This window comes from Pistacia vera, unplaced genomic scaffold (genome assembly GCF_008641045.1).
Source record: "Pistacia vera cultivar Batoury unplaced genomic scaffold, PisVer_v2 Contig272, whole genome shotgun sequence".
Taxonomy (NCBI): domain Eukaryota; kingdom Viridiplantae; phylum Streptophyta; class Magnoliopsida; order Sapindales; family Anacardiaceae; genus Pistacia; species Pistacia vera.
The window spans coordinates 588,425-732,603 of NW_022196082.1; the positions used below are offsets into that span (position 1 = coordinate 588,425).

The following is a 144,179-nucleotide window of genomic DNA, read 5'->3' on the forward strand; positions in this document are numbered from 1 at the left end:
GTCCAACCCCAACCCCAACCCCGGCCCTTTAACTTTTGAATTAATGATGTTTCATGGAAAATCGTCGATCCCCAAAGTGGTTTTAGATATATATATCAAATTTTTCTTCTTATTTTTGTTCCTTTGAGAGTGTCATCGAGTGTGATGGGATGGTTGGGTTGCATTTGCATGAACTGCACCAAATTTTATACCTTTTTTTTTTAACATAGCTCGGCTTCGATTGAGTATCTATTCATTGGTTCATTTTCCTGGCCAACATGTACCAGATTATAGGTTATATAGCACAATCAATATTATTACTGTACCATTTTTTATCACCATCATCATTGTTACTATATAATCATGTCTCTATTATCACTACTCCACCACCATCTTCATCATTATTATTGTCTTTGTCATGTAAAATTAAACAAGGCTCACAATTTAACCAAATAGAAAACTAAAAGGTTCTTAATACAATCACCATCACCACAATGACACCACTACCATTATTTTTAAATTAATAAAATTATATTAGCTACTATATTACCATCACCATTATAATTTAGATAAGACTGAAAAAAACATTCCAAAAGCGTAATGCCTTCCACGAAATAACATCACTCAATAATAAAATAGAACAGTATTATGGTTTTAAGATTTTTAGATTCTAGTATCACTTAGACATTCACATGGATTTTGTGATACCATCGTGTTTTATAACACCACATTGTTGAAGTTGTCGACCATTTCAACATAACAGGCCACATGGATACATTTCATGAAGAGAAGGATTTCCCTAAGCATTAATTTATTCTTAATTGAGTTTTGGCTTATTAAAAGGGATCCTTGTAATATTATATTTACTCTTTAAACATATTATACAAACTTATATATTTCTCTCTGTATGTGAGTAATAGCAAATCATAGGACAATTACTTCAATTGTAACGGAATATGAGACAGTATTTCAATAATATTGACTTTGCTTAATGTAGTCTGTTAATTGGACAATCAAGGTAAATCGCGTGTATATTTCTTTCTCTTTACTTGATGATATTTGTTGTGTTTATTGTCTTGATTTCGTATTACTCTAGATTTTTCACGCTTAAGTTACAAAATTATACAATTAACTAACCGATCTAATTTATGATTTAAAATGAATATCAACTTTAAAACTGACTTATAGTTTTAGTTTCAGAACAAGGTTTTAATACTAATGTTAATTCTTGATCCTCTCTGATTATGTTCTCAATTCTCATACACGAAACGCAATCAGTGACGTACTCGAGTTCATTTTTGCAGCTAACCACCATTATTTTCCTGCATAAATAACTAAACTTGTGTCATAGATCTCCAACTATGCACCTCAGTCTTTCTTTTTATTACTACATATTATGAAAAATGTGGCGAAAATATTATGTGCTTAGTAAACGTATTGATTCAAATGACATAAACATACCTTACACGCTTTGAATTTAAGTTGCCAATGTTCCTCAGTAAACAGCAAGATCGTTGAACAAAAAGGAAAAGTTTCGTCAAAAGTCATTATACTATCGTTTAATTAAGAGCCCTTCCCTATTTTTCAAAGACAACCTTTCCAGCGACTGTGAGAAAATCTATCAAACTTACGTCAAATTTAGTTCAGATTTTTTACTTTGGAAAATAAAATTCAAGTTGTTCTTCTTTTACTTTATCCGTGGATTCAAGGGGTGGCAATGCGGCATCTAAAAGCTACACACAGATTGGCAAAAAGGAAAAATGTTTTGCAAATATGCTTATGCTGTCTGTACTCGTTATAACATATGTACAGAATCTTAACATCCCTCAGATTTAAGGCTTCAAAATGTATTTGTCATGTGCATATTTCGTATTTGGGTACATTAATTAGTGGGATTTTGGACTTGGGAATGTACAAATACACTAAACCACTTCTTAAAACGATTAAAATTACGTTTAATTACTATATTTTGTAGTACCGTGTTGCTTAAAACAAATACAAGTTAGTGGGTTTGTATATATATACCATCCAATCAAAATGTTTTTTCACACTCAATAATTGTTAATAATTACAAAAGGAATTAAACACACGAGCTAAGCACTACTTATAGAAAAAGCTCTTAATATATAAGCATTTCTACAAAAGACGTAAAACGTTTCTCTGTAATATTATCAACTATTAGCATGTTAACATGTTTTATTTCTATAAAATTACTACCAAAGCCGCTACTTAATGTGCCAAAAAAAAAAAAAAAAAAAAGAAAAAGAGAAAAATTAAAACACAAGTAGGTGAATCACATAATATATTTGTATTGGCAGTAACAAGAGACAAAGAATTATATATAAGAAAAAAAACCAAAACCTCACATCAGTGATTACACAATGATTCAAATAAAAATTCCAAATAAAACAATACCAATCTAAAAGTGGAGCCCGATTTGAGGTACTAGAATTTGTTGGTATGGGCACGGGAAGGGAGAGGAGGCAACGAGTCATGTTGAAATGGGCCATATTGTTCCCATAAACGTAAGCATCACTCAAGGGTGTGCATATATACCCTTTTACCCAAAGCGCTCTTCTCCTTACCTTCTTCACACGCATTCAAATATTTTGTGCTTCTGCAGGTGTTCTATGTTCCCTAGCATGTGCCTCCCTGCCCCCCCTCATGTGATTCCCACATGACTCCCATACTCACGTAGTCTATTTTGTTTTCTCCTTCTCTTGATTTTCATGAACGCGTTTGCCCAATTCACTGCCTTTAATTCTCGCAACATGTATTAAATTAATAGTACTATGGGTGGATATAGATTTGTTCGATGAATATGTTTATTGTGATATTGGCTTAGATGAATTGCCTTATCAATAGTTTGGCTGTCTTGTCAGTGTCTCTTATTACGTATAATGAAGACATTAGAGGAGAGATTAGTGTCTAATTTTGATGTTGCCGTGCAAACACTTGCGGAAACAAAGCTTTCTAAATCAGTTGTTTTCATGTCGTCTGTGAGTTTTTTTTCCAATGTCTTCATGAAAAGACAATATTTAATCAACAACTTTTTATACTAACTTGTCATCATGTATGCCTGTTTTTCTTAGCTAAAAGGACGTCTAAAGTAGTTTTGTTGCTTATTGGATTTCTTGAAAAGGATATTTCTTTTCTCTTTACTTTCTCTAAAATCATAATAATTCTCCCAAGTATGAACACAAAAAATTTCCTGAGACTTGTAGAAACAGCCTTCGTACTACAAACAATGTTTTGATAATATTATATATAACTCAGTCAACATAATAGAATAAATGGAACAACGTCGTCTTGGATTGGCCAAAAATACTTTTGACGGTCTCCAATTCACTAGAAAAATATATGGGAATACTTGATAGATACTCTTTCAAAAAGAATTTAAAATGTCTTTTTATTCCAAAAAAATTCATTTACTTTGCTCATTCAAATGTTTGATAAATCGAAAGTTGCCTCTTAGTGTTTCTCTCTTGGGCCTGTCCAAGATGATTTATTTCTGCGTCGAGGGTTTCCTCTTTCTTTTGTATTCTTTTATTTCACTGATATTACCGGGAATACCCAAAATAAAAAAAATAAAAAATTCGAAAGTTGTTAAAAGAACCTTTACGAAAGTCCTTGCATAAAACATTTCAGAGACACATACTTTGATGGTAATTTAAAAAGTACCAGAAAAATTTTAAAAAATGCTTTTATAATTAAAAGTGCTTTAATCAATCTCAAGTAATGACCTTTATAAATCTTTTTTACTAACCCTCGCACGTAATTATGTCTCTGATAGCAACCACCACATTTGAATAAAGAATTTAACTTTAGGATACTCCAAACTTGAAACACATAAAATCAACCCACCTGCCGCCCATAATCTCCGATGCATTGAAGAAACTAATTTAACAAAAACCGTGTTGACATAATTTGATTGAAAGATATATGTATATCAACTGCACAACATTATAGATATGCATGAGGGACCAATACTATGTGCTAAATCTAAGCTAATTTATATCTTTATATAAAAAGGAGCTTGGACTTTCATATATCTAAGTAATATAACACTTAATAATTCTAAGTGTGTAGTTGAAAATAGTAAGGTAAAGATGCAATTTAAAGAACGTATTATGCCCTATATCTGTAAATATTATTGGTGATTTCGAAGTTAGGTTAAGTGTGAACACTGTCATATCTACTATCAACCTTCAATCACGTAGGCCATCCTGAGTCAATAGACATCAGCCACCACCGTGCTCTTCTCATCACAAAACAATTACACCCATTTCGACGTTTCGCTGATATCAACCACATGATCATATATCATAACCCCTCTTCACTTCATCAGCGTGATTAATTTTTTACTTATTCAACCCTTATATATGTGCTCGATGATTTTGTCAACCAAATACGACAATCGTTTGATTTGGGTTTCATCACTATTGATCACATGAAACCATAGCTTCTCAATCACGATGTCATCAAAATTCCTTTCTTGTTAGAGGCATCAGCACTGTTATGTCAAACATTTAACTTTATCTCCTCATGCCTTCGAACGTAGGCTTGCTCGAGCTTTGTGGTTTATTCATAATTTGAGAAGAAAAAAAAATGAAACTAAAAATTGGTATTTGAAATTTAGATTTCTTCTCATGACTCTGGGGTCAAAATTGACTAATTAAAATACCACATGTAGTTGGTACAAGTTAAATCAAATAATAATTTTCACACCTTGACTTCCCTTGTTTTATATAAGTAGTTCAATTTAAATTACACTTGGTACTTGACATGATTTGGAACTGTTTAAGTTGAATTTGTCTGCATATATGTGTGTAAAGCTAGCTATAAAAGTCTCCAATGCCGACTCTCAAATCAATGAATAATTTTTATTAGCATAAATGCTAATAAGAATATTTTTAGTAGTTATCGTCAATGATATATAATCCCCTTCCTTACGTTTTCATCTGCATTTCATTAACTTCATCTAGAATTAGCATAACTTTTCTATATGAATAGGAAAGATAAAATCAACCAATTTTAAAACTAAAAAATAAAAAATAAAAATAAAAATCTTTCAATTAACTACTTTAATAAACCATACTAAATACAGTAGAACTCGCTTATAATCATAATGTTAGGACCAACTAAATTTATTATTACGAAATGTTATAAAACTTAATAAAAAGTAGTTACAAGAATTATTTTTTATTCAAAAATTATTATTTTGATTTCTTATTTTATAATTCATGTTTTAGTAGTATTAGGTTTCAATTCATTGTTTTAGTAACATTAGGATAGTACGAAAATGGATATCAGAGAGTCATTATAAAATTAAATGATCAAATTCGACAACTTCACTACACTAATCAAATGAATATTAATGTCTTGTCAATCATCCAAATGAGTAAAAGTCGTGTATGTTTTAATTGAAGAATAAATTATTAAGAATTAGACAAGAAGAGGAAGGAGTAATACTAAGGATGATAGTACGGAAATACCAAAGTTTTGCCAAGAAACTCTAACACATACTTGAGAGTTAGAAAATTTTGACTTCAACAAGAAAGAGGTGTCTATGCTAATGGCTTATACGACCCCCAAGATAAAAAAATAGTAACAATTTAAAGCATAAATCTTGTCCCAAACAACTTTAGATAAATATATTTCATTTTAAACCTTTAATATAATATGACATTTTTTTTTTTGTAATATACATATAATTATGTAAGGCAAGTTCTAAAGAGGGACCTAGAAAAATTATAACTTATTATAATGTAAATTTATTATACTTATAGTAGTCAAGTTGTGATCATAATTTTTTATGACTACCTGAAGCTTATTCTTTACACGGAGTAATATTACTAGACATTCAACTTTTATATATAACACAATACGTACCAATAGTATTCTCCAATCCACCGTAAGTTGCATTTAATTAATTAGTAAATTATATTTTAATAAGGCCGGATTCCAAATTGTAGATGAAAATAAAATGATTTATATATTGTAACTGAGATACCAGATAGGCAAGTGGTAATCTGGACACATGTATACAGTGTTTAAAAAATATATCTAAATATGTATGAGGATTACGTTCACAGTTGTTTTGAGATCAGTATCTTGGGAAATTGCTTTTAAGGTTGCAGACAAATACAAATGACTGAAAACAATTCTGTAACGCTCCAAACATTCTCAACAAACAGCAAGGATACAAAATTCAAAGAAAGCTGATGGCAATATATATAACAACAATAACATTTCAATAACAATTAATTGAGACCCACCAACGTAACCTTGAGTGCATATTTTTCCATGCAATTCATCTGTGTTCGTTCAATCCCATGATAATATGATCTGGATTCTGAACATTGAACTGCCCAGAAGCCTGATTATATGAAAGGCGGATGCATAAGAATAAAAACTAATGAGTATGCTCGTTTACATCATTTAATATTTTATTACATCATTATATGGCATACATACATCTACATAAATTTAATTATTTATTTTAATATTATAATAAAATTATATTAGTAAATGTGAGGTGTAATGAAAAGGTGTAAGTAGTATACCAAAACTAATAATTTTAGTGTAATGGAATGACTCCAAACTAGACACATAGTCAGCATATAATAATTTCAAGTTTGTACTGTACATGAACCAAAAAGACTATATATATATATATCATAAAGTTCCAATTAATATATAAAATGTTATCTGAAATCTGTTGTAAGCTGTGACATCAATTCATGAGAAGAGAAAATTAAAGCAATAATGAACTCCATACCACACGCTAGGAGCTCACGGAATAATGTCAAAGAGTATCTGCTACATCGAACTCCAACTTTGGCGCCTGCGAGTTAGAAAATACTGTCAAAATTTCTATGTTCTTTTTCGTTAAGAGAATACATTATCAGAATATCAGAGGAACATATATGTAAAGATTATATGCAATAATCTATATATTGTATTAAGGCCAAAAGACAATAAGAGATGGCTACATAGTGTATATCAAATAATATTTAATCTGGCTAAATTTTTCTTCTAATTTCAATCTTTTTCCAAGACATACATACATAGAGTTATATATATCAAATGACAATCTGGTATTTCATTCTTTTTTAATTTAATTTGCTGGGTGAGATATAATAATTAGATAGACTGGAAATTGGAGGAAAGTTGTTATCCAGGCAGTTTCTTTATTTATGAAAGAAAATATTACTAAAAGGAAAAAGAATTGCAATTCAATCAGGGTAATTAAAAAAAAAAAGGCAACAAGCCCAACTGCGCTCAATGTTGTGGATGTTTGTATACTTAGAGAATCTGTATATTTATCTAAGCTTTGAGAGGTATATATATAGAGGCATGTTAGCAAATCAATGCGAATATACGCTAACAATCCCAATGTCAATTAAGTATATGTAATTGCCAATAAGCTTACTGTTAAGTGATTAATCTTGTTAAAGCGAGGAGGAAGCATCCTCGCCAAGAAGCAGCAACATAGAAAGAGCCTCTATGAATACGACCAAAATTTCAAAAATTTTAAGTTATTAAAGGCCACATTCTGCGATGCCTTGACCATATTAAACACCAAATGAAACCTGAGTATGGCCTTCGGTCATGCATGCCGCGACAAAGCCAGAGAGCTAGCTCGAACTCTTTTCAAACTTTTTTGCATTTTCAAATTAATTAATTAATCAACATTATTTGTTTATTAAGTGATAGTGACACTCACTAGCACAATAATGGTTTCTTTTTCTAAGGTATTTCATCTTGAAAGTTAGAAAAATATTTTTTATTAATTAAAAACTGGGGGGAAAGAGATAAATGTCCTGATTATTCTTTTTCCAGGAAGAAGAAGTCAGCAATATTTTGTTCTCGATTTGGCTGTTAAAAGTAATGATACTTCATTAAATTAAAACATTTTCAATGTATTTTCTTTCTGGCTGCTGTTGTATTTGGATTAATAAAAAGAGTATAATTTTTTTTATCTAATTAATATATGTTTGTACGTAAATGAACAAAGAACTTTTCCTGCTCTAATCGCTAGAAAAAAGAGGATGATTGGATATTCTTTAATCTCTCTTTTTATTTCTTAACAGCTTAACTTAAAAATTAAAATAAACTGAAGGCGATCGAGCATGCAAGCAGTGAGTCAGTAAGCATTAATTATGGTGTCTGGATGTGGAATAAGTGCTTATAAATGTCGTTATTATCTCACTTACTTCGAAATTCACCAGGATGGACCCTAATGTTACTCCAAAAGACACAAGAAAATAAAACAATTTTTTAGGGTAAACTGCTCTCAAGAAATGAAAGATGGACAACTGAGTTGAATGTAAAAAAATAAAAATTCTAGTAATTTACACTGTTTTATCACTTAAAATTGCTTAAGTAGGAGAGCGAAGTTCAAATTTTACTTATATCTGGGCCTTAACTATCTCTTGTTCCAAACATTTTACTGGGTGGCATAGCTTCGACAGAACCTAGCCCAAGAATATTTTGTAACAGAAAGATCAGGACATTTAACATTGGAAATTGGTCAACTAGTTGAGCCCACTGGCGAATACGCTAATGACATGGAGGCTGGGGCGAAGTTTCAAGAATTTGGGCCTAGTAAGAAGAGTGCAATTTGCAGCACCCTAAAGTTACGAAGCCCAATTAGTAGACAAGCCTAATATCTGCCCAGAAAATTTGTGGCAGGGGAAAGGATTATTTGCAACTCTTTATAATTATTACTAATGGCCTCTAATGAAATGAAAAAAAAAAAAAAAAAAACTAATATAATCTTACAGAAAAACAATTTTGTCATTAGTGACAGAAAGAGTTGATATGTATTGATTTATTAAATTAGATACAAATTTGTTAGCTTTGTCGGCACAAAATTTGTGATACATACAGCCTCTGCTGTTGCTAATCTGCGCACAAGAGGCATGGAGAGTGGAGGATTCTCATAATTTATTATATGGAAATTAGACCACCATCCACAAAAAGGTTACGAAATAAAATATAAGGTGATCTGACTTTCAAACTGTCGGCATTAATATCATAATAATTTTAATATCAATTTTTATTTTTTATTTGTATAAATTTTGAACCAGGAAATCATCTGTTTCACATTGTGATAAATTAAGAAACACACTTTTTGGATTGTAGTGGAATACATACATACATACTAGATGAATGGACAATATGGACAAGATCCACCACAACAATGAATAGAGAAGAAAGCAAATAAAGCAATACAAATGATCACATGAAGCAATGCTTTTTTGGGCCGAGTATCTTTAATAAGTTTTGGGGTGGGGGGGTGGAGTTGTTCTTAAATAAGACAGGACATGATTGTCAAGGTCGGTCGAAATTTTGAGATGCCCAAAGACCTTGTGCGGGATATTAGGGATTCTCCACCGCTTTGGAAGCATACACAAAGCTAAGTTGGGAGAGTTTCAAAAAGGAGGCCACTTAAACATAGACGACGACACACTCCCATGAGTCCAACCCCAACACCCAACCCCGGCCCTTAACTTTGAATTAATGATGTTTCATGGAAGAAACGTCGATCCCCAAAGTGGTTTTAGATATATATATCAAATTTTTCTCTTCTATTTGTTCCTTTGAGAGTGTCATCGAGTGTGATGGGATGGTTGGGTTGCATTTGCATGAAACATGCACCAAATTTATACCTTTTTTTAAACATAGCTCGGCGTTCGATTGAGTATCTATTCATTTGGTTCATTTTCTGGCCCAAACATGTACCGAATTATAAGGTTATATAGCACAATCAATATTATTCTGTCACCATTTTATCACCATCATCATTGTTACTATATAATCAATGTCTCTATTATCACTACTCCACCACCATCTCATCATATTATTGTCTGTCATGTAAAATTAAACTAGGGTCACAATTAACACACCAAATAGAAAACTAAAAGGTTCTAATACAATCACCATCACCCCAATGACACCACTACCATATTTTAAATTAATAAAAATTTATATTAGCTTATTATTACCATCACATAAAAATAGGAAAGACTGAAGAAGAAACATTCCAAAAGCGTAATGCCTTCCAGAAATAATATCATCTAATAATAAAAATAGAACAGTATTAATGGTTTTAAGATTTTTAGAATTCTAATATCCTGACATTCACAGGATTTTGATATTGCTCTGTTATAAAACACCACATTGGTGGGTGTCGACATTTAACAATAACAGGCCATGTGATCATTTCATGAAGAGAGAAGGATTTTTCTAAGCATTTAATTCTTAATTGGGTTTTGGCTTATAAAAAGGGATCATTGTAATATTATGTTTTACTCTTTAAACATATATACAAAATTATATTTTCTCTTGTATGTGAGGATAGCAAATCATAAGATAAATTATTTTCATTGTAACGAGAGGAGAGACAGTATTTCAATAATATTGACTTTGCTTAATGTAATCTTAATTGGGTGGGCAGGTAAATCGCGTGTATATTTCTTTCTCTTTACTTGATTGATATTTGTATGTGTTTGTATCTTGATTCGTATTACTCTAGATTTTTCACACTAAGTTACAAAATTATACAATTAACTAACCGATCAATATTATGATTTAAAATGAATATTCAACTTAAAACTGACTTATAGTTTTAGTTCAGAAGAAGGTTTAATACATAAGTTAATCTTGATCCTCTTTTGATTATGTTCTCAATTCTCATACACGAAACGCAATCAGTGAAGTACTCGGAGTTCTATTTTGCAGCTAACCACCATATTTTCCTGCATAAATAACTAAACTTGGGTCGTAGATCTCAACTATGCACCTCAGTCTTTCTTTTTATTACTATCATATTATGAAAAAGTGGCGAAAATATTATGTGCTTAGTAAACGTATTTATTCAAATGACATAAACATACCTACACGCTTTGAATTTAAGTTGCCAATGTTCGCAGTAAACAGCAAGATCGTTGAACAAAAGGAAAAGTTTCGTCAAAAGTCATATACTATCGTGTTAATTAAGAGCCTTCCCTATTTTTCAAAGACAACCTTTCCAGCGACTGTGAGAAAATCTATCAAACTTTACGGTCAAATATTAGTTCAGATTTTTTACTTTGGAAAATAAAATTAAGTTGTTCTTCTTTTACTTTATCCGTGGATTCAACGGGTGGCAATGCGGCATGCTAAAAGCTACACAGAGATTGGCAAAAAGGAAAAATGTTTTGCAAATATGCTTAATGCTGTCTGTACTCATTATAACATATGTGTGCAGAATCCAACATCCTCAGGATTTAAGGCTCAAATGTTATTTGTCATGTGCATATTTCGTATTTGGTCTCTAATTAGTGGGATTTGGACTGGGAAGGTACAATACAATCTAAACCACTTTTAAAACGATTAAAATACGTTTTAATTACTATTTTGTAGTACCGTGGTTGCTTAAAACCAATACAAGTTAGTGGGTTTGTATTATATATCCATCCAATACAAAATGTTTTTTCACACTCAATATTGTTTATTAATACAAAAGGAAATTAAACACACGAGCTAAGCACTACTTATAGAAAAAGCTCTTAATAGTAATATATAAAAGCATTTCTACAAACGTTTTCTCTGAATAATATTATTAAACTATATAGCATGTTAACATGTTTTTTTCTATAAAATTACTACCAAAGCCGCATACTTAATGTCCCCACCACCAAAAAAAAAAAAAAAAAAAAAAAAAAAGAGAAAAATTAAAACACAAGTTGGTAGAAATCAATAATATATTTGATTATGGCAGAACAAGAGACAAAAGAATATATATAAGAAAAAAACCAAAACCTCACATCAGTGATTACACAATGATTCAAATAAAAATTCCAAATAAAACAATACCAATCTAAAAGTGGAGCCCGATTTGAGGATACTAGAATTTGTTGGTATGGGCGCTAAATTTGCATGCTTTAAGCATATATTATTAATAAAGTTAATAAATACTACAGTATAAGTAGTTTCAAATTTATAAAACCAAGATTATGTTTCCCTATATATATGCATGAATTTAGTAGGTTTACATCAAATCTCATTTTAGAGTCGATATTATATATGGAAGGTCAAGATTATGTACACCAATTTCTGTTACACAACTTGAAATTGAATGGCTTTTTTAAGAAGATTAATTAGGCATAAATTAATGGTTGACCTTCCACTATTCTTATATATATTATGCATTTATATCACCAATTATTAATTGGTTGCATTGCTTGCTTTCTTGAAGCAAAATCTAAAGCTGATCGAACCTGGTCTGTACTAGCAAGTCTAGAACCAGGGATTTGTAATTGCAATATTGGAATCGTTTCATAAATATGCTTGTGGTATATTTTCTTTTTCCACGATTTTTAATTAATTGGACATCAAAGAAACTAAACCCCAACTACTATTCGCATATTGTTTTCTACAATTCAGTTCTATTAGATCTAGAAATCCCGTGAACAAAGGAATACGTCAACTCTATGAAAAACATAATATTTTAAGAGAAAGCAATTCAATTATATGCAGCATATTATAAGTCTACACTCGTAAGTCAAAAGAGGAAAGCACTAAGCTCAACAAATTAGCCCAAGTCGCTTGCCTTAGCAAAATCCAGGAACAAGTTTTTCCAAGTCAATTACACTCTTTATTAATTAATTAAATGAGGCAAAAATATTTTAAAAGAACGATGGAAAGAGTGTCTATATCAGAACTATTATTGTCTTAATACGGCCTCTCTAAAAACTACACAAGTTTCAGCTTTTCGACAACTGTTATGCATAAGTTTGACAAAGACTGATACCTACTTGTTAATTTCAGCCAAATCTTCCCAAATCTGATGGTAGATAAACGATGTAACTGGAGGATATAAGTAATTATAAGAGATAACTGATACAGCAAGAACAGGCAAATGTTTGATAAACAGAATTGGTATACTGTATATTTAACATTTAGCACAGGGAGGGACCAAATTTTTGCAAGGCGGAATGGCAATTGGTTAGGTTTTGAAAGAAGCCTATCTAATTCAAGACTATGGATTCATTATAAAAGTAAGAATTAATTAATTCATCTCAATCCATCATGGCTCTATATATCTCTTTTGTTTTATACCTTCATTAAGGCTTGGTATCCACTAATCCATGTATCAAATGGATATGATTGACTCAAACGTACCACAAAAGAAAAATAACACTTACACTCGTGATGTATCTATGTATTTTGTACCCGAACACGTTTCATTAGAGTAAGAATCTACGAGTTTATGGATATACAGACCAAATTATCACTCCTATTGAACAAATATATATGTAAGGTTTTCGTATTTCTAATTTAATGTTAAATATTATAAGTTTGAGGTTCTGGTGATTATAAATGATAATCCGTTGGTATATATTTTTCTCCGGGCTATAATGTAGGGCGGCCTAAATGTACAAAAAAATAAAAAATAAAATCATCCTAATTCCTGTTATAAGTGATTAGTAGTTTAGTACTGGTGACATGAATTACTATTAACATTTAAGAGTCAAGGCAGCAGGTTGTTGAGTGCTCGATAAACATGTTTTGACTTCTGTTATAGGTTCTTGTTTCTGTCGCCATTTTTGATTGCATAAATGCATAGCCTTATTTCAAAGAATGCTTAGTCCACCAATATTCTTCACACAATAATCATCGAAATCCCTAATTACAAGTGCTGTGCCAAAAATACACACTGATGTTAGCATTACCAATTAGAGTTTAACAAACACTCAAAGACAAAGCGGTATTAACTGTCAAAACTCAAACAGCCTCAAAAAAATATTTTATATTAATCCTATCCCATTTTAAGATAAGGATTAAGGAGTGGTCCTCACATGTCAAAACAACTTGCTAAAACACTTATTGCATTGACCTCAAAGGTATGAATGAGCATCTTTTTTCGCAAAAGAGAGGGTTGGACATATGAGAGATGGGCACAAACGAGAGCTTCAACCATTATTTTTTCTCTGTAATTAAAACATTTCTCCCTTTTTGTTTACCTTATAGGCAATATCAGAAAAATTGTCAGAAAATAATAAAACAACAATGGATGTAAGATTCGCTTTAAGCATCCGAACCACTATAAAAATATCTCTTGTCAATTTATTATTTATGTTTCTGCAAACATATATAATCTCTACACCATAATTAACTCTCATAATCATTCACGTGTAATTTTTAAGACTTTCTTAGCACTTTGCACGTGCGAGATTGTTGATGTCAAAATCACGCATTAATAACAAAATTATTTTTGGTTTATGTAATTATCTTTTAGTTGGTCCGAAAAATCATTAATTTACTTTACTTAATGGATAAGAACTTCATTTTTTTCTCTAAGAAGTATTACATTTCACTATTCCGTTATTTATATATTTCAATATAATTTGTCATTTTGTAGTTGAAAATAGTAAGGTAAAGATGCAATTTAAGAACGTATTATGCCCTATATCTGTAAATATTATTGGTGATTTCGAAGTTAGGTTAAGTGTGAACACTGTCATATCTACTATCAACCTTCAATCACGTAGGCCATCCTGAGTCAATAGACATCAGCCACCACCGTGCTCTTCTCATCACAAAACAATTACACCCATTTCGACGTTTTCGCTGATATCAACCACATGATCATATATCATAACCCCTCTTCACTTCATCAGCGTGATTAATTTTTTACTTATTCAACCCTTTATATATGTGTCTCGATGATTTTGTCAACCAAATACGACAATCGTTGATTTGGGTTTCATCACTATTGATCACATGAAACCATAGCTTCTCAATCACGATGTCATCAAAATTCCTTTCTTGTTAGAGGCATCAGCACTGTTTATTGTCAAACATTTAACTTTTATCTCCTCATGCCTTCGAACGTAGGCTTGCTCGAGCTTTTGTGGTTTATTCACTAATTTGAGAAGAAAAAAAATGAAACTAAAAATTGGTATTTGAAATTTAGATTTCTTCTCATGACTCTGGGGTCAAAATATTGACTAATTAAAATACCACATGTAGTTGGTACAAGTTAAATCAAATTAATAATTTTCACACCTTGACTTCCCTTGTTTTATATTATAGTAGTTCAATTTAAATTACACTTGGTACTTGACATGATTTGGAACTGTTTAAGTTGAATTTGTCTGCATATATGTGTGTAAAGCTAGCTATAAAAGTCTCCAATGCCGACTCTCAAATCAATGAATAATTTTATATTAGCATAAATGCTAATAAGAATATTTTTATGTTAGTTATCGTCAATGATATATAATCCCCTTCCTTACGTTTTCATCTGCATTTCATTTAACTTTCATCTAGAATTAGCATAACTTTTCCTTATATTGAATAGGAAAGATAAAATCAACCAATTTTTAAAACTAAAAAATAAAAAATAAAAATAAAAATCTTTCAATTAACTACTTTAATAAACCATTACTAAATACAGTAGAACCTCTCTATAATCATAATGTTAGGACCAACTAAATTTATTATTACGAAAATGTTATAAAAACTTAATAAAAATGTAGTTACAAGAATTATTTTTTTATTCAAAAATTATTATTTTGATTTCTTATTTTATAATTCATGTTTTAGTAGTATTAGGATTTCAATTCATTGTTTTAGTAACATTAGGATAGTACGAAAATGGATATCAGAGAGTCATTATAAAATTAAATGATCAAATTCGACAACTTCACTACACTAATCAAATGAATATTAATGTCTTTGTCAATCATCCAAATGAGTAACAAGTCGTGTATGTTTTAATTGAAGAATAAATTATTAATGAAATTAGACAAGAAGAGGAAGGAGATAATACTAAGGATGATAGTACGGAAATACCAAAGTTTCGTGCCAAGAAACTCTAACACATACTTGAGAGTTAGAAATATTTTGACTTCAACAAGAAGGTGTCTATGCTAATGGCTTATTACGACCCACAAGATAAAAAATATAGTAACAACTTTAAAGCATAAATCATTGTCCCAAACAACTTTAGATAAATATTTTATTTCATTTTAAACCTTTAATATAATATGACATTTTTTTTTTTGTAATATACATATAATTATGTAACGGCAAGTTCCTAAAGACGGGACCTAGAAAAATTATAACTTATTATAATGTAAAATTTATTATTACTTATACGTAGTCCAAGTTGTGATCATAATTTTTTATGACTACATGAAGCTTATTCTTACACGGAGTAATATTACATAGACATTCAACTTTATATAAACACAATACGTACCAATAGTATTCTCCAATCCACCGTAAGTTGCATTTAATTAATTAGTAAATTATATTTTAATTAGAGGCCGGATTCCAAATTGTAGATGAAAATAAAAATGATTTATATATTGTAACTGAGATACCAGATAGGCAAGTGGTAATCTGGACACATGTATACAGTGTTTAAAAATATTATCTAAATATGTATTGATGGATTACGTTCACAGTTGTTTGTGAGATCAGTATCTTGGGAAATTGCTTTTAAGGTTGCAGACAAATACAAATGACTGAAAACAATTCTTGTTAACGCTCCAAACATTCTCAACAAACAGCAAGGATACAAAATTCAAAGAAAGCTGATGGCAATATAATATAAACAACAATAACATTTTCAATAAACAATTAATTGAGACCCACCACCGTAACCTTTGAGTGCATATTTTTCCATGCAATTCATCTGTGTTTTCGTTTCAATCCCATGACTAACATGATCTGGATTTCTGAACATTGAACTTGCCCAGAAAGCCTTGATTATATGAAGGCGGCATGCATAAAGAATATAAAACTAATGAGTAATGCTCGCTTTACATCACCTTTTACATCATTTTCATTACATCATTATATGGCATACATCACATCTACATAAATTTTTAATTATTTTTAATTTTTAATATTATAATAAAATTATTATTAGTAAAATGGTGATGGTGTAATGAAAATGGTGTAAATGTAGTATTACTCAAAACTAATATATTTTAGGTGTAATGGAATGACTCCAAACTAGACTACATAGTTTCAGATAATTAATTTCAAGTTTTGGCACTGTACATGACCCAATAAAGACTTACCTATATATATATAAAGTTCCAATTAATATATAAAATGTTAATCTGAAATCTGTTGTAAGCTGTGACATCAATTCATGAGAAGAGAAAATTAAAGCAATAATGAACTCCATACCACACGCTAGGAGCTCACCGAATAATGTCAAAGAGTATCTGCTACATCGAACTCCAACTTTGGCGCCTGCCGAGTTAGAAAATACTGTCAAAATTTCTATGTTCTTTTTCGTTAAGAGAATACATTATCAGAATATCAGAGGAACATATATATGTATAGATTATATGCCATAATCTATAATTTTGATTAAGGCCAAAAGACAATAAGAGATGGCTACATAGTGTATATCAAATAATATTTATCTGGGCTAAATTTTTCTTCTAATTTCAATTCTTTTTCCAAGACATACATACATAAGAGTTATATATATCAAATGAACAATCTGGTATTTCATTCTTTTTTCATAATTTAATTTGCTGGGTGAGATATAATAATTAGATAGACTGGAAATTTGGAGGAAAGTTGTTATCCAGGCAGTTTCTTTAATTTATGAAAGAAAATATTACTAAAAGGAAAAAGAATTGCAATTCAATCAGGGTATATTAAAAGTTTTACCCTCAATATGCAAAAATAGGTCCAAGATCCACACTGCATCTCAATGTTGTGGATGTTTGTATACTTAGAGAATCTGTATATTTTATCATAAGCTTTGGAGAGGTATATATATAGAGGCATGTTAGCAAATCAATTGCGAATATACGCTAACAATCCCAATGACAATTAAGTATATTGTAATTGCCAATAAGCTTACTGTTAAGTGATTAATCTTGTTAAAGCGAGGAGGAAGCATCCTCGCCAAGAAGCAGCAACATAGAAAGAGCCTCTATGAATACGACCAAAATTTCAAAAATTTTAAGTTACTTTTAAAGGCCACATTCTGTCGATGCCTTGACCATATTAAACACCAAATGAAACGTTGAGTATGGCCTTCTGGTCATGCATGCCGCGACAAAAGCCAGAGAGCTAGCTCGACCTTCTTTTCAAACTTTTTTGCATTTTCAAATTAATTTAATTAATCAATACTTATTTGTTTATTAAGTGATAGTGACACTCACTAGCACAATAATGGTTTCTTTATTCTAAGGTATTTTCATCTTGAAAGTTAGAAAAAATATTTTTTTATTAATTGAACAACTGGTGGGAAAGAGATAAATGTCCCTGATTATTCTTTTTTCCAGGAAGAAGAAGTCAGCAATATTTTGTTCTCGATTTGGCTGTTGAAAAGCTAATGATACTTCATTAAATTAAAACATTTTCAATGTATTTTTCTTTCTGGCTGCTGTTTGTATTTGGATTAATAAAACAGAGTATAATTTTTTTTATCTAATTAATATATGTTTGTACGTAAATGAACAAAGAACTTTTCCTGCTCTAATAGCCTAGAAATAAGAGGATGATTGGATATTCTTTAATCTCTCTTCTTATTTCTTAACAGCTTAACTTAAAAATTAAAATAAACTGAAGGCGATCGAGCATGCAAGCAGTGAGTCAGTAAGCATTAATTATTGGTGTCTGGATGTGGAATACGTGCTTATAAATGTCGTTATTATCTCACTTTACTTCGAAATTCACCAGGTATGGACCCTAATGTTACTCCAAAAGACACAAGAAAATAAAACAATTTTTTAGGGTAAACTGCTCTCAAGAAATGAAAGATGGACAACTTAGTTGAATGTAAAAAAATAAAAATTCTAGATAACATTTACACTGTTTTTATCACTTAAAATTGCTTAAGTAGGAGAGCGAAGTTCAAATTTTACTTATATCTGGGCCTTAACTATCTCTTGTTCCAAACTATTTTACTGGGTGGACATAAGCTCCTGACAGAACCTAGCCCAAAATATTTTTTGTAACAGAAAGATCAGGACATTTAACATCGGAAATTTGGTCAACTAGTTGAGCCCACTGGCGAATACGCTAATTGACATGGAGGCTGGGGCGAAGTTTCAAGAATTTGGGCCTTAGTAAGAAGAGTGCAATTTGCAGCACCCTAAAGTTAACGGAAGCCCAATTAGTAGACAAGCCTAATATCTGCCCAGAAAATTTGTGGCAGGGGAAAGGATTACTTTGCAACTCTTTATAATTCATTAACTAATTGGCCTCAAATGAAGTAGAAAAAAAAAAAAAAAAATACTAATAATAATCTTACAGAAAAACAATTTTTTTCATTAGTGACAGAAAGAGTTGATATGTATTGATTTATTAAATTAGATACAGATTTGTTAGCTTTGTCGGCACAAAATTTGTGTATACATACAGCACTTGCTGTTGCTAATGCTGCCACCAAGAGGCATGGAGAGTGGAGGATTCTCATAATTTATTATATGGAAATTAGACCACCATCCACAAAAAGGTTACGAAATAAAATATAAAGTGATCTGACTTTCAAACTGTCGGCATTAATATCATAATAATTTTAATATTCAATTATTTTATTTTATTTTGTATAAATTTTGAACCAGGAAATCATCTGTTTCACATTGTGATAAATTAAGAAACACAACTTTTTGGATTGTAGTGGAATACATACATACATACATAGATTGATATGAGACAATCGTAAATGGACAAGATCCACCACCAACAATGAATAGAGAAGAAAGCAAATACAAAATGATCACATGAAGCAATGCTTTTAATTTGGGCCGATTATCTTTAATAAGTTTTGGGGGTGGTGGGGGTGGAAGTTGGTCTATAAATAAGACAGGACATGAATTTGTCAAGGTCGGTCGAAATTTTGAGATGCCCAAATGACACTTGTGCGGGATATTAGGGATTTCTCCACCGCTTTGGAAGCAATACACAAAGCTAATGTTGGGAGAGTTTCAAAAAGGAGGTCACTTAAACAATAGACGACGACACATCCCCATGAAGTCCAACCCCAACCCCAACCCCGGCCCTTTAACTTTTGAATTAATGATGTTTCATGGAAGAATCGTCGATCCCCAAAGTGGTTTTAGATATATATATCAAATTTTTCTTTCTTATTTTTGTTCCTTTGAGAGTGTCATCGAGTGTGATGGGATGGTTGGGTTGCATTTGCATGAAACATGCACCAAATTTTATACCTTTTTTTTTTAACATAGCTCGGCTTCGATTGAGTATCTATTCATTTGGTTCATTTTCCTGGCCCAAACATGTACCGAATTATAAGGTTATATAGCACAATCAATATTATTACTGTCACCATTTTTTATCACCATCATCATTGTTACTATATAATCAATGTCTCTATTATCACTACTCCACCACCATCTTCATCATTATTATTGTCTTTGTCATGTAAAATTAAACAAGGCTCACAATTTAACCAAATAGAAAACTAAAAGGTTCTTAATACAATCACCATCACCACAATGACACCACTACCATTATTTTTAAATTAATAAAAATTTATATTAGCTATTATTATTACCATCACCATTATAATTTAGGATAAGACTGAAGAAGAAACATTCCAAAAGCGTAATGCCTTCCATGAAATAAGTATCATTCTAATAATAAAAATAGAACAGTATTAATGGTTTTAAGATTTTTAGAATTCTAATATCGCTTGACATTCACATGGATTTTTGATATCTTCCTGTTATAAAACACCACATTGTTGGAGTTGTCGATCATTTCAACAATAACAGGCCATGTAGATGCATTTCATGAAGAGCCGTTAAAGGATTTTTCTAAGCATTTAATTCTTAATTGGGTTTTGGCTTAGTAAAAAGGGATCATTGTAATATTATGTTTTACTCTTTAAACATACTATACAAACTTATATATTTTTCTCTTGTATGTGAGTGATAGCAAATCATAAGATAAATTATTTTCATTGTAACGAGAGAGGTGAGACAGTATTTCAATAATATTGACTTTGCTTAATGTAGTCTGTTAATTGGACGAATCAAGGTAAATCGCGTGTATATTTCTTTCTCTTTACTTGATTGATATTTGTATGTGTTTTCTATCTTGATTCGTATTACTCTAGATTTTTCACACATAAGTTACAAAATTATACAATTAACTAACCGATCGAATATTATGATTTAAAATGAATATTCAACTTTAAAACTGACTTATAGTTTTAGTTTCAGAACAAGGTTTTAATACATAATGTTAATTCTTGATCCTCTCTTGATTATGTTCTCAATTCTCATACACGAAACGCAATCAGTGAAGTACTCGGAGTTCTATTTTTGCAGCTAACCACCATTATTTTCCTGCATAAATAACTAAACTTGGGTCGTAGATCTGCAACTATGCACCTCAGTCTTTCTTTTTATTACTATCATATTATGAAAAATGTGGCGAAAATATTATGTGCTTAGTAAACGTATTTATTCAAATGACATAAACATACCTGACACGCTTTGAATTTAAGTTGCCAATGTTCGTCAGTAAACAGCAAGATCGTTGAACAAAAAGGAAAAGTTTCGTCAAAAGTCATTATACTATCGTTTAATTAAGAGCCCTTCCCTATTTTTCAAAGACAACCTTTCCAGCGACTGTGAGAAAATCTATCAAACTTTACGTGTCAAATATTAGTTCAGATTTTTTACTTTGGAAAATAAAATTTAAGTTGTTCTTCTTTTACTTTATCCGTGGATTCAACGGGTGGCAATGCGGCATGCTAAAAGCTACACAGAGATTGGCAAAAAGGAAAAATGTTATGCAAATATGCTTAATGCTGTCTGTACTCATTATAACATATGTGTGCAGAATCTCAACATCCCTCAGGATTTAAGGCTTCAAAATGTATTTGTCATGTGCATATTTCGTATTTGGTTACTCTAATTAGTGGGATTTTGGACTTGGGAAGTTACAAATACAATCTAAACCACTTCTTAAAACGATTAAAATTACGTTTTAATTACTATATTTTGTAGTACCGTGTGCTTAAAACCAAATACAAGTTAGTGGGGTTGTAATATATATCCATCCAATACAAAATGTTTTTTCACACTCAATATTGTTATTAATTACAAAAGGAAATTAAACACACGAGCTAAGCACTACTTATAGAAAAAGCTTTAATAGTTTATATAAGCATTCTACACAACGTTTTCTCTGAATAATATTATTAAACTTATAGCATGTTAACATGTTTTATTTCTATAAAATTACTACCAAAGCGCATACTTAATGACCACCAAAAAAAAAAAAAAAAAAAAAAAAAGAGAAAAATTAAAACACAAGTTGGTAGAAATCACATAATATATTTGTATTAGGCAGTAACAAGAGACAAAAAGAATATATATAAGAAAAAAACCAAAACCTCACATCAGTGATTACACAATGATTCAAATAAAAATTCAAATAAAACAATAACAATATAAAGTGGAGCCCGATTTGAGGATACTAGAATTTGTTGGTATGGGCACGGAGGGAGAGGAGGCAACGAGTCTGTTGAAATGGGCATATTGTTCCATAAACGTAGCATCACTCAAGGGTGTGCATATATACCCTTTTACCCAAAGCGCTCTTCTCCCTACCTCTCACACGCATTCAAATTTTGTGCTTCTGCAGGTGTTCATGTTCCCTAGCATGTGCCTCCCTGCCCCCCTCATGTGATTCCCATGATCCCATACTCACGAGTACTTTTGTTTTTCTCTTCTCTTGATTTTCATGAACGCGTTTGCCCAATTCATGCCTTTAATTCTCGCAAATATTAAAATAATAGTAGATATAGATTTGTTCGATGAAATGTTTATGTGATATTGGCTTAGATGAATGCCTATATATAGTTGGCTGTCTTGTCAGTGTCTCTTATTACGTATAATGAAGACATTAGAGGAGAGATTAGTGGTCTAATTGATGTTGCGTGCAAACACTTGCGGAACAAAGCTTTCTAAATCAGTTGTTTTCATGTGTCTGTGAGTTTTTTTTCCAATGTCTTCATGAAAAGACAATATTTAATCAACAACTTTTATACTAACTTGTCATCATGTTGCCTGTTTTTCTTAGCTAAAGGCGTATAAGTAGTTTGTGTTCTATTGGATTTCTTGAAAAGGATATTTCTTCTCTTCTTCTCTAAAATCATAATAATTCTCCCAAGTATGAACACAAAAAATTTCTGAGACTTGTAGAAACAGCCTTCGTACTACAAACAATGTTTTGATAATATTATATATAACTCAGTCAACAATAAATAGAACAACGTCGTTTGGATTGGCCAAAATACTTTGCGGTCTCCCATCACTAGAAAAATATATGGGAATACTTGATAATACTCTTTCAAAAAGAATTTAAAATGTTTTTATTCCAAAAAAAATCATTTACTTTGCTCATTCAAATGTTTGATAAATCGAAGATTGTGCCTCTTAGTGTTTCTCTCTTGGGCCTGTCCAAGATGATTCTGCTCGAGGGTTTCCTCTTTTCTTTGTATTCTTTATTTCACTGATATTCGGGAATAACCCAAAAAAAAAAAAAAAAAAAATCGAAAGTTGTAAAAGAACCTTTACGAAAGTCCTTGCATTAAACATTTCAGAGACACATACTTTGATGTAATTTAAAAAGTACCAGAAAAATTTTAAAAATGCTTTATAATTAAAAGTGCTTTAATCAATCTCAAGTAATGACCTTTATAAATCTTTTTTACTAACCCTCGCACGTAATGTGTGCTGAAGCAACCACAAATATATACAATAAAAGAATTTAACTTTAGGATACTCCAAACTTGAAACACATAAAATCAACCCACCTGCCGCCCTAATCTCCGATGCATTGAAGAAACTAATTTAACAAAAACCGTGTTGACATAATCTGATTGAAAGATATATGTATATCACTCACAACATTATAATATGCATGAGGGACCAATACTATGTGCTAAATCTAAGCTAATTTATATCTTATATAAAAAGGAGCTTGGACTTTCATATATCTAAGTAATATAACACTTAAATTCTAAGCACCTTTGGGTGGTCCAATGGTTGATAAGAGACTTTGGATTATATTTAAATATTTTGAGTTGTCTCTTCTCGGATGCTAATAGTGATATTTGAGGTTTATCTGCCATTAACTTTAGGATTAGAAAAATTAGTTGAGAGTAATAAATTGACGAATACCCTTGTCAACCAATTTAAAAAAAAAAAAAGTAACAGAAAAAACAATGGAAACGACCGAAATTCCCATTTTTGTTTTTATTTAATTATCCAACTTACAAACACTTCATCACATGCAAGGCATGGGCAGTTTTAATAGGATATATATAGCCGCATATTGCGGAAATTAAATAGAAATTAATAGGCTGTAATAAATATTAAATTAAAAAAAAATAAAACAAAATATCATGTAGTTATTTATTTATTGCAACTGAAAAACGATTGAGCTCTCATTATTTATTTTTTTCTCTTTCATAATTAGTTTTATATTTCAACAGAGATTGTTATATATTGTCCACCCACATGGCATGGAGTGGACTTATTGGTCTCAAAAAACAGGCAAGAGACCAAGAGGGGTAGTTACAGTTATGATTCGTGATATTCAAAAAAATATATTACCAAGTAGTCTACAATTTAATTAAGTACAAAATAGTTTCTGTTGCTTTCCCCAAAAAAAAAGGGTAAATTACCGTGCGATAGCGTGATATGAATTTTATGGGGTCGATTCAATTGGTTTTCAATATTAAAATAACTGGGAAAATTAAAACATCAAATGGATAAAAGTTATAATAATTATCAGAACATGAAATTAAAATTTCTGAAAATAAAACATTGGTAAATTGTGACTTTTATCTGTGGGGCTACTATTCCTCGCCTCCCTAATGTTTGGGCCTCAATAAAATGACACTCCACATTTACTTTGGTTATTTTCTTTTGGTCGTTACTTAACGGCTCTATGGGACGATTTTTGATATGAGGGGAGGTGAGAAACATTTTTTTTTAATAACTATAGGATGTAAATGACTGAAATCCAAACCTTAGGGGGTGAGAAACCATATCCGTGTGATATTAAAGCAGACCCAGTGTGGGTTGTGAAACGTCTCTCTAATATAATTTTCCAGTATCAAATTACAATAAATCTTAAAATAATATTTATAATTTTTTAGTATTTACTTAGAACTCTTTGGAAACACATAACCAAACTAGCTCTCTTAAGATTTAGATTTAGATTATCCTAATAATTTGTGTGATAATTAATTAATTCATTGATAAATCGAGAAGTTTTGCTGGTCGGTGGAATCACTTTGCCTTAATATAAGGAAGCATCAAGCATATAGTGCTCATAATTTTTTTTTTTATATACCATTTAGGCATAGAATAATAGTATAAATGAATGGTAGGTAGGTGTAATATTAATTAACTATAGAGTATGAGTGCATGACTTCACCAAATCATCAATTTGTTTAACTAATTAAGCTCTATAAAGATATTAATTAGATCTCTTCTTTAACTGAAGATCTTCTCCTTATAAGAATAATAAATAAATAAATCATTAAATTCTTCAAATCTTATAAATTATTGATTGAAAAATACATCATAATAAGAGTGTTGTACCAATAATACATAACTTTAAAAAGCTCAAGTTTAGATTCAGTTTGAAATGAATATTTTTCAATATATCTTAACAAGTTGCATATTTTTTAATTAACCATTAATTCATCGATCATATCTAAATGAACTCTGAACATAGCAAATTAATTTTCGTTTATAATATAGAGTAAACGGCTTTTTCCCACCCAATGTTTGCCTTAATGACCCTTTTCCACCCAAAGTTAATATTCATTTACTACCCAAAGCCAATTCCGGCCGATTCTGGCAGCAAAATTTTTCTCTGTCACTACCATTTGAACCTGCGGTCTCCCTATACAAAGCTCCTCTCACTCCGGAACCTGATTTCTCGTCGATTGTTGGCCACAACAAATCTATGATTTCTTGTTCTTAGTTGATTTTCGATGGTGAATATTCAATTGGTCACCACTATTTGATCCACCGACCTTCACTCTACAAAACCTCTTTTACCCTGGCTCCTGATAACTTGTCGAATGTCAACTGAGAGAGTGAAGTGTATTTTGGGTACTATATAAACTTTGGTTGAGAAAGTGGTATTTTAAAACTTTTTGGGTGGGAAAATGTCATTAAGGCAAACCTTGCGTGGGAAAAAGTCGTTTACTCTGTAATATAATCTAAAAATTCAGTCAGTTGTACCCACAATATTCTCAATATCTATCTGATATAATATTTGAAGACTTTTTTTTTTTTTTTTTAAAGTGAAAAAAAACTATGAAAAGTGAAGAAAACAATTTTTCTTTTGGAGTTTTAGAATAATTTTCAAAATCAAAAAATCAAAAGGTCCTTAAATTTCTCGTTAATATCACACAGCGTTTTGTACTATACATAAATCAAGGTACATACGATGATTGTGTGTAATTAAGGAGAGATTGTTGTCATTCTTTCATCGTAAATTGCATTAAAAAACAGATAATATATAGTTATACTATATTATGTTATACAATATGTTTAACAACATACCATCATCATCAAAAAGTAAATAAATATATAAAACATAAAATGATTTTGTGGGTTGAACCAAGATTCATAAATAATATTCAATAATGATTAGCATATATAACGTAATTGAATCCGCACTACTATGACGGAAGCACATGCAATATATTATTAACTAGAGTAGTTCTCTCTTTGAAATTATTTAATTATGATACGCATATACCAATAAACATATCACACATCATAATATGTGATTTGGTTGGTAAAATAATAATATGATTATACTAATGATCCCAGTAAAGAGAGAGATTAATAGCTAACTAATTAAATAAAAATATCAAACTGAAGATAATGCATGCAAATAAACTAATCATGTTCAATTACTCCCAAAAGATATTGAGAATAGAATCCTTGTTCTATTCTTTTCCAAATAACCCAACACATGCTATCTAATTATTTTTAATTCGTTAATTATATAAAACTCGAGGAAGCTCTTAACAGGAAAAGCACTTTGTAAATAATTGAATACTACTTATGACCATGCTTTGTCTCCCAAAACTAACTCTTATCCGCAAGCAGTCTTTGGCAAAAACCGCGTAGTCGTAGACTCTACAAGAAGAAAAACTTTTTAATCCCCCTTAATTAATAATCCTAGAAAGTTCAAAAAGCATTAAACTTTATAATTTCTTGTAAATTACTCTTTCTAATCCTTTCTGATGGCGTAGTAGGTGACGAATAATTTGACCACCCCAGACAAACTAAATTTACACTCTTTCTACTAGTTGAAGAGAGATATAGAAGTTTGTAAGTGTAAAAGTCTTTATCACATATTCGTTCATGGCTTTGTTTCAAACCCAAAATAGGAATGTACATCTTGAAAATTAAACCCTAACTAAAACAGAAATGCTTTTTGACTCTTTGGTTTCTGATCCACAAGAAAACAATTAATCCCCATATAATTATAATTATTTATATTAAGATTTAAGAGTTTCCTTCTCATACGGCTTAAACAACGTGAAGAGTCACAAAAAATACAGTACTTACTTATGATTATATGTAAAGGTCGGTTGACACACAAGACCAGCCGACGTCGGCAGCCTGAGTCACCGTCTCTATCCGTTTATTCTTGCCAGTAACATTACGCGTCTTACGTTGCCACATACTATTGCAAGGAATTTAATAAATAATGTTCATAACACATAAATTTATAAAATAAAGGAAGAAGATTAATATTTATCATTACAATTAATATACTAATCAGGGAGAGTTACATTATAATGTTATTTGAACTTTTGAAGAAGATTTCATGCAAGGTAAGAGCTTCAGTATTACAATTACAAAATGGGACTAAATTAAGCCACTTCTAATCCACATTGACTTCTGGACCGAGTGCACCTTTCTAATTTTTTTTTTTTTTAAATAAATAAAAAAAAAGACTCAACCAAAAATAGTTGGAAAAAATTGCCATGGAAAGTATGTTCACACGACGGACCAGACTATCGCTCACCATGAACGGTTTCACGGTCGTCGAACGATAGCCGGAAAACCCACTTGGGGAGGGACTTTCTTCTTGAATTTTCTATGGATTGATGGTTGGTTTTCGTGGTTGAGTCCACAAAAGCCTTCAAACGTTGCATGGAGAGCTTTAGAGTTTCTTCTGACATGTTAGCGAAACAAACTCGGAACCACCCTGGCTCGGTGCAATGGCATGAAGAACCAGGAGAGATGTTTAACTTGACATCATAAACGATTTTTTTCCAGAGTTCTATCTCTGCTTCAAATGTGTTAGAGCTCAAAAGATGTCTCATGTCAACCCAGCAAAATAAACCGGCATTGCTCTTAAGGCAGCTGATACCGGCTTTTTCAAGGCCTGAAACGAGCTTCTTGTGTCTTTGTTTAAGCCTCTTTTGGTTCTCCGAAATGTAGTTCTTTGTGAACTTCTTGTCGGAAAGCATGGCTGAGAGGAGATATTGAGTTTGAGAAGAAACTAGGCCGAAGCTGGACATTTTTGTGGCTGCAGCCACAACCATGTCATCGTTGGAATAAATTGCACCAACTCGAAAACCAGGGAGGCCCAGATCCTTTGAGAGACTATACACAATATGTACTCTGTTCCAAACTTCAGTATCCTCAAAGCTCCTTTCTTTTAAAATTTCCATGATGCTAATGAAGCCTGGTGAGCTAAAAACTGTCCCGGAATAAATTTCATCGCTAATTAAGTGAATATTTTTGGCAGAAATGAAGTTGACAAGAAGGTTCAATTCTGTGTGGCTCATTGTTGTGCCCAATGGGTTAGAGGGGTTGGTGACCAAGACTCCTTTAACTTTTAGGTTGCGTTTTTGTGCTAGCTGATAAGCTTCTTCAAGAGCTGTTTCAGTAATTTGGAAGCCATTTGAGCTTGTGCACTGTATTGGTACAATTTCAACCCCAGTTCGCCACTTAAGATCTCTATCAAATCTGCAAGGAATTAAAAACAATATCAGTAACGTACATTTCATGCATAAACGATATTTACTTGAAATTTTAGTAACAGGAAAAGTAATTAAAAAGATACGTACCCAGGGTAGTATGGTGTGGGAAGAAGAAAGGCCTCGCCGGGTTCAGCAAGACAAAACACGAGAGTCTCATTTGCAGAAGTTGCCCCGGCGATGAGCACAAGATTGCTTGGATCAAAAGTTACTTTATTTCCTCTAATTTCTGACATAAAGTCTACCAATGCCTGCATAATTGTATTCAAAGAAGAGTTAGATACACAAATTACAGAGATGTGAAAGTAATATTTTTTTTTTTTGGTTTCATTCAGTGAGGATTTGTTCTTACTTGTTTGAAAGAAGGGAGTCCATGATAATCTTGAAAAAGAGCAAGCTCTCTGAATATGGACTGTCCATCTTTCTTGAAGCCAGCTGCATCGGGGTTTTTAGCGAGCCACGACTCAAGAAGATCAAAAGAGAGCTGCAAATAATATCAAAAAAGGAAACGTTAACTCAAGTTTCCAGATTATATACTACATTCAAGAAACTTACAATTTACAGTAAAGTACTGTATTTAGTAAGTTTGGTTACCTGATTCTCTGCAAGACCCATCTGAATAATGCCTTTAGGGTTCTTAACCTCGTCATAAGGATTGTTCTCATATTCCTGCCATCCTAGGAAATATGAGGAATCTTGACCATGACAATTGCACGTAGCTTTTCTAGACAACAGCTTCATTTTCAGTCTCCGTTAAGTTAACAAAAGAGTATATGACTGAAGCTACAGAAGCCAAGAGGATGAGAGAATATATTTGAGAGAGATTGGTAAAGAGAAAAGAAGTATTGGATTGAAGTTTAAAGATGGTTGGTGGGTTGCAGACTTGCAGTGCAGAACTCTATTACAAATGTTGAATATATATAGTTGTTGTAAGTAAGCAGTGGCCAAAGACTGATTGAGAAAGACACTTTTAACCATACCAGACATCTTTCTTTATTTTGTATTATGAGAGAAAATGTTAAACTATACGCGCTTTGTCACCGCCCGACAGTAGTATGACACACTTCTACACTCCAAGTTCTTGTCCAATTATTAAGGTATGTTACACTAACCAAAAGTCGCGTGTTAAGAGTGTAGTTTTTAAAGATTTTATACTGCTGCTACTGCTAGTGAAGGAAAAGAACGAAACAAAGAGAGAAATGTTGTATTAGTGTTTAGCAAACAAAACCGAGACAAATCTCATTAAAAATGGCTAGACTGACCCACAAAGTCCATGCTAACTTGGACCCTAAACTGTGCACCCTGGTCCATATGCTCCCTAGCTACGTTAGCCCATGTCGGCCATTTTCTCTCTCTTTAGTCTTTACCTTCTCTCCCATTAGTTTGATAATTATATTCCATTTCTTAATGTTGATAAAAAATTTGAAGTCAAACGTTTAAGTAAATCTCCGGTGGGAACAAAGAAATGAAAACATGGTAAATATTCAAAACTTTGACAAAACCGTGTAGGATAAGTTATCTAATTAGAGTTATAATGCGAGTATTGACAGTGTGAATGGTGAAACCATATTCATTATCATTTATGTGGGATTTGCCTTTCTCGGTCTTTCACTATGTCTAGTACAAAACTAACAAAATTTCCAATCAGTTTGGCTTCCCTATAAATAGAGTGCCGTAATATTCATCCAATATGAAAAATAATAGCCGTGTTACATGACATCGCCAACTAAATGAACAGTAGAGATTGATGAATATTTATTATATACAGATATTTGATTTGTTCCTCTATGATAAAGTAAATAAAAAGAACAGGAACTGAGATTTCTGAGTGGGTGAGATTTGAGAAGTATAAATATATATATCAAAGAAAAGCAATTATTACTAACAACTTCTAATTCCGCCCTTTGTTTTGGCTCCCAGATTTCGATGTGTCCCATTCTAAACATCCATGATTACGTGAAGAAGAGAAGTCATGGAAAACCATAAACTTCACCATGAAAGTGATTATAATAAAAGGTTTTTTTATTTGTTATAAAAAGTGCTATCAAAAGGAACTGGTCGTGTTTTCATCAATTGTGTATTCCATGAACAAATTAGCAAAGGTTAGGTGAAGGTGGTAACTGGTAAGAGTCCGCTCCCAGATTTAAAGGACCTTTTCTTCACTTTTTAACATAATTTTAATTTACTTTATCGCATTCGAATCAATGAAAAGTGAGAGACAGCTAAGGATGGTTTAACTTTCTTGGTCCTTAATGGAGATTGAAGTTTATGTGGGTCTCTAATTGCATTACAGTACACTTAAACGAAACAGCTATGAAATAACCCCAAGACTACAAAATAATGAAATATATATAATTTCCCGGTAGTTTGCATGCGGGGCCATTTCAAATTCATTACTAGAAAATCCCCTTAAAACTTACCACCTGGCCTCTTTCTTTTGACGTGTACAAGGTCATAATCTCTTTTTGACCATTCAGAGATATTAGTCTCAATAAGCACTTAAGTTTTATAGACAAAATTCCACGTGACGCCTCAGAAATAGAAGCTAGGAATTAATTACGCACAAAAATCAAATTTGAAGGCGCCCAATTATGGTACTTCTTGTCCACTGGAGTCTACGCTCATATACCTACTGTTTTCTGGGTTGAATTAATTAATCAAGCTCAACGTGTTTTCCGAAATCTAAAATTAGGAATTTCGTGTTGGTAGCAAGTTTACCATTAATATCAAGGTGTAGAGATAAGAGTTAATTATAAGTGTGCATTATTAGAGAGGGTTAAATTATTGATGATAGAGGAGCTTAATATTAAACAAAATTAATTAGTCAACATTCAGAAAACTGTGTTTATTTATGGTAAAATTAATTAAATTGAAAGCTGTTATTCGAAGGCCGAAAATAATTGGGACTTTACTGTAGAGCACTATTTTTCTTGGGATATAATGCGAAACAAAATTTGTAGTATTGGATATGGTTAAATTGGATGGAGAAATTATTGATATATAAATTACACTAGCTATTTTATCTGTTAAGTACCTAAAGAAGTGGATTGTCAAATTGGAAAGTGACTTTTATAGCAAAATTTTGTCTGATAGTATGATTAAAACGTCTTCAGATATTGGGTACCAAAAAGTCCTATTATATAAATTTATAGTGGCAATAACTAATAATCCAATTTAATTCTTTTGTAATCCATGGACAAGTCGTACAACGGGGTCCCCGTTACTTCTTACCATGCAACAAATGGGTCCTCCCCTATGGCTAATGATCTGATTGAAATAATTTGTGATCATAGCTATGGGACGACAGGTGAAGACAGGATGGGAAATCTCTATTTAATCATGTAATATTCATTCACAACCTGAGATTAATAGTCAGTAAATGACGTACATGGAGTGTTGTGTATTAGATGATCATAAATTTGTTTTTAACGGCAGGAAAAATATTGGTTTGTCGATGACATGTATATATATAATATCAAACTATTGTCCTCTACCCTCAGCACCATATTCCATTTGATATGTAAAACTAGAATTAGGAGATTCATATTAGGGCGTTTAGATTATATGAAGCGAACTACTTTCAGAATAATTGAGGGGGGCCACGTGGTTTGTAGTAGAATAAGGGTTATTAGGGCATGTGAAACCCTCGTTTACTTGCCCCCACCACAGCCAATTAAACACATGAATGCAGAATTAATGTAGCTTCAGGGACCATATTCACACCTTGGTGACAACTAACATGATGCTCACGTTAGTCCATTCCTCACACTCTTCCTAGGAGACACGGCCATGGTTCATTTGCTTCCTTTCTTCAATAACGTAGGCCCCACTCACTCTCATCTTCATCTCTTCATGAATCATCTCTTTGTCTTTCTCTCTGAAATTGATGCTTCTGTAACACATATAAGTCAACGATCGATAACCATGCACACCAACTCTATTTACTAAATTTGTAGAGTCAGACCACGTAAATTCCAGACAGCTAGATAACCTAGAGTGAAACCCAAGTCTTCTCTGCACAATCAGATCGAGCTTTAAGCTTTTTTCAACCACTGACTTGATTGTAAGTCGTGAAAGTAATTCAATTATGTTCAGAATTATTCAACGTCGATGTGCTATGTGTAATCAATGTAACATCGCAAAATTTTCTCCATGGTGGATAATATAGGTAATTACGTAACCAAAAGTCAAAAGCTGCGTGTACGTCTTTGCATGGAAGTAGGAGGCTGCGGGATTAGATGAACCTAACTTCATTATTAAATTGTTGATTAGTCCTCATCCAAAGATTTTTGTGCTTGAACTAATTAATGTGGAAATGATGAGGATGATCGATACAATGGCGCATGCGTTGAAAATTAAGTTCTTTGAATTTCGATCACAATTCACATTGATAGAGATATTTATAGAAGATAATTAAGAACCCTTTACAAATGATAATAACGGGGATATTTGTTTTTAATTTAGATTGTTAATGATTTCTACAATCGTGTATAACAATATTTCTTCATTTTTTCATAAAAGCAGGACAAAGAGTGATTTTTCAGGTTCCTTGGTCCTTTTTGGACGCCTAATAATTATTTACTTGCAAGTTGAGGAGAAAAAAAGAGTATTATTCATGAGTCATTCCATATCTTGGTGAAAAACTGGCCAAAGGAGATACATTAATATCCCTTTGAGTTAACGTTATATAGATAGCAAATTTTGTGCTTAGATTCACTTCCCCTTTCATGGTTCAGAATTCAGATTAGTTCTTCTCAACATTCACATTAATCGATCTATAGGGCACATATTGGCCTAGAATACTAAGTATACGTAACTCAAGCTAGCTAGAAGTGGCGCACATATTGGCCCAGAATACTGAACTATGTCCCTAATGTTATATCGAGAACAGAAGTAAACCATAAAAATACATTGAAAAAATAAATAAATATATGTACTCTAGGTCATAAACCATATTGGCGCGCACATATATGTATTGACAATGAAAAATTTACAAAATAGAATTAACATTAGGATTTATATTCGGATTTCTAGGTCAAAATTTCAATAATATTATCCTATGGAAGCTATGACATGTCAATTTATAAACAGAATATCAACTAAAATCGAGATTCTAATTAATAGAGATATAGTCAACTATATATGACTAAAAAATGTCGTACGTACAACTTATATTTAAAGTTGTATATCAAGTTGCGAAATTATTCATTTGAATTTGACAACATAGAAGTCGCACTAGAATTCTGTAAACTGAGAGTGAAAGGAGGACCCATATAAGCGAGTCTTAGTGCTTGTATTGATTTTGTCTTTGGTATAAGCAAGTGGGTCATGATGGATAATAATGAAGTATGGACTAGAGTAAGTGTACACATCAAAGGGCCTGGAGTTTGGAATTTCTTTGCTAATAATTTGGTCTAGCAATTCAAATCAAACAACCCCAACCAAGCCATGCAGCTTGCCCTTATTGCATCTGGGATTACGACTCAGTCCAGCCTAGCTTGAAAGTGATTGTTGAGTCCACTTCAATGCCTTTGCAATTTGCATTACAACTTGGAGACTCTACGCCTCTTCGAAACCCTAACCCTCATCTCATTTCATCATCAGAATAAGCTGTAGCAATTTGGGGTAGTCGGCTAGATCATATCACCCCTCGTGGTGGGGAGTGTAAAGATTGAAGACACCTCAAATAATTCTATTTTAGTTTTACTATATTTGTCTCAAATGGGCCCGATTGTAATGGTCCAAAATATAAGATCAAGGTCCACTTTGGTTGTGTACCATTTCTGGGTACGTCTTGGTTAAATTTTGATCCATTTAATTCCACCAAGATAGTAGATCAACCATTTTTTTTTTCTTTGATCATCGTACAGTATTCGGGTCAGTTTGTATGTACCTCAACCATTTTTACACGTATCTCAATTAATTCTCTGAAACCCTGGAATTGTCAGACCGGTAAGAGTTTCAGTGACCACCCCTATTAAAACTTGGAAGGATTCGAACTCAAGAACTTATAGAAGCTTTTTTTACTTTTTTACTATCAGACCGCCAATGATGATTGGTATGGTCAACCATTACCTGCTTAGACTTTGTAAAGTTTATTTTTTCTTAAATTATTAAGCGGTATTATTTAAGGCCCACTTATACTCTTTATAAGCCTCAAAATGGGGATTGATATGATTTTAGGTTCAAGTGAAACACAAAACAAAACACGTGTTCGAAGGCCAGTGGTGTCCAAGTTATAAAGGACGGAAAAAGACAAAAGTTAGAGTGAGGCCCATTAAGGATTTTATATTTACCCAAGGTCATTCTTGGTAAACCAATACCCGTCCATCGTTTCTAATCCTGCCAGCTGTTTTGGTCCATTGATGGGTTCCAGATGAAGGGACAATAAAATTGATGGGCCACCCATGGACCCAAATCGAGTTTAATGGGCAATGGGTATAACAATCCAAAATGAAGCACCCTCATTTCCGCCCTTGTGGTGGAATTTTGTAAGCAGAAGAGACGTCTATTGTTTCAAAATCTTCTGTGCCAATTAATTTTGACCCTTGCCTATTTCTCAAGGACATTTTCCCTTTTAGTAAATACTACTGTTACCCCCACTTTAGAATTCAGTTATAAAATTAATGGTCATTTTGCCTAATACATATACAAACCTGCAAATAATCCCTTTTAAATTTTCTAATACTGATATAAAGGTGAAAATCGTATTTTCAAATGAAATTAGATAGACAATAATTAATGTTGGGGGATTGTTATCAGTTTCTGAAACCAAAGTAAGCAATTTTTGAAGCATAAACTAAGAAGTCTAAAATGTAATTCCTCCATTATTTTCTTTATGAAAAATTTAAATCCAAACTTCAATTTTTGTTTTCATTTTATGGTAGTTTAATTAGCGCCAATAAGACATTAAGCATGAGCACTGTACAACAAATATCCAGGCCCTTAATACCATCAGCTATGAATCCTATGACAGGCCCTTTCGAGTGGGTCTATGTCTACTGAGTTTTACTTGGGTTGTAATTTGTTAATAAATGGTGGAGTCGGTTTTGATTTATCATGTTATTCTTATACATGTCGCGAAAGTAATTTTTATATTATCATTGTATTTTAAATAATCAAAATTATTATGTTTATGATATTTAATTAAAATGGGAAGACTTTTTTTAACGTATAATAAATAAGGGTGTTAAAAAAATGCAAAAACCAAACCGAACCGGTAACTGGTTTTCATATTATCTGAAAAAACCAGTTCAATTTTGGTTCAAGGAAATACATAAACTGAATTTCCGGCTCGGTTACAAATTTAAAGAATTTATAAAACTGGTTAACCGGATTCGGTTTTATAAATCGATTTTCACTTGAAAATTAAAAAACCCTAAATCCTTAAATCTATTTCTCTTTACTCTTCATCCTTTATGCATTTCTCCTCTTTTTTTTTTTTTTTTTTTTTTTTTTTTTTTTTTTTTTTATACACAAACACAGATTTTAGAATTTAGTGTGAGATTCAAACCAAGTAAGGTGGGGAACATATTCATATGGAAGCTGAAAACGAAATTAAACAAAATAAAAAATAAGTTAAAGGGAAAATCAGTTCATAACTGGTTAACGGGTTTTTAGGTTAACCGAAAAAACTGGTTTTCCTCTTAATTGGTTTGGTTTCGGTTCAAGAAAATTCCTGAACCAAAAAACCTATTCTGTTAAAAAAAAGGGTTAACCAGTTATGAACACCCCTAATAATAAGATGTGTTTTTAAAAATTTTCTTTTTAACAAGGTTGTGAAATGTTTGAAACTTTTTATTTTAAAAATATAAAATTCTGGAATATGTCAAAACTTTCTTCTATAATGGTTTCTTTAAAATTGTTAAGCCCAAGTTTACATAAGAGCTCATAATACTTCTTAGTTGAACTGTAATTTCTAGGATTTTTTTTTTTTATATAATTATTTGAGGCTGTAGGCTTATGGCTATGACAATAAATTATTTCTTTTTATTGGTATCAATAATTAAATTAAATCTAGATTAAACTATCAATACTTGTATAGGCAAAAAATCATGTTGAAAACCCAAGACTTAAGCCTTCGGTCCAACAAACGAGGTCTAGGGACCAAGTCTAGTGAAGGTCTAACAAATAAGGTCTAAGGACTAAGTTAGATGAAGGCTCAAGACAAGTGTCCAGCAAATGAGTTCCAAGTCAAGCCAAGGCTCAACATACAAGGCCCAACAATCCATATCATATGGATCCGGGCTCACGAACCTAACCTAGGTCATGCAAACTACCTTGTCCAGATTGAATTAACCCAAAGTCGCCACCTGACATCTTGGAGGACCGATACAATAGTCACTCTTTGTTTCTGAACTTCTTCTTTAACGGCAAAGTATTTTAATTCCATATGTTTAGCATCTTTTGAATATTTGTCGTTTTTAGAAAAGAAAACTGCTGCAGCATTATCACAATAAATTTTCAGCGGCTTGGCAATACTATCGACAATCCCAAGTCCTGAAATAAAATTCCGCAGCCATAATCCCTGAACTGTGGCCTCAAAGCATGCCACAAACTTAGCCTCCATAGTGGAAGCAGCAATGACAGACTGCTTTGCACTTTTCCATGAAACTGCTTCTCCAGCTAACATAAATACGTAGCCAAAAGTGGATTTCCTGGTGTCTAAACAACCAATGAAATCTGAATCTGAATATCCAACTACCTCAAGATAATCGGATCTCTTATAGGTAAGCATATGATCCTTCGTCCCTTGTAAATATCTTAAAACTTTCTTTGCAGCTCGCCAATGATCCATTCCAGGATTACTTTGATATCTACCCAGCAAACCGACCGCAAAACTAATGTCTGTTCTGGTACATGTCTGAGCATACATTAAACTTCCGACAACTGATGCATAAGGAATATGCTCCATTTGCTTACGTTCTAATTCAATCTGTGGGCATTGTTTAAGGCTCAACTTATCACCTTTCTGAATTGGAACTGGACTCGCAGAACACTTATCCATTTTGTATCTCTCCGGAACTTTGTTGATATAAGCTTTTTGAGACAATCCCAACAATACTTGTGATCTATCACGGATAATTTCAATTCCAATCACATAAGATGCCTCACCCATATACTTCATCTCAAAGTTCTTAGAGAGAAACTTCTTGGTTTCATACATCATGCCAAGATCATTAGTAGCAAGCAAAATGTCATCAATATACAGGACTAGAATTACAAATGCGCTCCTACTGACCTTCAGATATATACACCGATCAACAATGTTTTCCTTAAATCTGAAAGTAGTAATGGTATCATTGAACTTGAGGTACCACTGTCTAGAAGCTTGTTTTAATCTGTATATAGATTTCTTTAATTTACACACCACGTGTTCCTTCCCTTCAGGTTGTTCCATGTACACTTCTTCTTCTAAATCCCCATTCAGAAAGGCAGTTTTCACATCCATTTAATGAAGCTCTAGATCATAATAAGCTATTATTGCCATAATAATTTTAAACGAGTCCTTTGAGGAAACTGGCGAAAAAGTCTTGTTATAATCAACACCGTCTTTCTGATTAAAACCTTTGGCAACAAGTCTGGCCTTGTACCGTTCGATATTGTCATTAGAGTCGCGCTTGGTCTTAAAGACCTATTTACACTCGACTGTTCTACAACCTTCAGGCAATACTATTAGATCCCATACTTCATTATATTCCATTGATTTTAACTATTCTTTCATAGCGTCTAACCATTTTACAGAATTATCACTTTTAAGGGCTTGTGAAAACGAAACTGGATCTGTTTCCATTCCTAAGTCAATTTCAGACTCTTGTAGATAAACCATATAATCATTAGAAATGGCAGATCTCCTTTGTCTTTGAGATCTTCTTAATGTCATTTCTTGTGTTTCATTTACTACTTCATGTGGCTCACCAACCACAAGTTCATTGATTACTAAATTATCATGAAATTGCTCTGATACCACTTGTAAACTTAAAAGCAAACTCATCAAAAGCAAAGAATCAATAATCAATTCATGTTTCTATGCCCTAAGTTGCACAAATATAAAATTATAGGATATTGAAACTTGATGAATTTTCACATATATATAAAAGAAATACATACTTGACTCCATAGTTTAAAAATTAAAACTTGAATCTTAATTGAATCAAAATAGGTAGCGTTTCTCTCCCTTTCTTCCCTTCTGTAATCGCAAACTCTCTCGATGGACAGAGAAAAATTTTAGCGTACATAGGGAATAGAGAAAGGACCCACCTTTTATATTGCAGTTATTTAATTAACTGTAAACATCAGTTATTTTATTAACTGATGTAACCTTTCCATCAAAGGTTAAAGACCAATATGCCCTTCAATTAAATTAATTATTACTAAACCTTATATTATATTTAATTCACATGAACCACTTTATAAGAATTATAAATAATTCTAACAATTCAAACCAAGTAAGGTGGGGAACATATTCATATGGAAGTTGAAAACAAAATTAAAAAATAAAAAATAAATAAGTTAAAGGGAAAATCAGTTCATAACTGGTTAACTGGTTTTCCTCTTAATTGGTTTGGTTTCGGTTCAGGAAAATTCCTGAACTGAAAAACCGATTCGGTTAAAAAAAGCGGTTAACCGGTTATGAACACCGTTAATAATAAGATGTGTTTTTAAAAAAATTCTTTTTAACAAGGTTGTGAAATGTTTGAAACCTTTTGTTTTAAAAATATAAAATTCTGGAATATGTCAAAACTTTCTTCTATAATGGTTTCTTTAAAATTGTTAAGCCCAAGTTTACATAAGAGCTCATAATACTTCTTAATTGAACTGTAATTTCTAGGATTTTTTTTATAATTATTTGAAGTTGTAGGCTTATGGCTATGACAATAAATTATTTCTTTTTATTGGTATCAATAATTAAATTAAATCTAGATTAAACTATCAATACTTGTATAGGCAAAAAATCATGTTGAAAACCCAAGACTTAAGCCTTAGGTCAAACAAATGAGGTCTAGGGACCAAGTCTAGTGAAGGTCTAGCAAATAATGTCCAAGGACTAAGTTAGATGAAGGCTCAAGACAAGTGTCCAGCAAATGAGTTCCAAGTCAAGCTAGGGCTCAACATACAAGGCCCAACAATCCATATCAGATGGATCCGAGCCCACGAACCTAACCTAGGTCCTACATACTACCTTGTCCAGATTGAATCAACCCAAAGTCGCCACCTGACATCTTGGAGGACCGAGATTCGCAAAGGACCGACTCTTCACGAACTCTAGATATTCCAACCCTAGATAACTCAAAGGAATGTAGGGTTCGAGGGACAAACAACACTTCCTTTAAACTCTATAAATACACCCTTTCCAACAAAAGAAAGAGGGGAAGAAAGAATCTCTCCGAGTAACTCCTTCTAAGTATCAAACCTCTTCTAAAATACTCTTAGAAGCTCTCTCACTCTCTAAGACATTTTAGCCACTGCTCCTCGAAAAATCGGACCACCTCTTTGGAGGACCAACAAACCTTTCTAGAGGGCTTACATTGACATTCATACGGTCACACCATCACAATTGCTTTCTCACACGACATCATTTACTTTATATTTCTATTTAAACTCCGTTCATATTTTTTACTTGGGCGTCAGAGTCCACTCGGCCGACACCACCCTAATGTCAAGGATCTTTATCTATCTCTTTTCACTTGTTTCGTAGGTCGCCAAGTTACAAACTTATGTGATTGTGGATTATGAGCATCTACAATTTTGCACCGTTTGTGGGTAAACTAGGTGACATCGCTGCGTGGAACAAACAAGAATCTACTTCCTAAGCTTCGGTAGACGGTCCTACAAACGACCATGGCTGAGTCCCATAATGTCCAAAACCTTTAAGAGCAAGTTGACCTCTTGAAGATCCAAGTGGCAGAGATTGCAAAAAGGTTTGAAGAGATGAAGACTGAGAACCTAATAGTTAGACAAGAGAATCTTTACCTCCTTGAAACAATCGAAACTTAGACTAACATGGGAAGATCCTTATTAGGTAAAAAGCTTGGTCAAGCAAGGGGCATACAAACTATGCAACCTAGAAGGTGTAGAAGTCCAAAATAGCTAAAACGTCATACACCTCAAAAGCCATTGATCTCACCCCTAAGGCTCACTTTGACACATGATCCTTACAATCCAAGCAATTGGGAAGACAATCAATGGGGTGTAATCGAAGAAAGCATCGTCCCAAGACGAAAGTTACATTGAACTTGGGGCAACGGTCATCCAGAACCAACCAAAGTGATATGCCATGTTCAACTTTAGAACGATGGTCATCTGGTACAATGTATGAACATTATAAATCCACTTCACCTCACAATAATAGGAAGCTTTGTAAAAAATTACTATGGAATAACACCACAACTTTCAATGTTAGTTTATTACCTTAGGGCGATATGCTGATTTAGGGTTAAAAGCGTGGTGGGTTTGTTGATTTAGGGTTAAATATGTTGAGAATGTTTGTCTTGTGTCCAATCTTGTGCGTTTATGTTAGTTAGCTTTTGCTTCAAATGTTTGTATTACATCTGGGTGTGGGGTGGGGGTTGTATTTTAGTTGAAATCAATGGTATAATTAATTAATTGTATTGTATATATGGAAAGATAGAGAGATAACAAAAGTAACTAGAGAGCATAAAGCATGGCTTGTGATTGAAGAAGTAAGAGAAATAATCAAAAAAATTGTATTGGATGCATGCTATTGTTATGCCTTATATATAGATTTTACTTAATTTTTGTCACAACCGGGGGCATCCTCTATCTTGCCACTTCGCTCAAGGGCTTTCCCGCGATCGAACGCAAGGTGGAAAAAGACCACAAAGCGAAGCAAAGTTGTGGGGGATCGAAAGAGGCGTGGTCAGAAGGATCCAAGCGGACAATACATTGGACGTGTTGAATCGGGGGAAAGCCCTTGAGCCAAGATGGCAAGATAGAGAATAGCCCCCGGTCTGACAATAAAAAAGGCATTCCCCGCGCGTCGGACACATCCAAGGTATTGTCCGCTATGGGTCCTTCTGGTCATGCTCCTTTGAACCTCACGGCTTGTTTCGCTTCGTGGTCTTTTTTTTCACCTTGCGAACGCTTCCCCCATGACTTGGACTTATACCTTGTCCAAGTCATGGGGGAGGCGTTCGCAAGGGGAAAAAAGACATGAAGCAAAACAAAGCCGTGAGGGTTTGAAGGAGGCGTGGCAAAAGGATCCATAGTGGACAATACCTTGGACGTGTCCGGCGTGTGGGGAAATCCTTTGAGTCGAGATGGCAAATAGAGGATAACCCCCCGGTTGTGACATTTCTAGTCTTTTTCCCTAAGAAAAATCTTGTACAATCATAAAGTTTTTCATTCGGAATCTGAATATATATATATATATATATATATATATATATATATATATATATAGAGAGAGAAGAGAAGGAGGAGAGAGAGAGAGAGATGGCATGGGTGGGCTGGACCAGGGGCCTTTGCTAGGCCTACACCCCATGGCACGGCTCGTGTCGTTATGGGGTATGACTGGTAAAGCCGGGCCCAACTCGACAGGGATTTTGTAATCCCAGTCCCAACCCATTTTATATTTTAAATTTTAGGAATAATTTTTAAATATTAATCTTAATAATTATTGTGAAAATAAATACACTTTCAATTCTTTTTATATTTTAATTTTAGAAACATTTTTTAATATTAATTTATTTGAATACTTCTCATTGAAGTAATTGAACAATTTATCTACTCGCCTGGTGATAGTGGTCCTACCTTAGAAAACTCGTAATCAAGTCGAGTTCAAGAATCTTGGACATCCATTGACATGAAACGGTCTGAAAGAGACTCAAAGGGGCCCAACGATGAAGAGTTGATTAACAGAGACAAAGCCGTTCTCATTGCCTACATAGCAAAGCTGAAGGTGAGTTTGTGATTGTTCTTTAAAGTTTACTTTTCTTGTTTCTTGATTCATTTTTGTTTTAATTTGGTTTGGTTTTTTTTTTTTTTTTTTGTTGATGAATTGTGAAAAACAAAAGATTAGTACTTTTCGAATTTTCAACTTTTAAATTTAATATTTCTAAAAAAGACGGATTTAGGTGTCGGCTTCATCTTTAGATGAGAAGAGTAAAGAAATAGAATATTCTATATGGTTGTGCGGCTTCTATCTTTAGATGAGAAGAGTAAAGAAATAGAATTATTCTATATGGTGTATATGTATAATTGATTTCATGGGCATTGTTGCTACCGTAGCAAGAATACTGGTAAGGGTGAGTGATTCCGAGTATCCTGTATTTTTCGAGAGAACCGAAACCGTACAGTACAGGTTCCCAAAAAAGGAATTGGAATAGGAACCACATAGTGCAGGTTCTTAAATTCAAGGAAACGGACCTAAAAGCAGGTTCTGATTCCTTTCCCGGGTACCCTGTAAAAAATCAATTACCCCTATTAGTTAAAGAATGCAAAAATAGCTTAAAAGTTTACAAATACACCCCTACAAATTTTGATTACTCATTTATTTGGTCCAATGTGACCATAAATCCTCTATCTCTGGGAACACTTGAATTCATATTCATCACAATTCACATAATCCTCAATCAAACCAAAATACAAACATTAATTAAATTAATTAAACAATTATACTATAAATCTATAATTCAATATTATAATTAATTAAATTTCTAATCATTTAATTAGTATTGTACTAATGTTATAATGGAATATTATAATAATAAATAATCATACTATAAATCTATAATGTAATGTAAATTAATTAAAATTTAATCATTTAATTAAGTAATATACTAATGTAGTAATTACTAATGTTTATGATGTAATGTTAAAATTTATAATTAATTAAGTAATCATTCAACTATGTATGTTTAATTAATTAAGTGATTAAATATAATGTAATGTTATTATCAATTAAGTAATTATTAATTATAATGTAATGTTTTAATAATTAAATTTCTAATCATTTAATTAAGTATTGTATTAATATTATAAAAGAATGTTGTAATTAATAATTAATTAATCATAATTAAGTAATCAATTATAAATTATAATGTATGCTATAATGTAATGCCCATTGAGGTACGTTGTTAATGTTTCTTACTTCGCTCTTAATTGAGTCGGTTTTGTGAATAGTGGTTGGTTGGTCTTAGGTTGTATTGATATGTTGAGTTTTTGCCTTGGATTTATCAAAGTTAGAAGGTTTTTGATGGTCAGGGCTCGCCGGGGCGAAGGTACTCTTCGCTGCGGTGAAGAGGTGTTGAAGCCACGGGGAAACGCTGGACAGTTTCGCCGCGGCGAAGGAAGCTTCTTCGCTGCGGCGACGTGCCGGTTGAAAAGTTTATTAAGTTTTAGATATTTTTTCCTTGGGTACTATTTGACATTTTACCCCAATTGCAGGAAAAGTGGGGAGTAAAATGTAAGAAATTTCATGGAGAATATGTTAGTATGGGGGTGTGTTTGTAAGGAATCAAAGGATATGGATGGAATTTCCATGAAAGAGCAAGGGAAAAATGGGAAGAATGAGTTGTTAAGAGATATTTAAAGGGGTTTAGTCTTTGAGAACTCTTCATTTTCCCATTCCACCGCCTCCTTCATTGTTCCAAATTCTCTCAAATTCCTTCAATCTTCCAAGGATTTCCAAGAGCCTTTTTGAGTAACTTTTAGTAGGGTTTTAATATAAAGCATCCTAAGGTAAGGATTATTGCTTTAGATGAGAGTTTTATTATGTTTTGATTAGAGTCTCATGTTGTTGTGGTTGTTGGTTAAAGTTGTAGAGAAAAGGCAAGCTCCCAAAGGGAAGAAGAAGTGTTAAAGAAGCTATTTCCCCATAAGGTAAGTAAATTCAACCTAAGTTGAGATTTAAGAACTCTTTTGAGTAGAGTTATATATATATGTGTGTGTATTCATTAAATTGTTGAATGAGATTAGTAGTTATGATTGAGTGATACACATAAATTGAGTTATGAGAAGTGTTTTATTTGCTTGATGTTGGGTTGAGTTTGATTGAAGTTATAGGAAGTTTTGAGCAAGCTTATGGAAGTGTTTTTCTTTTGACAGGAAATTTAGAGTTTATGAGAGAGTTTCCTCTCATTTGGATGATTAAAGAAAAGAGAAAAGTTAGAGTTAGAGTAGAGTTGTTTATGCACATAAGTTGTATGATGAATTGCTCAAGAGAAGTATAAGTAAGAGTAAAAAGCCTTAATTGTTGCTACATGTCATAAATGCATTAATGAGTTTGAGTCATTTATGTGCATTAACTATGCTTTATTTATGCACTAGAAAAGACAGTAGAGAAAGAGTAGAGACTTTTGAGTTTAGACTACTCTAAGAGTAAAGAGAAAGAGAGAATGAGCACTATAGAGTAAAAGCTAGAGTAGTGCTAAATAAGAAAATAGAGTAGGTTGTGCGATGGGGAACCTGTGAGTACGGGTTAGTATTCCCGCATGTACGCCGCATAGAGAGAGCGGCAAGAGTATCAGAGAGAGAAGTGGTGTAGCCCGTAGAGTACATGCGGATGAGGGCTATACCCGAGAGGACCCGAGAGATTCTATGCACTCACATGGCCAAAGGTTCCGAATCCATGCATAACCAAGTCCGATCGGCTAGAATGAATAGAAGTCACGAGGAGAGGGAGCGAGTCCCAGCCGTGCCTCCGGTCAGATGGGGCCGTGACTTACTAGAAAGAGAGTTAGTAGAAAAGAGTAATGAGAAAGAGAAAATAGAGAGTTGTATAAGGGAAGAGTCAATAAAAATGGTAGGGAAAGAATTAGAGAGAGAGTTACGGGGATATTTGAGTAGATGGGTTTACTTACTGAGCATTGTTTTGTGCTCATCCCGTTGTTCCCTATGTTTTTGCAGGTTCTAGATGAGGACACAGTCGGATGGACATTGGCACACGAAGAGAAATGGCTACACTGTCCACCCTATTTTGATAGTTTTACATATGATACAAATCTTGTATATATTTGTATAAAGAATACATATGTTTAATAAAAGAAAATTTTCGGGCCCAACTTTTTATGTTATTTTTACATGTACTTTTACTATGCATGTTTTTATGAGAATGGAGTCGTTACATATAATTAATTAAATTTATAATAATTTAATTAGGTATTGTGCTAATGTAGTAAATTATTAATGTTTATCATATAATATCATAATTAATTAAGTAATCATTTCATTATGTAATGTTATAATTAATTATGTGATCATACTATAATGTAGTGTTATAATGAATTAAGTAATCATACTATAAATCTTAATATAATATTACAATTAATTAAATTTCTAATGATTTAATTAAATATTGTATTAATGTTTACAATGGAACGTTATTATTAATTAAGTAATCATTTGTTTATAACGTAATGTTATAATTAATTAAGTAATCATACTATAAATTTATAATGTAATATTATAATTAATTAAATTTCTAATCATTTAATTAAGTATTGTGCTAATGCAGTAAATTACTAATATTTATAATTTAATGTCATAATTAGTTAAGTAATCATTTCATTATGTAATGTTATAATTAATTATGTGATCATACTATAATATAATGTTATAATAAATTAAGTAATCATACTATAAATCTTTAATATAATATTATAATTAATTAAATTTTTAATCGTTTAATTAAGTGTTGCACTCATGTTTATAATGGAATGTTATAATTAATTAAGTAATTATACTATAAATCTATAATGTAATGTTATAATTAATTAAATTTCTAATTATTTAATTAAGTAATGTACTAAATTACTAATGTAATGTTATAAACTTATAATTAATTAAGTAATCATTTAACTATAACATAATGTTATAATTGATTAAGTAATCATTTAATTAGTAATGTTTTAATGTTTATCAATTTATTTTATCTAATTAATTAATTACTAATTTACTACATATGTACTTAGAACTTGATAATTGAAGTAAATAATTAAATATTATATTATTATTCAATCAAATAAACTATTCTGTTCAAAAGGAATTCTTTTAATAATATTAAAATACTTTTAATTGATCTTAATTCTAATTATACACTTAATTCAAAACTTTAATATTAATATATTAAAGTTTTTTATTTGGTGTAGTTTATATATAATAAGTATAATTGTATATTTATTTAATTAGGTTATTGTAAAAATTTAACTTCTTCAATTTTTAATTTTTTTATAGGTAAAATTAAAATAGACCCCCTAATCTTCACATATATTTATTTCAGCCAAGGTTCCAAAACAGGGTACCCGCTGCAGTTTTTTTTTTTTTTTTTTTCAGGTTCTCGTTCCGGTTTCTCCACATGTAGGAATCGGAATTGGAACCGCACAATGTCGGCTCCAAAAAAATGGAACCGGAACCTACCCACATAGTGTTTATTTCAGGTAGGTTTTGGTTTCGGTTCCGGTTCTACCCACTATCTGTGCTCACCCCTAAATACTGGTAATATTATTGCATAGCAGCATAACATGCTTTGTTAACCACAAAACTATATTAATAACTTTAAGAATATTTAATGTCGATTGTTTTACAATCAATGTCGCCAATATGATGTTCTCTTTGTGTAATGTTGCACGTTATTAAATCAGACCACCTCTCTGGAGGGCCGACAAACCTCTCCAGAGGACTTGCATCATATTTCTGACTTGGGTATATATATATATATATATATAACACTGAAAAGACACACTATTTCCAAACACATAACAAACATGGCACATGAACTTGACTACATAGAATTTACTATTTATGTTGGAGAAATTTCAGTTTAAATATCCAAAATTCATGGCATTTGCTGTCCACAAGTAGACAAGATTGTAAGTAATTTTGAATAGAATTATTAAAGCTGGTAGTAGCAGCTGTTCTAGTGCACTGTTGTAGTAGAAGTCATGCCCATTTGGGCCCAATTGTTTTGCTACTCGACATGGCCCATCCAATAAACGAACTTTATCGTTCATCATATATTTTTGTCACCACAACATGAAATTGGGTGCCGCTTTCACTAGTATAAGAGCCTTTCACAGTTTTGTATTGTTTAAAGTCTCACTATGGATGGACTTGGGTTTTTAGGTGAAGTAATAATGGACTTCAAAAGTTTTGTTAAAGATGGGCCACACTCAATCTCTTTCCAAGCCTCAATATTAATTAAAATGATTTAAAAAGTATAATTTACAAGTACATTAAATTTCATTTCAAGATTAATCCTCTTTAAAAATTTCTTCCTAAATATCTTCCTTAATCCCAACATCTATTTTTTCTGTTAAAGTAAATATCAGCCATCATTTTTAATCTGATTTAAATCTGAATGCATTCATTTAACAACATATTTCATCTTCAAAACCTTGTTTAGTATCAAGCCTTTTCATGATTTCTCTTTCACCACGGAAATAGAGATGGCAAAAGATAAAAAAATAAAATAAAATCAATTCATAATTATTGCCTTCCATTGATTGAAATCATCTTCCATAAAGTTCCATTACTTTGAAATACTTTTAATTTTAGAAACACAATTCCAAACATATAAAAGGGTCTGGGGTGGTTTTAAAAACAATATTTTTTTAATATTTGGCGTGTATTAAAAGATTAAATGTCTTTTTTGGGTATTACAAATTTAAAGAATATAAATGTTCAAAAATTATTATTGGGGGTTAGAAAGAGATTAAATGGGGCTTCAATAACACCACTCTTTAAGGAGAAATAGTAATAGGCTCCAAAAGTCTCCCCCGGGTTTTAAGGCCACGGGTTAATGGGTTTCAAGAGTCTAGTTAAAAATAGACCTGGGTTTGAGGCCTAGTAATAATGGGTTTCAAGAGTCTTACTGGCGATGGATTTGGGTTTTGACTTTTGAGACAAGATAGTTATAGGCTCCAAATATTGGCCTTGGGTTTTATGGTGACGAACTTATGGGCTTCAAGAGGCTCACTAGAGATGGGCTTGGGTCTTGATGGCTTGGTACTAATGGGTTTTTCGGCCCAATATATATGGGCTCCAAATATTTCCCTTGGGTCTAAGGTGAAGAAATGATGGGTTCTAACGCTTAGTACTAATGAGTTTCAAAATCATGCTAGAAGATGGACTTGTGTTTAGAGAGAAAATATTAACGGTCTCCACATATTTCGATTGGGTTTTAAGGTTACCAAATAATGGGCTTCAAGAATCTGCCAGAGATGGACATTTAGCCTAGTAAATTAATAATAAGCTTTCAAAGTCTTGCTAAAGATGGACTTGGGTTTGGGGAGGGAAAAGATTAATGGGCTCCAAATATCTCCCTTGAGTTTCGAGAATGAGGTTCTAGAGATGGATTTGGGTTTTGAGGCCTAGTAAAAGCAGGATTTAAAAGTCTTGTTAAAGATGGACTTCGGTTTTGAGGCAAAATAGTAATGGGCTTCCATGGTTCTCTAGAGATCGACTTGGGCTTTCAGGACTCTTAATGGGCTGCCAAAGTCCGGCTAGTGATTGACAGATGTACGGCTAGCGATGGACTAAATAGTAAATACTGATATACAAGAGAGCGCCCAATGTCAATGCAGTTTTAAGTTCTGCAAACTTGATGAACAAAATCTCATGGTCATGGTCTCTCCATACCTTCCGCCACCTCTTGAAAACAAGCATAACTCAGAGAGACATTTTAACAGGCAAAACCCTCCATGCACTCTACCTCAAAATCTTTGTTCCTTCCTCTACCTACTTCTCCAACCAATTCATCCTCCTCTACTCCAAATGCGGCTGCGTTGCTTCAGCCCACCACGCTTTTAACCAAACCCCAAACCCCAACGTTTTCTCCTTCAATGTTCTCATTTCAGGTTATGCCAAAGTTTCACGTTTAAATATTGCTCATCAACTGTTTGATCAAATTCCCCAGCGGGACTTGGTCTCCTATAACACGCTTATTTCGGGTTATGCAGATTGCGGAGAGACTGAACAAGCGTTAAGCTTGTTCAAAGATATGAGAGACATGGGTTTTGACATGGATGGCTTTACGCTGTCTGGGGCGATTACCGCTTGCTCTAACGATGTTTTTCTGATAAAACAGTTGCACTGTTTCGCTGTTTATGGTGGGTTTGACAATTATTCTTCGGTGAATAATTCACTTCTTACGTATTATAGCAAAAACGGGTTTTTGGATGAGGCGGAAAGGGTGTTTCATGAGATGGATGAGATTAAAGATGAGATTTCTTGGAACGCTATGATTGTTGCATATGGCCAGCATAGGAAGGGAGAGAAGGCGTTAGAATTGTTTCAAGAAATCGTTCGTATGGGACTAGCTGTTGATATGTTTACTTTGGCCAGTATTTTGACTGCGTTCACATGTGTGGAGGATTTGTTAGGGGGTCTTCAATTTCATGCAAAATTGATCAAAACCGGGTTTCATCAGAATTCTCATGTAGGAAGTGGTTTGATTGATTTGTATGCAAAATGTAGTGGTGGAATTAGAGATTGTAGGAAGGTTTTTGAGGAAATCTGTAGTCCAGACCTGGTTCTTTGGAACACTATGATATCTGGGTATTCACAAAACGAGGAGTTCAGTGAAGATGCTCTTGAGTGGTTTAGGAAGATGCAACAAGTTGGTTATCGGCCTGATGATTGTAGCTTTGTGTGTGTGATTAGTGCATGCTCCAGTTTGTCTCCGTCTCAAGGAAAACAGATTCATGCATTAACAATCAAATCTGACATCCCTTCAAACCGGATTTCAATAAATAATGCCCTGGTAGCTATGTATTCCAAATGTGGAAACCTTCAAGATGCAAGGCGGCTATTTGATAGGATGCCAGAATACAATACTGTTTCGTTGAATTCAATGATTGCAGGTTATGCACAGCATGGGATTGAAATGGAATCATTATGTCTCTTTGAATGGATGTTGGAGAAAAATATTCCCCCCACAAGTATAACCTTCATCGCTGTCCTTTCTGCATGTGCACACACTGGAAAAGTTCATGAGGGTCAGAAATACTTTAGCATAATGACAGATAGATTTGGAATTGAACCAGAAGCTGAACATTATTCATGCATGATTGATCTTTTGGGTCGAGCAGGCAAACTTACTGAAGCTGAGAAGCTCATTGAGACAATGCCTGTTAGCCCTGGCACCATTGGTTGGGCTGCACTACTTGGTGCCTGTAGAACACATGGAAACATGGAACTAGCATTGAAAGCAGCTAACCAGTTACTTCAGCTGGAACCTTCAAATGCTGTTCCATATGTTATGCTTGCAAATATCTATGCAAGTACTGGTAAATGGGAAGAGGTAGCTACAATTAGAAAGCTGATGCGTGATAGAGGTGTGAAGAAGAAGCCCGGCTGTAGTTGGATTGAAGTAAACAAGAGGGTACATGTCTTCGTGGCTGAAGATAGTTCACACCCCATGATAAAGGAAATTCATGTGTACCTGGAGGAGATGTCGTTGAAGATGAAGAGAGCAGGCTATGTTCCAGATGTGAGATGGGCTTTGGTTAAGGATGATGAGATAGAGCATGGAGAGAAGGAGAAACGATTGGTGCATCACAGTGAGAAGCTAGCAGTTGCATTTGGGCTGCTATCAAGTACAGATGGGGAGCCAATACTTGTAGTGAAGAACTTGAGAATATGTGGGGATTGCCACAATGCAATCAAATTTATGTCTGCTATTGCCGGGAGGGAAATCACTGTGAGGGATACCCATAGATTTCATTGTTTCAAGGATGGACAGTGCTCTTGTGGTGATTATTGGTGACAATGGTTAGCATTCGAGCCAGTTTGTTTTCAACATAGGAATTAGTAGCGGTGGGAGGCATGAATAATCACAAGAGTACTGTTCTGATTCCGCCAATCAAATTTAGTATCATGCAGCAGGATGCTAAACAAAGTCATTTCTGGGTGTGACTGGTTAGCACTCAAGCTTTCAGTATTTATTCCTACCCATACAAATCAAATTTAGTATCATCCGGCATGATGCTAAACAAAGTCATTTACTGGGTGTGACTGGTTAGCATTCAAGCTTTCAGTTTTTATCCCTACCCCATACAACTCTGTGTCTCTTAAAAGGTCTCGATCTAGTGTGAATGGTATATGAAATAGAGATGTGGCAAGCAGAAAAAAGAAGAGGCTGGCTGTGAGTATTGAAAAGTTATGATCATTCAATCTATACACCCTCCAGTTTTGCTCACAGAGGCAGCAAGACCCGGAATGACACCAAAAGAACGTGAATTTGAAGAACAGGATTCTGTGTCCTTTGGATTTGACCTTCGGAAGGAGGCTTCCTCTTGCTATTAATTGCCCCCTGATGTAATTGGTTGGGTAGCTTTTGCATATTTTTTCCATTTGGGTTTTTTTTTTTTTTTTTTAATCTTTTTTCCATTTGAACCTTTTTATGCTCCAAGTGTTTTGGGCATCTTTATAGATCGACAAGATTCTACCAGTTGGTCTAGATATGAATGGAAAATCAGACTGGCCAGTATGGGGTAGAGATAAAAACTGAAAGCTTGTAAAAATCAGACTGGCATGACATTAGGAGAAATAATCTTTGCATATCCCAGTATATTTTTTCACCAACACTGAAGTATAATTAGTTGTTAAACATCTTTAGTTGCTCCACCAAATCATAAGCTCATGCTTTCTTAGTCTGCTTGGGATCATCTGCAACGCTAGATTGGCACATGGAATATGACACTACCGTCTACCGATAACATAACAGTAAAGTTATGGAATGCAAATGGTACTAAGCTTGCAGACTGACCAAATCACAGAATGCAAGAACCGACCGTAATGCATGATCAAACTGAAGAACAAATATATTCCTCATAATTGAATTAATAAATAAATAATGCCCGTATAATATTTTATGTCACAACATAGGTGATATCAACAACCTCTTTTAACAAATTAAATTACCCAACAGTGTTTAGACAGCTATATATCTTTTTTTCCTTTTCTGGGGAGAAATTGAGAAATCTTGTAAATGTTTTATGTTAATGGTTTGAGGTGGAATACTTGACAGCTTGGCTGGTATGACTTCTTGGCTGCAGCCTGCTCAAACTTCTTTATACCAGTTTCATTTTCTTCTAAGTTTGTCTGGACAAAATAGCGAACCCACCAAGACGAGCTCCGCATTTTCGCCTTCAAATATGAAGCAAACATGTTATTTGTAAGAACAAACTAGCAAAATAGCTAGGGAAGTGATTTTTAGCCCCCCACCTATTTGATCAGTATCCCCAACTTTTAAAAGTTTGTTGTGATGACAACTCTAACCTTAAAAACAATTAGAAGAAAGGACATTATAAATTCTAAGTACACCCACACTCTATTTTATAATATTAAATCTTTATTTTTTGCATAAATCCTAAATCTAAATTATCATAATCATTGAAATTGTTGGTTTAATGAAAATATTTTCATATTTCGCACTAGTTAAAACTTATAAATTGATTCTAAAATTGAAACTGGAGAAAGAGGTGCAAAGAAAAAATCTAATTAAGGTTAGAAGGGTATTTTGGTTATTAAATGAGGTTTAAAGAGGACTTTTATATATAAAATGGGTGTATTTAGCAATGATGGATACTGATCAAATAAGTGGGGGCTAAAAAACACTTCCCAAACACTTATTCTTAATGACCCTGATAAGTAAAGGAAAAATTTGGCCCAAGAGGGCAAAATCTAACAACAATAATACTTAAAAACGTCAAAAAATATATTAGTACTAAAAAATTGATATTATCTGTTGATGGTATTTCCATTGTCTTTAGCTGGAGCAGTTATGCCTTTCTTCCTTATTTTTACAGCTTGGAGTAGTTATACCTTTCTTCCTTATTTTTACCTTTCTTTTATTGTACTTCGTGCATTTTCATTTCTTTTATGTATTTAGGTTCCTTCCTAGTGGTAAGATTCTACTATCCCCTATCTAAGTCATGCTGTGGAGGTTTACTAGAAAAATCTTTTAAGCATTCTCATAGTTCAAAATGTTGTATAAATAATTTTTTAAATTGATATGTACTTTGTGATCCATTAGTTAGAATCAAATACTATTAAAGACTCTGTCTTCAAATGCATATATATCTACCCAAAAAAAACTATACTAAACCGTATACAACTTTTTTCTTGTTTGATGGAGAACATAACTATTATTCCTTTTTAAAAAAATAAAAGTTATCACATAATATAGCTTAAATTTTCATTCAGTTGTATTAACTATTTTTTACAAACATAACATAAAACATATTGAATTAGATAACAAAATCAGTCTCTTTTGACTCTTACGTTCTATAACAAAAATTTTAAAAGATCATATAGGTACTAGAAACCTTAAAAAAAAAATATCAAAAGTCTAAAAAAAATTATTTGTGGATAACAAATCAAACAAACCCTAAAATTGCTATGTTGTCCTGCATTAATGACTCTTCTACTTACTCGTTACTCCTATATAATAGTGTCAAAAATTTCTTTCAAGGTTTTAAAAGACTGAAGAATTAAAATTAATATAGAGCTAATTCTACTGCCATTTAATAGAAATCAATGTCTGAACTATATTTTTCAGTTTATTTACTTTTTTCTATTGCTGTTTTGTGGTAAACACACCTCAATAATACAATTTAAGTTTTATTCAAAAGTAAAATGCAATCAAAGGAAAACTAAAACTGAGATTATGGCCAAGGAAAAATCCATAGACATGTTTCAAGTAATACGTTTTTAAAAGCTATCAAAAAGCAAAACAAAGAAAATAAGCAGTAGAAAGATACTTACTGGCCGTCCAAATTTGGATAACTCTGAAATTTTGGCTCTCTGTTTGCCAGGGTATCCTACACATGCAGAAAAACAAGTGAAAAAGTTAAGTGAACTGAAAGTAAAATATCAAGCAGCATTTGAACTTTATATTAAACTAAATGCAAAACATTCAGGAAAAGCAAATAAAAGCAAGATATTCTACTAATAGACTATAAGTGAGAAAAAGAAAAAAAAAAAAAAAAAAAAAAAAAAAAAAAAAACCACATTATAGGGCCTAGGTAAAGCATAACTCAAATAGTCTACATGGTAATACTACTAATTTAGAAAAGAGAAGTAGGATAACTAGGGAGAGTTGTAGCATATCACCTACAATATTAGGCTTGATCACCAAAGTTAAGTTACTCACTTAACTGGCATCTCGTGCATTCTCATGTGCAAGAGAGGGAAGAGCTAAACTTCTTAACAGATTTTATTGCCAGTTCAATGATGTCTATACACATGCACGCATGTGTTTTGTCAGTGTATTTGAATTAAATTTCATAAGGTGGTTCACATGTTACCTGCGAAAATAACAACACCATCAGCAGCCACCCTTGCCAAATCTGGAAGTGTCTTGTTCAGGTATTTTGGAGATAAGTAATCTAGAGCATCTGACACAATAACAAGAGAAAATGACTTTGCTCGGTATGGCAGAGGGAACTTGATATCAGCCACACGCACAAGGCCTTTGTGTACAAGGCTTGAGCATCTTGCATCTGCATCTTCTATGTCATAAGGTTCCACACCCCACGCTTCAGTTTCCTCTTCTTTCAACAACGCAGAGACTACAGAACAAGTATCAGGGCCCACATGCAAAACTCTGTGCATGCTATCACCATATGCCTTCTTTAGAATAGGTAAGGCTCCATGAACTTCTGATGTGCAAGAAAAGTCACCTGCAGAATGGAAGATCCAATCAATATTGACAAACACTTAATAAAAATACCTTGCTAATATTTCTAAAAAACGAGAATTGCTTTAGTGTAGTAACTAAAACTCAGCCTTGTCCATCAATTCAGCTGTGGTATGCAAACCAAAGTCTTTTCCATAAAAAATTTTAACTTAATCAAACTACTAAAATTGGTCAAATTGACACACATCTTTCACTTTCAAAATTATTGTTGAGATGAGAACCAGTTTAACTCAAGGCACGAAACCAACATGGATAAATTGCATAAAAGCTAAGAATTTTACTGAATAAACTTTGTCGGGTAAGATAAAATGTTTTGTCCAGTGTATATCCATTATTTTAACAAACTAGGGGTCGGTTAACTTTGCCTATATGATCATTTCATCTCTGTTCAGTTTTGGCAACTGCGCAAAAGAAAATGCACCAAAGGAATTCTAAGGAATTATCAACATTTAGGGATAAAAAATAGAAGTAGTATCATTAAATCTTACCTTGAAACAGGCATCAGTAAACAAGAATGTTTAAAATGAAAACAACTTAAAAAATTGTCTAAATTCATCCTAAACTTGTAATCATGCCTTGCTAATTTATTACTTCAATCATAGTAACAAGCTTACTCAGATCTATGAAATAAGCCACTAAATGCTGTCTACCAAATATGAAAATTGGACATATTATATAACCTTAAAAAAAAAAAAAAATTTCCACATTGATTCATGAGAAGCAAAAGAAGAAAAAAAAAAAACTGAAAAAGGTACATAAGAAAATAGTAAAAAGGCAGAGATAAGTTACCTTCGACTCTAGTAACAGTTTCTCTGGCACCCCCAAAAACACCTGTATTGTATCAAAACAGAGTCATATAATTAACTAGTTGAACCATTATGCATAATCATTCGAGAAAACTAATACACATACCCGAGCCACTGAACGCATAAACGAAAAGAAGGAAGGCGCCCTGGAAAATTAAGATAAGAAGAGAAATGCAGAAAAAAGTTAAAACTGGAGAGGATGTTATACGTCACAGCATTTAACAAGATAAAGAAATGGTAATAAAAACTCACCAGAAGAACAAGAGCAACGGATAAGACGGGAGAAGAACGCGATTTCGAATGTAAAGCTCCGGAGAAGGGGAAGCTTCCACTGTCAACTAATCGGCGCGTAGAACTCACTTGTCTCCTTGACATGATTGAATTCAACAATCGCGCGCGTTTAAATTAGCTTGAGATAAAGAAATGAACAACAGCCTGCAGCTAGGCTGAGAAGGAATCAGATCTTGGATCTGGTAGAGAAAGTGCAGTGGAGCGAACGGATGTAATGGTAAATTTATAATAATTAAAATAATAATACAGTAACAATAATAGTGGAAAGTGTTGAGTGTGAGTGTGACTTGTGTAGTTATGGGTAGGCATGCATGATGAAACGCGTTGTGTGTGTCGGCAGTCTTGCAGCCAAATAACTAAATGATGCCGTTTTGAGCCCCTTTTTATTTCCAATAACCAATGCCTTATGCGTGTGTGTGAGGTTATGTATGATACAATGAGATTGTTATCAGGTTTTTACTTTTTAGATCTTTGTCGCTACTCTCAAGGATATTTATTTAGATCTTTGGATCTCCAAGTATAAAATAAATAATGTCTTCTTTTATCATGATTTATTGTGCTTTATGAACGTAATTGCACCGAATGCCTATATGTTATCATATTTATTATTATTACATTAATATATCCCAACCAATCACTTATATGTTACAAATAAAAATCATTAAATTCCATAATTACCGTGCTACTTTTATTCAATGATTAGGAACCCGGCCTGGCCTGATCGGTTTAACCAGGTAGACCAAGACCTGGGGCCTTCACTGGTTTAACCGACAAAGGTAGAAAATCGGCCCTCAAAATTACAAACACCCTCCTGCTCATTCCACTCACCTTCTCTCACATTCCGACACTTTCTCCCTCATTTTGGCGGATCCCTATGCCTAAAATCACTCCTAAACCCTCCATTGGCCTCACTGGTATCTCCCTACCAAAAACCCCAACACCTTAACCTTGATTGCTCGCTGATCACCGTCAGCCACTCTTAAGGTGCGATTTTACTTTTTTAAATAGTTATTGGTGCCAAAAATCACCTCGACTTGTCCATTTGCCTCACCGGCATCTCTCCACCCAAACCCCCATCATCTCGAAGTTCGATTGGCCGCCAATCGTCACTTATTTGTAAGGGTATTTTTGCTAAATTTCAAACCTAAAGGGACTAATGGGATTTATCAGGCTGCCTTTGCTTGATTTTAAACCTACGAGATGGATGATTAAACCGCCTATCAAACCGTGACCTGATCCCCTGGCCGAGGTGTCACACGGGCCAGATTCCTAATCATTGCTTTTATCAACTAGTTTGCTATCTTTTGTAGCAACGCTATAAACTTAAATACTGTCAATTTTAATTGTCAAGTTAATTAATTAAAATAATATTATAAAACCAAGTTAAACAAATTAAAACTTATAAAGGCATTAGCATGCAACAACAATGGAAATTTAAACAAAACTGCTTCACAAAATTCATTTACTGTAAAATTACTCTACTGCAAAGTAAGAACATCTAAACACTACAGGATACTGGGTTATGATCAACAACTTAACATGCTTATTTCAAAAGTCTGCTATTGCACTCGATCTCTGACTCTCTCCAAGAAAGCAATTTCACCCACCACAACACTCAGCTTCGTGCAACCAATATTAAGGTGTCCATAGACAATTCTTTTTGAGTTTTTGTTCCATACAAACTGGTCCATCGATTATCACTGGTAATGGTGTCTAAACTAGTATAAATGAGAAGTGTATCCCGTAATGCATGATTGCATTCTACAGTTCAACTGCTATGCTACTGTCCTCTGTGCGAGGGGGTCTCCATTTTTTATGAAAGATATCCCTTTCCACAACATTTGTGGCCTTCTGCTTGTTGTCAAGGATTTTCAACCTTTCATCAATAATTTGCAGCAATTCTTGCAAGCCAACTCCGGTTATGGCAGATATTTTGACATCTGGCGCATGTTGATCTTGAGATTGGGAATCTTTTTCCGTCAAGTCAATTTTAGTCAGCTCACTTTGTTGGTCATCTGGACTCTTCCAGTATTCATCCACATTATCTCGGTCATCTTCTGAGAGCAACCATCCATCAGAGTAATCACCATGGTTGTCCCCGGGTGACAACTCAGAAACAATCCCTTCATTATTGTCAGCATCATCGGCACCACAACTGTCCATGGGTTCTCCATCTACTGAATCAGATGCTAAATCTTCATCTTCCTCTCCTGACAAGCTATTCATCTCACCATCATCTTGATATTCATCGTCACCTATTTCTTCATCATCATAATCAATCTGAGAAATTGCAAATTTGAAGATATTACTATCCAATAGTTACTTTAATATATTCATTTTCCTCTATCTTTTTTTTTTTTTTTTTTCTCTTAAATAAATTCTTAAAGGGTGAGGGGAAAAATGTGCTCTAGTACCTTATTCCAGACTTCAATCATATTCTTCACCTTCTCCTCTGAGACTCCTACTTGCTGTAGAACTTGCAGCACTGCTGCCCGATGCTCTTCAAGGTTAGGGGCGGTGCAGTCTAATACATGCTACATGGAGTGAAAAAAACGATGAGGCATTTTATTGGCAATGCACTTACTCCAAAATTTGTGACATCTCGATTATGGTCAGTGTATCATTTCAAAAAAATGTCAAACTTGTTAGAATAAATGCATATAGGTGAACAAACTCTCATTACTTTGCATCTGCCTACCACCCCAATGGCAAATGCAAAGTAATGCTTCATGTGATAGTCTCCTTTATAAAGACTTTCTTAAGTCAACTTTACATGAATCTTTTTCCCGCAGAATCATAACAGCTGCCAATAAAGAGTCTATGTCAAAACATCCAATGCTTAGCCAACTTGTCTAAAAGGTGCTTATCCAAACAGAAAGTAGAAAGAACAAATAAATTCACCACGTTTAAAAACCTTCTTACTTCCCAAGGAGCAGGAAGTAAAAATAATGGTGGCTGTGACCAAAATATTGGTTACAGAGAATACCCATGAAGGGGAAAATGCAAGGAAATGTTAAAAATAGAAGTTTTCTACTTTCTAGCATACAGAATAGAAGCTAAATTCTGAACACCAGTAAAAAAAAACACGAGGAACTGTAGCATTCATACCACAAGTAGGTCAGCTTCTACCACTTCTTCCAAGGTTGCATGAAATGCATCCACCAACTACAAAATTACATTACATAGGTGATAAGAACAATGCCCAATCTTAACAAATGAAAAAAGCAATCAGACATGCTTTTGAGTTACCTGCACAGGCAAATCTGATATAAATCCCACTGTATCACCAAGGAGCACTTTTCTCCTGATATCACATGCATGACAAAATTAGAAAAACAAAAGATTTTATTTTCTCCAAAAAGACAATTAGTTGCATTACTGATCATGTTACCCAGAAGGGAGAAAAACACTCTTTAATCTAGGATCCAATGTTGCAAACAATCTGCACAGATTGGAAGTTCACAACGCCATTAAGGTAAAAACAGGTCATGGAAATTTTAAGTTCAACATCAAAACATAATGATGATAAGGAATAAAGATCAAAAACCAAATTCTTCGGCATAGAAATACCGTGGATCTCTATACAGGTCAATGCCAGACAGTGAACTAACTAGCGTAGATTTTCCCTGTCCACAGAAAAAGAAAAGTTATGAAAAAGCATGCTCACCTTATTTGTAAAGACAAGACCGAAAATCTAATATCAAATTTTGATAACCTACAGCATTTGTGTACCCTACAACAGCAACAGTGGCTAAACCTTGACCATGCAATCCCCCATGTCTCCTACGAGCAGCTCGTTGCAAAGCTCGGGTACGACGAACATCTTCAATTTGAGTTAACAAATGACTTCGCCGCTCTAAGATTCTGAAAATATAGTGAATATACACAAGTTATATCCTCTTCTTTTTTGGGGAGGAAGGGTGTGGCATTGGCAAAGGTGGATGACATAGATATTCATCTACCAAAGAGACATATTTCACAGAGCCACATAGAAATAACGGACCAAAAATTTAGCAAATACATCAATTTATCAAATATTTGATGTAAAAAAAAAAAAAAAAATAACTGAGAAGTAAATCTGATGCGTGCAACTTAGAAAGCAACTAAAGCGTAAAGAGTAGAAATGAAAAGGACAGGAGAATAGAGAAGAAAACAACTAGGGCTTGTGCAGCACACATCCAAAGAAGAATAGCACCCAGCAGTCACAATCAAACATAATGGCAGGGATACAAAACTTTAGCATTAGAGACTCTATTTCCATTTTACTTAGCAAGTTCTGACTCAGAATCTTGCCAAATGACTATTCAACTATGTTAGCTTTTGAATCATTATCCGTCTTTTCCAGTGACAATATCCAGCCCTCCCTTTGTTTGCATCAATAACAGTAACAAAATAGTGAAGATACCAAAATGGTGTCAGGGCTCATGGGTGAGAAAGAAAGAGAAAAAAAAAATCAATAATGCAATATTACAGCCGGATATAATGAACCACTATTGACAACAGTATTGAGAGTACAAAAGTAATTTCATTTTTTCCTAACACCTTGGGATAATGATAAAAAATCAAAACCTTATATACATGCTAATGAAAATGCACAGGAATCTCAAATACACACAACATAAAGCTATGGTTCATGAAATTCAACTTAAAAAATGGCACTTTGACTACAACTTTTTAGGAGATGATTTTTAATGTTGAACCAGAGAAGTAGAAATTTAAGGGGAAAAAAATTACAACACACCCTGAGGGCATGAGGAATACAATTTTGGAAGGGGAAAAAAAGAAGAAAAATTCAGAGCCTGATGACCATAAACAAGCAAAACATTATCAATCTCAAAAAATCTTATTCTACACAATATAATTAAATATCAATCATGAATATTAGTAAAATATGTTTAATATTAAATATTTCAAGCTGAGGTATTACAAAATCGCTGCAATACTTGCATTCATTAGACAGACACTTCATCTTTGCTAAATTAATCATACAAGTACCAATTATATGCAGGTCATCAAGGAGAACAAGCAAAACACCAAAATTACAGATTAATCATTTTAAAGCTTCCACAAGACTATATAGAGAGTCAGCAAAGCAATCACATCACACTTGAAGAAAACAAATTACTAAAAAATAAAAATTCAAGAAATTAGTGTCATGGAGCAAACCTTCGCCGTTGAAGTTGAAGTTCAGTTTCTCCAGCACCACTGATAAAGCCACGTCCTCCACTTCCTCTCCTGCAAATTGGTGATCATGTATGTTAGGAGTTGCTCTAAGAATTGAAAATCTTACAAGCACATATATGCAGGGTCGCACAACTAGGATGCATAAGAGAGAGAGAGAGAACAAAGAATCCCTAGAAATATGATAAGAATGGTCACATCCCAAGCTAATTTTTCAAAATAAACTAGCAACAAATGACAAAAGATATTCAACAATTAAGGCATGAAGCCATTATAAGCATAACCAAAAGTAGTCCAATACAACACAATAGATAGCAATTCTCTTACTTGTCTTACAAATTAGAGATTAACTAAGAATTTTCTTTTTAAAAAATGTTTAGATTATAGTGAAATACAGACTAGAGTGGAACATAACTTGTTTATGGTAGGTTAAGGTGATTCAGGGAGGATAGATTTCACTCACCAATTTAGAGTCAAGAGTAAAACTAGGTGACAAAATAAAGGAAGTATATTAAATACTAATGAAAAAGTACATCAATTGCTGATGTGCAAACCCAATGAAAATCAAATTTAAAAGGATTCTTCTGACTGAACCAAGATCATCACAAATCAGTTGGTACATTGGACAAGTATTGCCTCTTAAATCATTCTATCACACAACATGATTTGACCAAAACTCGTGGAATAAAATGTAATTAAACGATCTTCACTATTTACACAGATACCTAGTACAATTAAATCAAACTAAAACAGTTGAAAAAAGCAGGTACGAAAGTGTTTCTGTGACTTGCACTTAGTTAAGTAATGGATGTTTTTCCCTTCAATACAATTCCTAACCACATAAATCACAAACTTTAACAGCCTGGTTTGTCCTACTAGAATTGGGGTTATGAACTCACCCTCGAGCACTAACAACTTCAGCTTCCCCAGTCACTCCAAAAGTACTGCGTCCATCAGAGCTACGTGTACGAACAAGCCTACTCTTCTTGTACATAAGTGCTGCTAATTCAGCCTGTTAAAATCAGAAAACCACCATATTGCCAACAAAGCAGTTTCTTAGAAGAGCAAAACAAAAGGTAATTCAGTAAAACTTCTGCTTAAAGCCATTGATATATACCTGTAGCTTTGCCTCGTTTGTATGAGCATGAACATTAAATATCTCTATTATAAGACCCACACGATCGAAAACTGGTATTCCCCAAATCCTCTGTCATTCAAAACGAAAAATATTGCCAAAAAGCATGGGACACAGGCTTGAGTTTACTTAAAAAAGAAGGAAGAAACATTGAGTAGGCACTACTTGCCTCCAAATTCCTTTGCTGAACTCCAGACAAAATGGCATTCACAAAAACGGCATCTACTTCCTCCTATTAAATCATATGATTACGGTTAAATTTGCCACTTAACATGCTACGAATACTTAAAAACCAAATAGAAAAGTATTCAGCCATGAAAAAACACAATAAATTACAAAGCTCCCCGCCTTAGACTTGGCAGCATTTAGGTGGCATTTGACAGTTTCCACTGTCCCCGGTCCAAAGTATGTGTCTGCACACAATCAAAAGAGAAGTATCTTATCCATTAACAATAAAGAAATATATAACACATAGCCCATCAATCAATAGCCTCTCAAACCACTTCAGTAGAAGCTAACATAGAACCGCCACATAATAGACTTATCAACAAAACTTAAATGAATCACCTACGAACATAAACCTACTCATGATTATGATTAAAAAGGAAAAACAGAATGGTTAACCTTGGGCAATTCAAAACAGAGGTATACTAACCAGAAACAAAACAACCCAACAAACAAAAATTCTAACAGTTAAGATAAATGAATTAAAATTGAAGTAAATATACATTTCTACGCCAAAATCAACATACCTGCACGAGGTTTGGCCGATTTAAGAGCTGGGTTTTGAACAACGACATGTGGTGGTAGAGCTTTATCAAAAAAATCAGTAATAAAGTAGCCATCACGCTGTTCTTCGAGAGAGTTAGCGAGACAAAGAGCTTCGCTGAGCTTGGCTTGCAAGAGAGTGGGAGGCCTGAGGCGAGGCTGGACCAAGAAGAGTCTTGGAAGGGCATCTAGGTCTCTCTTCAAGAAGGTAGCGAGGTCGACTAACTGTCCCTGGTCTACGTCGCTGTCATCTGAATGGTATGACGCAGATGATGAACATGGAGAAGTAACACGTGTGAACGGAGAGGGTTTTAGAGTTTGCGTGAGAGACCTCACGTGGGTTCGTGTAAGAGAGATTGCTCTTAACATTTCAAGATGTTTGTGATCTTTCCAGCAGTTCAATTCAGTTCAGTTGGCTACCGCTATGCGCAAATAGCAATTGCAGTTGTGTTGGGTTTTGTAGCAAGAGAAGATGGTTTGGGCCTGCCCTTTTCGGCTTCTCGTCTAATTTGGTCTGAATTTTTTTTTTTTCCCGAGCAAACGACATGTTCCCACCCAGGGTAAAGCGAAATGACAAGTTTCCACCCTGGTTTTATAAATCTCAAATTCCCACCTTTAAACTCATAGAAAATTGTGTAATATAACAGTGAAAGGGTAAATTAGTCATTCCAAATCCTAGAACCAAATTGAAAATGAGTTGCCACTAGAACCACCCGTCAACACCTCCACAAACCACCGCAAATTACAAACACTTCCAACCCAAATCAATCAAGAGTTTTCTTAGGATTTTGGTTGTCTTCGGAGTCCTTCGTTGTTTGTGGATTGATTGTACCAATTTCCTGGCCAATTTTCCTTCCACTAGCCACCAACCCACCTACCTTTGTAACTTGCCCACCAACTGTCGATTTTTTACCCCAACCAGCAAATCTCAGCCTAGACCATGATTCTGAACTTTCACCACCTCTTGGCCAGACGATACCGGCCGAGATCAGCTCTTGACTTGGTGATCTTGGCTAGGATCTCTTGGCCAGTAGTGGTAGAGGTGGAGGCAAAGAGGCGGTGGAGAGAAATGTAAGATGTGGGGTTATTTTGTAATTGTATTAATTTGGGGGTTAAAAAAATTTATTTGTTAAGGGCATTATAGTAATAGCATTTTCTACATTTGTGTTGTGACTTGAAAATTGCTTACAGTGTTACTTTAAAGGTGATAATTTGAAATTTATGAAACCAGGGATGGGAACTTGTTATTTCGCTTTACCTTGGGTGGGAACATGTCGTTCGCTCTTTTTATTCTTCGAAAAATTAATCTAATTCAATATAAGTTCAATTTGCAACTAAAATGCTTGAGTCCTTCCATCCCCTTTGATTTCATTATATTTTATTTCAGAATCTAGTTAAGAAAATTAATAATATCCGATTCACTTTGAACTAGGATTGAAAATGAGTTGGTTTTGCAAAAATATCTATTGAATTTATAAACGTTGCAAGAAGGAAATGAATTAATATTAAGTCACTACCATCAATGAAATGGGTTTGTACTTCTACATCACAATCACTATGTATACAACAATTTAGGGCCAGTTTATTTTATTATTTTTGTACTATCCTATTCATATCTTACCCAAAATATATTTGTTTCATATTCTCAAAATCTAATTCTATTTTATTTAACTATTTTTAAACTCCATAAGTTTGTTAATTTAACTAAACATCTCTAACAAAAAGAGTTGATAAGTTGACAAAAACATCTTCACCCACCCACATTTGCCAGAATCCAGCCACCTTCCGGCACCACCGTTGAAAAGTGGCCGGAATCTGGCATAATGGCAAACTACCTGCTAGATCTAGCCGGTAGTGCACTGATCTAGCCTTTTCCAACTATATCCACGGTAGATTTGGCTAGATTTGACCAGAAAATGCCATATCGATGCATGTCCGGTCAGATCCAGCCGATCATACGTCATTAAGGCGACTTTCGGCCACCCTTCGGCTATGGTGGCCGACTGCTGGCATTTAATGGGTGGGTGGGGGTGTTTTTGTTAATTTTCAATGTTTTATTGTAAGGGTGTTTAGCTAAATTAATAAACCTAAGAGGGTGTTTTTGTTAATTTTTAAATCCTACCTCGTAATAACCACCCAACTCAACTTTTTCAAAAATACTATTCCAAATAATAAACCAAATACAGCCTTATCTATTTAATACACCAGTAATGATAGTTAGAACGACTATGCATGAAACTACACCTAGGTGGCTTGATAATAAAAGAGCAAATGAGGATCTAATATAGTTTCCCAAGTTCGAGTCATTTTGATGGTAAAAGAGTAAAAGGATGATCTAACATGGTCTCCTAAGAGAAGGATCTAGCATAGTCTACAAGGTTCGAGTTCCCTTGAGGGTAAAAGAGCAAGAGGAAAATCTAACATGATCTCTTAAGTCTCCACTGTTGCTATCACTTGCTAATATGAGTGGTTATCGGAGCTCATACCTGACTAGTAGTTCCAAGATCCTAGAGGATTAGTTGAGATGTGTATAAGTTAACCCAAACACTCCCAGTCATCAAAAAAATAAAAAGACTATGCATGAAAACGCAAACGATGCTATTTTCGTTATAGAGCTCTTCGTAAGGAATATAAACCTCGGAGATAGAAGTGATTCTCAAAGTCTTTTCTAGTAGTTAATCACATTTCTTACTATTGGATAAGTTCCAGTTCTTCATTTTACTTGTTTGGATAAGTCCACCCATGATGAAGGGGCGTGAGAAGTGGAAACTGCCAATGGCAGTTTCTCACAAACCGCTCCCATATAAAAATAAAGTTTTTCCTTTTAGAAAAGGTTACTCACTGTTACTCAAAAATACACAAAGGAAAAATACGTTCTCTCTCTCTAAAATTAGAAAAGAGAAATACTCTTTGTGGTTTTCTTCCAGATTCAATTTATTGCTTCAGAGATAAGGAGAAGAGGTATTTATGCTATGTAAATTTATTGTAGTTCATTTATATACAAATGTGATCGCAATGGTGACTATAATCTTGGGATTACTTTAGGATATATGTTATTCTATGTTATTTCCAACATTGGTATCAGAGCCGTGGTTCATATTGTTTTAAATTCATACTGTTATGTTAAAGCATGTTACTGGTTTATCAGATGTAGCTCTGAATTTTTCAAATTTTGTATGTAAAAATTTGTCTTTTTGGTAATGATAATTAGACTGTTAGATTCCTTATGAAATTATGAAGAAAATGGTTTTTGAATCATAAAAAATGGAGTTACAATGACTTAGATATGCCTCTTTAAAGTTTCGGGTTTCGTATGGATTGATTTTCGGTCGGGTACCTAGTTGCAGACCTGGACAGAGGTTGAAGACGACAAGGACCGACATGTCATTTTGAATCCAACCTTAAAAATGACAAGTCATTTTAGTTTAATTCCTTTTAATAAAAAAGCATGCAAATAGGCTTGGTGAGACTTGAACCCAATCTCCAAGGTTAAAGCCCAATTCCCTAACCACTAGGCTATTTTTGTTTCCAGCCCAACCCACTAACCAAAATAAAAATGGGTCAAGTTGACCCGCGGACCCGACCCATATGACCAAACGGGTTAGTCAAACCCAATAATTAGTCAAACCTGACCCATAAGGTCAAACGGGGGCAGTCAAACCCAGTCAACGCCTGACCCGTAAGACCAAACGAGTTAGTCAAACCTGGTCAACACCCGACCCGTAAAGTCAAACAAGTCAAAAGGTCAAACTTGGGTCAAGATTGACCCGCTTGAATGTGAAAACGGGTCAACCCGACCCGTATTCGCGTGGGGCACGTGGCAAGCGCGTGGAGTACCCTGCTAGTGCGCGGGGCGGGTGGAAGCTCTTGTCGGCGCTTGGGGGCGCGTGGTCGCTTCTGGGCGGCGCGTGAAGTATTCTAAATTTTTTTCTTTTGCTGTAAAGAATAAAAATGCATACTTGGTATGTTGTTATGAGTCTAATTTTTGTTATTAAACCATCGGACGGTTAACCAGGTAGACCAAGACCGGGGCCTTCATGGTTTAACCGACAAAGGTAGAAAACGGCCCCAAAAATACAAACACCCTCTGTCATTCACTCACCTTCTCTCACATTCCGACACTTTCTCCTCATTTTGGCGGATCCCTATGCCTAAAATCACTCCTAAAACCTATTGGCCTCACTGGTATCTCCCTACCAAAAACCCCAACACCTTAACCTTGATTGCTCGCTGATCCCGTCACCACTCTTAAGGTGGATTTTACTTTTTTAAATAGTTATTGGTGCCAAAAACACCTCGACTTGTCCATTTGCCTCACCGCATCTCTCCACCCAACCCCATCATCTCGAAGTTCGATTGGCCGCCAATCGTCACTATTTGTAGGGTTTTTTGCTAAATTTCAAACTAAAGGGACTAATGGGATTTATCAGGCTGCTTGCTTGATTTTAAAACTACGAGATGGATGATAAAACGCCTATCAAACCGTGACCTGATCCCTGGCCGAGGTGTCACACGGGCCATTCCTAATCATTGCTTTTATCAACTAGTTTGATCTTTTGTAGCAACGCTATAAAAATAAATACTGTCAATTTTAATTGTCAAGTTAATAATTAAAAATAATTTATAAAACCAAGTTAAACAAATTAAAAATATACAGGCATTAGCATGCAACAACAATGGAAATTTAAACAAAACTGCTTCACAAAATTCATTTACTGTAAAATTACTCTACTGCAAAGTAAGAAATCTAAACACTACAGGATACTGGGTTATGATCAACAACTTAACATGCTTATTTCAAAAGTTGCTATTGCACTCGATCTCTGACTCTCTAAGAAAGCAATTTCACCCACACAAACACTCAGCTTCGTGCAACCAATATTAGGTGTGGCCATAGACATTCTTTTGGTTTTGTTCAATACAAACTGGTCCATCGATATCAATGGTAATGGTGTCAAACTAGTATAAATGAGAAGTGTATCCGTAATGCATGATTGCATTCTACAGTTCAATGCTATGCTACTGTCCTCTGTGCGAGGGGGTCTCTTTTTATGAAAGTATCCCTTCCACAACATTGTGGCCTTCTGCTTGTGTCAAGGATCTTCAACCTTTCATCAATAATTTGCAGCAATTCTTGCAAGCCAACTCCGGTTATGGCAGATATTTTGACATCTGGCGCATGTTGATCTTGAGATTGGGATCTTTTTTCGTCAAGTCAATTTTAGTCAGCTCACTTTGTTGGTCATCTGGACTCTTCCAGTATATCCACATTATCTCGGTCATCTTCTGAGAGCAACCATCCATCAGAGTAATCACCATGGTTGTCCCGGGTGACAACTCAGAAACAATCCCTCATTATTGTCAGCATCATCGGCACCACAACTGTCCATGGGTTCTCCATCTACTGAATCAGATGCTAAATCTTCATCTTCCTCTGACAGATATTATCTCACCATCATGATATTCATCGTCACCTATTTTTCATCATCATAATCAATCTGAGATTGCAAATTTGAAGATATTACTATCCAATAGTTACTTTAATATATTCATTTCCTCTATTTTTTCTTTTTTTTTTTCAAATAAATTCTTAAAGGGTGAGGGGAAAATGTGCTCTAGTACCTTATTCCAGACTTCAATCATATTCTTCACCTTCTCCTCTGAGACTCCTACTTGCTGTGAAACTTGCGACACGCTGCCCGATGCTCTTCAAGGTTAGGGGCGGTGCAGTCTAATACATGCTACATGAGAGAAAAAAACGATGAGGCATTTTATTGGCAATGCACTTACTCCAAAATTGTGTGACATCTCGATTATGGTCAGTGATCATTTCAAAAAAATGTCGAACTAGTTAGAATAAAATGCATATAGGTTAAAAAACTCCCTTACTTTGCACTGCTACCACCCCAATGGCAATGCAGTAATGCTTCATGTGATAGTCTCTTATAAAGACTTTCTTAAGTCAACTTTACATGAATCTTTTTCCCGCAGAATATAACAGCTGCCAATAAAGAGTCTATGTCAAAACATCCAATGCTTAGCCAACTTGTCTAAAAGGTGCTTATCCAAACAGAAAGTAGAAGAACAAATAAATTCACCACGTTTAAAAACCTTCTTACTCCCAAGGAGCAGGAAGTAAAATAATGGTGGCGTGACCAAAATATTGGTTACGAGATAACCATGAAGGGGAAAATGCAAGGAAATGTTAAAATAGAAGTTTTCTACTTCTCAGATACGAATGAAGCTAATCTAACACCAGTAAAAAAAACACAAGGTCTGTAGCATCATACACACTTCAGTATCTACCACTCTCAGTAGGTGATCATGATACATCCATCTTCTACCATTGTAATCATCACAATATTAATAGGAAGATAACAATGCCCATCTTAACAAATGAAAAAAGCAATAGACATGCTTTGAGTTACCGCACAGGCAAATCTGATATAAATCCACTGTATCACCAAGGAGCACTTTTCTCCTGTATTCACATGCATGACAAAATTAGAAAAACAAAGATTTTATTTTCTCCAAAAAGACAATTAGTTGCATTACTGATCATGTTACCCAGAAGGGAGAGAAAAACACTCTTTATACTAGGATCCAATGTTGCAAAATCTGCACAGATTGGAAGTTCACAACGCCATAAGGGAAAAAAAGGTCATGGAAATTTAAGTTCAACATCAAAACATAATGATGATAAGGAATAAAGATCAAAAAACAAATTCTTAGGCATAGAAATACCGTGGATCTCTATACAGGTCAATGCCAGACAGTGAACTAACTAGCGTAGATTTTCCCTGTCCACAGAAAAAGAAAAGTTATGAAAAGCATGTCTCCCTATTTGTAAAGACAAGCCGAAAATCTAATATCAAATTTTGATCACCTACAGCATTTGTGTACCCTACAACAGCAACAGTGGCTAAACCTTGACCATGCAATCCCCCATGTCTCCTACGAGCAGCTCGTTGCAAAGCTCGGGTACGACGAACATCTTCAATTTGAGTTAACAAATGACTTCGCCGCTCTAAGATTCTGAAAATAGTGAATATACACAAGTTTATCCTCTCTTTTTTGGGGAGGAAGGGTGTGGCATAAAGGTGGATGACATAGATATTCATCTGCCAAAGAGACATATTTCACAGCCACATAGAAATAACGGACCAAAAATTAGCAAATACATCAATTTATCAAATATTTGATGTAAAAAAAAAATAAACTGAGAAGTAAATCTGATGGTGCAATTAGAAAGCAACTAAAGCGTAAAGAGTAGAAATGAAAAGGACAGGAGAATAGAGAAGAAAACAACTAGGGCTTGTGCGCACACATCCAAAGAAGAATAGCACCCAGCAGTCACAATCAAAAATAATGGCAGGGATACAAAACTTTAGCATTAGGACTCTATTTCATTTTACTTAGCAAGTTTCTGACTCAGAATCTTGCCAAATGACTATTCAACCATGTTAGCTTTTGAATCATTATCCGTCTTCCAGTGACAATATCCAGCCCTCCCTTTGTTTGCATCATAACAGTAAAAAAATAGTGAAGATACAAAATGGGTGTCAGGGCTCATGGGTGAGAAAGAAAGAGAACAAAAAAAATCATAATGCAATATACAGCCGGATATAATGAACCCTATTGACAACAGTATTGAGAGTACAAAAGTAATTTCATTTTTTCCTAACACCTTGGGATAATGATAAAAATCAAAACCTATAAACATGCTAATGAAAATGCACAGGAATCTAAATACACACAAAATAAGCTATGGTTCATGAAATCAACTTAAAAATGGCCCTTTGACTACAACTTTTTAGGAGATGTTTTTAATGTTGAACCAGAGAAGTAGAAATTAAGGGGAAAAAAAATACAAACACACCCTGAGGGCATGGAATACAATTTTGGAAGGGGAAAAAAAGAAGAAAATTCAGAGCCTGAGACCATAAAGAGCAAAACATTATCATCTCAAAAAATCTTATTCTACAACATAATTAAATATCAATCATGATATTAGTAAAATATGTTTAATATTAAATATTTCAAGCTGAGGTATTACAAAATCGCTGCAATACTTGCATTCATTAGACAGACACTTCATCTTTGCTAAATTAATCATACAAGTACCAATTATATGCAGGTCATCAAGGAGAACAAGCAAACACAATTACAGTAATAATTTTAAGCTTCCACAAGACATATATACGAGTCAGCAAAGCAATCACACACACTTGAAGAAACAAATTACTAAAAAATAAAAATTCAAGAAATTAGTGTCAAGGAGCAAACCTTCGCCGTTGAAGTTGAAGTTCGTTTCTCCAGCACCACTGATAAAGCCACGTCCTCCACTTCTCTCCTGCAAGGTAATCATGTATGGTAGGAGTCGCTCTAAGAATTGAAAATCTTACAAGCACATATATGCAGGGTGCCACAACTAGGATGCATAAGAGAGAGAGAGAACAAAGAATCCCTAGAAATAGATAAGAATGGTCACATCCCAAGCTAATTTTTCAAAATAAACTAGCAACAAATGACAAAAGATATTCAATATAAGCATGAAGCTATTATAAGCATAACCAAAAGTAGTCCAATACAAAACAATAGTAGCAATTCTCTTACTTGTCTTACAAATTAGAGATTAACTAAGAATTTTTCTTAAAAAATGTTAGTTATAGTGAAATACAGACTGAGTGGAACATACTGTTTATGGTAGGTAAGGTGACAGGGAGGTAGATTTCACTCACCAATTTAGAGTCAAGAGTAAAACTAGGTGACAAAATAAAGGAAGTATATTAATACTAATGAAAAAGTACTCAATTGCTGATCTGCAAACCCAATGAAAATCAAATTTAAAAGGATTTTCTGACGAACCAAGATCATCACAAATCAGTGGTACATTGGACAAGTATTGCCTCTTAAATCATTCTATCACACAACATGATTTGACCAAAACTCGTGGAAAAATGTAATTAAACTCTTCACTATTTACACCGATACCTATACAATAAATCAAACTAAAACAGTTGAAAAAAAGCAGGTACGAAAGTGTTCTGTGACTTGCACTTAGTTAAGAATGGATGTTTTCCCTTCAATACAATTCCTAACCACATAAATCACAAACTTTACAGCCTGGTTTGTCCTACTAGAATTGGGGTTATGAACTCACCCTCGAGCACAACAACTTCGCTCCCAGTCACTCCAAAGTACTGCGTCCATCAGAGCTACGTGTACGAACAAGCCTATCTTCTTGTACATAAGTGCTGCTAATTCAGCCTGTTAAAATCAGAAACCACCATTTGCCAACAAAGCAGTTTCTTAGAAGAGCAAACAAAAGGTAATTCAGTAAAACTTCTGCTTAAAGCCATTGATATATACCTGTAGCTTTGCCTCGTTGTATGAGCATGAACATTAATATCTCTATTATAAGACCCACACGAGCAAAACTGGTATTCCCCAATCCTCTGTCATTCAAAATGAAAATATAAGAAAAAATTGCCGAAAAGCATGGGACACAGGCTTGGTTTACTTAAAAAGAAGAGAAGAAACATTGAGTAGGCACTACGCCTCCAAATTCCTTGCTGAACTCGGACAAAATGGCATCACAAAAACGGCATCTACTTCTCCTATTAAATCATAGATTACGGTTAAATTTGCACTAACATGTACGAATACTTAAAAACCAAATAGAAAAGTATTCAGCCATGAAAAAACACAATAAATTACAATCCCCGCCTTAGACTTGGCAGCATTTAGGTGGCATTTGACAGTTTCCACTGTCCCCGGTCCAAGTATGTGTCTGCACACAATCAAAGAGAAGTATCTTATCCTTAACAATAAAGAAATATATAACACATAGCCCATCAATCAATAGCCCTCAAACCACTTCAGTAGAAGTAACATAGAACCGCCACATAATAGACTTATCAACAAACTTAAATGAATCACTACGAACATAAAGCTACTCATGATTGATAAAAAGGAAAAACAGAATGGTTAACCTTGGGCAATTCAAAACAGAGGTTACTAACCAGAAAACAAACAACCCAACAAACAAAAATTCTAACAGTAGATAAATGAATTAAAATTGAAGTAAATATACATTTCTACGCCAAAATCAACATACCTGCAGAGGTTTGGCCGATTTAAGAGCTGGGTTTTGAACAAGACATGTGGTGGTAGAGCTTTATCAAAAAAATCAGTAATAAAGTAGCCATCACGCTGTTCTTCGAGAGAGTTAGCGAGACAAAGAGCTTCGTCGAGCTTGTGCAAGAGAGTGGGAGGCCTGAGGCGAGGCTGGACCAAGAAGAGTCTTGGAAGGTATCTAGGTTTCTATTCAAGTAGGTAGCGAGGTCGACTAACGTGCCCTGGTCTACGTCGCTGTCATCTGAATGGTATGACGCAGATGATGAACATGGAGAAGTAACAGTGTGAACGGAGAGGGTTTTAGAGTTTGCGTGAGAGACCTCACGTGGGTTCGTGTAAGAGAGATTGTCTTAACATTTCAAGATGTTTGTGATTTTTCTAGCAGTTCAATTAGTTCAGTTGGCTACGCTATGCGCAAATAGCAATTGCAGTTGTGTTGGGTTTTGTAGCAGAGAAGATGGTTTGGGCCTGCCCTTTTCGGTTCTCGTCTAATTTGGTCTGAATTTTTTTTTTTTCCGAGCAAACGAATGTTCCCACCCAGGGTAAAGCGAAATGACAAGTTTCCACCTGGTTTTATAAATTCTAAATCCACTTTAAACTCGTAGAAATTGTGTAATATAACAGTCAAAGGTTAAATTAGTCATTCCAAATCCTAGATCCAAATTGAAAATGAGTTGCCACTAGAACACCCGTCAACACCTCCACAAACCACCGCAAATACAAACACTTCAACCAAATCAATCAAGAGTTTTCTTAGGATTTGGTTGTCTTCGGAGTCCTTCGTTTTGTTTGTGGATTGATTGTACCAATTTCCTGGCCATTTCCTTCCACTAGCCACCAACCCACCTACCTTTGTAACTTGCCCACCAACTGTTGATTTTTACCGAACCAGCAAATCTCGCCTAGACCATGATTCTGAACTTTCACCACCTCTTGGCCAGACGATACCGGCCGAGATCAGCTCTTGACTTGGTGATCTGGCTAGGATCTTGGCCAGTAGTGGTAGAGGTGGAGGCAAAGAGGCGGTGGGAGAAATGTAAGATGTGGGGTTATTTTGTAATTGTATTAATTTGGGGTTAAAAAAATTATTTGTTAAGGGCATTATAGTAATAGCATTTTCTACATTTGTGTTGTGACTTGAAATGCTTACAGTGTTACTTTAAAGGTGATAATTTGAAATTTATGAAACCAGGATGGGAACTGTTATTTCGCTTTACCTTGGGTGGGAACATGTCGTTCGTTTTTTATTCTTCGAAAAATTAATCTAATTCAATATAGTTCAATTTGCAACTAAAATGCTTGAGTCCTTCCATCCCTTTGATTTCATATATTTATTTCAGAATCTAGTTAAGAAAATTAATAATATCCGATTCACTTTGAACTAGGATGAAAATGAGTTGGTTTTGCAAAATATCTATTGAATTTATAAACGTTGCAAGAAGGAAATGAATTAAGATATGGCCTAGGTAAAGCATAACTCAAATAGTCTACATGGTAATACTACTAATTTAGAAAAGAGAAGTAGGATTACTAGGGAGAGTTGTAGCATATCACCTACAATATTAGGCTTGATCACCAAAGTTAAGTTACTCACTTAACTGGCATCTCGTGCATTCTCATGTGCAAGAGAGGGAAGAGCTAAACTTCTTAACAGATTTTATTGCCAGTTCAATGATGTCTATACACATGCACGCATGTGTTTTGTCAGTGTATTTGAATTAAATTTCATAAGGTGGTTCACATGTTACCTGCGAAAATAACAACACCATCAGCAGCCACCCTTGCCAAATCTGGAAGTGTCTTGTTCAGGTATTTTGGAGATAAGTAATCTAGAGCATCTGACACAATAACAAGAGAAAATGACTTTGCTCGGTATGGCAGAGGGAACTTGATATCAGCCACACGCACAAGGCCTTTGTGTACAAGGCTTGAGCATCTTGCATCTGCATCTTCTATGTCATAAGGTTCCACACCCCACGCTTCAGTTTCCTCTTCTTTCAACAACGCAGAGACTACAGAACAAGTATCAGGGCCCACATGCAAAACTCTGTGCATGCTATCACCATATGCCTTCTTTAGAATAGGTAAGGCTCCATGAACTTCTGATGTGCAAGAAAAGTCACCTGCAGAATGGAAGATCCAATCAATATTGACAAACACTTAATAAAAATACCTTGCTAATATTTCTAAAAAACGAGAATTGCTTTAGTGTAGTAACTAAAACTCAGCCTTGTCCATCAATTCAGCTGTGGTATGCAAACCAAAGTCTTTTCCATAAAAAATTTTAACTTAATCAAACTACTAAAATTGGTCAAATTGACACACATCTTTCACTTTCAAAATTATTGTTGAGATGAGAACCAGTTTAACTCAAGGCACGAAACCAACATGGATAAATTGCATAAAAGCTAAGAATTTTACTGAATAAACTTTGTCGGGTAAGATAAAATGTTTTGTCCAGTGTATATCCATTATTTTAACAAACTAGGGGTCGGTTAACTTTGCCTATATGATCATTTCATCTCTGTTCAGTTTTGGCAACTGCGCAAAAGAAAATGCACCAAAGGAATTCTAAGGAATTATCAACATTTAGGGATAAAAAATAGAAGTAGTATCATTAAATCTTACCTTGAAACAGGCATCAGTAAACAAGAATGTTTAAAATGAAAACAACTTAAAAAATTGTCTAAATTCATCCTAAACTTGTAATCATGCCTTGCTAATTTATTACTTCAATCATAGTAACAAGCTTACTCAGATCTATGAAATAAGCCACTAAATGCTGTCTACCAAATATGAAAATTGGACATATTATATAACCTTAAAAAAAAAAAAAAATTTCCACATTGATTCATGAGAAGCAAAAGAAGAAAAAAAAAAAACTGAAAAAGGTACATAAGAAAATAGTAAAAAGGCAGAGATAAGTTACCTTCGACTCTAGTAACAGTTTCTCTGGCACCCCCAAAAACACCTGTATTGTATCAAAACAGAGTCATATAATTAACTAGTTGAACCATTATGCATAATCATTCGAGAAAACTAATACACATACCCGAGCCACTGAACGCATAAACGAAAAGAAGGAAGGCGCCCTGGAAAATTAAGATAAGAAGAGAAATGCAGAAAAAAGTTAAAACTGGAGAGGATGTTATACGTCACAGCATTTAACAAGATAAAGAAATGGTAATAAAAACTCACCAGAAGAACAAGAGCAACGGATAAGACGGGAGAAGAACGCGATTTCGAATGTAAAGCTCCGGAGAAGGGGAAGCTTCCACTGTCAACTAATCGGCGCGTAGAACTCACTTGTCTCCTTGACATGATTGAATTCAACAATCGCGCGCGTTTAAATTAGCTTGAGATAAAGAAATGAACAACAGCCTGCAGCTAGGCTGAGAAGGAATCAGATCTTGGATCTGGTAGAGAAAGTGCAGTGGAGCGAACGGATGTAATGGTAAATTTATAATAATTAAAATAATAATACAGTAACAATAATAGTGGAAAGTGTTGAGTGTGAGTGTGACTTGTGTAGTTATGGGTAGGCATGCATGATGAAACGCGTTGTGTGTGTCGGCAGTCTTGCAGCCAAATAACTAAATGATGCCGTTTTGAGCCCCTTTTTATTTCCAATAACCAATGCCTTATGCGTGTGTGTGAGGTTATGTATGATACAATGAGATTGTTATCAGGTTTTTACTTTTTAGATCTTTGTCGCTACTCTCAAGGATATTTATTTAGATCTTTGGATCTCCAAGTATAAAATAAATAATGTCTTCTTTTATCATGATTTATTGTGCTTTATGAACGTAATTGCACCGAATGCCTATATGTTATCATATTTATTATTATTACATTAATATATCCCAACCAATCACTTATATGTTACAAATAAAAATCATTAAATTCCATAATTACCGTGCTACTTTTATTCAATGATTAGGAACCCGGCCTGGCCTGATCGGTTTAACCAGGTAGACCAAGACCTGGGGCCTTCACTGGTTTAACCGACAAAGGTAGAAAATCGGCCCTCAAAATTACAAACACCCTCCTGCTCATTCCACTCACCTTCTCTCACATTCCGACACTTTCTCCCTCATTTTGGCGGATCCCTATGCCTAAAATCACTCCTAAACCCTCCATTGGCCTCACTGGTATCTCCCTACCAAAAACCCCAACACCTTAACCTTGATTGCTCGCTGATCACCGTCAGCCACTCTTAAGGTGCGATTTTACTTTTTTAAATAGTTATTGGTGCCAAAAATCACCTCGACTTGTCCATTTGCCTCACCGGCATCTCTCCACCCAAACCCCCATCATCTCGAAGTTCGATTGGCCGCCAATCGTCACTTATTTGTAAGGGTATTTTTGCTAAATTTCAAACCTAAAGGGACTAATGGGATTTATCAGGCTGCCTTTGCTTGATTTTAAACCTACGAGATGGATGATTAAACCGCCTATCAAACCGTGACCTGATCCCCTGGCCGAGGTGTCACACGGGCCAGATTCCTAATCATTGCTTTTATCAACTAGTTTGCTATCTTTTGTAGCAACGCTATAAACTTAAATACTGTCAATTTTAATTGTCAAGTTAATTAATTAAAATAATATTATAAAACCAAGTTAAACAAATTAAAACTTATAAAGGCATTAGCATGCAACAACAATGGAAATTTAAACAAAACTGCTTCACAAAATTCATTTACTGTAAAATTACTCTACTGCAAAGTAAGAACATCTAAACACTACAGGATACTGGGTTATGATCAACAACTTAACATGCTTATTTCAAAAGTCTGCTATTGCACTCGATCTCTGACTCTCTCCAAGAAAGCAATTTCACCCACCACAACACTCAGCTTCGTGCAACCAATATTAAGGTGTCCATAGACAATTCTTTTTGAGTTTTTGTTCCATACAAACTGGTCCATCGATTATCACTGGTAATGGTGTCTAAACTAGTATAAATGAGAAGTGTATCCCGTAATGCATGATTGCATTCTACAGTTCAACTGCTATGCTACTGTCCTCTGTGCGAGGGGGTCTCCATTTTTTATGAAAGATATCCCTTTCCACAACATTTGTGGCCTTCTGCTTGTTGTCAAGGATTTTCAACCTTTCATCAATAATTTGCAGCAATTCTTGCAAGCCAACTCCGGTTATGGCAGATATTTTGACATCTGGCGCATGTTGATCTTGAGATTGGGAATCTTTTTCCGTCAAGTCAATTTTAGTCAGCTCACTTTGTTGGTCATCTGGACTCTTCCAGTATTCATCCACATTATCTCGGTCATCTTCTGAGAGCAACCATCCATCAGAGTAATCACCATGGTTGTCCCCGGGTGACAACTCAGAAACAATCCCTTCATTATTGTCAGCATCATCGGCACCACAACTGTCCATGGGTTCTCCATCTACTGAATCAGATGCTAAATCTTCATCTTCCTCTCCTGACAAGCTATTCATCTCACCATCATCTTGATATTCATCGTCACCTATTTCTTCATCATCATAATCAATCTGAGAAATTGCAAATTTGAAGATATTACTATCCAATAGTTACTTTAATATATTCATTTTCCTCTATCTTTTTTTTTTTTTTTTTTCTCTTAAATAAATTCTTAAAGGGTGAGGGGAAAAATGTGCTCTAGTACCTTATTCCAGACTTCAATCATATTCTTCACCTTCTCCTCTGAGACTCCTACTTGCTGTAGAACTTGCAGCACTGCTGCCCGATGCTCTTCAAGGTTAGGGGCGGTGCAGTCTAATACATGCTACATGGAGTGAAAAAAACGATGAGGCATTTTATTGGCAATGCACTTACTCCAAAATTTGTGACATCTCGATTATGGTCAGTGTATCATTTCAAAAAAATGTCAAACTTGTTAGAATAAATGCATATAGGTGAACAAACTCTCATTACTTTGCATCTGCCTACCACCCCAATGGCAAATGCAAAGTAATGCTTCATGTGATAGTCTCCTTTATAAAGACTTTCTTAAGTCAACTTTACATGAATCTTTTTCCCGCAGAATCATAACAGCTGCCAATAAAGAGTCTATGTCAAAACATCCAATGCTTAGCCAACTTGTCTAAAAGGTGCTTATCCAAACAGAAAGTAGAAAGAACAAATAAATTCACCACGTTTAAAAACCTTCTTACTTCCCAAGGAGCAGGAAGTAAAAATAATGGTGGCTGTGACCAAAATATTGGTTACAGAGAATACCCATGAAGGGGAAAATGCAAGGAAATGTTAAAAATAGAAGTTTTCTACTTTCTAGCATACAGAATAGAAGCTAAATTCTGAACACCAGTAAAAAAAAACACGAGGAACTGTAGCATTCATACCACAAGTAGGTCAGCTTCTACCACTTCTTCCAAGGTTGCATGAAATGCATCCACCAACTACAAAATTACATTACATAGGTGATAAGAACAATGCCCAATCTTAACAAATGAAAAAAGCAATCAGACATGCTTTTGAGTTACCTGCACAGGCAAATCTGATATAAATCCCACTGTATCACCAAGGAGCACTTTTCTCCTGATATCACATGCATGACAAAATTAGAAAAACAAAAGATTTTATTTTCTCCAAAAAGACAATTAGTTGCATTACTGATCATGTTACCCAGAAGGGAGAAAAACACTCTTTAATCTAGGATCCAATGTTGCAAACAATCTGCACAGATTGGAAGTTCACAACGCCATTAAGGTAAAAACAGGTCATGGAAATTTTAAGTTCAACATCAAAACATAATGATGATAAGGAATAAAGATCAAAAACCAAATTCTTCGGCATAGAAATACCGTGGATCTCTATACAGGTCAATGCCAGACAGTGAACTAACTAGCGTAGATTTTCCCTGTCCACAGAAAAAGAAAAGTTATGAAAAAGCATGCTCACCTTATTTGTAAAGACAAGACCGAAAATCTAATATCAAATTTTGATAACCTACAGCATTTGTGTACCCTACAACAGCAACAGTGGCTAAACCTTGACCATGCAATCCCCCATGTCTCCTACGAGCAGCTCGTTGCAAAGCTCGGGTACGACGAACATCTTCAATTTGAGTTAACAAATGACTTCGCCGCTCTAAGATTCTGAAAATATAGTGAATATACACAAGTTATATCCTCTTCTTTTTTGGGGAGGAAGGGTGTGGCATTGGCAAAGGTGGATGACATAGATATTCATCTACCAAAGAGACATATTTCACAGAGCCACATAGAAATAACGGACCAAAAATTTAGCAAATACATCAATTTATCAAATATTTGATGTAAAAAAAAAAAAAAAAATAACTGAGAAGTAAATCTGATGCGTGCAACTTAGAAAGCAACTAAAGCGTAAAGAGTAGAAATGAAAAGGACAGGAGAATAGAGAAGAAAACAACTAGGGCTTGTGCAGCACACATCCAAAGAAGAATAGCACCCAGCAGTCACAATCAAACATAATGGCAGGGATACAAAACTTTAGCATTAGAGACTCTATTTCCATTTTACTTAGCAAGTTCTGACTCAGAATCTTGCCAAATGACTATTCAACCATGTTAGCTTTTGAATCATTATCCGTCTTTTCCAGTGACAATATCCAGCCCTCCCTTTGTTTGCATCAATAACAGTAACAAAATAGTGAAGATACCAAAATGGTGTCAGGGCTCAGGGGTGAGAAAGAAAGAGAAAAAAAAAATCAATAATGCAATATTACAGCCGGATATAATGAACCACCATTGACAACAGTATTGAGAGTATAAAAGTAATTTCATTTTTTCCTAACACCTAGGGATAATGATAAAAAATCAAAACCTTATATACACACTAATGAAAATGCACAGGAATCTCAAATACACACAAGATAAAGCTATGGCTCTGAAATTCAACTTAAAAAATGGCACTTTGACTACAACTTTTTAGGAGATGATTTTTAATGTTGAACCAGAGAAGTAGAAATTTAAGGGGAAAAAAATTACAACACACCCTGAGGGCATGAGGAATACAATTTTGGAAGGGGAAAAAAAGAAGAAAAATTCAGAGCCTGATGACCATAAACAAGCAAAACATTATCAATCTCAAAAAATCTTATTCTACACAATATAATTAAATATCAATCATGAATATTAGTAAAATATGTTTAATATTAAATATTTCAAGCTGAGGTATTACAAAATCGCTGCAATACTTGCATTCATTAGACAGACACTTCATCTTTGCTAAATTAATCATACAAGTACCAATTATATGCAGGTCATCAAGGAGAACAAGCAAAACACCAAAATTACAGATTAATCATTTTAAAGCTTCCACAAGACTATATACAGAGTCAGCAAAGCAATCACATCACACTTGAAGAAAACAAATTACTAAAAAATAAAAATTCAAGAAATTAGTGTCAAGGAGCAAACCTTCGCCGTTGAAGTTGAAGTTCAGTTTCTCCAGCACCACTGATAAAGCCACGTCCTCCACTTCCTCTCCTGCAAATTGGTAATCATGTATGTTAGGAGTCGCTCTAAGAATTGAAAATCTTACAAGCACATATATGCAGGGTCGCACAACTAGGATGCATAAGAGAGAGAGAGAACAAAGAATCCCTAGAAATATGATAAGAATGGTCACATCCCAAGCTAATTTTTCAAAATAAACTAGCAACAAATGACAAAAGATATTCAATAATTAAGGCATGAAGCTATTATAAGCATAACCAAAAGTAGTCCAATACAAAACAATAGATAGCAATTCTCTTACTTGTCTTACAAATTAGAGATTAACTAAGAATTTTCTTCTTAAAAAATGTTTAGATTATAGTGAAATACAGACTAGAGTGGAACATTACTTGTTTATGGTAGGTTAAGGTGATTCAGGGAGGATAGATTTCACTCACCAATTTAGAGTCAAGAGTAAAACTAGGTGACAAAATAAAGGAAGTATATTAAATACTAATGAAAAAGTACATCAATTGCTGATGTGCAAACCCAATGAAAATCAAATTTAAAAGGATTCTTCTGACTGAACCAAGATCATCACAAATCAGTTGGTACATTGGACAAGTATTGCCTCTTAAATCATTCTATCACACAACATGATTTGACCAAAACTCGTGGAATAAAATGTAATTAAACGATCTTCACTATTTACACAGATACCTAGTACAATTAAATCAAACTAAAACAGTTGAAAAAAGCAGGTACGAAAGTGTTTCTGTGACTTGCACTTAGTTAAGTAATGGATGTTTTTCCCTTCAATACAATTCCTAACCACATAAATCACAAACTTTAACAGCCTGGTTTGTCCTACTAGAATTGGGGTTATGAACTCACCCTCGAGCACTAACAACTTCAGCTTCCCCAGTCACTCCAAAAGTACTGCGTCCATCAGAGCTACGTGTACGAACAAGCCTACTCTTCTTGTACATAAGTGCTGCTAATTCAGCCTGTTAAAATCAGAAAACCACCATATTGCCAACAAAGCAGTTTCTTAGAAGAGCAAAACAAAAGGTAATTCAGTAAAACTTCTGCTTAAAGCCATTGATATATACCTGTAGCTTTGCCTCGTTTGTATGAGCATGAACATTAAATATCTCTATTATAAGACCCACACGATCGAAAACTGGTATTCCCCAAATCCTCTGTCATTCAAAACGAAAAATATTGCCAAAAAGCATGGGACACAGGCTTGAGTTTACTTAAAAAAGAAGGAAGAAACATTGAGTAGGCACTACTTGCCTCCAAATTCCTTTGCTGAACTCCAGACAAAATGGCATTCACAAAAACGGCATCTACTTCCTCCTATTAAATCATATGATTACGGTTAAATTTGCCACTTAACATGCTACGAATACTTAAAAACCAAATAGAAAAGTATTCAGCCATGAAAAAACACAATAAATTACAAAGCTCCCCGCCTTAGACTTGGCAGCATTTAGGTGGCATTTGACAGTTTCCACTGTCCCCGGTCCAAAGTATGTGTCTGCACACAATCAAAAGAGAAGTATCTTATCCATTAACAATAAAGAAATATATAACACATAGCCCATCAATCAATAGCCTCTCAAACCACTTCAGTAGAAGCTAACATAGAACCGCCACATAATAGACTTATCAACAAAACTTAAATGAATCACCTACGAACATAAACCTACTCATGATTATGATTAAAAAGGAAAAACAGAATGGTTAACCTTGGGCAATTCAAAACAGAGGTATACTAACCAGAAACAAAACAACCCAACAAACAAAAATTCTAACAGTTAAGATAAATGAATTAAAATTGAAGTAAATATACATTTCTACGCCAAAATCAACATACCTGCACGAGGTTTGGCCGATTTAAGAGCTGGGTTTTGAACAACGACATGTGGTGGTAGAGCTTTATCAAAAAAATCAGTAATAAAGTAGCCATCACGCTGTTCTTCGAGAGAGTTAGCGAGACAAAGAGCTTCGCTGAGCTTGGCTTGCAAGAGAGTGGGAGGCCTGAGGCGAGGCTGGACCAAGAAGAGTCTTGGAAGGGCATCTAGGTCTCTCTTCAAGAAGGTAGCGAGGTCGACTAACTGTCCCTGGTCTACGTCGCTGTCATCTGAATGGTATGACGCAGATGATGAACATGGAGAAGTAACACGTGTGAACGGAGAGGGTTTTAGAGTTTGCGTGAGAGACCTCACGTGGGTTCGTGTAAGAGAGATTGCTCTTAACATTTCAAGATGTTTGTGATCTTTCCAGCAGTTCAATTCAGTTCAGTTGGCTACCGCTATGCGCAAATAGCAATTGCAGTTGTGTTGGGTTTTGTAGCAAGAGAAGATGGTTTGGGCCTGCCCTTTTCGGCTTCTCGTCTAATTTGGTCTGAATTTTTTTTTTTTCCCGAGCAAACGACATGTTCCCACCCAGGGTAAAGCGAAATGACAAGTTTCCACCCTGGTTTTATAAATCTCAAATTCCCACCTTTAAACTCATAGAAAATTGTGTAATATAACAGTGAAAGGGTAAATTAGTCATTCCAAATCCTAGAACCAAATTGAAAATGAGTTGCCACTAGAACCACCCGTCAACACCTCCACAAACCACCGCAAATTACAAACACTTCCAACCCAAATCAATCAAGAGTTTTCTTAGGATTTTGGTTGTCTTCGGAGTCCTTCGTTGTTTGTGGATTGATTGTACCAATTTCCTGGCCAATTTTCCTTCCACTAGCCACCAACCCACCTACCTTTGTAACTTGCCCACCAACTGTCGATTTTTTACCCCAACCAGCAAATCTCAGCCTAGACCATGATTCTGAACTTTCACCACCTCTTGGCCAGACGATACCGGCCGAGATCAGCTCTTGACTTGGTGATCTTGGCTAGGATCTCTTGGCCAGTAGTGGTAGAGGTGGAGGCAAAGAGGCGGTGGAGAGAAATGTAAGATGTGGGGTTATTTTGTAATTGTATTAATTTGGGGGTTAAAAAAATTTATTTGTTAAGGGCATTATAGTAATAGCACTTTCTACATTTGTGTTGTGACTTGAAAATTGCTTACAGTGTTACTTTAAAGGTGATAATTTGAAATTTATGAAACCAGGGATGGGAACTTGTTATTTCGCTTTACCTTGGGTGGGAACATGTCGTTCGCTCTTTTTATTCTTCGAAAAATTAATCTAATTCAATATAAGTTCAATTTGCAACTAAAATGCTTGAGTCCTTCCATTCCCTCTGATTTCATTATATTTTATTTCAGAATCTAGTTAAGAAAATTAATAATATCCGATTCACTATGAACTAGGATTGAAAATGAGTTGGTTTTGCAAAAATATCTATTGAATTTATAAACTTTGCAAGAAGGAAATGAATTTATATTAAGTCACTACCATCAATGAACTGGGTTTGTACTTCTACATCACTATCACTATGTATTCAACAATTTAGGGCCAGTTTATTTTATTATTTTTGTATTATCTTATTTATATCTTACCCAAAATATATTTGTTTCCTATTCTCAAAATCCAATTATATTTTATTCAATTATTTTTAAACCCCATAAGTTTGTTAATTTAACTAAACACCTTTAACAAAAAAAAGTTGATAAATTGACAAAAACATCTCTATCCACCCACATTTGCCAGAATCCAGCCACCTTTCGGCACCACCGCCAAAAGATGGTCGGAATCTGACGTAATGGCGAACTACCTGCTAGATCTAGCCGGTGGTGCACCGATCTAACCTTTTCCAACTATATCCACGGTATATTTGGCTAGATTTGACCAGAAAATGCCATATCGGTGCATGTCCGGTCAGATCCAACTGATCATGAGCCATTATAGCGACTTCCAGCCACCCTTCGGCTATGGTGGCCGATTGCTGGCATTTAATGGGTAGGTGGGGGTGTTTTTGTTAATTTTCAATGTTTTATTGTAAGGGTGTTTAGCTAAATTAATAAACCTAGGAGGGTGTTTTTGTTAATTTTTAAATCCTACCTCGTAATAACCACCCAACTCAACTTTTTCAAAAATACTATTCCAAATAATAAACCAAATACAGTCTTATCTATTTAATACACCAGTAATGATAGTTAGAATGACTATGCATGAAACTAATGTAAACTTAAAAGCAAACTCATCAAAGGCAAATAATCAATAATCAATTCATGTTTCTATGCCCTAAGTTGCACAAATATAAAGTTACAAGATCTTGAAACTTGATAAACTTTCTCATATATATAAAAGAAATACATACCTGATTCCATAGTATGAAAATTAAAACTTGAATCTTGATTGAATAAAAAATAGGCAGCGTTTCTCTCCCTTTCTTCTCTTCTATAATCGCAAACTCTCTTGATAGGCAAAGAAAAAATTTTAGCGTATATGAGAATAGAGAGAGGACTCACCTTTTATATTGCAGTTATTTAATTAACTGCAAACACCACACCTTTCCATCAAAGGCTAAAGACCAATATGCCCTTCAATTAAATTAATTATTACTAAACCTTATATTATATTTAATTCACATGGACCACTTTATAAGAATTATAAATAATTCTAATAACTACACCTAGGTGACTTGATAATAAAAGAACAAATGAGGATCTAATATAGTTTCCCAAGTTCGAGTCCTTTTGATAGTAAAATAGTAAAAAGAGGATCTAACATGATCTCCTAAGAGAAAGATCTAGCATAGTCTACCAGGTTCGAGTTCTCTTGAGTGTAAAAGAGCAAGAGGAAAATCTAACATGATCTCTTGAGTCTCCACTGTTGCTATCACTTGTTAATAGGAATAGCTATCAGAGCTAATACCTGACTAATAGTTCTAAGATCCTAGAGAATTAGTTGAAATGTGTATAAGTTAACCCAAACACCCTCAATCATCAAAAAAATAAAAATAAAAAGACTATGCATGAAAACGCAAACGATGCTATTTCGGTTATATAAACCTCGGAGATAGAGGTGATTCTCAAAGTCTTTTCTAGTAGTTAATGACATTTCTTACTTTATAAAAACTCTTTAAGGTCAACGGTTAACAATGTTCCCTTTCTCATCGTCTGGCTCATCACTGGATTCAACTACAGTATAAATCATATGGGCCCGAAGAAAGTGCATGTGATCTTACAAGCATGACTAAACTACTTTTCCCACCCATGGTTTTGCCTTTCACCCAAAAAATTTTAAAATACCATTTTCTCACCCAAAGTTAATATTTCATTACTACTCAAAGCCAATTCTGACAGATTCTAGCTGTGATAATTCTCTTTATCACCACCATTCAAACCTCTAGTCTCCTTTCTACAAAACCCCTCTTACTCCAACACTTGAATTATCGCCGGTTGTCGACCATTACAAAGTTAAAGTTTCATGTTCTTAACTTATTTTTGGTTGATTTTGACAATGAATATTCAATCAACCACCACTGTTTGATCCACCAGCCTTTAATTTACAAAATTTCTTTTACTCTAGCTCTTGGTAACTCGTCTAACGTCGGTTAAGAAAGTGAAGTATATTTTGAGTATTAACGGATTTAAACTTTGGGTGAAAAAAGTAATATTTTGAAACTTTTTGGATGGGAAAAAGTCGTTTACTCTACAAGCATACACAAAACCTGTAGCATTGGACGGTTGAAATTGTTTGTTCATGTCAAAAATTTGGAAACAATGTATGTTATGCATTCTCGTATTAGAAAGTCCAACATAGGTATCATGATTGACGATAATCACTCTCACTTGATCACCCAGTATTATGATTGCTTATTACCAATTCCTAATCTACTTTATGCTAAATATATACATACTCGCTATCTTCAAATTGTCAATTTGGCCTTACCTTTATTAATTATTATGTCTTGAACCATCATTTCTGACCTACCGTTCCCTTATGTTTTAAAGTATTATTCAACTCTTAAACTACCTTAATCAAGGTTAGACCCATCCAGATATGTTCTCCAATGAACTTTATCAACAACTTTTATACTCTGTGCTTGATGTAATGCAAGCTCAACTTGACTCTCCAAATGGGACATTACGTTCAAGAATTTTCTATTACAATCTCTGTTATCGCATTAATCTAATAAGTTGCGTTGAAACCTCCTCCTAGGTGGCCTGTATGAACGAAGATTCATAGAACACTTTCATTTCGTAATAGACAATAAAGTCTATTTCCCGTTCCCACTAGACCGATTGAGATGCCACCATAAAAAAAAAAAAATCCCAAAAGCACAGCAACCGCCTCTTGATTAACTCAGTATTAAACTTGATTTGAAGCTCCTGTTTGGCCTGCTTTGTTAAAATTTAACTGGGTGCTTTGATGTATGAGTTAAAAGTGACCCTTAATTCTCTCTGTCGTGTCATGACATCAATCCCACTACTTAGAACTAAAGAAAGTTGCACTAAGATTATATGCCAATGTGTAAAATTTTCTCTTTTTATGCAAAAGGAAAGGTGTGTTTTCGTGTTTCTATTATTTATAGGTAATGTGTTGGATTGATAGATGGAGACATTGAAGTTGGCAAAGAATTGTAACAGACCAACCAAACTTCTTTTAGTCTCTCTCTCTTCCTTTTCGGAAATGCCAAAGGAGGAAAAGTGAAGTTCCAGACGTTTCAGTTGAAAGAACCACAACCCACAATGAAATGAAAGAAAACAGAATCTGATTTTATTCTATAAATATTGCCACGACTCGAATAAGTTCATTATTACATCTTTCTTAATTACGNTGGTTCAACACTCCCACTGGTTTCACCATTCTCAATAAACCTTGCATTTCCAGTCTCAACTATTCTCATACTATGGCTAGGACAGTAAAAACGATACCCTTTAGATTTTTCTGGATAACCAATGAAAAAACCACTGGTCGTTCTTGAGTCCAGTTTCTTTTCATGTGGATTATAAATCTTGACTTCTGCTGGGCAACCCCAAACATGCAGGTACCTCAAACTAGGTTTCCTTCCTGTCCACAGTTCAAAAGGAGTCTTTGGAACTGTCTTACTAGGAACCCTATTTAATAAATATACAGCAATCTTTAATGCATATATCCACAATGATGAGGGTAATGAGGAATGGCTTAACATACTCCTAACTATATCCATTAATGTTCGGTTACGCCTTTCTGCAACACCATTCTGTTGTGGTGTTCCCGACATTGTGTATTGGGCACATATGCCTCGACTTTCCAGGAATTTAGCAAATGGACCTGGACATTGTCCAGATTCATTGTATTTACCATAATATTCATCACCTCTATCTGATCGTACTACTTTCGCTTTTCTATCTAATTGCCTCTCAACTTCATTAATGAATACCTCTAGGATATTAACAGATTGAGATTTTTCATGCAATAAATAGATATATCCATAACGTGAAAAATCATCTATAAAAGTGATGAAATATCTTTCTCCACTAAAAGAAGGTACATCAAAAGGACCACATATATCGGTGTGTATTAATTGAAGGAGTTCTGAGCTTCTTGTGGGTGCTTTATTAATTGTGGATGTGGTTTGTTTTCCTTTGATACAATCCACACAGACAGCAAGATCAGTAAAGTCCAAATCAGGTAAAACTTCATCATTTACTAATCTTTGCATCCTTTCTCTTGATATATGGCCTAAACGCTTATGCCATAAATAAGCGGATTTCTCATCCACAGAAGCACGTTTTGTTCCTATACTATGATGCAAGGTCAATAATGTCTTAGCAAACAAATTATCAAGATGTAATTTGTAGAATCCATCACAAAGCACACCAGAACCAATTAAGCAATTATATTTAAATAAACTGAAACATCCATTCCAGAACTTAAAAGAATATCCTTCTAAATCAAGTTTAGATAAAGATATTAAATTACGGGATAACTCCGGTACATAAAGAGTATTAAACAAATCTAAATGATGTCCAGTATTTAAAATTAAACGATAGGTTCCAATGGCTTCAACTCGTGCTTTGACTCGATTCCCCATGTACACAAATCTTTCATTGTCGTTTATGATCTAGGTCATAAGGAATCCCTGCAAAGTATTAGAGATATGAGTGGTACATCCAGAATCAATCCACCAAGTATTATAAGGAACTTTTGATAAATAGATTCGAAACATCCAAAGCACTAGGCTTACCTTTCTTTTCGAACCATGCCTTACGTTTCAGGCAGTCCCTCATATAGTGTCCAATTTCTTACAGAAATGACACTTTTCTTTAGTCTATCCTTCTATTGACTTGGGCAGAAGCCTCGTTAATCTTCAGTGGCCTTTTGCCCTTTCCATACTTCTTGTTGATTTGTTCTTAACTCACAACGAGCCCACAAGATTAACAAAATGAACTCCTTTTTTCTCAATCTTTCCTCCTCTTGAACTAACTTAGTTTGAAGCTCAGTCATATTCCAATTATCTTTAATTGTGTTATAATTAATTTGAAATGGACTAAACTGAGGAGTAAAGAGTTAATGACAAACTTAACAAGGAACTTTCGTCCACAGACATTCCCATGTTTCTAATTCTTGCTGCTATATTTGACATCTCAGTCACATGTTCATACATCTACAGAGAACCATCATATTTCATGGTGGTCAGCCTACTCATTAATGCCCCCGTGCGAGACTTGTCAGCGGCCTCAGACTGAGAAGCCTCTTTGGCTATCTCATAAATTCCTTAGCATATTTTGTGGTAGGAAGTGAGGTTTTGATTTTGCTCACCACTGTCATCCGTAATATTTCAGGCTCAATCTATTCGTCTCTCCATTCCTTATGGAAAGACCTTTCTCATGAGGTTCTCAGTTAGATTAGCTGGTTTCTCTGTCATGAGTGCAAAGTCGAGATTTTGAAACCCCAAGTAATACTCGACTTGTTCACTCCATTCATTATAATTAACCCTTAAACTTAATAACAGATGAGGCGTGAAGAGCAAATGCTGCAAAAACAAAAAATTAATGCTTACAATTAATTATTGTCTTTATTAAATAGCTTGAGTTTATACCTTATACTAATTTCAGATTCAGATATTAAATTTATTATTATTAAAACATAAATATATATTGAAAATCTCCTTTGGATATATAACAATATACGATAATTAAACTTAATTGATACAATCTTTTATAAATTTTCTAATTGGTAATTAAATGTATTTAGTTAGACATGTTGTTATCTTTGGATATACTAAACACACCTAATCAAGTACATTAATTACCCGATTATGTTCATAATTATAGGATTAACTAATCTACCTTTGGGTGATCCTTAACTATCCTATACATGTAACTTCAAATTACTCATGTCCAATACATTATGTCATCTCATTAAAGCATCTAATGCATGAGTAATTGAATCTTATTTAGTTTGATATCTTGGGATAAACATTTTAATTTGGCCACTTTGGTGACTAACAAATTATACATAAATAGTTATCAAACTTATATAACTATAAGGTTGTCATACTTATCTTTCTCTAAAAAAATTATACTTTAGAAATTTATACACATTTCATGTGCCTAAACACACATTAAGGACAAAATGGGTTGATTCGACCCTCATTTTAATTTGATTGTCACCGTAACTTTGACAGTTAAACCGTTAACTTTAACCGTGACCGTTAATTTTAACGGTTGACCGTAACTTTAACCATTGACCAGTTCAGTCAACGGTCTGAACCGGTTTAATCCGTTGACTGGTCCGGATCACCTTTTCGGATCCTAACCGGTCGGTTTGATCCATTTTTCCAGTCCGAGTCAGCCCATTTAAACCTATTTGGGTTGACCCGTTTGACCAAAAGGGTTGGGCTTCTTAATGGTTATAGTTTGGGCTTCTTTATGGGTTATACTTAATGGATTGAAAAAAAAATGGGCTCACTTAATAAGGCTTTTATAATTGGTTGGGTCATATTTCATGGGTCATGATTGACCCGAATTTCTGGAAAAATTAGGTAAATTTCATAGTCCGAATTTCTGGATTTTTTTTTTTTTATTGAAAAAGTTTATGGATTCTGAAAATTTGCACTTCAGAATAATTTTCCAGCCTTCCAATTTGTTAATTTCTAAACCCAACTAATTTCTTAAATCTATTTTACCGAAACCATTCCTATTTCACAATTCCAAAAAAACCCAATTAATTTCTACATCCCATAGAACCCTAAAAAAAAACCTATGGAAAATTCATCAGTCTCTAAACCTGAAATTGCTCTGATACCACATGTAAACTTAAAAGCAACTCATCAAGCAAAGAATCAATAATCAATTCATGTTTCTATGCCCTCAGTTGCACAAATATAAATTACAAGATCTTGAAACTTAAAACTTTCTCATATATATAAAGAATACATGTCTGATTCCATAGTAGAAAATTAAAACTTGAATCTTGATTGAATCAAAAATAGGCACATTTCTCTCCCTTTCTTCTCTTCTGTAATCGCAAACTCTCTTGATGGCAGAGAAAAAATTTTAGCGTATATGAGAATAGAGAGGACCCACCTTTTATATTGCGTTATTTAATTAACTGCAAACACCACAACCTTTCCATCAAAGGCTAAAGACCAATATGCCCTTCAATTAAATTAATTATTACTACCTTATATTATATTTAATTCCATGGACCACTTATAATAATTATAAATAATTCTACTACACCACTGGTGACTTGATAATAAAAGAACAAATGAAATCTAATATAGTTTCCCAAGTTCGGTCCTTTTGATAGAATAGTAAAAAGAGGATCTAACATGATCTCCTAAGAGAAAGATCTAGCATAGTCTACCAGGTTCGAGTTCTCTTGAGTGTAAAAGAGCAAGAGGAAAATCTAACATGATCTCTTGAGTCTCCACTGTTGCTATCACTTGTTAAATAATAGCTATCAGAGCTAATACCTGACTAATAGTTCTAAGATCCTAGAGAATTATTGAAATGTGTATAAGTTAACCCAAACACCCTCAATCATCAAAAAAATAAAAATAAAAAGACTATGCATGAAAACCAAACGATGCTATTTCGGTTATAAAACCTCGGAGATAGAGTGATTCTCAAAGTCTTTTCTAGTAGTTATGACATTTCTTACTTTATAAAAACTCTTAAGGTCAACGGTTACAATGTTCCCTTTCTCATCGTCTGCTCATCACTGGATCAACTACAGTAAATCATATGGGCCCGAAGAAAGTGCAGTGATCTTACAGCATGACTAAACTACTTTTCCCCCCCATGGTTTTTGCCTTTCACCCAAAAAATTTTAAAATACCATTTTCTCACCCAAAGTTAATATTTCATTACTACTCAAAGCCAATTCCTGACAATCTACTGTGATAATTCTCTTTACCCACCATTCAAACCTCTAGTCTCCTTTTTACAAAACCCCTCTTACTCCAACACTTGATTATCGCCGGTTGTCGACATTCAAAGTTAAGTTTCATGTTCTTAACTTATTTTTGGTTGATTTTGACAATGAATATTCAATCAACCACCACTGTTTGATCCACCAGCCTTTAACAAAATCTTTTACTCTAGCTCTTGTAACTCGTCTAACGGCGGTAAAAAAGTGAAGTATATTTTGAGTATTAACGGATTTAAACTTTGGGTGAAAAAAGTAATTTTTGAAACTTTTTGGATGTGAAAAAGTCGTTTACTCTACAAGCTACACAAAACCTGTGCATTGGACGGTTGAAATTTTGTTCATGTCAAAAATTGGAACAATGTATGTTATGCATTCTCGTATTAAAAGTCCAACTAGTATCATGATTGACGATAATCACTCTCACTTGATCACCCTATTATGATTGCTTATTACCAATTCCAATCTACTTTATGCTAAATTATACTTACTCGCTATCTTCAAATTGTCAATTTGGCCTTACCTTTATTAATATTATGTCTTGAACCATCATTTCTGACCTACCGTTCCCTTATGTTTTAAGTATTTTCAACTCTTAAACTACCTTAATCAAGGTTAACCCACCAGATATGTTCTCCAATGAACTTTATCAACAACTTTTATACTCTGTGCTTGATGTAATGCAACTCAACTTGATCTCCAAATGGGACATTACGTTCAAGATTTTCTATTACAATCTCTTGTTCTCGCATTAATCTAATAAGTTGCGTTAAACCTCCTCCTGGGTGGCCGTATGAACGAAGATCATAAAACACTTTCATTTCGTAATAGACAAATAAAGTCTATTTCCCGTTCCCACTAGACCGATTGAGATGCCACCATAAAAAAAAAATCCCAAAAGCACAGCAACCGCCTCTTGATTAACTCAGTATTAAACTTGATTTGAAGCTCCTGTTTGGCCTCTTTGTTAAAATTTAACTGGGTGCTTTGATGTAGAGTTAAAAGTGACCCTTAATTCTCTCGTTTCATGACATCAATCCCACTACTTAGAACTAAAATTGCACTAATTATAGCCTGTGTAATAAATTTTCTCTTTTTATGCAAAAGGAAAGGTGTGTTTTCGTGTTTCTATCATATATATATTTATAGGTATGTGTTGATTATAGATGGAGACTTGAAGTTGGCAAAGAATTGTAACAGACCAACCAAACTTCTTTTAGTCTTTCTCTCTCTTCCTTTTTCGAAATCCAAAGGAGGAAAAGTGAAGTTCCAGACGTTTCAGTTGAAAGAACCACAACCCACAATGAAATGAAAGAAAACAGAATCTGATTTTATTCTATAAATATTGCCACGACTCGAATAAGTTCATTATTACATCTTTCTTAATTACGCGATTCCGAGTTCATTTCTTAGTTACAGTACGCCATTGTTGTTGAAGACTTGTAGAGAAATAACTGTATGTTCTAAGAGGTAGTTCTTGATTAGAAAGAAGAAGATAAGTGATCAATGGCGGTGGAGTATAGATGCTGCCAGACAGGATTCTTCATTCGCATAATTGTAGCGAGTCTGCTAGTTGTGTTTGCAGGGTTGATGTCTGGTCTCACACTGGGCCTCATGTCAATGAGTCTTGTTGATCTTGAAGTTCTTGCCAAGTCTGGAACACCCACTGATCGTAAACATGCTTGTACTGCCTTTCCTTCACTTCATTTTATGTCTCCTTCAGCGCTTCTACTACTTGTGTTAATTAGCTGCAGTATTTAGTTATGTTCATCACACAGATTGCAATTATGTCTTGAAACATTCTCTTTCACTATATTGCTTGTCTGTGCTCCATCTCCAATATAAACTACAAACTGATGCATATTCATTTTTGGTCATCAGTTAGAGGATTTAAATTACTTTCTTATGGATGCTTTTAAAGTAAAGCAAATGAATAGTGATGAATTAGGAGTTAACACTGCGTTCTGAGGGACAGAGAAAGCCTGGGATATGATACTAAATGCGATTTCACTTCTCTTATTTGTAAAATCAATTAATCTATTGATGCAATAGTCAGATCTTCATATATTTTCGGGATCTCGGCAAGTAAATCAGAGAATATATGCATAACATGGGGTAGAATCCAAATACTAGTGCACTGTCCAATGCATTATATTAAGTTGCATGCTCTATATGTTGCTCCTTCAACTTGAATTACTTTGGGAGATCAAGCCCTACAGAGTGCAATTACTAAGAATTCATTCTTTGTGATAACAGCGAAGACATTGCCAGTTGTGAGGAAACAGCACTTGTTGCTATGCACTCTACTAATCTGCAATGCTGCTGCTATGGAGGTGATTCAACTACTTTCGCCACTACTTTTGAAGAAAATAGAACCAATGGATGTTTGAAATTTCTTGTTCTTTCAGGCCCTTCCCATCTTTCTGGATAGCTTGGTAACAGCTTGGGGTGCTGTCCTTATATCAGTAACCTTGATACTTTTGTTTGGTGAGGTTAGTTCTTTTTCTGGGCATATATACTCATTTGCCTGTAACCATGTATTCACACATGCCTTATCACTAAGTTAGAGATTCTCCCAGTAGGGTAGAATGTAGATGGTTTATGGCTTTAGGTCCATTTTTCCATTGACTTGTATATACCAAGTGAAAGGTCTACTTCTATATGCAGATCATCCCCCAAGCTGTTTGTTCTCGTTACGGTTTGGCCATTAGTGCAAAAGTGGCTCCATTTGTTCAAGTTCTTGTTTGGATCTGTTTTCCTGTTGCATATCCAATAAGCAAGGTGAAACAAAATTTGATTAGTTTTCGTACAGTTGAATTTTCCATCTTCATTGATGGATTTTGACTGGGAGTGTATTTTACCAGCTACTGGACTTTTTGTTGGGGAAAGGTAATGAGCCACTTTTTCGTAGAGCTGAATTGAAAACACTGGTTGATTTGCATGGTAATGAGGTACGATTCTTTTAAGCTTATCAACATCAAATAGTTCCTTATATGATATCATTTCCCTGCATGTCAAAACAATATCGAGCAGAAGTCCATCCTTTTGCCTAGTGAGCCATATTCTTCTTCTATTGACTGTTATGCAGGCTGGCAAAGGTGGAGAATTGACGCGAGATGAGACGACAATCATCACAGGAGCACTTGAACTCACTGCAAAAAAGGCAAGGGATGCAATGACTCCAATATCTGACACCTTTGCAATTGATATTAATGCCAAACTAGACAGGTAATATATGATGGATCTTTGTACTTTACATTGGTTTTCTTGTAATGACGACTGGATGAGATGGATTTCATATCTAAATGAACAACATGCAGGAATTTAAGGAAGTTAATTCTGGACAAAGGGCATAGCAGAGTGCCAGTTTACTATCAGCAACCAACAAACGTAATTGGACTCGTATTGGTAACAACATTTTACATAGATTTTTTTTTTTTCTTTGTTCACTATGTGCCTATGGTCCAACCAATTTATGCTTACAGAATGTGTGTTTTCCATCATAGGTGAAGAATTTACTAACTATCCATCCAGAAGATGAGGTGCCTATAAAGAATGTCCCCATTCGCAGAATTCCGAGGTATTTCATTCTGTTTCCACAATATCAATGTTTGCTCAAGCCACTTGCATAGTAAAGATATATGTTTTGCATATGCATTATACAACGACTAAGATGTGCGTAAGCTGGCCCGATCACCTTCATTACAAAAAAAAAAAAAAACAATTATGCAGCACTGTGATGTATTTCTCTAAGTTAAGATTTTCGACCAAACAACACACCAATATCTAACAGTATGTTTCAACAAAAAACTAAAACCCCAATAGATTGCCGAAAAACCTGATAGACAATAAAAAGTTTGGCAACATTTTAGGGAATCTGATGTCCAGTCCAGAATACAAACCTGCAAAGCTTCATATCATAGCCATGGCAACAACCAGCAGCCACTGTAATAGAATTTCTCACCAATAAAAATGAATATTCTAACTTCTCCGCATGATTATATTGATCGATTTTACAGGAAATAATCAAGAATCTAGACTAAAATTCCCCTTCTGATACCATCAAGATACTTAGCAATAAAAATATTAAATTCATCAACACTACTTTTGATACAAAAGTGTTTAGAGTTTGCTTTCAAAATTTCCAGACATATACCAACTATGAGGATATAGACATTATTTAACCAGGTATTATTTTGCAAAATTGTATATATGTTACTAGCCTTAACAAAATGTTATGCTGGATAGAGCTAGTTATCTGATAAATCAAGCTGAGAAAACCAGTGCACACAGAAAAAGTAAAGATCGACTAATGTATTGTACATGCCTTGTATGCCAGGGTTTCAGAGACAATGCCTTTATACGACATACTAAATGAGTTTCAGAAAGGTCATAGCCATATGGCTGTTGTTATAAGGCATCAGGGTGAGACACAGCAGCCAGCCGCTGAACATTCAACTGATGGTAAGTTCTGTTTCTAATGCTGTGGCATTTTATTATCCATGGTCAATATTTTTTTTCCCATAGCACTGGTTTCCATTAGTTTGACAGAAAATGAATTCAGATACAGATGTGAGGGTGGACATTGATGGTGAAAGTCATCTTAAAGAGAAATGTTTAAAGACCAAGAGATCACTTAAGAAGGGGTATAGCTTTTCTCATGATCCAAATCTGCATAGAGGAGCCTCCAAGAGCAAGAAATGGACTAACCCAGAAGTTCTGCATATCACTGATGATCCACTCCCGATGGCCGTTGGAGAAGGAGAAGCTATTGGCATTATAACACTAGAAGATGTCATTGAAGAGCTATTACAAGTATGTGCAATAATTTCTCTAATTAACTTTTCTTTTGCTATACTCCCAGAGAATTTATACCGATAATTTTTATTCATGTAGGAGGAGATCTATGATGAGACTGATTATCAAGCTGAAAATAATTAATAAGGATCTACCAATATCAACTATAAACTCCTGATATAGAAGCTTTATTATAGAAATCAAAGCAGAGAGATTCATTTTCATTCAACAGCTGAATGAATCAACAAGCTGAAGAATCGAAAGTAAACTTTTTTATTTTGATGTATAGATTATTTGCAACTTAGGATGATAAAAGAAATTGTCGATTTGGAAATGTGAAAAAAGGTGCTGAAGTTGTTGTTGAGAGAAACAGAATAATGAATTTTTAAGACACTGGGTAAAATCATTACAACGGAAAAGTTTTGACTGCAGTACCCAAATACACTTCTCAAATTTTGTAAAAATAAGTATATCATACTGCAAAAAATGCTAGAATGAATAAATGTATTACTCAGTTTTCAAATGCTAGTTACAACTTACAAGTGGCAGGCATGGTGCCCATAGCAGCACAAATGTAGGGACTATCTGATTCTATGAATCATACAAATTCATTGGATACATTATTATACTCCCTAATCAGTATATTCTGAAGAAACGNGATGTGTAGATTATTTGCAACTTAGGATGATAAAAGAAATTGTCGATTTGGAAATGTGAAAAAAGGTGCTGAAGTTGTTGTTGAGAGAAACAGAATAATGAATTTTTAAGACACTGGGTAAAATCATTACAACGGAAAAGTTTTGACTGCAGTACCCAAATACACTTCTCAAATTTTGTAAAAATAAGTATATCATACTGCAAAAAATGCTAGAATGAATAAATGTATTACTCAGTTTTCAAATGCTAGTTACAACTTAAAAGTGGTAGGCATGGTGCCAATAGCAGCACAAATATAGGGACAATTTGATTCTATGAATCATACAAATTCATTGGATACATTATTATACTCCCTAATCAGTATATTCTGAAGAATCGAAAAGTAACAGGGTAAGTAAAATATGAAAATGAAGCAAATTTGGCAATGTCCTCATTTGAGACCTGTATCGGATAATCAGGGTAAGGAACTTTTAAGTACTAAAGCAAAGTAAATTGGAAACCATAAAACCATTAAAATATATAAGATGATATTAGGACATACTAATACACCGGGTAGAAGTTCTCCAGGAAAAAGGCAACAAAACAACTGGCTATATTTATTTGTTTAGGAGCAGCTGACAATTGAATCCAACTTTTCCCATTGATTTTGTCTGCGTAGTAGTGTCAAAAGAAGGGATGGCTCCCAGTTATTAAAATGGTAGCCTTAAAATTCTAGACCCTTGCCTTAGGATTAGTCAATCCTACTTCTAGGTGGGGCAGGAAAGGGGTACAATAAACAGGTAAAGAGTCACCTCAGTCATCGGTTTGAGTTTGATTAACCCTAAATCCAATACGAGTAATAAGTTATTTCATATTGACGTGCCCCAATATAAAAAATGCAAAAGAGATTTTCTTAAGCTAAAGCGATCCAGAATCTGTAAAGAAATTGTTGTATGATACCGTATATAACTTATGACCCCTTTGTAATAAAATAGATAGATAAATACAACTTGAGACAATTTGATACAAGGAACTGTTCCATCAACAATATCAACAAAATAATTTCATGTGAGCTGTTAATCATTAACAAGCATGGAATAGCATCTTCACCTAACAGTTGCACAAGGAATTATCCCAATCCAATACACTTGTAACTGATGCTTGATTTTCAGCTGTCTGACTAGAATTATAAAAAAAAATCCTTTTTCTTCAAGCTGGATGTGACATTCTTATCTATTTACATGCTGGAGTAGAAAATTGAATGAAGATAGGCGAGGATCAGTGAACCTATAGTTTGAAAATTTTATAATAGTGCCGCAAGTAAAGATATATTATTTCATACCTAATTGTTAGAGAAGTTGCAACTTAGCAATGCCAATCTTCGAATAGAATGCATCCAATCACTAGCAGGAACCATCAGTCACTATTGCAAATTTGCCGATAACTCAGAAGTTTTCTTTTTCTGAGATGGTGGCAAGTTGGCATTTCCATGTGCAGCAAAGCACTTATCCTGATATGCCCAAGGGAGAGCCCAGAGAAAGTTATTCCGTACTGTGATCCGTCATAAGGTGTCCCTTTCTGAATTATCACATCTTGCTGTTAAAGACCTCTACTCTTGGCAGCCATGCGTGAGCACAGCCACCAGTTTGCTAAAATCAACCATCTGTGATAATTGTCTTTGTTGCTAATAGTTGTCATAAGTTGCATTCACCAATAAACTACTAACCACGACATTTCCTTGTTAAAACCAACAGAGCAACATTTCTATATATTCAGATTAAAATTGATCCTCAGATGCCCATGGTAAACCAAATAATCAGGCTGAGGATTTAAGACTTTCTGCATTATTCAAAGCACTGGATTGGAACCAGTCTCATCAGTACATTCTTTATACTGAAGTTATTTACTTCGCAACAATTCCCTCATTCTAACTACAAAATCTTAGCTTTACCACGCCCCCCACCCCATCGCCTTTGACGAGCCCTCCTCTTCCTCCCATCTTCTTTTGCCTTTACTTTTTCTTTCAAGTCCCTCTCACCACGTCGTTTATACATTTTGAAGGTGATTTCTCTCTCAGCAGCCATCTTCCTCACTTTCTCTGTAATCTCTGCTGCAATCTGTCTATTATATAGTTTCCTTAAACCACGCATGAGCTTAGCAAAAGTATCCGGTTGTGGCATTACATCCGCATCCATCATGTCCAAGCAATAAGAACAAGCCTCTTTAACATGTCCATTGGAAAACAAAGAATGAATCCAAATTGTCCATGCAGAAACATTAAGGTCACATCCTTTAGTGACAATACAACTCCAAACATCTTTAGCCATTTCAAGCTTCCCGGCCCTCAATAGAGCATTCAACAACTCCTTCAAGGTACCATACTGAGGAGCAGATAAAAGGCCTCTCCCAACCATTTCCTTAGAATACTCACAAGCCTCAACTAAAAATCCTTGCCCAAGAAACCCATGAATCATCACAACAAAACTATCAATCCCTGGACTAAACCCACTAGCTTCCATCTCATTCCAAACATTTACAGCTTCTTTCACCTCCCCCAACCTGCAAGCCAATCTAATCACCAGAGTATAAATACCAACATCTGGAACACAACTAATCTTTCTCATCTCCCTCATCAATTCCACACACTCTTCTAACTCTTCCTTCTTCTCATGGGCCAACATTATATGCAAATAAGTCAACTGATTAGGCATATGCCCTCTTTGAATCATTCCATCCAAAATTTCATAACCTTTCTCAATTTTTCCCCATTTACAATACCCACTTATCATGGTAGTGTAAGTCACAACATCAGCCTCACATCCATTCCTCTCCATCTCAACAAGAACCCTCATTGCCTCCTCCATCTTTTCCTGCCTACACAGCGCCTGAATCAAAACCGTATACGAGTTTGCATTTGGTTCACAACCCTTCATCCTCATTTCCTTCAACAACTCAAAAGCATCACTCATTTTTCCCACTTGTGCATACCCACTTAACAAATTGTTATAAACAACAATATCAGGCTCAAAACCAGCCTCCTTCATTTGCACCAACACATATTTAGCCTCCATTAACTTCCCTTCTCTACACCAACCGTACAACAACGACGTAAAATGCCTCAAACTCGGCTTAAACCTCACTCTCATATCCTCAAACAACTTGGCTGCCTCTTTAACACTATTATTCTTACACAAAGCATCTAACAAACAACCAAACACATACTCATCTGCTTCACACCCATACTTTGGCATCTCATCTAACACTTCAATAGCCTTCTTAACCATTCTTGCAGACGCAAATCTCCTCATCAAAACCACAAAGACTTCACCAGAAATCAACTCTGGTTTTTCTCTTCTCATTTCCTCAATTAAAGCCCAAACGGCGCCAAATTGTCTCATTTTACTTAAACTCTTAATCAACGACTTGTACACGTCATAGCTGTGAAAATAATTCGGTTGCTTCGACGCCCACATAAAATACTGATACCCTAAATTCCCAGCATCACCGCAACGGTTAATCACGCGTTCTGTTAAACCTGGGCGCAAAACGACGCCGGATGCTTGTAAAGCCAGCTCCAGTTTCGGAACTCTAGAGTGGAATTTTTTCAATATTCTGAATATCTTCTCAACGTCGGCGGAGAATTCATCAGCGTAAGATGTATTATCGTTGTCTTCTTTATTGGTTTGAAGACAAACGAGGTTAGAGTCAAACTGAGTTCTCAGTTCGGTTGATTGAACGAATACATTGGAGTTTGGTTTGGGGGAAAATGAGAAGTGGCGGTATTTGTTGAAGAAAGACGAAGTCTTTGAAGAGAATCTGAGCATGTTGGATACTGTAAGTGATTTGTTCTCTGTAAATGTTACATCTGTTATGGCTTTCCCTAGTTTTGCTGCATTTTCTTCCGCGGACCGGGGATATCCGAGGGTAAGTGAAAAGAACAATGCTAATTTTACAAAAGCACGTATAAAGTTATACAAAGACAATCTAACCCTTAATTTTCATGACTTCCCTCTTTCTTTTTTTCTGTTTTTCCTTTGTAATAATATCACTTTATAGCTGTCTTTGTAGTTGGTATGGGTCTTTGTAAAGAGTGAAAAACGGTGCGGTTTGAGTCACAGGTAGAGCGAGAGAAAACAAAAACGCAGTGTTTCGAAGCTTCAATAAGCCACGTCAAATGCGGAATTTGACGGCCGAAGTTTTGGCCCATATGGGCCACTGTGCTTGTACGAGCCCAAGGACGAAAGTAAATCGGCCAGCCCGTGTTTGAGCCCAAGGAAAAAAATAGTTAAAAAGTTTTGATGTGTGGGAAAATTAGCCGAAGTGCACATGACATGCACGTGCAAACCCCATGTAAATTCGAATGCTAAAAAAAAAACCATATAGTGCTTGCAAAGTGCAGGGCTGATGTGAATAAAAACCTATGAACTTTTCAACTACCCAACTAACGTAAGACCGTGAAACCTGCAAAACTTCCAACTACTAATAGAAATTAATGAATTATTTGGATGCAAGTCTCACTCATTCTTCACGTCTATCATGCATTAGCATTATTGCGTAGAAAAAACACATGCAAATCTCTCTTTCAACCTTCGCTGGGACAGAGCTCCCCGTCTCAGATGCCTTGAGCTCCCTAAACCCTAAATCTTGTAATATTGTATACCCAACCTTCAAATTTTTAGTAAATCAATAAATAGATTTATGAATTAGTTAATCCAATTTTAAAATTATTACCAAAGAAGTTTACGATGCATTTTCATGGTCCTAATAGGGATGACTATTAGGACTTTTATCCGATTGACAGTTTTAAGATCCTGAAAGATTAGTTAAGATATGTGCAAACTGATCCGGACAACCCCGATGAAAAAAAAAAGTTTACGATGTATTTGAAACTATCTAAAATCAATTTATTTCATCAAAACAAGATGGGAAAGAAAAAATTTCATCATCATCAACTGATTGTGATAATTATGACTGATAGTATTGTAGCAAAGTAATACAGAGGAGAGTGTATCAAAGTTAAATAAATCGAAAACAGTGTTTACAAAAAATAACAAGAGAATGAAATTCTCCTTGAAAAATCTGATAAAATTGGTCAAAAAATACATATAAGAAAGGTTTCCATCATGTACATCTCCTACAACAAAACTACCAACGGATGACGCAGTTGAGTTGCAAAATACCCAGTACCGCCACTACAACCAATTATTGCACTAAACAGCTACTCATCAAACTCAACAATTCACTTGTAAATTTCACTCGTTCTTGCCATTACCAAGATGCTCTCCATCTCTTCGTCCAACTTCACTCTTCCCATGATCTTAAACCTGATATCTACACTCTCTCCACAACCCTCACTGCGTGCGCAAATCTCCGCAAGTCCACCTTCGGTAACCAACTCCATGCCTACACTATACGTACCGGCCACAAATTATGTTCTCACGTGGCAAATTCAATCCTTTCGCTCTATAAAAACACGCAAGATTTTGTTTCAGTTAAAAGGGTCTTTAGTGAAATAGAGAACCCAGATGTTTATTCTTGGACGACGTTATTGTCGGCTTGTACTAAGATGGGTCATGTTGGTTATGCTTGTGAACTGTTTGATAAAATGCCTAGTAGAGAATTGGCGGTTTATAATGCGATGATAAATGGGTGTGTGGAAAACGGGCATGAAGATATTGGTATTAGTTTGTTTAGAGAAATGCATAAATTGGGCATTAGGCATGATAAATATAGTTTGGGTAGTGTGTTGAGTGTGTGTGATATAGGATTAGTTGAACTTGGGAGGCAGTTGCATTCGCTGGTGATTAAAACTGGGTTTTTGGTTACAGTTTCTGTGGTCAATGCGTTGATTACTATGTACTTCAACTGTGGAATTGTTGCGGATGCGAGTATGGTTTTTGAAGAAGCGAAAAAATTTGTGTGTGACAATATTAGTTTTAATGTGATGATGGGTGGTTTGGTGAGTTTAGGAAGAGTTGAAGAGGCTTTGATGATGTTCAGAAAGATGCTACAGGCTTCTCATAGGCCCAGTAAACTGACGTTTGTGAGTGTAATGAGTGCATGTTTTTGTGTCGGAGTAGGGAGTCAAGTGCATGCTCAAGCCATTAAGAATGGTTTTGAAGCATTAACTTCTGTGAGCAATGCAGCAATAACCATGTATTCCACCTGTGGGGATTTAGATGCAGCTCAGATGGTTTTTCAGAGCTTGGAAGAGAAAGATCTTGTCTCATGGAATACTATGATATCAAGCTATGCTCAAAGGAACCTGGGTAGAATGGCAATCTCGGCCTATCTGAAAATGGAGAGGGTAGCGGTCAAATCAGATGAGTTTACTTTTGGAAGTCTGTTGGCGAGCTCAGAGTTTGAAGAAATCGTAGAGATGATTCATGCCCTTGTATTTAGAAATGGGATCATCTCAAATATCCAAGTTTCTAACGCATTGATTTCTGCATACTCAAAGCATGAGCAAATAAAGCATGCCTATCAAATATTTCATGACATGTCTTATAGAAATTTGGTAACCTGGAATACTATCATTTCTGGGTTCCTGTTAAATTCTTTTCCAGTGCAAGGGTTAGAGCAATTTTGCAAATTACTGATGTCAGATGCAAGGCCAGATGTGTATACCCTCACCATTGTTTTGAGTATTTGTGCTAGCCTTTCATCCTTAAGACATGGAAAACAGGTTCACGGTTACATCTTGAGATACAATCTTTTCTCAAAGACCTCTTTAGGTAATGCTCTGATTTCAATGTATACAAAATGTGGGAATCTGAATTGTTCTGTGAGAGTGTTTAATGAGATGATTGAAAAGGATACTGTCTCTTGGAATGCCCTAATCTCTGCATATGCACAGCATGGAGAAGGAAAGGAAGCTATCAGTTGTTTTGAGGCAATGCAAGATGCAGTTGGCCTTATACCTGACCATGCCACCTTTACTGCTGTTCTTTCTGCTTGCAGCCATGCAGGTTTAGTTGATGATGGCACTAGGATATTCAACTGCATGGTGAACTACTATGGCTTTGTTCCTGCAGAAGATCATCTATCTTGTATGCTTGACCTTCTTGGAAGAGCAGGGTATCTTGATGAGGCTGAGAGACTAATAAATAAGGATATTCAAGTGCCTTCTAGTGTCTGGTGGGCATTATTCAGTGCTTGTGCAGCTCACGGTAATTTAAGACTGGGAAGAATCATTGCTGGCTTTCTCCTTGAAAATGAACAAAATAATCCATCACTTTACGTACTTTTAGCAAATATATATGCAGCTTCAGGTTTATGGGAAGAAGCTGCGAATATAAGGGAACTGTCAAAGAGAACAGGGGTGATGAAGCAACCTGGTTGCAGCTGGATTGGGTCATAAAACCATGCAAGCTCGAATCCTGATATACTGAAAGTTAAAGATGCAAGTATCAGACTGACAATAAACATAGTCCAACATGAAATGGGAACTGAGAATTCAACAAATGACGTGTTGTATGCTTCCCTAGTTCTGGAATGGTAGAGCCTAATGGATTGATGCATAAGCCGAAGTTATCGTTGAGAACATATTGTGGGGATTTAAATCCATTCTAAAGACAGCTTGAGAAGAATGTTGTAGTCATTTAGGAGCACTAGTTATTTGGCATATTTGAGAGAGCCACCAAGATAAATAACTACTTGCAAATGTCAACCATTTTGAACACAGCTAACTAGTGAAATCCTTGACAAGGTTTTTTCCTGGCCGTGTCAGGTCATGAGAAAGAAGTAAGCAGTTCTCTATGACTCTATCCCTACCACTTTCATAAAGATAGAGGTGATGTTGAACAGTTGGTTTATATGAGGAAGGTTTCGTGTATCAAAATTCGTGCATTTAGTATACTGTAAAAAAAAATATACAATGAAAGTCCACTTCCCAAAGTTCATTATTACATTATGTGTACTAATAGTGGCTGCCCTGATAATCCATCAATGCAGATTGCACAATGAACTCCAGGTGCGGATCATGGTTCACGTCATGTCAGTTGATCTCATCTTCATCATTATCATCTTCTACTACACAAGAACTACACTGAACCGCGACATCAGAGTAGTTGCATGATTACCAAAACAAAGTAGCAGTTACATGACTACTAAACCACCAAGCACGATTGGGCCCAGGCCAGTGATTATCTATCTGATTCTATAATTCTTCTATTTTATACAATCTGTGATTAATTTTGGCAGTCATTTTTGTATATAGAAGGAGTTGGGTATGAGATTTTATTGGATAGTTACTTTGTTTGTACCGGCAAATGACTTGTTTCTTCGTTATTCTTCTTTATAGGCAACCTGAGTTGAGTCACATGTTATGTTTACACAAGGAAACCATAGAAAAGCATTTAACAATCCAGACACATTTCAAGATAGGGGTTTGGTCATCTCTTGGATTTTACCACAGAGTAGACACTATCCTCAGCGACAGCACAATCACTGATGAACTAGAAGCATTTAGGATATTTCATTGCTACATCTAGCAAAAATAATGATTGAATTCGCATTACACTTGTAAGATTTGAAAAGGTATTCTCGTGGACAGAACAGACTCCTTGAAAAATATAAATTCAATATAAAAGTTGTTCACCATCAAAAAGTCTGGGAGGCGTTCTAAACACCTGTTCTTAAGAATATCATCTAATATCATACAATTACAGAATTGTTTCTAGCCAAATAAATCCAATGTCTTTCTTTAGTGGAACAGTTTGCATAGATTACTGCCATCTAATATTTGATATATCAATCAACAGGAGGAGCTCTGTAAACAGCTGGAACAGTGGCAGGGAAAAACATTTGCCTCACTCCTTCTGCCTTGATTATGGGGAAAATAATACTTGATGCACCCTGTAAAAGGAAAAATTGTTGTAAGAATTGAAAAATCCCAAATGCGATAACCCATACTTGCTTTAATCATCAATTATAAAAGATGGAAATGCATACCGAAATTAATCTAGCTCCAATCCAAATGCGCTCAGGCGAAGGAAATGGTGCTAGCAAGCGACCAACACCAAAAATTGCCACAGCAAAGAAGTGGAGAACTAAACTCAAAGGGCGAGGGTTTAGACCAGAAAGCAAAGCCACTGGTCCATTCGAAAAAACACCTCCAAGGCTTAAATAGTCAAAACATGCTTGGCGCATTTCCTTCCTTGCTTGGTCAGGGGAAGAAGAAAAAACCTTGTACAGGGCACCTGCCAGAGTATTTATTGTTGAAGCCACGGGCTGCAAGGAAAAAACAAACTGTAAGCCTAAAACAGGTACATTCCCATTTTTCTACAGCTGTAATGATAAAAATGAATAAATAAAAGTAGTATACTAATTAAGCTTACTTTACGTAAGGTGTAAAAGGATTCAAGATATCTGCTCAGGGCAGCTGCATCACGAAAGTCTTGCAAGGGCTTAAGAAGATTCCGAAGCACAACAATATCAGATAATGCCACAGTCATTCCACCACCTGTTAAAGGATGACGCATGTTGAAAGCATCACCCATTAGAAGAGCTCCAGGAGTAGGCTGAGGATCAGCTGGCATGCTTCTATTTGGCATAGTTCTAATACTGCCTTTGTCAACTGCGTTAACAAAGGCATCACGAATCTCAGGAGGAACCTGAAACAGCCACTCTCCAATTAAATCAAGGCAAAACAAAGTGTAAAACAAGGACAGAATATAAAACTAATCCCAACACGAAAAGGTCAATCCTTGTATCTTTAATAATCCTAAAACATGTACTTCAATCACAGATACCTGTGGTGCTACCATGGTCTTCAAATATTTGGCCATTTCACCATTACCAATGGAAGGCAATTTTTGACCTGGTACATCAACCAAGCATCGAATCTCTGTACTACTGATTGGATAAAATAATATGGGGGAAGGATCTGCTAGAATGACATGCCCATGGTTTTCGAAAGGAAGTTGACAGTTCTCTAACACTAGACCCACAAAACAAGAGGGCACATCAACCTGTCAAATAGTTAAACTGATACAATTAGCTTCTCAGTACAAAAGAATAAAGCAAGAGAAGAACATGACACAGTGAAGAGTAAACTTATTATCAAGACAGACAATAAATTTTCTAGCGTCCTGAATTAACAGATACTCTCACTAAAACTATCTTGAATACTGTGACTAATTTACATATGATACAAGAGAACTTAAAGGTTATAAGATGCAACTTCACCTTTGGTTTGCAAAGAGAACGACGCAGATTTGAGAAGCAACCGTCACACACAATTGTAAGAGGAGCATATGCTCTAAGTTCTTGACTATTCTTAGTTTTGTACTGAACCCCTTTTATTGTGCCATTTTCTTCAAGCAGGGATGTCACTGTTCCTTGCTCTAGTCGTACGCTAATTTGAATTGAACAAAAAATGATGCAAGGAGATTAATAACCATCAACTTTGATGCAACACTTAAATAGTGAAGTGCATGAAATATAGAAAATTCATGCTGAACTAAACCCTAAGTATCAAGGAACCAAAAAGCAACAAGTTAAATAATGCAATCAGTCAAGCCAAAGAGATAGGGGAAGATACTTGGGAAGAGTAGCAGCTTTTTCTCTCATCCTCTGGATAAAACGCCCATTGTGGAAGCTCCTCCCAGCAACATCAGCATGAAACTTTTCCAATGGATATGACAATTTGGCACTTTTCCCATCCTTGAAGAGAGCATATCCCAGCACTCTCTGGGCATCAATTTCTTCTACACAATCTGTAGTTAAAAAACACAATATATTTACAGTTGGAGAAAATATAAGATAACTACGTGCAAAAAGTAGTCATAAAGAGAACTAGTCCTTAACCACACAGAGTGTTGTTTACAACAACAACAATTGAAAGTCTTGAAGATTTCATCTCTCTGAAATGCAAAGTAAAAGATATAGATTGCAGCTCTGGCGCATACCTTCAAGGCCTAATTCAATTAGTTTCAGGTATCCCCCAGGCTGAAGCAATTCACCAACAATTCTGTCAGGCTCTGTCAAATCTCTTTCTATAACATGAACCCGTTTTCCATCCTGCAGTTAGTTAAAGTCAAGACTTCAGAATAAGACTTTGCAGAAAACAAGTGAATAACAACAGACATATTTCTGGAGTTCAAAGTGTCTCTTCAACATTTTGTAACTCTTAAATTAGGATTTCTCTGTATCCATTTAGGAGTAGTGATATGTACCTTATAATATACAAATCTCTTTGTAGTTAAACTTAAGAGTAATAAATTTACATGGACAAAGTACATCAATTAAAATTAGATTGAATGTAAATCACATATGTAAAACTTATTGAAGCAAGCAATAACAGTAAGTGTACATCTTAAACTTTCTGGGGGAAGTCAATTGCCTTTATACTATTCACCCCTTAGAATTTCTTCACTATGCTAGCAATCAAACCATGAAACCAAAGAATCAGAAATGACCAACAAAAGTCAGCATGTTCATCTTTGAAGTTCTTGTTTAAGCTTTACAACCAAAAACCAATTTTGTTCGTGTCATCAGATTCTATTCATCATCAGAAAATTCTATAAAGTGACTCTAATCTCTAGTAACAACCAAGTAACCTTTAAGCCCACTTCAGCCAATCCAAACACCTTTACATGGCAATTGCTTTATCAAACTCTTAACACAATCACCAACCAAAAGAGAAAAAAATTTCACTAATAAAAAAATAACCCACACCAAAAATGTGAACCAAATCCTGGTGTAGCTTACGTAGACAAAAATATGTAGATAAATGAAGTATGAAATTCATCAAATAGTTGGTACTAAAAACAATAAAACGAAGAAACTTCCAAATACCCTATAGAGCTTGGTAAATTCAATATTTAGAGCAACGGGAAATTAAAAATAAACAAATATAATAACAATAATGTAAAAGAAATTACCTTGCCGAGGGTATGAGCCAAGGCTGCGCCAGCAACGCCTGCACCGACAATGATGACGTCAGTGCCGTCCGGCGAGGAGTAATCTCCGTTGCCGACAGCGCTATGAACAATGTCGTTCCCGATCTTGTACGTTCCGGCATCCTTTTTCGTCGTCTTCTTACCGTTACGGCGCAAAAGAAAGAGAAGAAGAAACCCAGCGAGAGAAGCAAAGAAAGTGGCAATAATGTACTGATCAACAGCCACCATCTCCTTCTTCTTCTTCAAAATACCAAAACAATGAGACCAAGAAGTCGAAGCAAGAAAAATCGACGGCTGCTGTGGATTGACAGTCAGTCTATGGAGGTCTCTAGAAGAAATGCAGGTGGAAGTATTGTGTGTAGAAGATGTAGCGTTGGGTTTTTTTTGTGGTGTGGACAAATTGATGAGCGATCTTGTAGGAGAAATAGGCTTTTTATAGAGAGTAGTTGTGATGGTAAAAAACATGGCAGTTGAATTAAAATAAATTTAAAGACTCGGGCTTGACTCGACTCGACTCAACTCAACTCAACTCATCTCAACTCATTTCAAAGTTATTAACTTACTGGATTTCTGGTTTTTCTTTTGATTTGAATTGAATTATAAAAGAATCTGTTACGGAACAAAACAACGTTAAAAAGAAAGTAAGGTTACTTGTGACTTGTCTTGCCCACACATTAAGGAAAAGGACAAAACCAAATTACTTAAAACAACAGCGTTTGATCAGAAACGTTGTCATAATTGGGGGTAAAATAGTCATTTGTTACGTAATGTAAAGTACACAATGTTTTGGCGGGTTACATAATTTTTTACTCAAATTTTATTTTTATTATTATGATGATAGTCTAGTCTTGGCATCATAATTAGCATGAGAAAATTTTCATATTACACGCAAGTTAAGCAATTATATAATAATAGGTCTTGTGTTTGATGTTAAAATTCTTTTATGTTGTTATTATGGTGTTAAATTTTTAAAATGCGGTAATTATTATAACCATATAATATGAGTTTAATTATTAAAACGCGTTGAATTACTAAAAATATTTTAATGAAATTATAGGCAATATAATTGCAATTAAAGATTAATGATAATAAAAAATAGGCTGAAAGTCAATCTATAAATGATTTTTGTTAGTTGAAAATAATCAAATTTCTGGTGTCACCTATTACTACAAGGGTATTTATGAAAATTGAAAGACAATTACATTTTCATATTATTTAAAGCAAACCTATCTATATTGTACATCAGCTTCATGTCATTTAATATCATTAAAACGAATACCTGCAACCTACTTGCTTTTATTGTTTTTGATGAAGAATTATTATCAATTAGATGAAAAGCTAGCGCATTGCACTGGGTATATTTATTATATTTTTTTATATTATTATTGATTTTTTTGTGTTTTAAATATATATTTTATATATTGAAGTTTTTTTTTTATATTGAATTGATAATTAATAAATAAAATATCCACAAATTTAACTCAAAGTCTATTTTATCATGGTTCTTCTCAAATATGTCACCATTTGACATCTGTAACCAAAATTTAAAACTTTGTTAAGAAAAGCAAAAAAAATTGCAGGATAACTCAGTGGGTATTATTGATAAGTCTATAAATAAATAAGAGAAAGATAAACTTTGTTGAAAAATGTGAACTTTTAAATAAGAGACTTGCTGAGCCAAAAGAAAAAAATTGATTTTGATTGTTGAGAAGAGAAAATGAATTATTTTTATTATTATTATTTTAGAAATTAAGCATATTGAGAAGAAAACTCACATAGAAAGCAACAACTTCAACAATATAATATGAAGACAACTTAATTAAAGCATTAAAGAAGTCATGAAGATAAAGGTCTTGTGACACAAATTCATTTGCTGCAATTAGAATTGACCACCACATATAGCAAAAAAAACATTTGATGATAACATCATAAAAAAGACGATAATTGTAAAACCCACAAATCAAACAACAAAATCAATTCAAAAATCAACAAAAAGAGATAGAACAAATAAAATTAAAACTATATGTCAAAATTTATTTTCTTTTGTCATCACTAAAATTGAATTTATTTCATGTGTATGATGATAAAATAAATGGTTCGACAGCAGGTCTATAGTTATCCAAATTCATTGTATAATATATCAAATTAGAGCCCTGTCTTTCTAGTTTCCAAAGATTCAAATCGCTCATCAATTGGAATTTTATTAAGCAAGTTATGACTAATTTACTATTGACTGTTCAGTAGGAAATCGAGAAACATGAGAAACCGAAATGTGTGTAATGATAAAATGGATGGTTCAGCAGTGGGGAAACAGTTATCCAAATTAAGCATATAATATATCAAATTAAAGCTCTGTCTCTCTAGTTTCTAAAGATTCAAATCTCTCATCAATTGAATTTTTATTGAGCAAGTTATAGTCAATTTATTACTAACTGTTCAGTAGAAACCGAAATATATGTAATGATAAAAGGAATGGTTCAATAGTGAGGCTACAGTTATCCCAATTAAGCGTATAATATATCAAATTAAAGCCCTGCCTGTCTAGTTTCTAAATATTCAAACCTCTCATCAATTTGATTTTTATTGAGAAAGTTATGATCAATTTACTACTAGCTATTAAGTGGAAACCGAAATGTGTGTGATGATAAAAGGAATGGTTTGGCAGTGGGGTTACAGTTATCCAAATTGAGCATATAATATATCAAATTAAAACCCTTTTCTGTCTAGTTTCTAAATATTCAAACCTCTCATCAGTTGGAGTTTTATTGAGCAAGTTATGATCAATTTACTACTGATTGTTCACTAGAAACCTAAATGTGTGTGATGATAAAATGAATGGTTTACTAAAGCTACATAGTTCGGCATCAAACATCAGTTGATATTTGTTAAATAAATGAAATTAGTTATATTCAGCAACAACCTTCTTTCATGATATATGTATGTAACATAAAAAGATATCAACAAAAAGACATAGAACAATTACAATTAAAACGGCATATCAATATTTGTTTTCCTTTAAGGATAATAACAATAGTTTGGCATATTACAAATGGTTTACTAAAACTATATGGTTACAAACATCAGATGATATTTGTGATACAAATAAAATTGGTTGTATTAAGCAACAACTTGTTTTCGATATATGTATGTAACATAAAAAACATATCAACAAAAAGAGATAGAACAAATACAATTAAAACTACATATCAATATTTGTTTTCCTTTGTCATCACTAAAATTGAATTGGTTTTTTATGTGTGATGATAAAATGAATGGTTCAGCAGCAGGTCTATAGTTATCCAAATTCATCGTATAATATATCAAATTAAATCTCTATCTTTCTAGTTTCCAAAGATTCAAACCGCTCATCAATTGGATTTTTTTGGGTAAATTATGATCAATTTACTACTGACTGTTCAATGGAAATCGAGAAACAAGGGAAATCGATGATAAAAGAAATGGTTTGGAAGTGGGGCTACATTTATCCAAATTAAGCGTATAATATATCAAATTAAAGTCTTATCTATCTAGTTTCTAAATATTCAAACCTCTCATCAATTGAAGTTTTATTGAGCAAGTTATGGTCAATTTACTACTAACTGTTCAGTGGAAATTGAAATGTATGATGATAAAATGAATGGTTCGGCAGTGGGGCTACAATTATCGAAATTAAGCATATAATATATCAAATTAAATCCCAATTTATCTAGTTTTCAAATATTCAAACCGCTCATCAATTAGATTTTTATTGGGCAAGTTATGACTAATTTACTATTGACTGTTAAGTGAAAATTGAGAAATATGGGAAACTGAAATGTATGAGATGATAAAAGGAATGGTTTGGAAGTAGGGCCACAGTTATCCAAATTAAGCATATAATATATCAATTTAAAGCTCTATTTGTCTAGTTTCTAAATATTCAAACCTCTCATTAATTGAATTTTTATTGAGCAAGTTATGGTCAATTTACTACAGATTGTTCAGTGGAAGCCAAAATGTGTGTGATGATAAAATGAATGGTTTGGCAGTAGGGTACAATTATCCAAATTAAGCGTATAATATATCAAATTGAAGCACTGTTTGTCTAGTTTCTAAAGATTCAATCCTCTCATCAATTGGATTTTTATTGAGAAAGTTATGGTCAATTTACTATTGATTGTTTTGTGGAAACTGAAATGCATGTGATGATAAAATGAATGGTTTACTTAACCCAAATTTAAAGGATTATCAATTTAGGACTGATAAGAAATATTTCAAATAACACCTATTAATTGGAAAACGGAATAAGCCAAAATTAATTCATTTAACATATATACTCGCATATCAGTAGAACATAAACAATTAATCATTCATATAACAAATTAAAATACATGAATGTTTTTACAGAAAACATATTTAACACAAATGAACTGTTTATACTAATATAGATATGACACATACTCACAGTTCGGCTGACAATAAGATCATCCTCGATTTGATCTCAGTAAAGTACATGAACATTTCCTTAAAAACAAACATAACAAAATTTAATCGATCTTCATGTTAAGATTGTTAAGGAACAATTATTCATTCGTATAACAACTGTTACCTGAAAACGAAATCAACAAAAGTTAATTAATCTTTGTATTAAAATTGTTAAAGAATACACTTACTGTTCGGCAAGATTAACACAATTAATCATTTAAATAAATTGACTGAACAAAAACAATCATTCAATCAAATAATAACTGTTAAAATAGTTAAGAGATATACTTACAGTTTTGTATTAAAATAGTTAGAAGATATACTTATAGTTTAGAAGAACGAATCAAAATAACAACTCATTTGACAATGTCAATCAGGCGTCTGCCTTTATTCCATGCCAATTCATGAATCATTGACTTATAAATACCAACAAAAACATAAATAAATAAAAAATCATTGATTAACAAAATCATGAAGAACAAAAGTATTATTGACACAAACTAACATGACCTATAAATAATTAACAAAATGCCAGATGTGTTGTTGACACCAACTAACACATTGCGATAATACACAATTGCACATACGCCCCTTTTATAAACCCTTATTTGGACTTTTCGAATGCCAATGCAATTAAGTATGAAGAAATGTTTGCAATGTCAAGACAATGCACCTATGTAATTATTAATAGCAATCCTAGATGATATAAACATTTGGAATACCAATACAGTGCATTAATATCTCATTAAACCTAATCAAGAAAAGTTTGGGTAATGTGCTACGTAATGTAATCAAGATGATATGAACCTTTGGAAAACCAATAAAGTGTATTAATATCTCATTAAACCTAATCAAGAAAAGCTTAGGTTGATATGAACATTTGGAATATCAATGCAGTACATTAATATCTCATTAAACCATAGATCCAACTTGGCAAGAGGGAGCAATTCTAGAGCTCCAAAATAAAGCAATTTTAGAGCTCAAAAATAAAATAAAATTGTCTAACGTGTCACTCAAACATGTATGCTTTTACCTTTAGATTTGAAATATCAATGCTGCAATTAATATATGTTCACATCATCACCAATAAAATCAAATCACATGGTAATCACAAATCGTGTGTGTGTATATATATATATATATATATATTTCACTTAATATATTAAGCAAAAATATTGTGATCTTAAATTTAATTTACAAAACTTAGATAAAATAAAACAAAATTAGGACTGTTGCTTCGTATGTACGTAACACTAATGCCCACCGTATGTTACGAAAAATTGTTTCATAAGTAAAGGCCCACAACACCTACACTTGTTACTTGATAAGTCATATTTGTCACGATCACTAATTAGGCTGATATATATATATATATAATTTTACAAAGAATTTTTAAATTTTTTTATGATATTTAAATAAATTTATATTTCAACTGCAAAAATTTATAAAACAATGTTTCTATTATCATTTTAATGAAAATTACATATTACATTATAAATGTTAAGAAGACATTCAATCAAATCAAGGGTTTTTATGGTAAAACCTCTGCGTTTGGCATTTTTATGTGAGCATAAGGTGGTTTTAGAAATATGTCGTAACCTTGTGTGTTTGGTCTGTTTATTGTGAATATTGCTGGTTTTGGAAATATGACCTTTGCCTTTTGTGTTGGCTTTTTTTTTTTTTTTTTTTTTTTAAATGAACACCCACTGTTAAAAAATATTACCAATTTAACCTTCAAACTTATCAACAGTTTTATCAATTTAGTCTCCAAAAAATATATTATCTCTTAACATTGTTGACAGATTTTGGATATAGATTAGTTGAATTTGGTGAATAGTAAAATGTCATTTTCTTTGAACTTAAAAAAAAAAAAACCTAACGACAGTTAAAAATAGGAGTTAGGGTCACATTTCTGAAGCGAAGAATTGATCACTACAAAAAGTCAAATACATAGGGGTTTACTATTTATATAAATAAATAAATAAATAAACCCTAAAATCAAAATCATTTGAATTACTAAAATTCAATCACCAACCTTAATATATTTTAGTCATAAGTTGCCTAGTAGGTAAGTACTAGTGTTGGTCCACCACCTTTTTGTGATGGTTTTAATGTTATTTATTTGAAGTTTGTATGTTAGATTTTGCAATAAAAAATGATATTGATTGATTTGAGATAGAAGATAGACTTTATGAGAATGTGATATATAATATATATTTTTAAAATAATGTTTTGACTTTCTGTATATGTATTAACACCAATTATGGTACCAGTTGGTTGCTAGTATAGTAGTTGTAACAAATAACAACTATAACATTTAGAAAAATTTGCATTATATTTTTCAATAAAAACATGTTTAATTTATATTTTATTTTTACATGACAAATGTTGGTATTGCTACATATTTTTTCAAAAAGAAAATTTCACTGACCTTCCTTAAATTAAATACATAATTTTCATTTTTAAAACATTGTTGATCTCAATCATCGTAAAACAAAAAAGTCTTCTTCAATTTTGTGACAGTTTCTGTCAATATTAATTATTAAAGAAGGTTTTATTGGTTACATACAAGACAAAGAGGCATATATTATTTAATAAATATAAAGGTGTAGCTTGATTTAAACGTGTAGAAATATTCTCTTATAAATATTTCCTTTAACCTTAAAATTGGTTAACTTTGACAATTGTTGACCACAGTCTACATAATAAGTCCACACTTCTTCAACACATACCATTATGAAGGTGTTAGAATACCTTGTCAAAATTTCATAAATATCTTTATGTAAAAACATAATTACTTAAACGTTCATTCATGCTATTTGCTCACTATAATTCTTTTCAAATCACAAATTTAAATTTCCAAATTAAAAACCAAAAATAAATAAACATTAAAAAAAAAATCACAAATGATCAACCTAAATTTTAAAAATTTTTTATGATAATAATTCCCTCCATGTTTGATTAAATAACAAAAGAAATTTTGATGTTTATGAAAAAAAAATTCTTTATCATTAAGTTGTTTGTGTTAAAATAATTGTCAAAATGACAATTTAGAGAAATATTCATTAATTTATAATATAAGTATGATTCATTAATGGTTCACTAAGTACTATAGAATTTTTGTTATTTTAAAAAGAGTGAATGGCTTTTTCCCACCCAAGGTTTTACGAATCTACGTTCTCACCCTTGGTTTCATAAATTGCAGATTCCCACAATCCCACTATTAAATTAACACCGTTATTTTTCTCTCAAAACCCCCACATCTCAAATTTCTCTCAAATAACCCCTAGAGGAGATCCCGGCCAAGCCAAAAATTCGGCTTGATTCTGGCACCATTAGACCTCCCCGACACTAGTGATGGCAATGGGCCGGGCCGGGCCGGGACCGGGTACCCCTTGGCCCAGGCCCAAGCCCGACCTCATGACACAGGCCCAAGCCCGGCCCGAGCTCGTTACAGGTATGATAGGCAAAGCCCAAGCCCGACCCAACGGGTTTTTTATAACTGCAGGCCCGGCCCAAGCCCGCTTTTTTTAATAATGTTTATTTTTAAATATTAATAAATTTCAATTTTTTTTTTTATATTTTAAATTTTAGAAATAGTTTTTAAATATTAATTGAAGCTATTTCTATAAATAATTTAAGCAATAAATGAGCAATTAAAACTCCATAATATTTGATTATACTAACTTTTCAGCTATGTTATGGTGAAATCCACTTTTATAAGTTGAACCAAACCCATCTAACTCATTTAAAGGCAATTTTATCGGGCTTTAAAATCAAGCCCAGGCCCAAGCCCAAGCCCGCAAACCTCAGGTAAAGGGGTACCAGAAAATATCGGGCCCATTGCCATCTCTACTCGACACCACCATTAGCATCCCCTTATCCTCCTCACCAAAACCCCTAACTTTTCCATCCGATTGCACCTCGACGAGGTGGTGAATTTTGGCTAGAAAGGCGCAACAAAATGCGAAAACCTAAGGGAGAGGAGGCGACGATTGGTGAGCAATTGTGGTCGACAATGCTAGGGGTTTTGATAGGGGGAAACCGGTGATGCTATTGGTGGTGTTGGGGGGTGGTTTCCGATGCTGGGACCTGTTGAAATTTGGATGAAATGCCGACTGAAACTAAGAGTGACGGCCGGAGATTGGGGGGTTTAATCAGGCGGGGAGGTTAGGGGGTTTTGATGTGGGGATTGAGAAGATTGTAATGGTGGTATCAGGAGGGGTCGACTGCGTCGGGAACAGGCTGGAATGACCTGAAATCGCTGGTAGGGTGAATTTGAGAAGTGAAGGGTTATTTTAAAATTTTTATCTTTGAAATGACAATTTTACCCTTTTAACTGTTAGATTAAACAATTTTATGTTAATTTAAGGGTGAAAATTGTAATTTATGAAACTAGGGGTGGGAATTGTAGATTTACCAAACCTTGGGTGGGAAAATGTCGTTTACTCTTTTAAAAACTTTAGAATAATTTATTTATTTAGTTAAACTTTAGGGGTTAATTATTAACCGTTATAGGAATCAAATGTGCATCATAACGACAATTAAAACCTAAAGCAAATGTCTATTTGAACCATAAACCAAGAAAATAAAATCCGTATGGTTATTGGCAGTAAAGTATATAGTATTTTGTGTGTGTATATATATATTAGGGCTTGATATTTATAAAGGAGATAATAAATACATATCGTTAATGATTTAAATAATGATCATAAAACTGTTTTTTTCCTCAGAAAAAATGATCTTTTATTCGTTACAAATATTTTTCTTATTTACAAGTTTGAGTTTGAATAAATACAAAGAATAAAATGCATGTCCGTGCAAAGGAAATGTTATAGGGTGTGTTTGGTTTAGTATTTTGGATAGGATTTTAGGGATAGTATTGGGTTATTGGATATGGGAGTATTACGAGGTAAATTTTAAAAATTTATAAAAAAGCCCTTAGGTTTACTAATTTACATAAAGACCCTAACATGTAAAATGACAAAAACACCCCCACTATCTGCAGTGTCAGATTCCGGCCACCACCGCCGGAATCTGGCCAGAAAATTTCGTTACGGCACAGACTTGTCGGATCTGTGCCGTAACACGTCGTTATGGCCTTTTCCGGCTAGATNGCAACAATTACTTATAAACAAAAATTAACTTATAAGCATTTGAAATTTTAAGCAATTACGTGTTTGGTTAAAGTACTTATAAGTGACTGATAAGTAATTGACGTGTTTGATAAAATGGGGCTTATAAATATATTTTATTATAAAATTACTAAAAAAGATACTAGATTAAACAATAGCATACTATGGAATTTTAAAATTAAATAAGGATAATATGGTAATATACTTGGTCAAACTAGCTTATAAGCAAAGCAAAGTGCTTATAAGCTAAAAAAAAAAGTACCTCCCCCCAACTTATTTTTTTTAGCTTATAAACTCAACTTATAAGCTCAAAAAAATTATAAACAAACAGGTCAGTTTAATTTTAGAGCTTATAAGCAAGTTTGACCAGCTTATAAGCTTAGACAAACACCCCCTTAGTATCCTATCGTCTGATTCATATTCATGTACCTCTGGGATAGGGACCCACTTCTGTTGCAATTTAAATTTCTTTTATTCGTAAATTTTGAATTATTGAAAATTTTGACTCATTCATTTCATTTATCATGCAACATCCAACCAAACCAATTCAACGATATTTGCCCACCATTATTTATTGGATTCTATTTCAAGTTAAGGGTTTTAAATTATTTAAAATAATTATATCAAATATGATTTATTTTCTAAAACCCCCAGTTGTGTTTGTAAATCAATTGAGAGAACTGAAAATAAGAGACATGCTCTAACTCCTTTTAGCTCCCAATATTTCTCTTCTATTTTAATTTAGTCCCTCATATTTTATATTCTCTTAAATTATTTTACAAGAGATTTTTAACCTCCAATAATACTACACCAACAATCTTTTCTCATAACTTTAATGTGACAGTTCGCAATTAATCAATTCACAACATATCTCACATAAACCCCGCATAAATCTCATTAATTAATTGCAAAAATTATTGATATAATATTACTCTTTTAACCTCGAATGTTGAACGGGGTAGAAGAGTGTGGAAACTTCTATCGATGCTCCGCAAAAAGATACTGAGAAGACATTGGGCTCACTCATAGAAGGCCCAAATGAATTAAAAGATCCACTATTTTCTCTGAATTATTTTAATTGTTACATCAGATGGCAGAATTGATGCTTATCATTGAAAATATAACTTGAGATTTCAATCGACATTGGGTTGCTTATTCCAAATCTGAATATACCAGGCAATTTTTTTCAAGAAGAAATGGTGTAGAAATAAAAGAAAAAGGTAATTTTTAATCTCACAAAACATTTTTCATTTAATTTTGATGAACTCAATTAAATGAAAGAACAGTTTCAGTTTCAGATATTTAAAAACTCTTGCAACTAAGGATGTATACGAGCCGAGCCGAATATTTGAACACTTGAGCTCAGATGGTGATGAATAGTATCAAATTCGAGTTCAAGCCGAACTCATTCAGGCTTGAATACTCAGGCTCGAGCTTGAGCTCACAAGTATAGGCGAGTACTCGAGCTCAAGCTTTGAGTTTATTGTGAGAAGGTGCCTGTTTGTCATTTTAATCTCAAAAAACAATTTTTATTTAATTTTGATGAACTCAATTAAATGAAAGAACAATTTCACTTTTCAAATATTTAAACAGACTCGCGCAACGCATGTGGGGCTAAAAAAGTGAGGCTAAATTGAATGGATCTACAGACTACAGGGTGGTCTCGCTCTCAATTGGTGGCCTAGTAATTTCTCGTCCAGAAATGTTGTAAATGGAGCCAGACTCACAATCTATAAATACAACAGCACAATCAACTTGAGGAACTTTCTCCATCTCTTACAAAAAAATGTAGAGCAACTTAAATAAACAAAAAAATAATAAATAAATGGTTTGATACAGATTGGTTCGTACAAAACTGTAAGGGTTGGTTGTCACCCCAGATTTAAAAAAACAAATGCCTGGATGGAAAGTGGATCAGAAAGATTTTCTCTTTTTGTGTTTACGAGTATCATTACCATCTCTCCCCTCTTTCTTCATCCCACCTTTGGGAGCTCTCTTTGGTCCCTGACATCAGTTTGGTGCAATAATGTTAGAAACTCTTTGTCATGGAGAATAGATATAGCACAATTTCAAATCAACTAGGACTAAAGGATTGTTTAACTATGAACAAGAACACATGTATATAACCTCAGCGGAGAAAGTCTTGAGAGGATCGCCATTTTTTCTAGATCTTCTCTTAGATCCTTGGCGACGAGAAGGGTTATTATTTCCCATAGCAGCTCTTGCCAGTTTGACCATTTTGCGGGCTTCTTGAGTTGTTGGGTCTAAGAGGTAGTCAGGTACATCACGTAGGTGAGGAGCTGGAGGCTTCTTGCTCAGGACCTTATCGTGTTTCAACAGATCTGCTCAAATACACGATCATCCCACATTAAAATTTCACATGAATAACATGGATACTGACACAAGAAGGAAATGAGAAAACAGTTAAGATATATCTGACAAAAAAATTTCATTACCTAAGTCCTTTGGATTAACTTCAAAATGAGCCTTTAACCTAAGAAAAAAGAAACAGATGGCACAATATCGGTGAAACAGAATATTAAAGTTGGTATACAAATTTTACATTGAAATGGAAACACAGGCTAAAATTGTCATTTGAACACAAATAATTACAGAATCAACTGAAACTGCAACTAATCTTTAAGACAGAAATATCAGAAAATGATACAAGAAAAATAACAAAAAAAGAAAGGAAAAAACACACTAATCGTAAATCTCAAACTGGAAAGAAACACTAATATGGATAATTTCGAAATATAATAAACTCTACAACAGGAAATATGGTGAAAAAGACCCCCAATAGTCAGCAGTTACTCACTTTTCAGAGTTGATAATTTCATTTCTCAAATCCTGAGCTCGTGATTCTCTGACAGCAACTTTTGTCACACTCTTAGCAACATCCTGCAAGGGTCACTATTGCCATCAATAAAATGCTTCCTAAGGCAGCCATTTGAGCCAAAAATTTAATAGCTTGGACAGGCAATGTAAAACACCAACAAGAACATAAAACAATGATTCACAGAGAAAACCATAGTGTACCAAACACCCTTCACCCAGATATCCCACATGTGACAACATTAAAACTTAACAGCACAAAATGACCTAAGATCTATTTGAGGCAAAAAATACATGGGGAAATAAATGTTATTTAATTTTGATTTGGTTAGTAAAAGGAAATATATAAAAAAAAGTTGTTGCTGCATCAGTAACTTTGCTAATAATGCTAGTCCTTTACTGCCAACGAATGCTACTGCATCAGAAGGGACAGCTTTTCTACCAATAATGGCACGAGAATTTGACTTGTTAGAAAAAGACAAAGGGACAGCAACTATAACAAATAATTATTTTAACAACATTTTGCATGCACCTCCTGACTCGTACTAAGGGAAAAAAAATCTAGCAACAAAAGTAGCAATCATCATTTAAAAGATTTCTTAAACTGTAAATCCCAACCTTTGCCAAAAATTTATAAATATACAGCTTAAAAACTACTTTTCCATGGATATGCATCCCAGATTACAAAAGAAGATTAATTGAAAAATAGTCGTCAATCAAATGCAATCAAATAAAGATAGTGTATGAAAGACACAAGAAAGAATCACCTCAGCTCTGTATCGTAAAGATTCCACTGCATTCTTAGTGAGCAAAGGAAATGGTGCAATAATATTTGACTCCTTGTTATCTTCATAACCCACAAAAGATTTAATTTCTTCAAAGACTTCCATCTCATCAGGAGAAACCTGTTAGCAGAACAAGTGTAGACTATTAAAACATTGAGGAAATCATACGTAATAAAAAGAAGAAACTTCTAATCCATTTATCACTGTCAGCATCACCGGTAACTTGTTTTACTTAAGAAGAATACATACAACTTTCTTAATAAAAATCAATATAAAAGATGACACAGAAAGACAATGGTTTCCAATTCTAGTAGACATAGCTTTTACTTGAACCAAACCTCAGAGATCAACTTGTACGTATCTCTATTGTAGATAAAATGCATTGATATCAAAAACACTTTTTCTGTTTGGTGCTGTTAATATGTGCCCTCAAGGACACGTTACAAAAACAAAGACAAATAATGCACTCATAAAAACTCAAAAGCTCACTTAAGTGTAAGAATCATGAATGATTTACGACAGAAATGCACAACGAAAAGTGTACTTTTGGATACCCTAAGCATCCTGATTGTAGCATACTGAAGACCAGGTTCAAGGTCCTCAAGGTATATGATCATATGATTAGTCTTCAAGGAGGAAAGGTAAGGGAAGGGTATAACTTTTGGTTGAGCCATTATGCATATTATGCTGGATATCCAATGGTGATAAAGGAAGAACAAAAAGACAAAAGAAAATTAACACATGATCCAGTCACATCCAGTATATCAATAATGTTCAAATATTCTACTATTATTAGATAGAGACCAATGGCCATTCTGCAAAACTTTTGTTCCCTGCACAAAATTAACCTCCACTTTATCTGACAAACTCACCAGAGATACTGAAGCACCGGTATTGTATGCTCTTCCAGTACGTCCAATTCGATGTACATATCCTGCTGCATTTTGAGGCATTTCAAAGTTTATAACCTGGAAGAAGAAAAGAGCATTAGAGCACTTGTTAGACATGATATGTTTTGACCCATCCCCATAAAACAAAAAGAAGATGACATATTAACAGCACCAGAAACAGTAAATGCAGGAAGCACCATCAACGACCAAAAGCACTATTGTTTTCTTTTTACACCCCCATGTCCCTACCNAACTTTTGGTTGAGCCATTATGCATATTATGCTGGATATCCAATGGTGATAAAGGAAGAACAAAAAGACAAAAGAAAATTAACACATGATCCAGTCACATCCAGTATATCAATAATGTTCAAATATTCTACTATTATTAGATAGAGACCAATGGCCATTCTGCAAAACTTTTGTTCCCTGCACAAAATTAACCTCCACTTTATCTGACAAACTCACCAGAGATACTGAAGCACCGGTATTGTATGCTCTTCCAGTACGTCCAATTCGATGTACATATCCTGCTGCATTTTGAGGCATTTCAAAGTTTATAACCTGGAAGAAGAAAAGAGCATTAGAGCACTTGTTAGACATGATATGTTTTGACCCATCCCCATAAAACAAAAAGAAGATGACATATTAACAGCACCAGAAACAGTAAATGCAGGAAGCACCATCAACGACCAAAAGCACTATTGTTTTCTTTTTACACCCCCATGTCCCTACCTCATGGCAACATGGAGGCATAAAGGGATCCTATCAAATTGTTCTGACCTAGGATAATAAGCTCATGAGCTTGGTCATACTTCACCATTGAGAAACAAAAGAAGACTTCCATCTCCAAGTTTCACTCAAGTGTAGCTCGGTTCTTTTTAATGTGAAGCAATGTCAAGCCAAAATAACCAACAGGCATTAGCACTCCCAGACAAGGAGGTGTATTTATTACATTTTGAAGATCAGGGCATAAGTGATAAGTTAACCAACCATGATACAGAACCAAGAATCTAATACTCCAATCATGTTTGTTTTAGACGACATGGGCTACACTTGGTTCCAAATAACAGTTGAAGGAGCAAAAGCCTATGGCACCTAAGAGGACCTATTGCTCTAACAAGAATTTAAAAATTCCCTGTTACTGCCAGCTTTTTCAAAACAATAAAAAATCAAAAGAAAATGAATGGAAAAACAACTCCCTACCTTCCTTGAATCTGAAGTAAACATTAACACAATAGATAATAACGGAACATTGACTAAGGAAACTCTATTAAACTTCTTAGAAAGAGAAACTTCTAAGTCTGACCAAATAAAATTCAATTTTGATATCTAAACCCTGAAATAACGAAGCCCAGATATAACATGTAACTTTCTTTTTAAGTAGATTGGTCATTGATTTAACATAGATGAAGCCCCATAAATTACCCAGCCAAGTTCATAAAAGAATTACAGCAATAAAACACAACAAAGCATCATAACCAAAACATTAACTTACCGTGTATACATTTTTGAAGTCAATTCCCCTCACTACTCCAAATTCAGAATCTAATTTTGGCTTGGCATTCTTTCTAGACTTCCTTGAGTCAGCATGACCACCACCGTCAGGTTGCTCCTTATCTTTTGTCTGGCTATCATCAGTTGCAATAAGATAATCGAAAAGCCCAGCATTAAATTCCTGGAACAAACAGTAGACAAGTTATAAAACACTTTGTAATTTGTTAGTGCCCATGTAAATCATGTAAGCTGTCAAGATGGATAACTTTAAATCATTCACAAAATATCTATAATGGCTAATGGACAAAACAAAAACATCATTCTCAAAATACTTTTGAGCATATCATAAATTTTTTTTAAAATTTTTTTCGAGAAAAGACCTCTAGCCCAATTGAATTATTTATAAATTGAACAAACTAGCATACCTCAAGGATATGGAGACGTGAATTCTGTGGTAACTCAGCATTCAAAATAGCAGACCTGATACCAAACTGTCAAAAAATAGATACATCAAGAAATGGGAAAAATGAATTATATGACTATTCCTAACAGCAGCAACACTTTGCAAATATAGTAATTCTAAAGCGTGCATAAATCATCCCTCTCTGATACTATGCACTTAATCGATTGTGAACACATTACATGGAAGAAAATGCAGTGTGCAAACAGAAGCAAGTACTAGCCATTCAAATCCACACTTATATTCTTCTTTTCAAAACCACAAGGAAGATTAATACTTTAAAATCAAGACCATAATAATCAGGAGACCAAAATCAATGCAGTCTGATATGTATGCACTCTGAAAACAACTAAAAGAATAGAGTGAACATATATAAATAAATCGATGCACCATCAATACCTTTTCCAAAAAAAGTTTCAGTCTGAATCCCATGTCAATGGTATTAGTAAAAATCAGAGCTTTTTTCTGAATTAACTCCAGCTTCAAGAGGGCAAGGATGTAAAGTAACTTATCACGTTCACTACATGAAATCTAAAAAAGGGAAAATTAATAATTAGTACAAATAACCTTGATGTGACAGAAAAAATGGAGATATATAAAGTACTGATTATCATAAAACAAATCCATAGTTATCAATGATGTAAAAGATATACATACAGATAAAAGCCTAACACAAATCTACCTGTAGAAAATTTTGAAATATAACCTAAATAAAATTTACTGACTTGAATATGAACTAAAAGTTCAAGAAAATAAGTTCTACAACTAGAAAATAAGACATTGGAAAAGGATTGAGAAATATTCCATATTGAGTGGTGTGCCACCAGCTTCACGTTTTGCTTTGCAGTATGGTTGTAAGCAAAATCATGATTACTTGGTTTCTTTTCTCATTATTATCAACAACAAAGTGCAGCTGTGGGTCTGGATGGATTTAACTTGAGTTAAATGGGTAACATCAGAGCAAAAAAGGATGTTTAAAAACATGCTAATATTCCCATAAAAAAATCAATGTTATATTACATGTGTATTTGGCTAACACCAATAAATGATTTAAACAAAACAGGATATTTTAGGCAAATATAGCCGTAAATTTCCTAAAATACAGAAACTCTTACCCAAAATTGCTGAACATTTTTGGGGATAATATCATCTTTAACATCTCTAACTTCTGGCAGAGTCAAAATGAACGGATTGTGTAGAATCAACTTCTTTAGTTTTTCAACGTCAGAACTGCCAAAATTCAAGATTTTAATACTTGTAAATCACACTGAGTCAAGAAGAGAATAAAGAAATGTCAGTACAAACTATATATAGTGTGACAATTCAGCTCAAATCCTGAAAGTTTATGACGGGCATTGAAATGTCAAATTTACACACAATCAATGCAAGGAATTCTGAAACCAATTAGCATACTTTTAGCTGCTGAATATGCTTATAAGAGGCATCAGACAATGTTTAAGAATAAAATGTTTAAAATGAATCCCTGGAGCGAAATGGACATCTATCAGGAAAGGAACAATGGTATAAAAAATGAATTATCATTAATTCAGAGAGAATAGTGTTGGATCATCTTGTTCAATTTTTGTAATCAAACAAATTTTTACATAAAAAAAAAAAAAGAGGAAAAAGAAGCAAGATACATAACACACCTTGAAGTAGCGGACATAAGAAGGCATTGACAGCCTCTTGGGACAAGAGCTGTAAGAGCTTTTAGATCATCTTCATAGCCATATGACAGCAAAAGATCTGCCTGAAAGCAAATATGAATCAATGATCTCTTAACAAGAGAATACAAGTAATCATGTCCTGGAAAATGAGATGATAGGGAGAAAAAAATCAAAGAGTAAGAGTATCATCTAAATAAAACTCAATCAAACTAACTCGCCAGGTCTAAACTTTCAAGTTAACAAATACACTCAAAAAATAAAATCAACGGTTTTAGTGGCAACTACCACCACTCTACAGGAAGAGTTACCATATTTGCTTCACCCATATAACTTATATATAATAAACAATAAGTACAGAAGTCTCACCTCATCAAGAACGAGAATTTTAAGTGAATCACTAAAAGATTTGGATTGAAGAACGCCAGTTGACAAAAATTTCGGTATGCAACCAGGAGTAGAAACCACAACATCAGGCGGTCCAGCCAATGCAGCCCGCTGCGACCAATAACACAAATCAGTCAAGAATCAGCAAAAAGCTTGAACTCAGTATATCACGAAACCAACAACTAAATCAGAAATAAGAGAAAGTTCAACTAACCAAATCAGAGGCAGGCATGCTGCTAGTCAACTGCACAACTTTCAATTGAACTTGACCCTTACAAAGCTCAATAAGTGAAATAATCTCTGAATAAACCTATTACATACCAATTTAAATCATTAACAATCATAGAATTAAAACGAGAAGTAAGATATATAACCAAAGTACTCATAGCAAAGACATGCCTGCTGGCACAGTTCCCGGGTTGGGACGAGAATTAACGCGGCTGGGGCAAGCTTGCTCTTGGATAAAGACTCATTGAATAGCCTGTGAAGCAAAGGGAGAAGGTAAGCAAAAGTTTTCCCAGAACCCGTCTTCGCCCGCGCAACCACGTCCTTGCCTTCCTGGAAATAATTTATAAAACAACAATTAATTAATGTAAAACAAAACTAGCAAAATAGAGATTAAACAGGGTCGAAGAAACTCACTAGAATGAGAGGGATGGCAACTTCTTGAATTGGGGTCGGTTTTTCGATGGCCTTTTTCTTTAGGGCGTGAACTATACGGAGGTCTAAACCTAGCTCGTCAAAGCTCTTCTCCTCCTCTTCCCCCGCTTGTTCGACTTCTGTATCTTCTGATTGTTCTACTTCTTCATCTTCTTCTTTGATTTCCTTGGGTGGATTTTCTTTATTTTTAGCCATAGAAACTTAAAAATATTCTTCACAAAAATTTAAAAAAAAAAAAAAAATGGTTTTTGAAGTGTTGTTGATTGGAGTTGGAGCTGGGGCTCGTAATTAGGGTTTTAGAGTGGTATAGACTATAGACTATAGAGTGACTGAAGGAGAAAGACGGAGACAGATTATGGCAATTCGTGGGTCGGGTTGAGTCGAAATATGATCCAACTTTGATAGGCCCAACGTTTAACTCGATATCATTATGGGCTTGACTAGAGCCCAAACTTAAATAGAACATATATCTGAATGGTGTAGTAGTATAAAAATAATACAATCAATGTTGGTGATCTAATTAGTAGTTATTTAAGCATCCTCCTAATATTGAATTGATGTGAGGGATTAAAGACAAATTATGAAATTAAATTTTAATACAAAAATAAATAATAGAATCGTAGGATCAGATCGTGGCCCAATGAATAAGAAGATGCATGTGACTTCGAGTAAATATTAAATTAAAAATGTAATAGTACAACAAAAATGACGCAACCTTTGTCTGGGTATACATCATTGACTTATACTGCCCCTATGGCCCTACCTATTTAGTCTACCCCTACTTTTAAAAGGTCATCTAGGGTATCTTTGTTTTTTTTTTTTTTTAATTTTCAATTAATATTATTTTCAGATTTTCTGACCTTCAGATTTAACCGTTAACAAAAGTTTCTTTTCAAACATAACAAAACCTCTATGGCTGTTCAAATTTTTAACATGTTGAGTTAATAAATATTTATCTAATATTATTTTTAGCATAAAAAAATAATAGTGGCAATATTTTTATTATTTATGTAGTTATAAAAGGAATTTTGTTTGTTATTTAAATATATTTTAAGAGAATTATGTTATCAACCCATATAAGTAATTAGAAAAAGGCAAAATAATAATAATAATAACCATTCTGAAAAACCTTTATAGAGGCTGAGCCGAGGCAACAACATTTACATAATAACCATTAAGAAGATGGACCGGGGGGAGGGGGGACATATGGGGGTCCAGCCCATGATGACATGCATGCCATTCTTGGAGGAATCATTATTGAGAGGAATGAAAGCACATTTGACTTTCTCATTCCCCCATCTACGCTTTCGGTGTGAGTTGAAAATTTTGCAATCAATGCCAACCATTTGATCCTTTTCAACTCAAGATCAAATGAATGGTGGGCCTTTCATGGTTGATTTTGGCTTCCCTTTAGACTTCACCTTTAGGACAAATTCTTTTTCACTTGTATCCAACCTAAGTGGCAACTGCCTATTCCAGTATCTTTGTCTAATTTTAGTTCACCATCATCTTTTACACTTTACATTTCTAAATTTCTACAATAGGGTTTTTGTTTTTTCATGTCAACCTCAATATATATTACCTTATATATTTATTTGACCCACCAAATTTTCTTTCTAAATCTTTTAATAAGTACAATGGAGTTGATCCCTTGAATTATGCTTATTAATTAATTAGAATTATTTTTTTATTGATGGAAAACCCAACTACCAATTTTAGAGATTGGTAGATGACTTGTACAAAACAATTATCTCGCTGTTGCATTTCATGAAATTGGCAAACAGTTGAGTTATTGAGAATGAATTCCGAAATGAAGAAGAGGTCAAATAATAGGGGACTAGGGAGAGGCTAGGGGTGGGGGTGGGCACACCAACACATGCATTGCAGACGAGGCCAGTAATAAATCTTAAATATCACCAACTTCAATTAAGTTATTGCAGAAACAAACAAAGAAGCCTAGAACCTCTGGATAGAAACCTAGACTGTTCAATTAGGGTGAAAAAAACAAGTAAAGAAAAAAGCCTATTGCCTAGAACATATAACCCAACACACTAACGAACCCACAGAACTCAATAATGCATATCACTTCTTCATCAATGTATTGTTTACATAATAACTCCTTCTCTCTCTTTATTCAACCCATATAATTTTTTTTTCTTCCTATTTTGATCTTTCAGATGCATGAGATGATACTGTAAGTTGAATGGTAAAGAGTTATGAACTTATGTTGCGGAAACTTATAAAGCCAAACCCCAGAGGAATAGATGAGCGGCAAAGACTGACCAGAATGTTGGCTTGAGCAGAGCCAGTGGGAACTATAAACTTAAAAAAAGATTTATTAGAAATGGACAATTAGCAAAAGTATGTGGTGGTGTTGGTCTCCCACCAGCTCACATTAACAGAGCACCAGAACCCCAAGTAGGTAAAAGCGCATCTTTTTTAATTAATGCAGCAGTATCCATGATATCAAAGTCCCCACCAGTATTTAGAGAAACTGCGGATAAATTACTAGTGTGAGAGATAGAGATAGAGATAGAGACAGAGAGGGAGAGATTGATAGTGTAAAACTAGGAAATTCAATTACAATATGTACTAAAGAAGCATTACACTGAGATGGTTAATCTCTGAAGCCTCATATTTGAATTGATTTTTACATTGTTTTTGGTTGTTGCAGATTAATATTATAAAAAAAAAATCTCAAAAATCAGTAATAGACAAATTTCTGAAAAATCCCATCAGAAGACAATAAGATTAGCCCACACCTCATATAAAGAAAAAAAAAAAAAAAAAAAAAAAAAAAAAAAAAAAAAAAAAAACATACCTCAAATTTTGTAGCTTTGAGCTCAATAATCTTGAGTCACATTGAGATTCCTGACATACTTGAAATAAATTATCAAGATATAAGAAAGCTTTTAATAATCAGGCATAAGCTGACTAATCTTGCCTTCTTCATGAGCCATCTTTTGTTCAGTAATCTTCAACCAAATGCAGACTCCTGTGAAACTGAGCACCAAACTTGCAAATCCACTTCCTAAACCGATCCCAACGATGGCCAAAATCGACAAGCCTTTACTTTTTAATGGAGGTAAAGGGTATCCATAAAGATCCTTATTTCCTTCAAACGAACTGGCATTAAACCTAGGAGAGTTCCCACTTCTGTTCCCTAACGTAGGCGGTATTGGCCCAGATAATCTATTGTTGGACACGTCGAAAGATGACAAACGAAGAAGATTTCCAAGCTCCTGAGGAATTTGACCCGTAAGCAAGTTGTCATGAAGATCAATAACGTTCAAGTACGCACATGATGTGAGCTGGGGAGGGATCTCTCCTTCTAAACGATTGGCTGAAAGATTAAGTACAGCAAGATTGACCAAGGCCTGTAAATCTGCAGGGATGGAACCCGTGAGAGCATTAGAAGAGAGGTCAAGAGATTGAAGGTTCGTGCAATTGGAGAGATAAGGAGAGATTGAGCCTTGAAGAGAGAGGTTGGAGAAAGAGAGTTTATAGATGCGGCCATTGTTGCACGTGGCACCTGGGAGATAAGAATTGAAGCCGTTGCAAGGATTTGAGAAGGTTGATTTGGTCCAGTTCTGAAGGTTCTTATATGGGTCTTTTAAGGACTGGCTTAGATGGGTTAGACAGGCCTCGTCGCTTGGATCTGATGAGGCAAGAGGGAGAACGGCGGCACAAGTTAGTAGGCTCAAGAGTATCAGACTATAAACAGCCATTTACAACGGGCAGTGATTTAGAAAGAGAGATGGGTTTGTTTCTGTTCAGCTTTTTTTCGTAATATTTTCAGCTCTGGACCTTCTCTTTTTCTGAGAAAAGGGACTTGAACAGAGAAAATAGTGAAAGATTTGGATTTTACTTCGTATTTATCTCCTCCTCCTCGTCCTGTGCTATTATAAAGGTCCACGTTAGGCACAAAACAATAAACAAAGACCGATCTTTATGGAAAACTTTCTTCTCTTTTTCACTATTGTAAAGATGAAAGCTTACAAAAAGGAAAAAAAAAATTCAAGATTGGTCTTCTCTTTTCTTCACACACGAAACTTGAACATTATATTTCTTGTAATCTGATAAATAAATAGCACAAGAATCAGAATCAGACGACAAGAAAACTGCTACTGCTATCAATTTTTTATTATGAATTTGGACCTTAGGGAGGACATGAAACGAGTTGGCTTTAGTTTGTGTTTGTGTTGGGTTTGGTGAAATTGAAAGAAATTGAGACAAGAGAGTTGTGAGTTATGACCTGAAGAAAGGAGGCGTAAGATAGTGACTACGCCGTAGGGGACTGATGGGTATTAAGGTAATTTTGGGGGATCAAAGTCTAGGGAACCAACAGGCATTCCTGTAGTCTTGTCGATGTGGGATAGATTGAAACGTTCTTTCTCAACTCAAGAGGCAGACGAGGAATATTGCGAAATCTAAAGACATAGTAAAGTAGTTGCCATTATCAATGCGCTCACTTCTTCCACATTGCTTTACTGTGGCCATCGCCGTCCCATCATTTGTAATTATACTTAGTTAAATGTGAAGTTTCAGCCATTCAATACTCATCACATGATGTCTGCCTACGTTTTTCTATTCGGTTCATTACTAACAGAATAAAACCAGGACGAACAATCTGGTTTCCCCATTAAACAAAAAACTTTACGGTACTAACTAAATCATTAATATCACGTTATGCCTACAACCCCTATCATCTTTCTGATTACCACAAGTTTAGAATTAGCCGTCCAATGATTTTACTGTCCAAAGATGGCCACTTTTAAACTCTCTTTACCTATACAAAAGTAACCCCAAAACATGTATTTGAAAACAAATAAAACGGGTAAGTATAGATCTAAAAACGACGCTATGAACTTTTTGGAAAAGAGACTTTTTTATTTCTTGCCTCAGGTCTCAATAATGTTGACCCATTAACATTACGGGTCGATAACATAATGAATGATTCATGTATTTTACAAGTTAGTGACTTGATAAACGTGGTTTCAAATTGGGTACAATACAATAATACCCAAGTGGGTCCGGAATAAAAAAATATAGTGCTGTAGGAATAGGACTGGACAGAAAGGTGCACTATTTAGTCAATTTAAACCCAAATTTCGGTTGTCCAGCATAGTGCTTGGAAATTTTCGAGATGAGAAGCTCACACGCTACCCGTACGCAAAGGACTTACAATATTTTTTTATTTTTTCTGGCTGCGTGTCACTACACAGCTGACCGCTGAGTTTTCACAGAAAAGAAGTCATCTTTAACGTTTTTTATAGAAGATTTGGTTGTATTGCCTCGCCACACATGTCATGTCAAATTGGTTAGATATTCATGAATATATTTGTGTGTTTTGCTCAGCAGCCTAATCCGGATGGTTATTACTTTTATACCAACATTTTTATTTTTTATTGCTTAAACTAAACCCAATGGTGAAACCCCGGCATGCTTGAAAAGGTTTATGTTGATTTGATATTTTGATCATAGATTATAAAAATAATTTTTTTTCTAATTTAATATGATAATATCATACTCATGAAACACAAAATTTGTAATGCATTTTATATATGGGTTAAATGTTATATTAATTCTATCAAAACACACACACACACACACATATAATAATATAATTATATCTATATATATATTATATATATATATATATATTCACAATTTGTTAATTATACACGTTACAAACACTCATGAAATATTACAATAGTAATTTAATTTTAATTTTAACCTCTCGTCATAGTAATTATTGTTTAATTTTCATAGCTTATGTTTTCTAAGGATCTGCTTGAGAGTTTTATAGTAACAGTTATGAGAGTAAACCATCGTAACGATTTTGAGGGGTTTTTAGTAGCAGTTTTTAAAACAGCCAACTTGTGCTTGGGAGTTTATTTTCCAACGGTTGTGACAGTTTTTTAAAATGATAAATTTACATATATGCCCATAAAAATACCTGAACTTCAACTAATATTTGGGAGTTTTTTTTTTTTTCAATTACTAATACTTTGTATCAAAGTTCCTTCCAAATTTAATTTATTTATAAGTTCTTTCGTTGTATATTATTTAATTCATCACAAAAACTTTCGAAATCTGTCATTTTAAGAGAATAAATATGATTCCACAATTTTGGATTTCGCAAATTATCAATATAACACCCGCAACAACATTTATAAAAAACAATTTTTCATTCTTTTCTTCAATCAGTGAAGCAAAAGCCATAAAAAACAATCTTTATTTAATAAACTGACAATGATTCAATCAATCACCTAAACGCAAATAGAAAAAATCAAATAGAAGAAAAACCACCTAATTTTGTAAAACAACTGGTAAAGAAATGCAATTAAATTGTATACAGCCTGTAGAAGAGTTTATCAGATTAAAAGAATAAAAAGTTGAAGGGGAAATTGAAGAAGAAAGAAAGAAAAACCTTCATATCTCTAATAAAGGATTGGAAAGCCTTAGATAAAATATTCAAAAGCATTGTAACAGTCATCTAAAAGTTGAAGATTGAATGGGGTTTGAAGAAATTTTTAAACCAGTAAAGGTATTATTGTATATGAATAATAGTGGAAATGTGTTTTTTTGAGATAAAATTTTTAAACCAGGTAAAACACCTCGATTTGGGGTGTTTTATAAACCTCTTAGAAATTCACTATACTGGTTTTGGGGGGTTTTTAAACCAGTCAAAACCAGTCCATAAAAAATCTGACAAGTAATGATTTTTAAATATCTCAAAATCAGTCTACCAGTGAAAAAAAAACTTTTAAACAGACCCTACAAGTTTTATGGAGTCTTACAATTATCTGCAATTTCTCATGCGATGGTTTTTGGGTTAAAATTACGTTAATGGGAACCTATAGTCTCTCCTATTATATATACAATTATCTTTCCATCAAAGATTCAAAGACAACTGCCACTGAGATAGTATAGCTACTGTAAGCAATTATTATAAAAGTGCGGTGTGTTTTAATTAAATTAAAATTCCTAAGATATTTATTTTTAACCTTTTTTTTTGTGTGTGTGTTTTTTCAAGGCAATGGGTTGTAAAACTCAATAAAAATAGATCATTATATGTGACCATTTGTTAAACACACACTCATATATATATAAAATAATTTCATATCAATTAAGATATAAAATTTGAAAGATTTGTCTTAACTTGTGTCCTTAAAACACGTGTTAAAACTGTAAATAAACAAAATAATTATTGTATCAATGTAATAAAAGTTGCACTTTTTTATCGTTTTGTCTAATAAGGTGCATTGAAATAATAATTTTTTTTTTTTTTGTAAATTTGTAAAACAAAAATTAAGACAACTCAATTTGGAATATATCTTACTTTAAAAAATATATATAGTTCGTTTTCACTTATTTTATAGTGTTTATTTAAAATTAATAGCAATCGTTTTGGATTATAATAATCACTTTTGACTTTTCTAATAAATACTTTATTTTAAATGTTATTTTACCGGACCACGGGTAGTGAGAAAGTTATTTTCGTAGAAAAAAACCTGAAATGTACTTTTTAGGCATGTATAATTGATGAGACCTTAGGCGTGCTTGAAAAGGGATTATGTTGATATATATTAAGATTACTGACATGTCAAATTTTGTTGCCTTAGAAAAGGAAAATAATTTTTTAAATTAAAGTTGGAGTTTGTCCTAATTATTGTTGATTACTTTTTAAAGTTTTATATTATGGTCAAAGCCAGCTACCCTTTGGTGATTGGTGAACACACAACTCACTTGCGAGAAAATATTGCAAAAGCCAATAGTTGTCAACGTTTTGGTCTGCGCTAGAAGCATTGGGAAGAAACATTAACTATTAACTAGTGGCGTTGCGTCACGCAGCGATTCTCAGAACTTGGCCTCAAAATACAAATATAACAATTACTGGGGAGTGTTGATATTTGATTTTGACACTAATTATTTATACGTGTAAAGTGCTAAGGTGATTTAAGAATTACACGTGAAATGAAATAAAATAAAATAAAATAGAGATAATTTTTAAAGTAGTTCGGATGCTCAAAGCGAATCCTACGTCCACTATTTTTTTATAAATGAAACATTACAATCAGGTCGTAAGTAACGATTTAGAGAAAACAGAAATACAGAGAGGGAGAGAAAGTGTTTATCTTATCAGAATTCGAATCCTGAAAAATGAGAAGGGAGCTCTCTATTTATAGTAAGAGGTTTTTGAGTAATGATTACGGGTCTGCCAGTAGGCAGGTGCCGTACAGTTCCTACCCTTCTTCCTATTGGCCGATTGCAAGGAATATATCCTTAAATCGCACAGGGCTTGGGCAAGTGGGTGACTCCCAGCCACTCACCGCTAGGCCTTTACCTGCCAAGTTGATGACAACCTTACTCTTTTGGTCCTTGGACGACGTGGCAGCGCCTGGAAGGCACAATGCTTCCTAAATTCTGATTGGTCCTCACTGACGCATGCTTGCGTTAGCCTTGATTTTTTAGGCATAACAGAAGCCCTCAAGTTCTTAAGGTTTAAGGCTTGAACTTTGAGAACTTCATGATTATGCCATGATTTGACTCATCCTGAGGATCGCTTGCTCGAGCTGCAAGTGGAGAACGGCTGAAATAACATGAAGTTCACGATTTTACTTGACCAGCGAACTGAGTGGAGGTCGTGACGTGGGGTTGGCGAACTTCACAAGCGACCTGAGATGATCGTCCCCTAAAGGTTCAGCGACCTGGGGCCAAATCATGCTCAGGTTATACCAACGTGCTTCAAACTTTGCCCATCACTCTTGACCTGAAAACACTTAGAATACTTTCTCCGAAAATCGGAGGTCACTTCGCTTCGAGCTCAATACACAGAGAAGAGTGTTTCATTCGAACAAACCTCTTCAGATGTTATATGTTGCGCTTAACAGCTGACCTGGTCAATAAAGTAAGATTTATCTGACAGACGTGTCTTTACGCAATAAACATCAGCCATGAGCATTAAATGCAAGCCATGTTGAAACGACATTCTCTTTTAAAGCATTAAATGCGGATGAGGGCACATTCAGTGCGATGAAGATAACCACACCGACGTCTGGTGTCTTCAACGGAGGGAACATCGATTGATCTTCACGAAGCGTGAATGTTACTCTTTACGAGGATTGGCAACACATGGTCGCATCCAACGTCTAGGAACACGTCCCGCCCAAATGTCTCTTGCAAAGGAAACCAAACGTCGCCTCCTTCTCTATAAAACCCTAAGCCCACTTTATGATTTTCACATAACTCGAATCTTCAGAGAGAAAAACAAAGTTTTTTGCACTCAAAAAACCAGTTCATCCTTCTTCCAATTGATGCACACTCGCTGCTACGACATAACGTTCATCCCCAGCAACCAAGAGGTAAGGAAAACTCTTCCCTTTCTTCTTTTCATTCCTGTTAAAAACTTGGTTCTTTCACAGCAATGGTGGGTTTGAACGCCTCGTAAACTTTACATGATGCACATTCTTCGGTAGTGTTCAAAAAGGAACACTCTTAAGAATAGGAAACCTAGGGCACAAATCCTTGGGAACTCGTTCTCAAGGACGTTTAGGGTTTTTAGGGGCTAAGGAAAGAAAATTAGGGTTTTTCTTACTCTTTCAAGTCGTTGTATGAAACACTGCGTACGGAGACTGAGTCACCTCTTCGTGTCGCACCTTTTCATACTTTAGGAGTAATGGACGCTTCGAAGATGAGAGCAACTGCTGGAACCAGGTCGTAGCCCCCGAGCACTTCGATAGGTCCCGTACAAGCGGTGCTATCAGCAGCCACTGCGAATGAGATCCAAAAGGTAGTAGACCAGTTTGTGATCAACGTAAACGTTTGCCAACATAGGTCGCACACCGCTCAGGACCTTCTAGAGGGAATGGTTGCGATCTCAGGGTAATCTTCAAATGCGGGCTGACAATACATTTTTACCCCTTCATTAGATCGATCCTTGATCACTTCGAGGTCACGCCATTCCAACTGACGCCCAATACGTATATGATAGCGATCGCTATGTATATTGTATGCTGCGAACACGAACTACACGAGTTAACAGTGTTAGAACTCGTATGCGCTTACTACTTAAAGAAAAGCAAGGACAAGGATTCCTTCTATCTCTTGAAGCAATCTACGATCGAGGGAGATGTATTTTGTTACCCTAGCAACGTTGGGGCTTATGACACCAAATATTTCATCTTCAAGTATGATGGCGTTTGTAAATTTAGGGAGTCGAGTAGGTTTTTCCCTTTTGTTTTCCAAACTGACTATTCTTTCCTTTAACTCTCTTTTGGCAGTTAAGACTAATGAAATTTTTTTTTTCACAGAGAACAAGACGACTAGGTTGTCGGCTCTAGCAAATTTCAGTCGTATCAAAGAGTTTAGTCGTTTACCCATTCAGAGTCGCGACTCAAAATTGCTTGTGACCACTGCTAACCTGCGAAAGTACGGATTCTTCAGCCTTGAGGCATCTTTGGAAGCTCCAGCCCATAAATATCTTCATATCTAGAAGAACTTTTAACCTTGTACCAAAGATGACATTTTTGCTAACACATTTTCATAGCGTGCAACAACCATGCCACCAAGGGTTCTGAAGCCACCGACAAAGGCTAGAGGGTTTGTATTCCCTCGGGTCAACCCAACTGAGCCAGCTGAAGTGACCCCCAATGTCATCCCCACATGAGGGGTACGGATTAGTATCGAAAAGCGACCACCCACGGAGCGACGTGAAGAAGCTCCTCGGTTTGTGGCTACTCGTGCCACGAAGCAGAAAACCATGGGCCAGAAGACCAAGAAAATGAAACAACTGACCGCCGATGAGGAAACAGAGTTGGAGCCAGAGGGTTTTCGGGGTGTTACTGGAAAGAACTCAGCCTTACCCCGTCACTCGCTCGGGAGTGCGCCCGATGGCTCCCCTGGCACTTTGGCGGCCCTCGAGAGCTCACACAAAGGAGCGGGAGAAACCACGGCTGCCCAGAAGAGAGCGGGCAAACAATGGGTTGAGGAGGTACCTGCCTCTTCGCGGCCAAACCCGTCCGTGCTGGATTCCTTAGGGTAACTATCAGAGCACTTGTAACCAGTAATGTACACCCTGCTGGAATGCTAGCTTACCTCGGCCTTTAAGGAGTTCGTGGCTTCCCGACCTACCGACCTGGTGGCTAACGCGTTTTAGCTGCACAGTCAAGTAAAACCGCATGTTCCCTTCTAGCACAGTCAGGTAAAACAACATGTTCCCTTCGAGAACCTTCTTAACTTCTTATGATTTTTAGAAAAAGAAACTAACTTTTGTCTCTTTTCCCATGCAGTCCCTGCTTGCCCTGACCGTGGCCCAACAGAAGATCGATATGGACTCTACCGACAAACTCCACGAGTTGAAGGAGGAGAATGCCAAGCTGAAGCAGGACCTCACGACCATAGATGTGGAGGCTAAAACAGCTCGCATCCAGTAGATCAGTACCTGGTAGAAAGAGATTCTGCACTTTGGGCTACCGACTTTCAGAAGGTCGAGCTCGAAAAAAGGGTTGAACGAGACTCACTAAGGAACTGAGCGAGAGAGAAAAAGAGCTGAAGGTTAGCACTGATCGCGCGAAGGCGACGGAGGAGAATCGGACACAACTGTGGGAGAACTCTAAAAAGCAGAAGTGGGCGATGGAGGCAGACCTCAAGCTGTCTCAAGGGCGAGTCGCTTCATTGACCGAGTAGATGAAGCAACAAAACCTCAAGCTTGAGAGAACAACTGCTCATTAGGCAATACAAGCCATTTACAACTTGCGGCTGAGAACCCCAGAGATGGACATCTCTGACCTTCTGGACGAATACCAGTCTATCATTGTTTCCATGCTTCAAGCTGAAGAGGACGAGCAGCAAGAGGAACAGGAACCTCTTTCGAAAGATGATCAGTCAAACATTCTTGAAGATCGAGCAGATGATTTGGAGGCTGATGATCGTCCAGGGGATCAGGAGCTCACGCCCGGAGGGCCTAGAAATGAAGACCAATGATCGCTTTTTTTTTTGTCCTTATAGTTCTCCCAGCTTTTTAGCTTTTGTAACTCCTTGTCACCTCTTGTATATAGTTTTTCAATATATAAAATGAACTTTTGGTCACTTGTGATAGTACTTTTATAATTTAAGCACTTCACAAAACAAATATGACTTATCTGACCATTGAACTTGGAAAATGTTATAAAGAACAAGATTATTAACAAAAGACTTGAGATCACGACCCAAGTTTTTCTTCGAGAAGAAGCGGAACAGTCTCATTCATAATACTTATAAAAAGAAAAATTTTACAAGTAAAAAGAAATAATCAAAGCTGTAAGCGAGTTCGAAATTACTGACAATAGGGACGAAGATGTTCAACATTCCAAGCTCGTAGTACTTCAGAGCCGTTAAACCTTTTTAGGTGATACGTCCCAGGTCGTATTACCTTTGTGATACGGTATGAACCTTCCCAGTACCCAGCACTCGGTTCCTTTGTACCGAGAGGACTTCTTTCAAAATCAGGTCGCCAACTTGAAAGTCCCTTCTCTTGACCTTGGAGTCGAAGAATCTTTTTGCTCGTTGCTGATAAGAAGATATCCTTAACTAAGCTTTGTCGCAATGTTCTTCAACCAAGTCCAGACTTGCACGCAAGAGTGCTTCATTGTCTACCTCATTAAAAAATTCCCTTCGAAATGAATCAGTTTCTACTTCCATTGGAATCATCGCCTCGCAGCCATACGCTAGCGAGAAGGATGTTTCTGAAGTAGAGGTTCTCGAAATTGTCCTATATGCTCATAGGACTTCTGGGAGATCATCGGTCCAACTGCCCTTGGCTGCGCCAAGCTTTGCCTTCAATGTGTGCTTAATAGTCTTGTTGACAGCTTTAACCTGACCATTGGCTTGCGGTCTTGCTACTGAGGGAAACTTTTTTTATAAATCCTCAGCTCGTCGCAAAACTGCTTGAATTCCTCATTGTCGAATTGTTTCCCATTATCAGAGATGAGTGTATGAGGAATCCTGTAGCGACACACTATACTCTTGAAGACAAAGTCTTTGAGTTTCTTGATAGTGATCGTAGTCAAAGGCTCAGTTTCTACCTACTTAGTGAAATAATCTACTACGAACACTGCATACTTGACGCCCCCTTTATCAGTTGGCATAGGCCTTGATGAGATCAATTCCCCCCATAGAGAATGGCTAAAGACTGGTCATTGTCGTCAACTAGTGGGAAGGAGCTCGCGAAATATTCGCGAACCTTTGGCACTTATCATGCTTCTTCACAAAGTTGAAGGTATCCTCGTGAAGTAGAGGCCAATAATATCCCTAACAGACAATTTTATTGGCGAGAGATCGTGCAGTATTGTGATTACCGTAGATCCTTTCATGTATCTCCCTCATAATGTAGTCTGTTTCATCATCGGTTACACATCGGAGGAAGGGAGTGCTAAACCCTTGGTTATATAGCTGATTCCCGATAAGTGTGTAACGAGCAGCTCTAGTTCGTAGGATTCTTGCCTCAGTTTTATTGCGGCTGAGCCCCATCTTGGAGATAGTGAATAATTGGAGTCATCTAAGAAGTAGATTCGGTCGTAGCTAAAGCTTGCTCAGGCGAGCTGATGTTGGGAACCTCGATGTACCGAACTAGAATGTTGTTTGGGACATCGGAGTCTAGCAAGGAGACTATTTTTGCTAAAGCATTCATTACAGAGTTACTGTCTCTCGAGATTTGATTGATCATCTAATGCTTGAAAGGCTCAAGCGTGGCCTAAGCTTTTCTCAAATAGCTGATCATGCTCTCTTCTTTGGCTTGTTATTCTCCCAAAATCTGATTAACAACTATCTGGGAGTCGCTATAGATGTCGACTATTTTCGACTCCATGTCTCTTGTTAATCGCAAACCAGTAAGTAGCGCTTCATATTTGGCCTCATTATTCGTAGCTTTGAATCTAAACCTAAGGATTCCATGAATTCGAGTCCTTTCGAGACTAAGGAGTAGAAGACCAGCTTCGGCTCTTCTTCTGTTCGAAGACCCATCAACATAGAGGCTCCAAGTTGTTAAGTTTCAAATAGTTTCCTGAACAACTTTGCTGGCTGGCTATTCAGGTTCTCGATCTGGCTGATAAGAGAACTCTAAAATAAAATCAGCAATAGTCTACCTACTGTCTTTGGTCTGTAATGCAGATTAAACTAGCTTAATTCCATAGTCTATTTAAGCAACTTACCTGAGGCCTTCGACTTTTGAAGAACTTGTCTGAGTGGATAGTTGGTCAGAACATGGATGGTATGGGCATGGAAATAAGGTTTCAGCTTCTTGGAAGTGATCAGCAGGGCGTAGGCTA

At 34.5% G+C, this 144,179-nt stretch overlaps 12 protein-coding genes and 1 long non-coding RNA gene across 13 annotated transcripts; 3 read left to right on the forward strand and 10 right to left on the reverse strand.

Moving 5' to 3' along the window:
• Positions 1–28,054: 28,054 nt before the first annotated feature.
• LOC116133680 (1-aminocyclopropane-1-carboxylate synthase 3) lies at positions 28,055–29,767 on the reverse strand. Its single transcript, XM_031419365.1, has 4 exons — positions 29,621–29,767; positions 29,379–29,510; positions 29,117–29,277; positions 28,055–29,015 (listed from the first exon to the last, which is right to left on the reverse strand). Exons 1-4 carry the CDS (start codon positions 29,765–29,767, stop codon positions 28,055–28,057), a joined length of 1,401 nt encoding a protein of 466 aa, XP_031275225.1.
• A 19,822-nt stretch (positions 29,768–49,589) lies between these two features.
• LOC116133703 (pentatricopeptide repeat-containing protein At3g49710-like) lies at positions 49,590–52,470 on the forward strand. Its single transcript, XM_031419388.1, has one exon. It carries the CDS (start codon positions 49,590–49,592, stop codon positions 51,750–51,752), a length of 2,163 nt encoding a protein of 720 aa, XP_031275248.1. The 3' UTR covers positions 51,753–52,470.
• A 316-nt stretch (positions 52,471–52,786) lies between these two features.
• Positions 52,787–57,047, reverse strand: LOC116133661 (probable pectin methylesterase CGR2). The gene is made up of 6 exons (XM_031419350.1): positions 56,747–57,047; positions 56,601–56,640; positions 56,478–56,519; positions 55,297–55,671; positions 54,755–54,810; positions 52,787–53,134 (listed from the first exon to the last, which is right to left on the reverse strand). Exons 1-6 carry the CDS (start codon positions 56,867–56,869, stop codon positions 52,982–52,984), a joined length of 789 nt encoding a protein of 262 aa, XP_031275210.1. The 5' UTR covers positions 56,870–57,047; the 3' UTR covers positions 52,787–52,981.
• Positions 57,048–58,218: 1,171 nt separating this feature from the next.
• On the reverse strand, positions 58,219–64,574 carry LOC116133702 (GTP-binding protein At3g49725, chloroplastic-like). Its single transcript, XM_031419387.1, has 13 exons — positions 63,854–64,574; positions 63,450–63,514; positions 63,271–63,333; positions 63,084–63,173; positions 62,866–62,978; positions 61,952–62,020; positions 60,505–60,649; positions 60,356–60,411; positions 60,177–60,227; positions 60,035–60,089; positions 59,894–59,950; positions 59,200–59,319; positions 58,219–59,065 (listed from the first exon to the last, which is right to left on the reverse strand). The coding sequence occupies exons 1-13, from the start codon at positions 64,236–64,238 to the stop codon at positions 58,547–58,549; spliced, it is 1,788 nt and encodes a 595-aa protein (XP_031275247.1). The 5' UTR covers positions 64,239–64,574; the 3' UTR covers positions 58,219–58,546.
• A 5,994-nt stretch (positions 64,575–70,568) lies between these two features.
• Positions 70,569–72,175, reverse strand: LOC116133657. Its single transcript, XR_004128593.1, has 3 exons — positions 72,156–72,175; positions 70,760–70,904; positions 70,569–70,669 (listed from the first exon to the last, which is right to left on the reverse strand). It is a non-coding gene; the product is annotated as an uncharacterized LOC116133657 (long non-coding RNA).
• Positions 72,176–75,589: 3,414 nt separating this feature from the next.
• Positions 75,590–77,525, reverse strand: LOC116133656 (probable pectin methylesterase CGR2). The gene is made up of 4 exons (XM_031419344.1): positions 77,208–77,525; positions 77,062–77,101; positions 76,939–76,980; positions 75,590–76,132 (listed from the first exon to the last, which is right to left on the reverse strand). Exons 1-4 carry the CDS (start codon positions 77,328–77,330, stop codon positions 75,747–75,749), a joined length of 591 nt encoding a protein of 196 aa, XP_031275204.1. The 5' UTR covers positions 77,331–77,525; the 3' UTR covers positions 75,590–75,746.
• Positions 77,526–78,679: 1,154 nt separating this feature from the next.
• On the reverse strand, positions 78,680–85,030 carry LOC116133655 (GTP-binding protein At3g49725, chloroplastic-like). Its single transcript, XM_031419343.1, has 13 exons — positions 84,312–85,030; positions 83,908–83,972; positions 83,729–83,791; positions 83,542–83,631; positions 83,324–83,436; positions 82,412–82,480; positions 80,966–81,110; positions 80,817–80,872; positions 80,638–80,688; positions 80,496–80,550; positions 80,355–80,411; positions 79,661–79,780; positions 78,680–79,526 (listed from the first exon to the last, which is right to left on the reverse strand). The coding sequence occupies exons 1-13, from the start codon at positions 84,694–84,696 to the stop codon at positions 79,008–79,010; spliced, it is 1,788 nt and encodes a 595-aa protein (XP_031275203.1). The 5' UTR covers positions 84,697–85,030; the 3' UTR covers positions 78,680–79,007.
• Positions 85,031–95,183: 10,153 nt separating this feature from the next.
• Positions 95,184–98,992, forward strand: LOC116133660 (DUF21 domain-containing protein At2g14520-like). The gene is made up of 11 exons (XM_031419349.1): positions 95,184–95,442; positions 96,015–96,091; positions 96,167–96,250; positions 96,426–96,539; positions 96,623–96,709; positions 96,847–96,986; positions 97,079–97,166; positions 97,265–97,338; positions 98,098–98,222; positions 98,323–98,573; positions 98,655–98,992. The coding sequence occupies exons 1-11, from the start codon at positions 95,265–95,267 to the stop codon at positions 98,697–98,699; spliced, it is 1,263 nt and encodes a 420-aa protein (XP_031275209.1). The 5' UTR covers positions 95,184–95,264; the 3' UTR covers positions 98,700–98,992.
• A 1,161-nt stretch (positions 98,993–100,153) lies between these two features.
• Positions 100,154–103,186, reverse strand: LOC116133729 (pentatricopeptide repeat-containing protein At3g49730-like). Its single transcript, XM_031419421.1, has 2 exons — positions 100,534–103,186; positions 100,154–100,435 (listed from the first exon to the last, which is right to left on the reverse strand). The coding sequence occupies exon 1, from the start codon at positions 103,013–103,015 to the stop codon at positions 101,123–101,125; it is 1,893 nt and encodes a 630-aa protein (XP_031275281.1). The 5' UTR covers positions 103,016–103,186; the 3' UTR covers positions 100,154–100,435; positions 100,534–101,122.
• Positions 103,187–104,346: 1,160 nt separating this feature from the next.
• On the forward strand, positions 104,347–106,844 carry LOC116133681 (pentatricopeptide repeat-containing protein At3g49740-like). Its single transcript, XM_031419367.1, has 2 exons — positions 104,347–106,360; positions 106,457–106,844. The coding sequence occupies exons 1-2, from the start codon at positions 104,347–104,349 to the stop codon at positions 106,549–106,551; spliced, it is 2,109 nt and encodes a 702-aa protein (XP_031275227.1). The 3' UTR covers positions 106,552–106,844.
• Positions 106,845–107,749: 905 nt separating this feature from the next.
• Positions 107,750–111,608, reverse strand: LOC116133721 (squalene epoxidase 3-like). The gene is made up of 8 exons (XM_031419414.1): positions 111,077–111,608; positions 110,102–110,213; positions 109,735–109,909; positions 109,380–109,548; positions 108,944–109,162; positions 108,530–108,805; positions 108,144–108,422; positions 107,750–108,047 (listed from the first exon to the last, which is right to left on the reverse strand). The coding sequence occupies exons 1-8, from the start codon at positions 111,557–111,559 to the stop codon at positions 107,943–107,945; spliced, it is 1,818 nt and encodes a 605-aa protein (XP_031275274.1). The 5' UTR covers positions 111,560–111,608; the 3' UTR covers positions 107,750–107,942.
• Positions 111,609–122,361: 10,753 nt separating this feature from the next.
• Positions 122,362–130,327, reverse strand: LOC116133665 (DEAD-box ATP-dependent RNA helicase 16). The gene is made up of 15 exons (XM_031419354.1): positions 129,853–130,327; positions 129,610–129,768; positions 129,425–129,520; positions 129,193–129,321; positions 128,809–128,909; positions 128,275–128,389; positions 127,559–127,690; positions 127,125–127,190; positions 126,701–126,880; positions 125,671–125,766; positions 124,296–124,433; positions 123,512–123,594; positions 123,150–123,187; positions 122,821–123,035; positions 122,362–122,697 (listed from the first exon to the last, which is right to left on the reverse strand). Exons 1-15 carry the CDS (start codon positions 130,063–130,065, stop codon positions 122,608–122,610), a joined length of 1,851 nt encoding a protein of 616 aa, XP_031275214.1. The 5' UTR covers positions 130,066–130,327; the 3' UTR covers positions 122,362–122,607.
• Positions 130,328–131,010: 683 nt separating this feature from the next.
• LOC116133699 (receptor-like protein 44) lies at positions 131,011–134,092 on the reverse strand. Its single transcript, XM_031419382.1, has 2 exons — positions 132,692–134,092; positions 131,011–132,364 (listed from the first exon to the last, which is right to left on the reverse strand). The coding sequence occupies exon 1, from the start codon at positions 133,596–133,598 to the stop codon at positions 132,783–132,785; it is 816 nt and encodes a 271-aa protein (XP_031275242.1). The 5' UTR covers positions 133,599–134,092; the 3' UTR covers positions 131,011–132,364; positions 132,692–132,782.
• Between the last annotated feature and the right edge of the window lie 10,087 nt (positions 134,093–144,179).

Bases quoted from the DNA above. Each gene is read 5' to 3' on its own strand.
- LOC116133680 (XM_031419365.1), bottom strand. From the start codon at position 29,767: ATGAAGCTGTTGTCTAGAAAAGCTACGTGCAATTGTCATGGTCAAGAT. The intron at 29,511-29,620 runs GTAACCAAACTT...TATTATTTGCAG, and splicing joins TGGGTCTTGCAGAGAATCAG to CTCTCTTTTGATCTTCTTGA. The intron at 29,278-29,378 runs GTAAGAACAAAT...ACAATTATGCAG, and splicing joins GACTCCCTTCTTTCAAACAA to GCATTGGTAGACTTTATGTC.
- LOC116133703 (XM_031419388.1), top strand. From the start codon at position 49,590: ATGAACAAAATCTCATGGTCATGGTCTCTCCATACCTTCCGCCACCTC.
- LOC116133661 (XM_031419350.1), bottom strand. From the start codon at position 56,869: ATGTCAAGGAGACAAGTGAGTTCTACGCGCCGATTAGTTGACAGTGGA. The intron at 56,520-56,600 runs GTATGTGTATTA...GATACAATACAG, and splicing joins TTATGCGTTCAGTGGCTCGG to GTGTTTTTGGGGGTGCCAGA. The intron at 54,811-55,296 runs GTAACATGTGAA...CTGCATGTGTAG, and splicing joins TGGTGTTGTTATTTTCGCAG to GATACCCTGGCAAACAGAGA.
- LOC116133702 (XM_031419387.1), bottom strand. From the start codon at position 64,238: ATGTTAAGAGCAATCTCTCTTACACGAACCCACGTGAGGTCTCTCACG. The intron at 62,021-62,865 runs GTGAGTTCATAA...ACCAATTTGCAG, and splicing joins GAAGTTGTTAGTGCTCGAGG to GAGAGGAAGTGGAGGACGTG. The intron at 60,228-60,355 runs GTATTTCTATGC...CAATCTGTGCAG, and splicing joins GACCTGTATAGAGATCCACG to ATTGTTTGCAACATTGGATC.
- LOC116133656 (XM_031419344.1), bottom strand. From the start codon at position 77,330: ATGTCAAGGAGACAAGTGAGTTCTACGCGCCGATTAGTTGACAGTGGA. The intron at 77,102-77,207 runs GTGAGTTTTTAT...TTAATTTTCCAG, and splicing joins CCGTTGCTCTTGTTCTTCTG to GGCGCCTTCCTTCTTTTCGT. The intron at 76,133-76,938 runs GTAACTTATCTC...TCCATTCTGCAG, and splicing joins AACTGTTACTAGAGTCGAAG to GTGACTTTTCTTGCACATCA.
- LOC116133655 (XM_031419343.1), bottom strand. From the start codon at position 84,696: ATGTTAAGAGCAATCTCTCTTACACGAACCCACGTGAGGTCTCTCACG. The intron at 80,873-80,965 runs GTAGGTTATCAA...TTCTGTGGACAG, and splicing joins TTGTAGGGTACACAAATGCT to GGAAAATCTACGCTAGTTAG. The intron at 79,781-80,354 runs GTATGAATGCTA...CACTCCATGTAG, and splicing joins TAGAAGCTGACCTACTTGTG to CATGTATTAGACTGCACCGC.
- LOC116133660 (XM_031419349.1), top strand. From the start codon at position 95,265: ATGGCGGTGGAGTATAGATGCTGCCAGACAGGATTCTTCATTCGCATA. The intron at 95,443-96,014 runs GTACTGCCTTTC...TTGTGATAACAG, and splicing joins CACTGATCGTAAACATGCTT to CGAAGACATTGCCAGTTGTG. The intron at 96,987-97,078 runs GTAATATATGAT...AACAACATGCAG, and splicing joins ATTAATGCCAAACTAGACAG to GAATTTAAGGAAGTTAATTC.
- LOC116133729 (XM_031419421.1), bottom strand. From the start codon at position 103,015: ATGCTCAGATTCTCTTCAAAGACTTCGTCTTTCTTCAACAAATACCGC.
- LOC116133681 (XM_031419367.1), top strand. From the start codon at position 104,347: ATGACGCAGTTGAGTTGCAAAATACCCAGTACCGCCACTACAACCAAT. The intron at 106,361-106,456 runs GTAATTTAAGAC...ATATATATGCAG, and splicing joins CAGTGCTTGTGCAGCTCACG to CTTCAGGTTTATGGGAAGAA.
- LOC116133721 (XM_031419414.1), bottom strand. From the start codon at position 111,559: ATGTTTTTTACCATCACAACTACTCTCTATAAAAAGCCTATTTCTCCT. The intron at 109,910-110,101 runs GTATGCGCCAGA...TTTTAACTACAG, and splicing joins AATTGAATTAGGCCTTGAAG to ATTGTGTAGAAGAAATTGAT. The intron at 109,549-109,734 runs GTATCTTCCCCT...AATTCAAATTAG, and splicing joins AAAGCTGCTACTCTTCCCAA to CGTACGACTAGAGCAAGGAA.
- LOC116133665 (XM_031419354.1), bottom strand. From the start codon at position 130,065: ATGGCTAAAAATAAAGAAAATCCACCCAAGGAAATCAAAGAAGAAGAT. The intron at 128,910-129,192 runs GTGAGACTTCTG...ATTTGCTTTCAG, and splicing joins AAATTCTCGTTCTTGATGAG to GCAGATCTTTTGCTGTCATA. The intron at 126,881-127,124 runs GTATGCTAGTTT...TGTTTGTTCCAG, and splicing joins CACGTCTCCATATCCTTGAG to GAATTTAATGCTGGGCTTTT.
- LOC116133699 (XM_031419382.1), bottom strand. From the start codon at position 133,598: ATGGCTGTTTATAGTCTGATACTCTTGAGCCTACTAACTTGTGCCGCC.